At 40.7% G+C, this 144,179-nt stretch overlaps 1 protein-coding gene and 1 long non-coding RNA gene across 2 annotated transcripts; both read left to right on the top strand.

Annotated features, from left to right (window-relative positions):
* Positions 1-11,993: 11,993 nt before the first annotated feature.
* Positions 11,994-17,070, top strand: LOC111097694. The gene is made up of 3 exons (XR_005365730.1): positions 11,994-12,344; positions 12,808-12,848; positions 13,345-17,070. It is a non-coding gene; the product is annotated as an uncharacterized LOC111097694 (long non-coding RNA).
* Positions 17,071-61,259: 44,189 nt separating this feature from the next.
* MRPS9 (mitochondrial ribosomal protein S9) lies at positions 61,260-124,708 on the top strand. Its single transcript, XM_038550897.1, has 11 exons — positions 61,260-62,000; positions 73,752-73,931; positions 95,480-95,542; positions 95,633-95,663; positions 104,624-104,703; positions 113,874-113,959; positions 114,791-114,866; positions 117,317-117,482; positions 119,027-119,135; positions 122,624-122,793; positions 124,510-124,708. Exons 1-11 carry the CDS (start codon positions 61,866-61,868, stop codon positions 124,599-124,601), a joined length of 1,188 nt encoding a protein of 395 aa, XP_038406825.1. The 5' UTR covers positions 61,260-61,865; the 3' UTR covers positions 124,602-124,708.
* Positions 124,709-144,179: the final 19,471 nt, after the last annotated feature.

The following is a 144,179-nucleotide window of genomic DNA, read 5'->3' as shown; positions in this document are numbered from 1 at the left end:
GGCATCCCATTAGCCCTGTGGTTTTTATTTACATTATACCCTGTCTGCCCCTCTCTTTTCCTGCCAGACAGAGCCTGCACACCGAAGGCCTGGGGAGAGCAGGGCCATAAAGGAGCATCACGGCTGTGAGCCGTATTTTCAATTTTTATTAACATTTCTTATTTGCCCACAGCCTGATTTCTTTTAGGCTTGACATAATTTGCATGATTGAGTTAATCCAAGTGTGAAATGCAGTAGGGGCCGATTCAATGGGTGGCCAGGATGGGAGCATTATGAGGATGGAAACGCCTGAGCAGGGACCCTGCCTCCCCAGCTCCAGGTGCAAAGAGACTACAATAGGACACTCAAACTGATCTGCAGGACGGAGAACGCTCCAGAAGAATAAACTGTGTGTGCTCGGCATCTGAAATGCATTGTTCGAGGCACTTCTTCTCAAAATATTTTTCAGGTGAGGTGCTGTGTTTGAGCTGGGCAAACAGACACTCTCCGTGCGGCATCAGAATCTCTCTGAGATTTTGGGCCTCTCGTAAAAGGGATCTTTTCAGCACTTTGTTAATTTTTTTTTTTATTTATGATAGTCACAGAGAGAGAGAGAGAGGAGAGAGGCAGAGACACAGGCAGAGGGAGAAGCAGGCTCCCTGCAGGGAGCCCGACGTGGGATTCGATCCCAGGTCTCCAGGATCGCGCCCTGGGCCAAAGGCAGGCACCAAACCGCTGCGCCACCCAGGGATCCCAATTTTTTAACCGTACATTTTTACATGATTTTACATTGACAGGCAAGTACTATACACAGCCCCCAGAGACCCTTCACCTCCCCTCCCCTCATGTCAACATATCACATAGTACATTTAGTACCTGGTCCCGTTACCCAAACTGTAGACTCTGGACCTCCCAGTTCTTCCCAGTGACTAATGTCACTTTATGCATTTTGAAGGAGATGCGTCATCACACACCCATCTGGGTGATTTTTCACCACCAGAGAAAATCATTCTTGATTCCTTTTTGCAAACTGATGGTCCTGCTTGACCTTTGGGCTGATCAGGGTGGAAAGCACACTCCCCACAAAGCTGACCAGGTCATCAGAGCCCCACACGTGCCCTACATCCTTCCTGGAATCCCAGAGGAGGATAGTTTCTGCTCAGCCATTCCTTGAGCTGGGAGGGGGCCAGAAAGCCAGCTCCAAGGAGCAGCTGTTAATTCACTGGCAATCAATCGATTCTGGCTGTGGAGTATTGATGCTTCGCAGAGAATCTCCAGACCCCAAGGAAAAATCTCAAAGGGTAGTAGCACAAGGACATTCAAAGAGGGGGCATTTGGTGGGGCTCCTACCAAGCAGTGGTTCTTGCCTTTTTCCTTTTTCCTACAAACTCCTTTAATAGTGATATATAATCCCTTATATCCTGGAAATATTTTTCCAAATAATTTCACTGTCTTGTGATTTTCCAGTTAAAAAAATTTTATATCAGTGTGATCTTAGGGTTCATATGTTACAATCTTTAAATCTTATTACCTATGAAACATATTACATTTTATACATTATTACATAGGTTTATCAAGATGCGAATGACAGGATGTTTCACTTTACCAATTTAGGAACTGACTGATGAATTAATTTTCAAATGATGTATTTTCTCATTCCTGGAGACTGAATGTATATTTAAATATAGATTGAAATTTAACAACACATTATGGTGTCAAATGGACTAAAAATCTATCCCATGGCCCAATATTTAAAAATCTTGCATGTTGCTCTTAAAAATTAACTGGTTCGTGTTTATCACTTGCACTTTCTTGTCTATCCATGACAAGATAAAGGAGAACATCTCACACTAATATTTGTAGAAACATGGCAAACAACACTTTGACTATATAAATAATTTCACATTTTTTATTCTCAATAAATTAAAAGCCAAATTGGATATATTTTATCTTTTTAACATTGAATTTTGAAGTGCCAGTGACATAGTTGTGTGTCGTATGAGACATTCTATAAGTCGTATTAAGAGAATTTGCAGGCCCCTTGCCATTTTATGCTTATTAGTAACTATTTTGCAATGTCAACGTCCATTATGCCTCTCTTTCTAGTCAAGTGGCCAAATAAAAGTTTAAACAACATAATGTGCAACCACGAATAAAAATTAAATCTGTGCAGTGGTGAAAATCATCCTGGAGTAGGATGTGTCTAGAGTAGGTGTGTGACAAATCAGTTGGGTCATTAGCATGCTCATGAGATTCCAAGTTATCCCCAGACAGGCTCCCTAGAGACCTATCAGAGGGCTGGAAAAGTTTTGAAACAGAAAACCCTCCAAGAGTTACTTCTTCTATTTAATCCATGGAACGCCTGACTTTTTTTAGGACAACTGCCCATACATCTCAAGCCTTAGTCACAGAAAGGCTCATAAATGGGGACCTTTGGATATTTGGGGACAGGGAAGGGAGGAATGTGGAGAGAAGAGAAACAGGATGGAGGTTTGATCTTTTGCTGTTGATGGGCTCCCTTCACTCTCATCACTGCTGACCCTCATAACTCCTATGGTTTCTGTATCTGAAGATCCTTATCTCCCCAATTCACAAGAGTTTCCTACCAAAACTTTCTGACAGATCACTCCACATGGGGAGGGATGGTGACCAGGTGGGGAGAAAAAGAGCAGAGAGAAACTTATGTACTCATCAAAAAAATTTACTATAATATCCTAGCCTAGGGGAAAAAATAATAATAATGAAAAAAACCCTTTCCTTACGTTATAGGAGTTAACCTCTAGCCTATGGTGAGGGATTATAATGAGGAAACATCTAATTCCGGACAAACTGTAGAGGACTTCTTTATATCATCTACTCTCTAATCCTCAATAGATACGTGATGTTGGAAACTCAGGCCTGATTGACAATTTCTATCTGGTATTTGAGTTGAGATAGGGCTACAGGTAGGAAGACGAATCATGGGACTGTTTTGGGAGACTGTTGAAATTGGAACTTCCCAGCACCACACGGGACCCTGCTATGCACTCTTCACCCACTCATTGTTTAGGTTTGGGACTGTAGTAGATTTTAAGAGGGCTCAGCCCTTGCCTATTTAGCTCACTACTATATGCCCAGTGATTAGTATTTAACTGGAACACAGGAGAGACTCAGCAAATATTTATTTCGTAAATGAATAAATCTACACGTGAAGAGAAGGGTAAAAAACGATGAGATCTACATACAAAGCGAGTAAGTCACACAAAGAAAAAACTATTCGAAGAGCTGCACCCTTTCTATGCCAGTCAGTTCATAAATTCAGATCTGCAAATGCTATTAAGAAAAAGAACAAACTTGCAGTGCATCTGCCTTGCTGACAGTGGATAGAAGAATATTTGTAGGAGAATGTTTCTTTTCTTTTCTTTTTATAAATTTCACTTTTTCTTATGGAAATATTTAAATACATACAAAAGTAGAAAAAATAATGTGATGAGCCCCCAATATACACATCACCCAGCCTCAATGATTATTTACACAAGACCAACATCTGTTCCCCACTCACTCACCACCCCTCAACCTGTGCTGGATTATTTGAAGGCAAATCCCAGACATTGTATAATTTTATCTATAAATAGTTCAGAATATATCCCTGTTACTATTATTATATACAACAAAATTAATAAAAATCCTTTTACATCATGAAATTCTCAAACAACATTAAGATTTTCCACATAGTCTCATAATTTTTATTAAAACTTTGTTCATGTAATGTTATAAAATGTATAGAATTGTTGAATCACTGTACTGTGTATCTGAAACTAATATAACACTATATGTTGGAGCGCCTGGGTAGCTCAGCCTGGTTAAACATCTGCCTTCGGCTCAGGTCATGATCTCAGGGTCCTGGGATGGAGCCCTGCATTAGGCTCCCTGCTCAGTGGGGAGCCTGCTTCTTCTCTCCCTCTGCAGCTCCCACCCCCCTCTTGTGCTCTCTCTCTCAAATAAATAAATAAAATCTTTAAGAAAAAAAAACACTGTATGTTCATTGTACTTGAACTAAAGGAAAAAATAAAACATTTAACTTTTTAAAAACTTTTTTTTTTTTTTTTAAGATTTTATTTGAGAGAGAGAGACCACGAGTAAGTGGAGCAGCAGAGGGAGAGGGAGAAACAGGCTCACCACTGAGCAGGGAGTCCTGTCACAGGGCTCAATCCCAGGACCCTGAGATCATGACCTGAGCTGCAGGCAGATGCTTAACTGACTGAGGACCGTCTAGGGGCCCCCAAAACTTTTTTAAATTAGGATTGAAACAAGATGCAATCTTCATTTAACTGATATGTCTCTTAAATTTCTTTTATTCTATAAGTACCTGCTTCCTCTTTTTTTCCTTTTTCTTACAATTTATCTGTTGAAGACAGCAGATTGTTTTGTAGAGTTTCCCACATCTGGGGTTTCACTGCATTCCCATGATATCTTTAACATATTCTTCTGTCTCCTGTATTTCCCATAAACTGGTGAGTAGAATAGGAGGCTTGGTGGGACTCAGGTTTACATTGTGTATTTCCTATTATATCACATCAGGAGGTGCTAAAATCTGGCTGCTTCTCTTTTCTGTGATATTAAGAATGATTAATAGGTTCAGGCATTGTCAAAACGTTCTGTCCATTGTAATGTTTGTCACCAGCTGTTCACCTAATGATTTAGCCACCATTAGTGACTATTAGTTAAATCCATTCATTTATTTGGGCTTTTAAAATAGTGATATTTTATTTCTATCATCTCTTGTGAAAACATATTTTTTAAAGATTTTATTTATTTATTTATTTATTTATTTATTTATTTATTTATGAGAGAGAGAGCACGCAAGCAGGAGGAGGGGTAGAGGTGGAGGGAGAGGGACATGTGGACTCCCTGCTGAGCATGGAGCCTGACAAACTCAAAACCCTGAGATCATAACCTGAACCAAAAGCAAGAGTCAGATGCTCAACCGACTGAGCCACCCAGGCACCACTGCAAAAACACATTTCTTTAAAAAAAAGAAAAGGTACTCGGGGGATCCCTGGGTGGCTCAGGGGTTCGGCGCCTGCCTTTGGCCCAGGGCATGATCCTGGAGTCCCAGGATCGAGTCCCACATCGGGCTCCCGGCATGGAGCCTGCTTCTCCCTCTGCCTATGTCTCTGCCTCTCTCTCTCTCTCTCTCTCTCTCTGTCTATCATGAATAAATAAATTTTTAAAAAATCAAGGTACTCTTCTATGAGCATCTAATATCTCATATATAAAGTGGGAACAGTGAGATCTGCTTTACCTACTATTGGGTAGGCACAGGAAGCATTTGCTAAACTGAAGTCCCTATACAAATGCATGATAGACATCATGGTTGATCCTCCAAGACCCATTCCACTTTAGAGGAAGCACAAACAAGTCATGCTAGTCACGGACTTGGGAATAGGATTGCCACTCCATCCTTATGGGTGAGCCATGAGGAGAAGCTTCCCAAGAAGCTTCTGGGAAAGGGTCCTTTCTTCTCAGTGGCACCACATGAAGAGACAGTAGGTCTTCTTTCCCCTAAACAGGGTCATATCTGTCACCTGGAATGTCACCTGGAATGAGTACTGTTATTTGCTACCAGCCTTGCTACCCCACTGAGGAGAGATGGTGCGTGCCTGGATCCTTGGCGACACTATTAATTTGCTCAATCAATCAACTCTGCAGCTTATCTTCAGAATCTTCTGATGAGACATATCATATGTATTGTTGACAGCTAATGTGAGTTGGGTTTCTGTTGTAATGACAACCATCCTAACTAGTAAAGGAGGTCAGGAATGACCCTGGTGGTGACGGTGATGAATATAGCATTATAAAAAAACACCAAGCAAAAGCCAGTATTAGAGGTGTTGAATAGAATTTAAACACATAAACATTCAATGTTAGCCAACACTTATTGTGTATATACTCTGTAAAAAGCCTTATATGAAATGCTAATGTAATTTTACACAGGGAGATTTCAAGAAATGATCTATACATAATTCAAAGAAATCAGGATTTCTGAAGCCTATGACTGCATGGTCCTTCTTGAATTTGGTTTCCTCTTTAATGGGGAACCATCTTGAAATCTCCTTGAAGAATACTAACATCTATGAGTAAAGAAAGGCTTAAATTCACTCGCACCTTAGGTAAGTTCTAGGTGACATCGCCAAATTATGACTTCCCACCCACAGTTCATAAGACACTGTCAAAGGCACTTTAAGACATACAATGTCTTTATCATTTGAAAAATAATTTCCTTTTAGAACACAAAATAATGTATCTCCTTAAATCCTAGAAATATCCTGTATGCACAAAACCTTGCACCTGACTTACATGCAACATCTTCTCATCTTGAATTGCAATGTAAAATTATGTATTTGGGCAAATGGGAGAGAATGTACTTTAGGAAATTCTTAGATCTTCAAAATACTATTATGAGGCCTCACTGTTAGGGTCCAGTTGGGTGTGGTAGGTAGTGTGCTGGAAACACCGCCTAGCAGAAAATATTACAGTTAATCTTCTTGCTAGGAGACACCTCACCCAAATGAAGAGAAAGGGTCAAACCAGGAAAGAGTTGTGGACGTGAATGCCAAAAAATGGGAGGGAAAATGAAGGGTAGGAACTGGGCTGTGACTCCATAGATGAAGCAAAAAGTGGACCACAGCAACCTCAGAACAAATCAAAGACTGAATGTAGGATACATCATCTAAGATGTCCTGAAAGAAAATAGAGGGTTCATGTTTGGTCCAGGGAGATAGGGTTAGTGTGGTTAACAGTTACATAAAAAGAGGGAAATGGAGGGAGGCCCAGAAAAGATGAGGGAGTGGTTCTCGGACTGGTATAGATTTCACTCTACACCAGTGTGATGATCCTGGACACCAAAGAAAATGGCCCTACTTTCCAGGACTTGGGCCCAGCATGACCTAGAAAAGGTGGTCAGTGTAGGCATGGGGGAAGCCTGGGATAAATGAGTTAAGGCTTCCAAAGCATGAAGTCTGTGAATGGAAAGGTCCTGTCTCACTGTTTAGTGGAGTCATATCATTTAGGGGATGGAGGTGAGAGTGCTTGTGTCATATACCAGGAGAGCAAGATAGCAACCAAAGTTCAGTGACAGATGTGATGCCAGCAAGGCTCACATGATCAACCAGAGAAAGCCAAATTCTTATAAGAATAATCTTAAGACAAGGTCCAGGGGAATGCTAGTATCAAGGTCATTGGGTACAACAAGGAAAAAGGCAAGGACCAGTATTTCCTCAGTCAGGACAGGAAAGTGTTATGGAGGCCTATTTGCCAGAGGACCTCTATGAAGGCATGGTACTCTCTGTCCATCTTAAAGTCCTGGACTTTGACAAGAGTAATCGGTGTGTTTCACCTTCAAATCCTTATGGCAAAGAACATGCATGGGATCGGCCTATGAAAATCCTGGCAAATGTGACAAAGTATCTGCCTTGGTCGGGGCTAGGAAATCTCCCGCGTGCCCCTCCAGATCCACTGCTCATCTTTCTCCAACCTGCTCAATGGCCAGGGAGGTTCACTTGTATGGTCTGCATCAATGGGGTCCATTGGCTTCTGGCTTCTGGTTGATTCATCCATTAGCAGGTGCTGGTAGGAGGTCAGAGGAAAAGCAGAGAGTAGAGGGCAGGCATTTATTCCCTCGCTATCTTCCCTAGGTCACTGTCTTCTGAGAAGGGCCACAGCTTGTCTCAGCACAGTTCTTTCAGCCAACTCACACCCATACTTCCCATGAGCCCCCATCACACACACACACACACACACACACACACACACACACACACATAACACATCTGGTGATCGCTCTCTACCCCCATCCCTGGTCAAGTTCAGGCGTGATGAAGCTCTTGCTGTTAGTAAACACAGATACTGCACCATCCCTTATTGTCTTTCCTCAACCTGGCCCACATGGTTGTAATGAATCCCTTTATTAAGCTTTGTTCCATGTCTCAGGTCTGGTTGCACCATTACCCAGGATTCTTACCGATACATGGAATAAACTCACCATTGTCAACAAACTTGTTTTTTTTTGTTTTGTTTTGTTTCTGTGCTTGCAGAATGAATTCTTAAGAGGAGTTGGTAAAACAATCTCCCTGCTTGTGAGGAAAAAGAAAGGTCAAGAAGACCCCCTTGTGGGAGTCAGTGGGTGGCAATGATGGAAGGTTGAGCAGAGAATTGGGACCCCCACCTTTTCACCACACCACAATGATAACAAGAAAAATCACCCCGGAGACACATCTCCAGGAAGTGTGCAAGCACACCACCCATGGCCAGACAGGTCCATTCCTGCCCCAATGCAGTGTCAATAGGATGGCTGCAGCCAGGCCATGGGGGCCTCCCGTTTTGCAGGAAGTGCGGAAAACAGCAACAACTTAAGAGTGAACAGAGACATCACCTGTTGCTCCTTTTGTACACCTGTCTGAGCCCATTTGGCAAAACTCTTCTCCCCCTTACTGGGAGAGTGGCTTCCCCGCTGCCAGCAGTCACCTGTACGCAGAAGCTCAGCTCAGTGAAAAGGAATTGTAGGCCAGAAAAGGCCAATCTCTTCCCGCATCCTTCCACATCTTTACATTCTAGAATCTGGATCTACAGGAGGTCAGCACACCCTGACTCCCTCATCTTCAACAAGACTCTCCAGTGCCTCTGCGCTGATTGCACAAGACACCTTGGTGCTCTTAGATGGGATCAATGACTCGGTGGTGAGCATTCATCAACAGATATTCCTTGAGCTTTCTCTTACAAGCAACATCCAGGAGATGGTTCTGCAAGCAACTTAGCTCTCAAAGGTCTGGTTGAAAGATGCCAGTCCCCTCTCTCTAACCTCAAACAGGCAGTCTCTTCAGGTGGCCCCGATCCACCAGGTGATTTCAGGGATTATTTTAATTTAATTCTGTGGTGACCATTCTTCCACTCATTCACTCACTTGACAAATATTTATGGTTTGCTAGGTACTGGAACTGTTCTTGTTTATAAGTATAAATAAAGCCACGGTATGTGCCCGAAAGAGCTCCAACTCTGTTCGGGGAAATGGAAAAGTCAACAATTGCCTGGAACACAGTGTTCTCAGGACCCAGAGAGCCTGGGAATGAAGAGCAATGGGAGGACAGGAGAGGGAGCGACTGATTCTGCTATGGTGAAGACCGGGACAGGGAGTCAGAAAAGGCTCTCAGAAGTGGTGATATTTTAACTGGGTCTTAAAAGATGCGTGGGATTTTACCAGACAAAGAAAGGAGGCCAGAACATTCTGGACCAAGGGAACATCATGAACAAAGGCATAAAGATTCCCATCAGCCAACCCACCCCGAGTCCTTGTCCTCTATAACCTCTAAACACCAGAGGCCCTTGGGCCTTGGGCTGAGGGCCTGCTTTTCTTCTCTCCTCTGTCACATGTTCTCATCAGTAGGCTCATCTGATCTCATGCATTTAAACCTCCATGCTGGTTTCTCCAGAACTCTCCTCTGTGTGCCAGCTCATCATCCCATGACCTTGACATTTCCCCTTGGATGTTCACAAGCATTCGAAGATTATCCCACCCAAGAAGAAACCTGAGAGGCTTCTTTCAGTTCTGCCTCAGTCTCCCACCCCCATTCAATCTATCAGTAGGTCCTGCCGGTTCCACTGCCAAAGTACACCTTGAGCCCACTCATGTCTCTCCATACTCGTTGTTACTCTTGTGTCTAAGCCACCTGCCTATCCTGTCTGGACCACTGGAACAGTCTGACAACGGGCCTCTCCAATTCTAGTCTATTCTCCATATGGCATCCAGGCTGATGCTATTAAAACATAATTATTAAAATAAATAAATAAAACATAATTATTGTGCTTCCCAGGTAACAATCCTCTAATGATTGCTCATTGCACTTTAAAGGAAACCCTGCACTGTCCAGCCTGCCTTATGAGGGCTGCGGGATCTAGCCCTGCCCACCGCCGTCAGATCCTAGACCTACGGCTAGATCTCTTTCTAGCTTCAGTGTCTCCTCCCAAAGCTGTATATGGCTGACTCCTTCTTGCTCCTTATTGTTAACTGAAACATTTTTCTCTTCAGAAGAATCTTCCTTGACCACCTTGCCTAAAATACTACCCCTCCACTTCCCTTCCATAATATCCTCTTGTTGATTTCCTTTCTGGAGCTCATCACAACACAAGCAGCCTGTGGATTTTTTTGGTTAATTGTGTTTTTTTTTTTTAAGATTTTATTTCCTTCAATCAGAGAAGGACAAACATTATATGGTCTCATCCATTTGGGGAATATAAAAAATAGTGAAAGGGAATAAAGGGGAAAGGAGAAAAAATGAGTGTGAAATATCAGAAAGGGAGACAGAACATGAGAGACTCCTAACTCTGGGAAATGAACAAGGGGTGGTAGAAAGGGAGGTGGGCAGGGGGTTGGGGTGACTGGGTGATGGGCACTGAGGGGGGCACTTGATAGGATGAGCACTGGGTATTATTCTATATGTTGGCAAATTGAACACCAATAAAAAATAAATTGAAATGGCAAAAAAAAAATTTATTTCCTTGAGAGAGAGCTCAAGAGAGAGCACAGAAGAGGGAGAAGCAGACTCGCCATTGAGCAGAGGGTCCGACGTGGGGCTCACTCTTAGGATCCTGAGATCATGACCTGAGCCGAAGGCAGACACTTAACTGACTGAGCCACCTGGGTGCCCCAAGGCAAGCAAGTTCCCCGGGAGTGGCAACCCTGACTGAATTGCACTCTGTCTTATTCCAAGGGACTAGCTCTGTGCCTGGCACAGAGCAGGCTGTACAGAGATACCCTTTTGAGAGAGAATGCGTGAATGAATAATGGTTCTTTCTCCAAGCTCTCTCTATGCCCTCACCACCAAACCCTTACCCCTTTCCAGGAGATCCTCCTGGAAACTTCTGTGCTGACTAATAAGGAAGGGATGGGTTTCCTTCCAGATGCAGATGTGGGGCCAACATCACAACATTTGGATCTTAAAAGTTCTCCCTGAGTCCTCTCTGCTCCCAATTTAGAAAAGACCCAGTGCCAATGGGGACATCCTCCTGGGTTGGGTTAGGTTGGGTTTTTTTTAAAGCTCCATCAAAGCTTCTCCCTCACCCCCACTTCTACTCACTCAGTGCTTTCCTCCCCCTTGTCCACGATGGCTCAGGGCCAGGACTGACCTGCTGCCTTCCGTGTACTTCGGATGTGTTAGATCGAAGTGCTTTTGATAGGAGAGGTTGAAGGAGCTGGTGAATTACCTGCCTACTGAGTCAAGTCACACCAGGCAGTTGGACCTTTCTGACTCCTGCTCTTTCTCTGACCCTGCTCAGTAGGAAAGGAAGGCAAAAATAAAGATGAAACATGAGCAGTTAGAGCAGGAGAGTGATTATTAATATAATTATTTCTTCCCCTAGCAAGACCGAAGAACAGCCTTATGCAGCTTCCATTTATACTCCCCATTTTTTTTTCAATTTACTTTTAATTTTTGAGATGATCCTAATGAGTTGAAAAGAGGGAGATATCTGTTTGGGAAATATGTAATTAAATACAGGATTTAATCTAACCATTAGCTGATATTCTCCTTTCTCAATTTATGTTGATTACAATCCACTTACTGTATGTGTGTACAGTGTAATTTATGGTGGTTCAACCTTTACTGGATATATATTATATGCTGGGTAATAAGCATATCAGCCACAAGGGATCCAAAGATGAATTAGACACCCTATCTGTCTTGAAGGAAGTTCAGAGGGCAGGCAAACATGTAAACAACTAATTAAAACAGTGTGATGCTTGCAATGAGAGTGTGTATGCAAAAGAAGGAGGGGGGTGTATTTTGCACATAAGAGAGATAGAAACAACTTGTGGCCACAGGTCCAACTGTGGCAGTTTGTAAATGTGGCCCTCAATCCTGAGACTTCTTTTCAGGAGAGAGGGTACCTGTGTCCCCTGCCCTTGAACCTGGGCTCTGTGACTACATAATTGATAGGGAAGTAGCTCCCCTGGAGAGAACATGTGGTGTGGCCCTGATGTTGGCCAGTGCCCACCTCTCTGCCCCTCACTTTCCAGCTCCAACCACTGTCTGACTGGGTTCCAGCAGGAAGTTCTTCTGCTGGTCTCACTAGAGTTGTCTGCCACCGCTGTCAGTAGCTTGCTGAGGCTGCGGACATCTGAAGGCTTGACAGGGAGCGCTGGGGTGGCTGGCCTCTCTCCCTCTCTTTACAGTCTCGGGGCCTTTCCATGCAGCATCCTTTGCCTTCCTCATAGGGTGGCGGTGTCAGATGGCAGTTGAACTTTTCACATGGCAGTTATCTTTCCCCCAGAGTGGGAGTTCCAAGAGAATAAGATAGAAGTTGCAAGGCATCTTATGACTGAGGCTTAAAAGGTAAGCCCAGAGTTGGTACCAAAAGGACCACAAAAGGGCATGACTCTCAGGAGATATGGCTGATTGTGGGTGACATCTTTGGAGGTCAGATGGCAGCCTAGATGCTACCTTACAAATAATAGGGAGTCATTGAAGGCATTTAACCAAGAGAGGGATTTGAGTTTTGTTTAAAACACTGATTGAGGGATGGTGGGTAATGCCTGGGTGGCACTTGGGTCGGTTGAGCATCTGGCTATTGATTTTGGCTCAGATTGTGATCTCAGGGTTGTGAGATCGAGCCCTGCATCGGGCTCTGTGCTCAGGACAATCTGCTTCAGATTCTCTCTCCCTCTGCCCCTCCCCCCACTCACACCTCCTCCCCTTCAAATAAATAAATCAATCTTTAAAAAACCAAAAAAAACCAAAGCACTGATTCTGGGACCAGTGGACTAGATCAGGAGGGCATGACCTGTTTCTCTTTTAGGTGACACGGAGGCTTGGAGACCTCTGAAATGCCTACAGAAGGTACATACAGGGCTGGAAATCCCACAACCCCCAAGGCAGAAAGTCTCGGCCCATGTAAATTGGGCAGTCAGAGCTCCCCGGATAGAGAAGCCTCCATATGATTAAATTCTTTCTGCCACATTGCAATGTAACGTCCTAAGGTCCCAGAGGAAGCCAAGAAATGGATAACAGTTGGAAACAAAATGGGATGTGGAATCAGCGACATAAAGTGTAAAAGGCATGTCTTGGTTTCCGTTGTCGCTGGCTAGTGCCAACACCATAATTATGGGGGCCAGGGCTGGGGGTGGGGGAGCTAAGCTAAACATGGAAAGCAAGGGGTAATTGCAGCTCCGATCGCACGGCAAGAGTCCACCCCATCCTCACACCAGCCTGGTGGGTTTTGCTCTGGAGGAGCGGATGCTCGGGTGGGGAGGAAGGCTGCCAACAACGCCGTGCGGGCACTCGCTGCCAAGCCTTGGCTCACCTCCTTACAGACATTGTCCGATTTAATTTTCAGACAGTCATCTGAGGCTGGAGTCACTGTTGTGTTTTTGGAGATGAGGAAGCCAGAACACAACTCACCAAAGATCACACATCTCATAAACACTGGAGCCAAAGATAGAGCCCACGGCTTTCTGGCCCCACCTCCACGCTACGGATTGTATGGTTTTTTATAAGCTCCTCACCAGCAAGCTGTTGCCAGAGCGTTTCTAAATGAAGAAGAAAAGGACTTAACAGCTGGCCGTAGCCCCCTGAGTTCCAGATGTAAGTCTGGCCACAAGTATAGTAACGGCTTCCGAAAAGTCATCTGGCTTCTAAAAAGTGACTGGCTTTATGCTGCAGTCACTCCAACCCAGAGCTAAAAACTCTTTTATATCAGCTCCCTTTAGGAAAAGAGATCTCTCAATTCTACTATTTAAGAATTCTCAACCGTGTCCAGTCGGAAAACTCAGCAAGTGCTACTTCTCTATCCTTTCTACTGGACTCCTTTTGCATGGACTTTCCCAGCCTGTTAAATAAAAAGCAAAGCTTGGAAGGGCCAGAGGTTCTCAGCCAGCAGCGAACTGCACCTGGCTGCAGGGTCTCTATCGTCAGGGATCCATGCAGGTCACATCTCAGCGACGCCACGTCCTGGTCCAGTGTAGTGTTCAGATTCAGAAGGAGGCAGAAATCTCCAAGCCCCACGGAGCGCAATCACTCCTGGTGGCTTCACGGTACCTTATGTGTCACTCGGTGTCCAGCGAGGGGAGAGAAACTCCTTCGAGATCATTTCACACTAACAGAGATCATTTAACAAAGAACCGTCAGCTGGACGGTTGTAGCTGGGGGTGGAGATGACTTAAAGTTAGAGGCTCCGGGAAGAGGCTGCGCAAAGCTGGCACCTGGTGGTCTGAGGAGGTGCTGGCATCGCCAGCTGGTGGGGAGATGCAGCTGGGCCTGGGAGAGCCCAGCCCCACCACCAACCTGATTCCACTGCTCCCATTCCAATGAAGCTGCTGTGTGAGCAGAGCCTGAGCCAGGCGACAGGAGCAGGAGGCAAACCCCAAGGGATCAGCAACCCCCTCCACCTCCCGAGCTCGCCTTCCCCTCCTTGGGAGCCCCAGATTGGCAGAGTCTATCCCAACAGTGGCTGGCCGAGCGATAGTGTGACGTGCAGAGTCCCAGCCCCGGTGTCATAAAATATTATGCAAGTGGGCTTGAGAGAAATGGATCAAGACGCAATAGCTTAATATCTGGTGCATTTGGTGAGACTTTGAAAATACAGTTGACCTCAGAATCCCACCTCCCTCCCCCCTCCAAATCACAGCACTAAAAGACACTCATTCGGGAAAATGTTTTTCATTTAACCACTTGCTTTTTACATTAAGCCATTGCCTTGGTACTGGAAGGGGGAAAAAAGTGTTACATTATTATTGGAAACCCTGCATTGAAGTAATGCAAATCTGTCTTCAAGTTCATTTAACAAAGTGACATTTAAATTACTAAGAAGAATGGAATAAACTCTATGTTATTTGCACTCTCCCAATACACTGGGATGAAATTGTCCTGGGATCAGCAACTGATTAAGCTGATTATATACCTCATACATGTAGGATGTGGTTTTCAACCGGCCACAATCAAAATACAATTTACTTCTGTTAGTATAATAATGTAGATGCTATAAAAGGCATCTTTTGGTAAGTGGTTTTCATTTACATTTCTCCTACTATTAGCAGGGTATTTTCACAGCCTCGCTCTGACTTCTCCCTGCTTCAACCCCAGATTCTTACTGTGGAATCTTTTGGTCCTCTCTGGGTCAGCACTGTGAGGGAACCCTGAGGCATGATGGGAATGGAGCTGGGCCACACAGTGGGAATCACACACACACACACACACACACACCATGCCAGCCTGGCAAGTGTGATCAAAGGTGGGTGGCTCCTGAAAAGGTGTTAGGGAGAAAGCTGTGGGCCTGAAGAGCAGCTAAAACAGTGCCACGTTGAAATGGATCTACCAACCACAGGCATTGTCTGGGTGCATCTGTTCTAAAAGGAACATGGGCATGAGGGCAGTGATGCCCATGGGCAATGGCTCATCCAAAAGGAAGTCAACTGTCTCGTCTCACTCACCACTCAATGCCTGGCCCAGTGCCTGCTGTTTCTCCTCTGCTCAGCATGTTGGTGGTGGGTGTCTGCATACGTCCTCAGATCACAGGAGATCTGCAGGGCAAGGTAAAGGTGTAGACGGCTCTTCTCACTTGCTTCTAGTCCGCCATGCGGGAACACACGCACCCCCAAGCCATCTGTCTGTGTACATTGCCACGACCCAGTCGTGTGTCATTACACTTGCTTATTGCATCATCATCCTGTTCTCATCCCCTTCCAGTTATTCTCAATAATGCACCCAGAGTGAGCTTTTGAAAGCTCTAGTTGGATCGTGCCCTTCTCTTATTTAAAAGCCTTCAAAAGTTTCCATTTCATCTAGACTGAAATAAAAAATTTTTAGCAGAACTTCCAAGGCCCCGCATGATCTCATCGCTGCTAAACCTGATGACTTTATTTGGTGCCATCCTCCTGCCTGTTCAGTCGGCTCTAGCTGTGTGCCTCTTGCTCCTCCCCCTTCCCAGCTTTCCAAAATGTTCTTTCTCCCATGGTTTGCACATATGACTCTTACACATTTTTTATCCCTGAGCTCATAAGTCACTTCCCCAGAAAAGCTTCCCTCGTTCCACCTTTTACCCAATTTAGAGAAGATCTCCCCCATTGTTCATTTCCTTCCAGATCTTAATTATAACTCGTAATCCAAAAGCATGTATCTAGCGAATATCCTGTTTCCCACTAGATGGTAGGTCTCAGCAAGGTAAAGACCTTGTCTTTTTCTTTTTTTAAATTAATGATTGTTTCCCTGGTGTCTAACCCAGGACCCAGCATGCAACAGGTGCTCAATAAATGCTTACAGAACAAACTATTGCTGTAATGACCTATAGCCTGACTTTGCTGTCCTCGAGAGTCTTGTCATCCACTAATGTGGAGAAGGCCGAGTTTGGATGGACTCTGGCCGCATCTTGTCGGTGTCTTTTCAAACCACTTGCCCTCTCAGGCATTCCTAATGCCATCCTCGTCTCATTGGCAGCTGGCTGCTGACATCCAAAATCAGACTAATTTATTCTCTGAGCTTAAGCGGAGCCTACACGAAGCACCCAGCCTACCTTTTCACATGAAAAAATTGATGAAGGTGATCCTCCAAGTTAAGAGCTGACTCTTCTGGCCTCCATCCATTATCAGCTCCAGGAGAACCCCCACACTGAGGCTGTCCTCCAGTGGAGCTTCTCTAATACTGATGTCTGTAAGTAAAAGGGAGACTGGTTATTGTTTTGGGATTTTTTATTTTTTTAAAGATCTTTCCCTTTCTCAATCCCCAGAGCAACCTCTTGAAGTCATGAAAAAATTTTTACTTCCCATTACACATATGCTCGATGGGTGGTGTCTAGTCAGCTAGATGCTGGTCAGAGGACAGGGATTTTGTCTGTGACCTGAGAAAAGCTCAGCCCATTTGAAGGTGGAGTCTAGGTTCACTCATTCAAGGCGCCAGGCACAATGCTGATGAACCACACAGACCTGACCACTGCCACATGCGCCATGTGTTCTAGTGGATGATGGCGTGAAAAGAGAAGCTTCCCTCTCTTGGGGACCTGATAAAAATGAAAATTCTGGGTTTCAGCAAGGAACTGATCTCATTGTCAAAATTCCCTAAAACATGCCAAAATATTAAAAAATTTAAGGGCCTGATGGTTTATGTCATGAATATTTTACTTATTTCCAAATATTCTAGTTAATATAGATGCTATATTATAGGAGCTATAATTAGCTATGGAGATGCTATATTATCTCCTATAAATATAGGAGAATATTTGACACCAGATAAGGAGATTTACATTTCCATGAATACACATCAAGAAAAAAATACCCAAAATACCCAAGAGAGCCTTTATCACCTGTTAAGGTGATAGCAACATGTCTGGTTCTGTGGGTGGGTGGCAGGATGACTATGTCTCCACAAAGAAGAGGCTAAGGTCATGAGTTTAAGGTTTTATAAATTAGGGGAGCCTGGGTGGGTCCATGGTTGAGCATCTGCCTTTGGCTCGGGTTGTGATCCCAGGGTCCTGGGATCGAGTCCTGCATCGGGCTCCCCGCAGGGAGCCTGCTTCTCCCTCTGCCTGTGTCTCTGCCTCTCTCTCTCTCTGTCTCTCATGAATAAAAAAATCTTTTTTAAAAATAAGGTTTTATAAATTAGTAGCCAAGACCAAACTAACACCCCAGTATTACCTAACATTAAACGAGTTAATAATCACTTCAGCCAGTACAGACATGCACTGCTGTGCTGGCCGCAAGCAGGTAGCAGGTGGAATGCAGTCCTTCCTGCGGTGAGAGGAGCAAGTCCCCGTGGGAAAGCCGCCAGGGGGGCGGCCGCGGTCTCGGATCCCAAGTGCCGCACAGACAGCAGTGCAATCTGCAACACCTCAAAACAGAAAAAGGATGTGCCATCATGAAGCCACTATAAAATAGAAACGTTTGGTGCAGCAACATAAAAAAAGCCAGGAAGTTTTCACTCCTACCCAATGTAAGCAGTTTGGCTTTCTTTTTTAAGCTGAAATACTTAAAACAGAGAAATATTATCTGAATGGGATAATCATAGTTGGAGCTTCCATAAGCACCTTTTTTCAAGGCTTTTTGCTTTCTTTACGCTATTCTGAGCTCTATGTCGAAAAGATGAGAGAGAGAAAGCCAGTGGGGGCGCCTGGGTGGCTCAGGGGTTGAGGGTCTGTCTTTGGCTCAGGTCGTGATCCCGGGGTCCTGGGATCCAGTCCCGCATAGGGCTCCCTGTGAGAAGCCTGCTTCTCCCTCTGCCCATGTCTCTGCCTCTCTCTGTGTGTCTCTCATGAATAAATAAATAAAATCTTAAAAAAAATAAAATAAAAGAGAGAAAGCCAGTGGTCTTTCTCCCTGGTTATTGGTTACAGGCTGAACCTGTGCCTTGTCATCTTTAAGCAAACACTGTGGCCATTATTCACTACACCTGCCATCCCCAATTCTGTGGCATTCTGGGAGGAGAAAGGGGGCCTTTCTCAATTGGGCCCGAGAGAGGCCTGAGTGGTACACGGAGGCTGGTTAATTCCACATTCTGCAATTTAAGAGCATTTTTAAAGATTTTTTTATTAGGAGGATTCTTGATCTAAAGAGGTACTTCAGGAAGTAATCAACTGTTATACTGCCAGATTGAGATAATAGCTACTTCTCAGTCTATATCAACTTAAATAATATCCACATCTTGGCCTAAGCACAGAAGAGTGAAGCATTTCAGAACAGATGGATGGGAAAGGGCTTTTTACAGCTAAAAACCCGCAAGACTCACTGAGCAGGGAAGAACACATACTGATCAAGCAGATGAGATAAGAAGCAAATTTTATCCACATCAGTTTATTTCTTATTACTCGGTAAATGAGAGAAAAGGAGGGTAAGCAAAGGAAATGAGAGAGAGAAAAAGCAACAAACTGGGATGTAGAAAAGCAGCCCACTGGTGTCAACTATGAAGCATGTCTTCATTATTCAGAAACTTCCAATTAGTTTAGATAATTTAGTCCATTTTAAAAAGTCATTTTTTAAAAAAGATTTTATTTATTTATTTTAGAGAGAGAGAGTGAGCAGGGAAAGGAGCAGAGGGAGAGGGAGAGGAAGAAGCAGACTCCCCGCTGAGCACGGAGCCCGAAACAGGGGTCTATCTCACAACTGTGAGATCCCGACTCTGAGATCACGACCCTGAGATGATGACCTGAGCTGAAATCAAGAGTTAGACACCTAAATGACTGAGCCACCCCAGTACCCTTGAAAAGTCATTTAAAAATACTTTTGTCCGGGACACCGGAGCCAAAGGAGGCTCCGGTCATGATCCTGGGGTCCTGGAATCAAGTCCAACATCGGGCTCCCTGCATGGAGTCTGTTTCTTCCTCTACCTATGTCTCTGCCTCTCTGTGTGTGTCTCTAATGAATAAATAAATAAAATTCTAAAAATAATACTTTTGTCAGTGTGCTTCCTTTATTGATGATTTAATTTTCTACCCATTTCTAAATTATGTCAAAATATGGAGACCTGGAATTTGGGCTTTTATTATGTTTCATCATTCATGGAAAGTTGGCCCTTTGGGGTGAAGCCAGATCATCCTAGTGAACCCGTAGAGGTGGATCTGAGCGTCAGTGTGGACAGGGTGGCATCTTGTGGAGATGGTCCCAGCAGAAGTCTTGACCACACCTTTTCATGCATGTCTTGAACATATAATACATGTGAAGTACACTTTACATTAGATTGTAAATTTCTTTCTCAGATTTTAAAGTATTTTTACCTTTCTTAACATCAGTTTATAAAACATGGCAGAGCCCTTATAAAAGAGCTGTATTTTTTTCTGCTTCATATTTTGCAGGCTGAAAACTAAAAAGTGATGGGGGTTCCTTGAAATTTCAGAGCATATTATTGACAAAGGTGGGAGCAGGTAAAACCCAAACCAAACAAACAAAAATTCCTTTCCACCAGAACACCTTGCCTTCAACACTAATAGCATCATTGAAATTCCATTCCAAACTCAAGTTAACATAAAATTAAGAAGTCTACGCTTAGGGAGAGCTTTGAAAAATTAAGACACATTTCTCACTAAACTTAAAATCTTCCTAAATGCAAAAAATTGTAAAAAATGTTTTCGCTCATTTTTCATTCATTAAGTAATAAAAGTGGAAGGAAGACAAATTGATATAATCAAGCCATAAACTCAAAAATAAGACTTGCCTTTCAGGCTCTACCAACATAATGCATGTGCTTCTTTAATTACCCTTCAACACCTAGGTGAGCAGGGTTTAGTGCAAATAACTACCTTTCTTTGATGAAAATAATGTTTACATTTCAAGCTGTAGCATAATATGTCAGTTATATTTACAGCAACAATCATTCTAAAGATTTTGACTAACCTTTTTCTAGCATTGGAAACATTTTCAAGAGCACAGTCAGGTACTTATTCCTCATTTGCATGAGGCGGAGCTGTCACTTCAGTCAAAGGAAACATGCTTTCTCATTCACTAATCCACCCATTCATGCATTAGTTGAGTGTCTCCTATGCCTTCTAGGGGCTAAGGCTATGGCAGTGGGGGAAAAAAACCATGTATATTCAGTCTTGTGCCCTACGTTCTAGATGGGGAGACAGGAAATAAACAAAACAAATAAGTATATAATAAGAAGATGATAGGGGTGGCTCGGAGGGCCAGTCGGTTAAGCATCTAGTTCTTGATTTCAGCCAAGTGGAAATCATTATTGGTTTTGTCTGTAGAATGGGTTTAAGATAGAGAGCAGGAGAGCAGTCAGCAAGATATCCAGTGAAAGAGAGCAGAAAAATGGCACAGTGGCTCATAGGGAAGAGGACCAAGGCAAGGGATGATACACATAATACTGCCTCATTAGGCCTCCTTGAGAACTTCACGTAGATTTCAGTATGATACTCTGACATGAGTGGAATCAAGGAGTTGATGTACTAATAACATTTTTTAAATATAGACTTTTTTTTTTGGAGCAGGTTTAGGTTCACAACAAGACCAAACAGAGTTTCCACATATTCCTGCCCCACACGCAGACCCTCCCCACTATTAGCAATGCCCACCCTGTGGTAGATTTATTACAACCAATGCCCTGACCCTGACACATTATCACCCAAATCCCTAGTTGACATCAGGGTTTGCTCCCGGTGTTGACATTCTGTGGGTTTTTCACAAATGTAGTAACAATTGACAGAATTTAAAATAAATTTATGTGGCAATGACATTTTTTACTGTGGTAAAAACACTTAACATGAGCTCTGTCCTCTTAAATTATAAGTACACGGTACAGTATGTTGTACAATGTTGTAGAGCAGAGCTCTAGAACTTATTCTCCTTGCATAACAAACTTTACACCTATTGTACGACAACCCCTCCTTCCCTCTTCCCCTCAGCCAGGTCAACCACCATTTTACTCTGTTACTGTGACTTTGGCTATTATCAACAAACAAAAGATAACAAGTATTGGCGAGGATGTGGAGAAATTGAAATCCTTGTACACTGTTGGTGGGAATGTAAAAAGGCACAGCCTCCATGGAGGACGGTATGGAGGCCTCCCAAAAAATTAAAAATAGAATTTCCATATGATCCAGTAATTCCAGTTTTGGGTTTATATCCCCCCTCAACTGAAATCAGGATCTCTACAAGGTAGCACTTCTATGTCCATTGCAACAAGCCAAGATGTGGAGAAAACCTAAATGTCCATTGATGGATGAATGGATAAAGAAAATAGCAGTATATACATGCAGTGGATAACTATTTAGCCTTAAAAATGGAAATTTTTCCATTTGCAACAATGTAGACAAACCTTGAGGACACTGTGCTAAGTAAAATAAGCCAGTTACAAAAAGACAAATGCTATGTAATTCCGACAGGATTCTAAAGTAGTAATATTCAAAGTATCATTTTTAAATAATTAAAAACATTTTTAAATAATTTAAGTTTCCATTTAAAATAATAACATTTTAGGGGCTCTTGTGTGACTGAGTTCATTAAGTGTCAGACTCTTGGCTTCAGCTCAGGTTGTGATCTCAGGGTCACGGGATCAAGCCCTGCCCCAGGCTCTGTGTTCTGCATCAGGCTCCACACGCAGCAGGGAGTCTGCTTGAGGATTCTCTCCCTCTGTTCTTCCCCCCATTCACTAGCTCTTTCTCTCTCTCTCTCTCTCTCTAATAAATAAATGAAATCTTTAAAATAAAATAATTACATTTTAAAAAGTGGTCATATTTTTATCATGCACTGTTCTGTGGGCTAATCGGGACAAATGCCATCAACCAGAGTTTATAATTTCAAAAACAAAGTATAAGTGTCCTACCTCCAGAGGCAGTGCTTTTCCCTTGATGCCATACAGTGAGCAGACAATGCAGTTAACCACGCTCTGTCCCCACAGCACCCACTTAGGTGTTGAGCAGAAACAAAGTGCTGCTGGCTAAACAGTCATCAGGAATACTAATGAGCCTAACAGAATGTGGGAATTAGTCGAATGTATAAACAGAAGTTTCATATAGCAAAAGAAAATTTCAGATCACACAACTAAAAGATGAACTACACGTATAAGTACAGGCATATTCTGTGCAAAGTACAATTATAACAACACCCACTATTTGTGACATACCGTCTGCTAAGAAATTTATTCCTTTTCGTTAATTATCACCAACCACCTGCATTGCTGAGGCTATCATCCCAATGATGCAGATGCAGAGGCTGAAGCTAAAGGAGCTAGAAAGGGGCCATAGTGGATGCCGACTGAATTCTTGGTGTCTGACAGCAAAGTTCGTGTTTTTACCCTTGCACCCTTACCAAAAAAAAAAAAAAAAAAAAAAAACCAACAACAAACAAACAAACAACAAAAAAAAACAAAACCAGAAATAAATAACTTTCTGCTCATGTCTCACAAAAAACTTCCTGGGGAAAATGAGAATTGCACATTTAAGAATAAAATACTACCTACAGGAAAATGGACAAGGGTAATTCAGCACTCTGTAGCCCTGAATGCATCCTGTTCCTTCTGGAGAATACAAGATAGCTCAAAAGAGGTCCCTCACACAGTGGTCCACAAGAGATGTTCAAACACTTTATGAACTCAGCTGGTAAGATTGTAGATATTTGAGCAGTTTCATCCTAAGATTACTCTTAAGTGTGGCCATGTTGGACCTAAAGGAGCAAAGTACGCCCTTGCTATACATATTTTTAACACTTTGCATAATTCTGTCATCTACCCAGAGAACCAGGCCTCGTTAATATTCCGCAGCAGACCAAAAAATCTAGACAGAATGGGTCAAGTTTCCATCATCATGTTAAACCATATTATATTGCCATTTCAGCAATAATGTCAGTAATTAGATATTGGCTAAGTGCCTAAATCCTGGTTTGCATCTATAATTTAAATACGTATCATACTAAATAGTGTCATTGTGCAAAGCCAAGAGGTATTCAGTAGTTGGTGTTTTCCCCTTTCCTGAGACACAAAGAAACTTATTCTGCTCTCCAGAATGCAGGTGTAATGTTGGAAAATGCCTTGAAAATTCCACTCGTGCATTTGCCCGGGAAAATAACTGACTTTTTAAGTTATAAAAATATACTGGCTTTTCCATCTGAGTGGGTGGATGGAAATCGGTAGAAATGTATCATTTCCAGCTGATTTATTTATGTTATTGAAACCTTGAAAACAGTTCAAAATAAACAGCCCTAAATAGTTAGGCTCATAGGCTGAAATGTTTATCATACTTATTGTTTTGCATTGAACCTTCACTTGCACACAGGACAATTAGATCAAGACCATTTCAGTACATCTGGGACTTGTCTTTTCAAAAAGTTACTTGCTGTGGATGCAAGGAAAAAGCAAATGTCTCTTTTTTTAAGATTTTTTATTCATTTGAGAAAATGAGAGAGAACACAGCAGGGGGGAGGGGCAGAGGGAGAAGCAGACATCCTGCTGAGCAGGGAACCCAACTCGGGGCCTGATGCCAGGATCATGGGATCATGGCCTGACTGAATGTAGTTGCCCAACAGACTGAGCCACCCAGGCACCCCCAAATATCTTCTTAAACTCAAGTGTAACAAATCTGTGGCAACCAAAGAATTTCTAAAAACCTGGATGGGAGATGGCAGTCAAGCTATGTATGCCTCCTCTTCCCACACTGAGTGTCAGACAAATGGGAAGTAGTATATAGCATCTGCATACAGTATCAGTAGTTGAACTTGAATTTCATTGCAAAATGGCTTTGGTCGCAGCTTGGGCTATTTACAGAAAGCCTATTTCAGTTCTCCTTAGCCCAAATTAAACAGTCTTAGAATGTGGTACTTATAAAAGGAAACAAAGGGCCTATTTATTTGATATTGTGCATCAAAAAGAGAAGATATAAATTGCATTAATCTCCCATCTTTCTATTCTGACTCCCTTGTCTTCATGATCTGGGCACTCTTACTCAGGATGGTTGTAAATGGTCAAAGACAGATTGAATGACCTGTCTTATTGACTGGCTTGGCCACTTGGTTCCCTATTTTCTGTCCCTTGGCTTATTCTTTTGAGAGAGATAAGAAGGAGGCATACAGATTAAGCATTATGGGAGATTACTAAATGTAGTCACAATTTGTAACTCTGCCATCAAAACCTAAAGTCTATTTCTCCAGCCTCTGTGACCTGCTCCGAACAAAAAAATCCTGTGGAAGTGAGGTTGTATGAATTCCAAGTGCAGGTGTCAAGAGGCCTTGCTGCCACTTCTCTTGCTGCTGGGAACCCTTTTGCCACATGTGGACAAGCCCAGCCTGGTGTGCTAGACAATGAAACCACTTGGGGCTGACCTTACAGCTGTCCCAGGCTTCCCAGCTGAGGCCCAGACATGTGAGGGAGACTTGGCAAGAAAAGTCAAGCTGAGAACAGACCAGAGAGGCACCCCAGCGAGCTCAGCCCAAATTGTCCAAGTTTGAGGTATTTGTTACACAGTGATAGGTAACTGTTACAAAAACTATAGGCCATCACAGCCCTCTTAACAGTGATTCCCTGTCCTCAATCCTTTCCACTGAAAGGACATTGTTTCTAACAGATCTTTATCTGCCAAAGGTGATTATATCAGCAACTAGTTTATATGCCTGAAGAAGACAAGCTTAATTGTGAAAATCAAAAGGTTTCCTAGATAAGGTATGTTGGGCAACAAAGAAATTAATTCTAGTCTATTAAACAAATTAAGCCAAAAGAAAAGCATTCCCCTGGGTTGAAAGAGCTATAGATTAAAGGTTCTCAATGACAAGAATCTCCAAAGAATCAACAGAAGTACCTCCAAAATAAAGACTAAATACGACAACTCTGGCAGGATAAGAGGGCACAATACTGTCCTAGGAAAGTAGCAGGCAGATGTTTCTCCTCACTTACCTCTCTCCTGCTTTCTGCTCCACACTGCTTTGGTGAGCAAATGGGGAGCACACCCAAAGGAAGAGAGAAAGGACCACACTCCACTTCCTTGGTCCTCCTACAGAAGTCACCAGCTGGGCAGGGGAGCAGTTTTCAGCTAAGTCAAGTTTAAAGATTTGTTCATTGTAGATAGGATGGTACATCAGAGGGATCTAATCCTCACCTTGAAGCTTGTAGCTTCCCCGTAAAGGGCCAGAATTTGTGTAGGTGATAATCAGGTCCTCCTGCAATATTACATTCAGAAGGGAAAAACTGGTGTGTTAACCACTTTGACTCAACCACTTTTGAGTTGGTTTTGACTTAACCACTTTTGAGTGGTTTTGACTTAACCACTTTTCCTTCTGGTGTCCTAAATATACAATTTAAAAGGAATCAGAAAATTGCCTGGCTCAGAGGTGGCAAATTATTTCTAAGCTTAGTAGTCTCTAAAATGTTCCTAGGAGTGGTATACCTGGCTGACTTGGTCAGAGGAGCATGCGACTCTTTATCACAGGATCATGAGTTCAAGCCCCATGTTGGGTGTAGAGATTACTTAATATAAATAATTTTTAAAAATTCCCAGGAGCTATATGTCTCCATATATCAGATCAATCCTATATTTTAGAGAACTAGACAGTAAAAGGAAAGAGAAGATAGTGTGGATGCCCAGTATATTCTACTAGCAGTAACAATCGTGGGCTGGTGTTGGTGATATAACTTACAAGACGCAATAGTCTTCACTTAGCAGCAAATTTAGTTCTTTATGAAAAAAATACAAATGGATCACAGACCATACGATCATTTTACAGTTGAGAATGTAAAATATGAAACTTTGAGAAAAAAAATAACACAGGGCAAAATCTTTAAGTTTTCACTCTGGACATCAAAAGTGTGATCTATATGCAAAGAAACAAACAATCCAATCATGAAATGGGCAAAAGACATGAACAGAAATTTCACAGAGGAAGACATAGATGTGGCCAACACGCACATGAGAAAATGCTCTGCATCACTGGCCATCAGGGAAATACAAATCAAAACCACAATGAGATCCCACCTCACACCAGTGAGAATGGGGAAAATTAACAAGGCAGGAAACCACAAATGTTGGAGAGGATGTGGAGAAAGGGGAACCCTCTTGCACTGTTGGTGGGAATGTGAACTGGTGCAGCCACTCTGGAAAACTGTGTGGAGGTTCCTCAAAGAGTTAAAAATAGACCTGCCCTACGACCCAGCAATTGCACTGTTGGGGATTTACCCCAAAGATATAGATGCTGTGAAATGGCAGGACACCTACACTCCAATGTTTAGAGCAGCAATGTCCACAGTAGCCAAACTGTGGAATGAGCCTCAGTGTCCATTGAAAGATCAATGGATAAAGGAGATGGGGTCTATGTATACAATGGGATATTACTCAGCCATTAGAAATGACAAATACCCACCATTTGCTTCAACGTGGATAGAACTGGAGGGTATTATACTGAGTGAAGTAAGTCAATCAGAGAAAGACACTCATCACATGGGTTCACTCATACAGGGAATATAAATAATAGTGAAAGGGAATAAAGGGGAAAGGAGAGAAAATGAGTGAAAATATCAGTGAGGGAGACAGAACATGAGAGACTCCTAACTCTGGAAAATGAACAAGGGGTAGTGGAAAGGGAGGTGGACGGGTGGTTGGGGTGACTGGGTGATGGGAACTGAGGGGGGCATTTGATGGGAAGAACACTGGATGATATGCTATATGTTGGCAAATTGAACTCCAATAAAAAAATTTTTAAGTGTGATCTATAAAAGGAAAATGTAATAGATTAGAACTCAACAGAATTAAAAACATTTGCTCTATGAAAGACCCCATTAAGAGTATGAAAAGACAAAAGTACCTAGGTGCCTCCATCTCTTGGTCTTTTTGGCTCAAGTCATGCTCTCAGGGGCCTGGGATCGAGCACTGTGTGGGCTCCCCACTCAGTGGGGAGTCTGCCTGTCTCCGTCTCCCTTTGCCCCTCACCCTCTCCTGTTTACTCTCTCTCTCTAAAATAAATAAATCTTTAAAAACAAAAAATATGAAAAGACAAACTACACAGTAGAAGAAAATATCTGAAAACCATGTATCTAACAAAGGACTTATATCTGGAATATGTAAGGAAGTCCCAAAGTCATCTTTTAAAAAAATTCTTGTTAGAAAATAGGCAAAATACATGAAGATACACAGATGGCAAATAAGCACGTAGTAAACTCTTCAATTTCATTAGTCATCAGGGAAATACAAATTAAAATCACCATGAAATACCATTACACACTGATTAGATGGCTAGAATAATAATTTTTTTAAAATAGTGTTAACACCCAATGCTGGTGAAGATGTAGAGAAACTGGATCACTCAGACATTACCAGTGATAATGTAAAATGGTACCACTGCTCCAGAAAATAGTCTGGCAGTTTTCACTAAAACTAAACTTGTAACTATCATGCAACCAGTAATGACATTCCTGGGCAATTATCCCAGAAAGAGAAAAATTTACGTGCATACAAAAACCTGTACATAAATGTTCGTAGCTGTTTTGTTCATAATAGCTGAAAACTGGAAACAAACCAGATGACCTTCAAGGAGCAAAGGGTAGACAACCTGTGGTATATCCATGCCATGGAATACTACTCACCAGTAGCAAGGAGCAGACTTTTGACCCACATAACTACTTGCATAAATCTCCAGGGAATTATGCTGATGAAAAAAAATCTAAAATCTTTGCATCATTCCATTTATATAACATTCTTAAAATAACATAATTATAGAGACAGACTAGATTGGCAGTCACCAGAGGTTTGGGGGTGGTAGTTGTGAGGGGATGCTATAAAAAGATAGCACAAGAGAAGCTTTGTGGTTATGGAACTCTTGTGTATCTTGACTGTGGTGGCGAGTACATGAATCTACACAGGAGATACATTTGGACATTCTCTCTCTCTCTCTCTCTCTCTCTCTCTCTCTCTCTCTCTTCCTCTCCCTCCAAGATCCTCATCCCTTAAAGGGCATATAGAACTGGTAAAATCTGATAGGCTCTGTAAATTATTGATTTCCTGATGTGACATTATTCTATAGTTATGCAAGATGTTCCCATGCTTGAGAGGAACTGGGTGAAAGGTACATGAAACTTGCAAGTATGCTTTTTGCAACTCTTTAATCTATAATTATTTTGAATTTTTAAATGTTTAATATATAATCATACCTTAAATTTTGGCCACTCTCTAATGATTTCAGAATAAAAATTTTAAGTTTTTGTGGTTTTGTTGTTGTGCTGTTTTTAGAGAGGAGGAGTAAGAGAGGTAGAAAGAGAGAGAGAGAGCGCTCAAGCAAGAGGCAAAAAGAGAGGCAGAGGTAGAATCCAAAGCAGACTCTATGCCCCAGCACTGGAGCCCAGCGTGGGCCTTGATCTCACAACCCTGAGATCATGACCTGAGCCAAAATCAAGAGTCAGATGCTAAACTGACTGAGCTATCCAGGCATCCCCCAAAATAAAAGCTTTGAACAAAACGAAGAAGGCTGCAGGATGGGAATAGAGCACACACAATAACAGCCAACATGAAGTCTCATGATTGCCAGGCACAGGTTCCCATATCCTGGTCATTCATTCAGGATGGGTCACCAGAGATGGGGCTGAGCAGGGGTGGCTCACGGAAGCCTTCAGCTGGTTAGACCTGTGCCTCCCATTCTCCATTTAACCAATACTGGTTTCTCATCACTCAGTAAGCAATCTCAACAATAAGGCCCGGGTGCTAGCGCTGGTACATAGACCTAGGCTGAATTCTATTTATCTTGGATCTCACATAGGGATCCTCTTGATGGATTCTTATCTGTATTGGAAAGGGCGTTCAATCAACACCTCTGGTGTCCCTAGGGGAAGCTAGAGGAAAAGCCACACCAGTGGCTGTTCCCCATCCTTTTACCATTGCAATACCACACAGTGACATTTACAGATAGCTGCCAAACACTCAGAACTGGTCTGGGCTGTGTGGTGAATTCAATCTGAACTCCAGAAAATAAATGAGAATGAGATTCTAGCAAAATAAAAATGACCAATGTCTGGGGTCTAGGGAAATCTACACACCCTGTTAACTGGTAGAAACCAAGTCTTGGATGGCTTCTTTCCCATTCTAGTTTAGTGTGTGTGTGTGTGTGTGTGTGTGTGTGTGTGTGTGTGTGTCTATCTGTCTGTCTATACATCTGTTTTTATTGCTCATTAGGGGAATAGATCATCCTTCTCAAAGTATAGAAGGAAAACTTATTTCTGATAATGACTATAGAAATCAGAAGAAAGTTTAAAGTATGTAAGTAGGCATCTTATTAGGGCGAGAAAAGACAACTGTGTTCTCAATGACTCAAGAAAAAGAAAGTAATAAAATGCTATCCAGAAGGCTGGGAGAGATAAGGATTTGTTAAAGGAGCTTAAACAGCCAATAGCACATTTAAGACTTCAAGTTTTTAAATGGTGGGGTAAAGAGGATTGCCTTGCCTCCTCCTCAAAAATCATGCTGGACCGCTAAAAGAGAAAGTACATACAAGAATACTAAAAGAACAGGGGATCCCTGGGTGGCTCAGCGGTTTGGCACCTGCCTTTGGCCCAGGGCGCGATCCTGGAGACCCAGGATCGAGTCCCACGTCGGGCTCCCTGCATGGAGCCTGCTTCTCCCTCTGCCTGTGTCTCTACCTCTCTCTCTCTCTGTGTGTGTGTGTGACTATCATGAATAAATAAATAAAATCTTAAAAAAAAAAAAAGAATATTAAAAGAACAAAAAAACAGAAGCAAAATCCGATCCCACTGGGATAAGGAGACAACTGCAACCTGTGAGGAGGGGCTGGTAAAAGTGGGGAAGGTCAAACAGAAGTGGGAGGTGTCCCAGGTCTCCAGAGACACAAGCGGATGGGGACACCTAGATGGTTCAGTGGTTGAGTGTCTGCCTTCGGCCCAGGGTGTGATCCCAGAATCAAGGATCGAGTCCCACATCGGGCTCCCTACATGGAGCATGTTTCTCCCTCTGCCTGTGTCTCTGCCTCTGTCTCTCTCAATCTGTGTCTCTCATGAATTAATAAATAAAATCTTAAAAAAAAAAAAAAACAAGTGGATGGTGAAGCTCCTCTTAGCCTCCAGCCCAAGCACCCTTCCCTTGCTGTGTGCTGCTGCTGGCAAACCACATGTATCCTGCTGGAGTCTGCCAGTAGAGGTTGCTAGAAGAGGACCAGGAGGAGGGGGGAGAGGAGTGTGTTCAGGGCTGGGGTTCATCCCAGTAGTGGCAGTCGGGTCCACAAACAGCTGATTTCGGTTTCCAGTTTTTTCTCCTAGAACATAATCTGATCCCCTCTGAAATAGCAACCAACTGGCTAACATCCTTGCAGAGGCCTGTGTTCCCCACCCACCAAGCTCCCCTGTTGTGATGTTTCCAGGCTCTCCCCTGACTTCTCCAGTGCTAGGAGTAGTAGCTGCCTCCTGCAGTTCTTATTGCTATGTTAGGTCAGTGTTCCTTTTCCCATTTTCCATCTTCCAGTATCTGTTCCAGTATCAAGCTCTTATACTAAACTCACTCTTCTACAATAATGTGGAGTTCTGTTTTCCAACTGGACTCTGAGTGATAAGAAAGCACCATCCTCAGAAGTAAGAAATACACTCAAGGGGTAAAATTAATCATTCTCGAGGGCTGGTTGATGCAATTTATTGGTTTATTAGGAAGCTTTCAGAAGCAAGGAGGGTGATGCTGGATAAACCATCATATAGATCACCGTTGCAGAAAGAGGTGTCTTGGTGTAATGGAAGGGGAGGTCAGGGGCTCAGCCTCATGAACTGTCTGTAGGGCTTATGTCCCATATCCAGGGAGAAGTCAGAGCCAAGAGAACACTCACACAGCCTCCTGTCACAGGAATTCTTTCCAGCCTGGAGCATGACCTCGCCTGCTATCTACACACACCTCCCATAGATATAACTGGTCTGGGAAGAACTCATCTCATTCAAAGGTGAACAATAATCCCAAATGAACTTTCCATAAATTTTATGCAGATACATACCATGTTCTACATGAGAAAACAATAGCATAAGAATAAATAACCAAAATTCTAAGAATTCTAAAATATCAACACATACAGTCAAGCAGCAAGTTTTACAATAATATAAAATGACTAAAAAGGATTTATTTTTTTGCATTGGTAAGATACTTCAGCATTAGGGCACCTGGGATAGTTCACTCGGTTAAGCATTTGCCTTTGGCTAGGGTCATGATCTCGGGGTCCTGGGATCAAGACCCACATTGGGCTCCCTGCTCAATGACAATTTTGCTTCTCCTTCTCCCTCTGTGATCTCTCTTGCTCTCACTCTCATTCTTTCTCAAATAAATAAATAAAAATCTTTTTTAAAAAAATCCTTCAGCATTAAAAATTTCAACTGTAAGGCGCCTAGATGGCTCAGTTGGTTAAGCATCTGGACTCTTGATTTCTGCTCAGGTTATGATTTCAGGGTCCTCAGATTGAGCCCACATCCATTCTGCATTGGGACAGAGCTGCTTAAGATTTTATCTCTCACTGGGACACCTCGGTGGCTCAGCAGTTAAGCATCTGCCTTCAGCCCAGGGCATGAGTCCCATCAGGCTCCCTGCATGGAGCCTGCTTCTCTCTGCTTATGTCTCTGCCTCTCTCTGTGTGTCTCATGGATAAATAAAATAAAATCTTTAGAAAAAAATATTCTCTCTCTCCCTCTCCCTCTGCCCCTATCTCTGGAACTCTCTGTCTCTCTGTCTTTAAAAAGAGAAAAAATTGTTTTAAATTAAATGTTACATTAATGAATCAAAAATAAAAGCCAAATAACTGGTGGTGATTTTTATAGGTACAAAATATGAATAAAATTATATATTTATCATAAAAAATCTTTAACAAAAGAAAATTTTCTTCAATATTTTAAACAGCATTTATCAGAAGTCAGTAGTAAATAATTCTGAAAAATTAAAGGTATTCTGACTAATGTCAGGAACAAGACAAGTATGCTCAGTATCTGCATTATTCAATACTGAAGTACATTGGGTAGTCTATTTAATGGAATAAGTCTAGAAGACAAGATGAGGAGAATAGATAAGGAGGCAATATTTACATAAGATATGACTGTCTACATAGACAAAAACTACCTGAAATGAATATAATGTTACATGTCAATTGTATCTCAATTTAAAAAAATAAGCATTTACAAGTTAATATCTTTGTTTCTAACTAACCATAACTAGTTAGGAAGGAATTTAAAACAAAATCCCATTTGTAAAATGAAGAACCAAAAAAATTTTCAATAAGAAAAAAATATATATACACCTGTACAAAAAAAAAAAAACTATGTAGCTTTACTGATAAACATGAAATAAGGCTCTGTTGATTGGGAAAACCCACCATACTTTTAGACAGGAAGACTCAAATAACATAAAGATGTCAATCTTCCCAGTGCCATATATAAGCATCATGCTTTTTCAATCAGAATATCAATGGAATTTTGTAGAGACTTAATAAATTGATATTAAATTTCATCTGGAACAGTCACTCCATAAGAACTGCCTAGAAATGTTTGAAAAACAGAATAACGAGTAGAGATGTGTCTTATCAGATGTGAAGATGTCCTTAAAAACTATTATAATTAAAGTAGCATGTAATTATGTCAGGAAAAGACAACTGTATATTATATCAGAATATAATCCAGAAACACATATCATATCCATTTGATACATGAAATATATAACATTTTAAATCAGTAGGTAAAAAATGAATTATTCAATATATGGATATGGAACAACTGAATATCCATTTTGAGTAAATCAAATTTAGATTACTACATTGTGAGATATACATAGATATATCAGTGAGGATATATATTGTGAGATATATATATATGTATATGTATATATATAATATTGTGAGAACTATATTGTGAGATATGTATCAGTGGTAGTTTACAAAACTATTAGAGAAAATTTTAAAGAAAAGTTTTTTTTTAATCTTTATTGGATAATGACCTTCTACATAATTTCCAGAAGCCAGAGAAAATTGGACATAATTCCTAGATTTTCCTACTAAAATTTAAACTTGTTCTATGTTGAAAAAAACTGCCATAGACAGGGCATCCCTGGGTGGCTCAGTGGTTTAGAGTCTGCCTTCAGCCCAGGGTGTGATCCTGGAGTCCTGGGATCGAGTTCCGCATCAGGTTCTCTGCATGGACCCTGCTTCTCCCTCTGCCTGTGTCTTTGCCTCTCTGTGTGTGTCTCTCACGAATAAATAAATAAAATATTTTTTAAAATACCATAGACAAAGTGAAAAGATGAAACAGATTAAGAGACAATGTTTACAACTCAGAGAACACAGAGGGGACAGCAGGGCGCTGCATTCTCCTTTCAACCTGAGAGGCTTGGTGACCTGGTGAGCCTAATCATTAATTTTCAACAGCTCAGTGGAGTAGGGGTAGAAGAAAAGGCCCAAAGAGGGAACTAGGAGGGAGCTAAGGGTGTTACCCACCCCACAAACCTGAAACATCAAGGGGCAACAATCTCACAGTAAAGTCAAACTAGAAATAACACTTCCCCTACTCCATTGGACTGGAAAGACATGGCCGATCTCAAAGCTGGTGGTTGAATAGCAAAACTATCACCCATCCTTAAGGCAATGAAACAGCCTGAATTTGACTTAACCAGGGGGTTCCAAAAGCCTCAAGGCAAGAATTTAATCTAGAATGTCTGGGAATGTCCCCAGAAATCTAGCAAAAGTAAAAAAAAAAAAAAAAATCCTTTTTTTCAGAAATGCACCTTTATCCCAGGTCCCAAGTATTCCCCCCACCCCTTCCAAAAATCAAAACAAAAAACAAAAAACAAACAAACAAAAAAAAAAAACAAGGAAAATGAGTAGCTTTCAGTCAAAACCAAACCAAACCATGAAACACAAGAAAACACAAGCACCATGAGAGATAGCACCAACCAGAGCTAGAAAATTCTGACCTACAAATACTTTAGATGACTCATTCTCAAAATACAGTCCCTAAACTAAGCAGCATCAGCATCATGTGGCAATTTGTTGGACATAGAAATTCCTGCTAATCACAAACTCTAAGGGTGAGGCCCAGCCATGTGCGATTTAAGGGGTTCTCAGGTCATTCTGATGTACACTCAAATTTAGGAACCACTGCTCTAAATATTAAATGTAAAGAACCAGTGTGTGGTGCAACTATGTTAGATGCGTTCCTCAAGAGAGGCTTGGAAACATGACAAAAGGGCAAACAATTCTGAATGAAGCCAATGAGGGCTTTCAGAAGTGAAAAATACAGTAAACAGAATTTAAAATTCAGCTGATCCATTTAGCAGCAGACCAGATGGACAGGGCTGAGGAAAGACTTACCTGAAAGCTAGAAGCAAAGAGATAGTATGGAAAATTTACAGAGACATGAAGGAGATAAAGTATGAGACACAGGTTAAAAGACATGAAGCATTGAGTGAATATGCATGTCTTCTATATTTCATGATGTAAAGGACACATTTTAAAATGCCCAAATGAGGGGCAGCCCGGGTGGCTTAGGGGTTAAGCCACCTTCGGCAGAGTTTGATCTTGGAGATCCCAGGATCGAGTCCCATGTCAGGCTCCCTATGTGGAGCCTGCTTCTCCCTCTTCCTGTGTCTCTGTCTCTCTCTCTCATGAATAAATAAATAAAATATTTTTAAAAAATAAAATAAAATGCTCGAATGACATGTATAATGAATACAAGCCAATTAATGTATACACACTAAGCTCTGTACCCCATGGAGACGTTCAAAATTGTAAGAACCCTGCCCCAGGGAACAGAGTTGGAGAGACTACAGTCACCTGGGAAAAATATGGCCTTCAGACCATTATCATCCATTAAAGGATAGTAGGGCAAAGGGCAAAGGTAAAAAGGTGGGCATGTGAGCCTGTGGCAGCATTTTCTAAAAGGAGCACACAGCCAGAGAGGCTTCTCCCCACACCAGATGAGCAGAGGGTCTGAATAGACTGTTAAAAATACTGGGTTCAGCTGAGGTCACTAGGGTAGAGTAATCTTATATTTACATTGTTTTTTAAGAAATTAATGTGAGAACTGTTAAATTGCTTTCTTTAAAAAACAATTTTATTTATTTATTTGAGGGAAAGCACGAGCAGGGAGAAAGGCAGAGGGAGAGGGAGAAGCAGGCTCCCCGCTGAGCAAAGAGCCAGACTCAGGACTCCATACTAGGGATCATGACCTGAGCCAAAGGCAGTCACTTAACTGACTGAGACACCCAGGTGCCCCAAAATGTCAAATTTCAATCAGACTTCAAGGCAAAAGGTAGACTAAGTAAAAGTCTTCGCACTTTTCCTACAAGAGAATTCAAGACATTGACTGTCTAGTAAATTGAAGAGTGTAAATTAAAAGTTGCTTATGGCAAGCAATCCGTACCAATAGTCCTTACAAACAGCAAAACTGTGCAGATTTTATACGCTTTAGAAAGTATATGGTTAAAACTAACATCTAATTATAATGGAGTGCAGCCCAGGTGGCTCAGCGGTTTAGTGCTGCCTTCAGCCCAGGGTGTGGTCCTGGAGACCTGAGATCAAGTCCCAAGTCGGGCTCCCTGCATGGAGCCTGCTTCTCTCTGCCTGTGTCTGTGCCTCTCTCTGTGTGTCTCTCATGAATAAATAAATAACATCTTTAAAAAATAGAATTATAATGGAAAAAAAAACCTCTTGGAAAACTAAAAATACAGCACTATCACCTGGACATGATAAAGAATATCTAATTTAAGGGGCGCCTGCCTGGCCTGGTTGAAAGAGCATGAGACCCTTTGTCTTAGGGGTCATGAGTTTGAGCCCCACACTGGGTGCAGAGATGACTAAAAATAAATAAATAGAACTTTTTATGAAAAAGATTATCTAACGTAAAACAATAGCCAATACCATACTTACACAAGTCATCCAAAAGATGATCATTATTAAATAAAGAAGAGGTCAAAGATGGCTGCTATCTACAGATTACTCCCATTTGAAAGGAAACTAAGAAAACACACTAAACTTTCTCCTTATCTTTGAGATTCTCAATTTGACCATACCATACTTGGAGGTAGAATTGATTTTATTACCTAGCCTGTTAACTTTTCCAACCTGAAATCTTTTATTATTCCTTTCCTTTTAGAAAATGGAATATTAAATTCTATTTAACAACAGGCAGTTATTTTAAAAAAGAAGCCAAGTGGAAATAATAATTGAAAACTGTACCTGCCAACATAAAGAATTGAATGGGTAGGGTGAATGTCAACATGGATTCCACCGAAAGTAGACTTTATGAGCAGAAGATCGGGTCGAGGAACCCTCTCGTCAGAAAGTAGTAATTCTACCTCAGAAACTAATTTAAGAAAGAGGAAAGGAAAGAGAAAGAAAGAAAGAAAGAAAGAAAGAAAGAAAGAAAGAAAGAAAGAAAGAAAGAAAGAAAGAAAGAAAGAAAGAAAGAAAGAAAGAAAGAAAGAAAGAAAGAAAAGAAACTCAGTGTACTAATAACAGGAGTGCCAAACAGGGCAGAGAGAAACAGAGGAGAAGAAGCATTTGAAAAAAATTATGCCTCAAAATTCTCCGAACTTTAGAGAAAAAAGCAAATCACATACAAAGAACCAAAATAAAACAGACTTTCAATATCACTGGCAACCAGAAGACAGTGGTAACACATGAAACATGCCTAAAGGGGATAGCTAAATGGGACTGCATTCCTTCCTGTCTCTGAGAGACAAGAAAAGAGGGGAAAGACATGGACCAAAAAGATAGTAGGGGAGAGCAAGCTGGTCTGAGGCTGGAGAGGATGCCAGGAAACACAGCCAAAAGAAATGTCTCAATTGGTGAAATAGGCAAAGAATATTTAAGGACAATAGTTTTGAAGAATTACCTGAGCCATGGTTCAGAAATTTACAGTAAAATATTTTCTTCTGCTGAATGCTATGAGTGTGTGTGTGTGTGTGTGTGTGTGTGTGTGTTGTGTTGTAACAAACTCAACAGAAGAGGCTGGATATACTATCTGGATTGATGTGTAGTAGATAAGACAGCCTCACTGAGATGAGGAGCTTGGAGACAAAGATCACCAAAAGGATGTAAACTCCCAATATTTTTAGAAATCTTAGGAGGCAGAGAGGATAGGACATCCACAAAGCTCTGAGTCAAGTCCATCTGGACAGCCAGGGTCCGGGAGACTTCATTCCAGCTGACATCTGGGTGACTAGCACTTCCACCTCCAGAACAAAACAGTGTTCTCCAGGGTGGTTCCTGCACCTTGGGGTTTCCCTGTATAAATCCCCTGACAAATGTCTCCCATAGCCCTGGGTCCTCAAAACTTTCTCAGTTCACTCCCCTGTCCTCAGTCTGTCTTTTTTCGCTCGCCTTTACTTCCTAACTTTTGTCCAAACGGCATTTTCCAAAATGCCCTGAACACACCTCTCCTGCTTTCTGCAGTTCACCGATCCACGAGGTCACCCAGAAGCCAGGGCTCACCGAGTTCCATTTGAGGTACACATGAATCGCCTTAAACGAGAGAGGCCCGAATGGCTGCAAGTTCATTATGTGTTTGGAAATTACGTTGTTGTAATACTCACTTCATTTCAAACTTTCCAAACTTTTTCTGCAAAGTTTAGTGACTATTTTAGATTTCACAGGCCATATGGCCTCCGTAGCAACGGTGCGGTTCTGCCATTTTGCAGGAAAGCAGCCATAGACGATATGTAAACAAATAGTTATGGCTGGGTGCCAGTGACATTTTATTTACCAAAACAGGCAGTGGGAAGGAGTTGGCTAACAGGTCTGAGTTAGATGTAAGCAAGCATTTGCCAAAATGAACACCAGTCCCCTATAGAGGGCTGGATCTGGGTAATATTGGCCTTATGTCCCCATGGGTGTCCAATCCTTCTCCCAAGGTTTTCATGGATTTCAAGATTTCTCAAGGTGAATTTTAGCTCTAGACTTTGGCTTTGCATGGGTTGCTTCTGTTCTGTACCTGGTCTGCCCTAGTTTATGTACATAAGGTATTCATTGATTTATATACTTATTAAACTATTTACACTATATTTTGGTGACTCTATCATTTTGCTAAGGCTATTACGACAAAGTACCACACACAGGGTGGCTTCAACAATGAGATTTATTTTCTCAAAATTCTGGAGGCTGGAAGTCCTAGGTCAGGGTGACGGCAGGGTTCAATTCTCCTGAGGCCTCTCTCGTTGGCTTGTGGATGGCCATCTTCTCCCTGAGTCTTTCATGGCCTTCCCTCTCTGTGCATCTGTGTCCTAATCTCCTCTTCTTAAAAAGACACCAGTCATATTGGACTAGAGCCCACCCTAATGACCCCATTTTCATTTACCTTTTAAAAGATCTTGATCCAGGGCACTCCAGGTGGCTCAGTGGTTTAGCGCCGCCTTCAGCCCAGGGTGTGATCCCGGAGACCGGGGTTTGAGTCCCATGTCGGGGTTCCTGCATGGAGCCTACTTCTCCCTCTGCCTGTCTCTGCCTCTCTCTGTGTGTGTCTCTCATGAATAAATAAAAATAAAATCTTTAAAATATATATATAAATAAAAGATCCTGATCCAAATACAGTCACATCCTGAGGTAATGGAGCATTAGAACTTCAACTCTCCCTCCAATATGAATTTAGGGATAACATAATGGAGCCCAAATTTATGAGAATATAAATTTTATAAAGTCTTATTTATAGGAAGGAGTGTCCATATGTATTACATAGCAAAGTTTAAATTCCTTGTTAACCATTCCTATTGTTAAAAGTCTTTTTAAAAAGTTTTTATTTAAATTCCAGTTAGTTAACATACAGTGTAATATTAGTTTCAGGTGTACATTTAGTGATTCAACACTGCCATGCAATAGCCGGTGCTCATCACAAGCTCCCTTCTTAATCCCCATCACCTGTTTCATCATTCCCCCCCCCCCCCACACACACACACATCCCCTCTGGTAACTATCAGTTTGTTCTCTGTAGTTAAGAATCTACTTCTTGGTTTGGTTTGTCTCTACATTTTTTTCCTTCGCTCATTTTGTTTGTTCCTTAAATTCCACATATGAGTGAAATCATATGGTATTTTTTCTCTTATTGACTTATTTCCTTAGCATAATACTCCTTAGCTCCATCCGCATCATTGCAAGTAGCAAGATGTCATTCTTTTTCATAACTGAGTAATATTCTATTATGTATATCTATCTATATGTATATATTAAAGATTTTATTTATTCATGAGAGACATGGAGAGAGAGGCAGAGACATAGGAAGAGGGAGAAGCAGGCTCCCTCTGGGAAGCCTGATGTGGGACTCAATTCCAGGACCCTGGGATCATGACCTAAGCCAAAGGCAGACACTCAACCACTGAACCACCCAGGCTTCTTTTTAAAGACATTTATTCGGTTTCATGATCTGTTATATTAGCAATCAACAGCATGGGTGCAAAAAGAAAAAAAATCTACATTAAAACCCTTTGTTGGAATGCATTATACTTTCCACAGAACAGAAACTAAAATAACTTGTTATACAATTAGTCATAAATCCAGTCTTCGAGTTTTTTGCCTATGCATATGAGTATTGTCTAAAAATCTATCTTCTTGGGGCACCTGGGTAGCTCAGTGGTTGAGCATCTGCCTTTGCTTTTTTGTTGTTGTTGTTCTTTGTTCTTTTTAAAGATTTTATTTATTTACTCATGAGAGACACAGAGAGAGAGAGAGAGAGGCAGAGACAGGCAGAGGGAGGAACAGGTTCCATGCAGGGAGCCTGATGTGGGACTCGATCCCAGGTCTCCAGGATCATGCCCTGGACTTAAGGCGGCACTAAACCGCTGAGCCACCAGGGCTGCCTGAGTATCTGCCTTTGGATCATGTCATGATTCCAGGGTCCTGGGATCAAGTCCTGCATCAGGCTCCCCATAGGGAGCCTGCTTCTCCCTCTGCCTGTGTCTCTGCCTCTCTCTCTGTGTCTCTCATGAATAAATAAATAATTTTTAAAAAATAAATAAATAAAACCTGTCTTCCTTTGTAGCAGCTAGGTCCTGCTCCCACTGCGCTTGGCTGAGTTAACAAATTCACCAAAATTGCTTCCATCATTACCAAATCCAATATAACCATTCCCACTGCCACCATATCTACCACCAACTCAACTGCCACCAAATCCACTTCACCCACTGAAGTTACCTCCACAACCACCATCAAAGTTTCCAGAACCACCACTTCGACCTCCGGCTGGTTGAAGCACTAGCCATTTCTTGCTTAGATAGGGCTCTCCTTACTTCATAGTTGTGGCCATTCACAGTATGCTGTTTTTGAATGACAATCTTATCAATAGAGTCATGGTCATCACATGTTACAAAAGCAAAGCCTCTCTTCTTGTCACTGCCTTGGTCAGTCATGATTTCAATCATTCTAATTTCCCCATACTGTTCAAAATAATGTCTTAGATGATGTTCCTCAGTGTCTTCTTTAATGCCACCGACAAAAGTCTTTTTCCCAGTTAAGTGGGCACCAGGTCTTTGAGAATCTTCTCTAGAGACAGCCATCTTTGGCTTCCCAATCCTTCATTCACTTTGTGTGGCCTTACATTCACAGCTGCATCCACCTTTTCCACAGTGGCATACATGACAAACCCAAAGCGTCTGGAGTGTCTGGTGTTTGGATCAATCATTACCACGCAGTCCATTAGTATTCCCCATTGCTTAAAATGGCCCCTCAGACTCTCATTGGTTGTTTCAAAGTTTAAACCTCTGATGAAGAGCCTCCACAGCTGTTTAGGCTCTTTGAGAGACTCTGACTTCAATGTGACTGTGGTGGGAGGGGAGACTTTAACAATACTTACTTAGTAGCAACCATGGGCAGACAGGACCACATCTTTATCTAATCATCTGTTGATAGATACTTGGGCTGCTTCCATAATTTGGCTATTATAGATAATGTTGCTATAAGCATCAGGGTGCATGTATCTGTTTGAATTAGTATTTTTGTATTATTTATTAGAAAGATTTTATTTATTCTAGAGAGAGAGGGAGAAATCAGAGAGAAGAGTAGAGGGAGAGAGACAAGCAGACTCCACAGTGAGCAGGTTGCCTGATGTGGGGCTCAATCTCAAGACCCTGAGATCGTGACCTGAGCTGAAACCAAGAGTTGGACACTTAACCAACTAAGCCGCCCAGGCACCCCAAATTAGTATTTTGTATTCTCCGAGTAAATATCTAGTAGGACCACATTGTAGGGTAGTTCTATTTTTAACTTTTTGAGGAAGCTCCAGACTGTTTTCTATAGTGGCTACACCAATTAGAATTCCCACCAACAGTATAAGAGGCTAAAAGCCTTTTATTGACCACTCTGCGACTCTGGGTTTTAATCAGTCTCTGTTTCCCAAGTCGTGTCCAGATTTCTACCCTCCAACTAGCATTTCTTTTATTTGCCTCCTTCCTTCTAGATCATGGTCACACAGTTGGCCTGAAAATTGAGGTCAACCACATGGCAAACAATCATCCGTCATGCCTATGTGATAAAGGTCCAATAAAGATCCTGGATATTGAAGCTCAAGTGGGTTCCCTAGAATTCATTGGAATGATATTGGAAAAGATGAGCAAAGATAAAAGACTTAAACTGGTTTTTTAACTATTATTTTTTTTTTTTTTTAGAGAGAGAGAGAGAGTGAGCATGAGCAAGGAGGAGCAGAGGAAGAGGGAGAGAGAATCCCAAGCAGATTCTATGCTCAATGCAAAGCCAGACATGAGGTTCAATTTCACAACCCTGAGATAATGACCTGAGTCAAAATCAAGAGTCAGTTGCCCAACTGACTAATCTATCCAGGTGCCCATTAAATTTTTTGTTTTTAATCTTTAAAATAAAATCATAGTAGAATATAGTTTATTAGTTTTAGACAAACAGATCCATAAAATAGAGATTCTAGAAATAGAATTACAGTATATGGTAAATTAATTGTCAACAAAAGTGGCAAAGCAACTCATCAACTAAAAGATAATCTTTTCACCAAATGGTGTTAGAGTAATTGGATAGCCATATGCAGAAAATAGCCTCAACCTTTATGTTACACCATATAAAAATATGAACTTGAAATCTTTTATCTACACATAAAAGCAAAAACTAAAACACATCCAGAATAAAAAATAAGAGAAAACCTTGGGTTCAACAAGGAGTTCTTAAATATGACACTAAAAGTATGAATTATAAAAGGAATAATCAAAACAATTGTCATGAAAAGCTTTTGTTCTTCTAAAAACAATATTAAGAAAACAAAAGGCAAGCCACATACTAGAAGAAATTATTTGCAAAACATATATCCTAAAAGGATAAAGAACTTATAACCCAAGAATAAGACAAGCCAATTTTTAAGTGGGCAAAGATTTGAACAGATACTTAGCCAAAGAAGATATACAGATGGCAAATAAGCACATGAAAAGATGCTTGGTATCCTTAGTTATCAGAGAATTGCAAATTAAAACCACGAGTCACACCTTCATATCCACTACATAGCCAACCATAAAAAGACTGACCACACCAAGTGTTGGCAAGGATCCAAAGCAACATTCACTTCCTTAAAAAGTTAAGCATACATCTATCCTAGGACCCAGCTATTCCACTCTTAGATATTTATCTAATCAGGGGAAATGGAAGCATATGTATGTAAAAGAACTTGCACTTTATTTATAAATAACCCAAAACAGGATACAACCTAAGTGTCCATTAACCAGTGAATGGATAATCCAGTTGTGATTAATCTATACCAAGGAATATCACTTAGAAATAAAATAGAAACAAATGAACTACTGATACAAAAGTACATGGATGAATGTTTAAAGACCTGTATGGGTTAAAACAATCATAGTTCTACCTAAAATTCTAGAAAGTTCAAACCCAACTCTAAGTGACAGAAAGCAGCTCAGTGGTCACCTGGGACTGCTTGCTGGGACTGGAGCTGAATGGAAGGATGACAAAGGGGCACAAAGAAACTTTTGGGCATGTGGCTCTGTTCACTATTATGGTTGTGGTGATGGTTTCACAGATGTATACATATATAATAATTTATTAAGTTGTATACTTCAAAGACATGCATTTTACATATGTCAATTATACCTCAATGAAGCTGTAAAAAATTACTAGTCATTAATATCAAGTAAAAATTAAAATAAATACATGCATCATACACAAAAACAAAATAATATCTCATGGTGGCCTTGGTGAGAGAGCTATGCATGGTCTACAAGAATGATGCCAGAGCCAATCAGTGTATTAGAGAAGAGAGAAGATGAGGTCAAGAAAGAGAATGCACACCTAGTCCACGAATGAGGGAAGAGCCCAGGGAAGATACCAACATTCCAGATGAACCCTGAAGAATTCACACTGAGTGAGAAAGAAGGAATGAACGCCATATAGACTGAACAGTCTTAACAAATGTACAGATTTAGATATGCTTTTGAACAGGGCTTAAGAGCAATATCGCCTCCTCTAGATAGCATATGTTTTGCTATACAGTTATTCAGATCTGTAGTCATATTATAAATAAGATAAAATAGTTTCTTTCTTAATATGAGACCTGTCTGAATGTCCTCAGTGTTTTAGGACTCTGGCCCTTTTATAAGCACCTCATTGTTTGTGTTGTAAGCACTGTAGTATCTACTCATATATCTGCAGGAACCCAGGGCCTGGGGAAGTTCTTTTTAAGTTAAAGGTCCTTTCAAGATAGTTAAGGAAGACTGGTGCTCCTTTTGGCTCTGGAAGTACACTTGTAGTGTCCTTGAAGTACTCAAAGCCTTTTCATACAAAGTTGATTTTTTTCAATCAATCATATACGAATCATGTATTCAAATAAAATACCTAACCATATACAGGAAGAAGGGAAAACCTCTCACAGTCATGCCACACTAATCTGCTGTTAATGTGTTGGCGTTTACTTTGAGGCTTTTGTTGTTTGTTTTTTTACTTTTTAAAGCTTTTCTTTATTTGAGAGACAGACAGAGAATGCACAAGCAGGGTAAGGGGCAGAGGAAGAGGAAGAAGCAGACTCCCTGCTGAGCAGGGAGCCCTATACGGGGCTCAACATGGGGACTGATCGATCCCAGGCCCCTGGGATCGTGATGTGAGCTGAAAGCAGACACTTAACCAACTGAGCCACCCAGGTTCCCTTACCTTGAAGCTTTTAATGCAATTTTTAACACAGGGGTGACTATCAGATATATACATTGTTGCTTCTCATGACGAGTATTTTTTGTCCCTAAAGGTAATTAATTAGCTGGGTGTATTTCTACTTTATATCTGGGAATTATATGTGCTCAAGTATGAGGAATTTATCAGTGAATTACATTACCAAGAGACGGCCTGCCACTCTCACATGGATGCTTGTCTGAAGGATACAGGACAAAAATTAAAGCAGTGTCGGTTACAGACAGCATTCACCAATAACTTATTCAATAGTATTCAATAGTAACTATATTAATAAGCTCCTTTTAAAATCAGCTAATGGAAAGTTAAGTGTTAGCAAGGCCTGTTCCCAGATTGAACAAGAGTCATCAGCTTCCTGGTAGTCAACTTTTGGGCTGAAGAGGGTTTTCAATGGAAATGTGTGCATTTGATGAATGCTAATTACATGCTTCCAAATCTTCTTTAGCCAATCCGTTTGCAGCTGTTATCCAAGTTATTTTATAAATGTCTGAAACAGCTGTCAACATTCTGAGGGGGAAGCTCTTCAATCAATGAATTGACAGAAATGCAATACTTAGATTTTTCTGAGCAGAAGGCACGAGAACATAATATACATCTATTTAGTGATGTAGCCAGCAATGAAAGGGAACGATTGATACTGCCATTGTGTTTTAAAGCGTTGGAGAAAATTTTCATGCTCATGGGCATGGAAAGTACATCATAAGAGCACCCTACTTGGGGGGAGACCCACAAAGTCAAATGGGATGTTTGAGTGTCCTAAGGATACAAGCAATGCAATCTTATTTCCTATCAATAAGAACGCTTCTAGTGGTGTATAGCAACATTGTAAATCATATTTTAATTAAAATTTTAGTACTTGTTGATGTTATTTGTTTATTGTCTCAATAAAACATTTTTAACAGATGACATCTGGACATTTTGCTTAATTTCTCTCTTTTTTATTCCCTATAAAATTCTTTAGTAAATCTAATTGTTGAGATATGCATCAGACTGACAACTCTGGAAAATGAAGCCTTTTATTCAGGCTCAGAATCTGTGTCTTCAGAAAAGAACTACCTTCACGCTGCTGTTGGCCTCCATTCCATAGTGGGACTTGAAGGCTAAGGTCACTTTTAACCTTCAGCTTCCATTTGCTTCTTTGCTAAGGTTACAGTCTTTGGGGTGGGGGGTGGAATGAGCATCTGTTACAGCAGGGCTTTCTGGAGCCTCATGTGTCAGAAAGAAAATTGAAGTCCACTATGTTTTTCCACCTGCAACTGGTCCAAAATGATTCTTGCACTATCACAACCTATTTAAAAGTAATCCAGTGTTTCCTTTGCATGAGTGGAAGAGAAACCCTGTCTGCTTTGACTTTTCATGGAATCCATGTCCCTTCACAGGCATGTCATAATTCTCACACCAGTAACCAAAGAACATAAAGAGGATATGTAAGTTTGCAAAAGTCTGCCCGGTTAAGTCATGCAGGCAGCATACATACACTCACCTCTACAAATTTGATACTTATGCTCATATAATACAAAAGCATTTTGCTGTTGGTGCTGTTCCCTAAGAGATGAAAACATCAGCAGTCATGGCCTGATGGGCCCCAGGCGGTTTGTAAAAACACTCAAAACAGTCTTTTAACTTTCAAATGATTAAACATAGGAAGTCCTTTTTGTTGACTCTGAAATTTCTTCAAGCATTGCTGAATAAGTTTGTTTGTTTCCAATCGATGTTTCACTCTTTCTTACTTTCTCTTTCCTCTCTCAACTAACCTACTTCTAGGGTTAGTTACCATGGAGCCAACAGAAGCAGATACTGAGACAAAGATATGTTGTGCAAATGATTTATTCAGGAAGTGCTCCCAGGAGAAACTAATAAGAGACTGGGGAAGCAAGACATGGAAAGGGAAGAGGCAAGCAAGGGTATGATCTCAGGTGAAGTTTGCTGCAGAGAAGACCTAGCCTGACCTAGCAGGGGATTACAAGCTTTGCCTCAGTTTATCCCAACTGCAGGCAAGAGAGCTGGGCTTTCATTGGCTGCATGTGTCAGCTATTGGCTAGGGGCTTCCCCGAGGAGACAAGACCTCCCAGGCATTTCCTGCTTTCTGTACTTGTGCCCAAAGTGACTTCAGCAGACCTTGGGCAGACCTCCAAAGAAAGACGCAGGTGTGGACAGTTACAAGCAAAAGCATACAGAAGCCAAAGGAGGGATGCATAAGAATAAAAGAGATTCGACTGAATCTGGCTGAGCCCCAGCAGTGTCCAATACACACAGGAACATTAGACAATATGCTTGGAATTGTAAAGTGAGGAGAGTGCTCATTCAGAAATCATGAGCTCCGTCCTGGAAGAGTACAATAATGTCTGAGCAGTCATATTTTGAGTAGCATGCTCATTGCCGCAAGAGAAAGAAAGCACAGACCAGAGACCCCCATGCTCATTACAATCACCTGGGAGCTTTTAGAACTCCCAAAGCCCAGGACATACCCCAGACCATTCAATCACAATCTCTGGGCCTGGGGCCAGACAGCAGTGTCTTTTCAACATGTAGTCAGTGTTAAGAACCTTTGGCATAGGATATGGTCTCAATATTGTTGGCATTTGCAAAAGGATGATGTTGCCTTTCCTAAAATGGTTTCTGTTCAGAGTCTGTAAAAAACAACAAACAAACAAACAAGCAAACAAAAATCTGCTTCATAATATGATAGCATGTTAGTGGGAAAGTATCTTGCCTTGGGTAAAAATATCAGCCTATTTCCCTTATTAATATATTATTTGGTACTTATTTAAAAATTGTTTAATTGGTGCAGGGACAAGTTATTCAGAGTTTTGCAGAAATCTACAGGGAAACATTTTATTGTCTTAAGAATACAAAACAAAGAAAACTATTTTAAGAAATAATAAGAAAACTACCTTTTTATCTTATAAAAATGAAGGATTCTGGGAAGATGGCAGAGTAGGAAGCACAAGGAATCTGAATCCCCACCTAGACAGTAATTGCACTGGCAGACTCTGTCTGCTATAACTATTTTGGAACTCTGGAGTCTATTGAAGGCTTGCTACTTCCAGGGGAAGTAAATATTCTGGATGGTAAATTGCACTTAATTTCAGTCAATTTCATTGTAGCAACTACCCATCTCCATCCTCTGGCCCCACAATAGACAGCTGTGCACATGTTTCAGGAGCAGCTTGCATACAGCTTGAGGGAGCCAGGGTGGATAATAAGGACTCTGCCTCCAAATATCAGGGATCTGTGCTCTGATCACTGATTGCTGTTTCTGATCACAGAAGAACAGGCACAGAGTGCAGACACAGAGAGGCATTGTTGCCTTCACCCTTCCACTGTTACAAGCCTTTCTTTCCTTTTCAGGCTGAAATGACTGTCAGAGGATTTAAAGGGCCAGTGTCCTTTAAAATTTTCTTTTATGTACCCTCCCTGCCCAACCATTTTCCTCTTTGAGGAGCCAGATAGTTAAGCTTTAGATATTCAAAAGCAACCACATATATGGAAGGAATTTAGAAAGTCATGATGCATTCCCAGGGAAAAATGCAGGCTCAGAAAAAAACTTGAGAAGATCTTTAGTTTATACGTGAGTCTGATCCCCAGCACAGAGCAGCCTACAACAATCAAAAAATAAAAACAAAAACAAAAATCAGGAAACCCTGGGTATAGGGAAAATCTGATTTCGAGAGTTACCTCATTATTTGATTCAAAGGCCCAGTTTTTAATAAAACAAAATCACAAGGCATTCAATGAAACAGAGAGGGGGAAAACAATAGACACTGTCCCTGAGAAAGACCACAGGATGGACCTACTAGACAAAGACTCTAAAACATCTGTTTTAAAGATGCTTAAAGAACTTAAGACAGACTTAGAGGAAATAAAGGAAATGACGTCTAAACAAAATGAGAATCACAATAAAGAAATTTGAAAATCTAAAAAATTAAAGAAACAGAAATTCTGAAGCTGAAAAGTACAGTAACTGAAATGAAAAATTCACTAGAGGGATACAGAGGCAGATTTGAGGCAGAAGAAAGAATCAGTGAGTGTGAATATGGAAAAATTGAAAAGATCAAGCCTGAGGAAAGGAAAAAAGATTGAAGAAAATTGAAGGGAGTCTAAGGGCCTGGTGGGACAGCATAAACCAATCAACACACACATTGTGGGCATCTCAAAAGAGGGAAGAGAGAGAAAGGGGGAGAGAGATTATTTAAAGAAATAATGGCCCCCAACTCCCCAAATGTGATGAAAAACATGAATATAAACAAGAAGTTTGATGAACTCCGAGCAGAATGAACTTGAAGGGATCCATACCAAGACACATTACAGTCAAGCTGTTGACAGCCAAAGATGAAGAGTGAATCTTAACAATAGCAAGAGAAGTGGTTTTTAACAAACAAGAATCCTCAATAAAATAATCGGCAGACTTGTCTTCAGAAACTTTGGAACCAGAGGCAGTACACTGAGACATTCAAAGTGATGGAAAAAAAAAAAAAACAACAACTGTCAATCGGGAATCCTAGATTCAGCAAAACTGTCCTTCAGAAGTGAGGGAGATATTAAGACATTCCCAGATCAACAAAAGCTGAGGGCATCTGTGACTGCTAGACCTGCCCCATAGGAAATGCAAAGGGAATCCTGCAGGTTGAAATGCTTGGACACCAGAAAACTCAAAGCCATATGAAGAAATAAAGATCTCGGGAAAATTAAATAACTGGCAATTATAAAAGCTAGTATTAATGTTATTTTAATTGGTAACTCCACTTTTTGTTCTATGCATGATTTAAGAGACCAAACATGTTTTTAAAACTTACCAGTCTAAAAGCTAGTATTACTTTAACTTTGGTTCATAACTCTACATTTTGTTTTGTGCATAATTGAAGAGACTAATGCATAAAAAATATGATTTTAGTTTATGTTTTGGACACACAATGTGTAAAGATGTAATTTCAAGACACTGACAACTGAAAGTGGTGGGGATGGAGCTGTATAGGAAAGTTTTCTGTGTTGTTGAAGTTAAGTTGGTATAAGTTCAAATTAAAGTGTTATGGCTTTAGACTATCAAATGTAATCCTCGTGGTAATCACAAAGAAAATATCTATGGAATATGCAAAAAGGGAAATGAGAAGGAAACTAATACATTTCATCATGAAAACATCAACTAAACACAAAAAAAGATAGTAATGTGGGCAATGAGTGACAAAAGGTGATAAGGCATATAGAAAACAAATGGCAAAGTGACAGAAATAAGTCCCTCTCCTCAGTAATCACTTTAAAGGTAAATGGATTAAACTCTAGAGTCAAAAGACAGAGATTGGCAGAATAGCTTTAAGAACATGATCTATCTGTTGTCTGCAAGAGATTCATTTAGATAAAAGACAAATAAGTTAGAAGTGAAAGTATGGAAAAAGATATTCTGTGCAAATAGTAACCAAATAGCAGCATTATTCACAATAGCAAGAATGTGGAAGCAACCCAAGTTGGCAGATGAAGGGATAAGCAAAATGTGGCACATTCATAAAATGGAATGTTATTCAGCCTTAAAAAAGAAAGGAAATTCTGGCACATGCTATACCATGGATTAACATTGAGGATATCCTAAGTGAGATAAGCAGGTAACCAAAAGGTATATACTATCAGATTCTACTTATATGTTTCCTTAAGTCATCAAATTTGTAAGGACAAAAAAGAGAATGGTGGTTGTCAAGGTTTGGGAGAGAGGGGGATTTTTTTTTTTTTTATATAGGTTCACAGTTTCAGGTTTGCAAGACAGAAAGAATTCTGGAGATGGATGGTGGTGATGGTCACACAACAGCATAGAAATACTTAATGCCTGGCCGCGTGGGTGGCTCAGCAGTTAAGCGTCTGCCTTCAGCTCAGGGCATGATCCTAAAGTCCCAGAATCAAGTCCCATATCGGGCTCCCCGCATGGAGCCTGCTCCTCCCTCTGCCTATGTCTCTGCTTCTCTCTCTGTTTCTCTCATGAATAAATAAATTAAATCTTAAAAAAGAAGAAAGAAATACTTAACGCCGCTAGACTGTACACTTCAAATAATTAGGATGGTAAATATTACATTATGTGTATTTTACCACAAGAAAAAAAGAGAGAGATTAATATCAAGCTAAGAGAGAAAGGGTTATGTGGAAAGGATGATAAGTCAAAGAAGGAAACTGGTGAGGAAAAAATAGAAGGGATATCTCAGCCCATTGTTTTTCTAAATCCTTATTCACTCACTCTTACTCTGAAGTTGGAGAATAAGCTTGAATCCCTGGCCAAGGGAGTATTTCATGAAACCTGGATACCAATATTTAGGCTGAATTAGTGTTTGGGGTCATGAAATTATTTCAAAAATCATTAAAGGATTTTTTCTCATTATTCAGGGTATGTTCATTCTGTGTGTGTGTGTGTGTGTGTGTGTGAAGAAATTAAAAACATCTAAGAAATTTAAGACGCAATTCCATTTTCACAATCTACCTAGATAGAAAATAATTTTATTTTTCCTTTGAAGTATTTTATTTTCATAGTGTTTAATATGTTTTTTTCTTTCTAAAGATCAAATAACACATTTCCAATGTTAATATGTGCTTTTGACATTTGAAATATGTAAGCCAGTGTATCTAACTTGACAGTTTCTGGTATGCTTAAAATCTAATTGGTTGTTGTGAGAATCAATTGAGATAAAATATATAAAAACACTTTGAAAAATATAAATTATTGAGTAAAGTTAAGGTATGCATTTTGGTCTGGATATGATTATAAATCTAGTTTTGGAGAAAGACAAATCTTACAAAGTGAAAATTTGGAAAATAAAACATGGAGTTGTGTATAATGTGTGATACATTCACTTTAATTAATTCCTAAAGGTGCTGAACTTTGGGTACCTCAATTAAATAATCATTACATAACTCATTTATGGAGATATGTACACTGGGTCTGCATAGAGAAGATAATGGAGATGTCTGGACAGAAATGAAATACCAGTGAAGTATTTTAGGAAATGAAAAAAGTCAAGGTTTGCAATATAAGGAGTAAAAAAATAAGTTAAAAAAAGTATTATGAATATAAAACAAAGGAGAGAAGCATTTGCCAAGAAACTGGCAGTTTTCCTTGTTATCTTTCACCCCAAATCACAGAAACAAAGCCACATGGAGGACATGCTGTTTGGAAAACTGTTCTGATGATCATTTTCTAACTAATAGTGTTGTATTTGCCTTGTTTCAATATCTAAGATGCCACTTTCTAAGGTTAGAAAGAAGGCATTTTCTGAGGAGTAAAATCATCAGTGGACCTTTTCTGTATAATAAAAGTGGAAATGGACCCATTGGGTAACCACACTGTTACTGTAATGGCCATTATACTTACACTGAGCTGCCTAGGCATCAAAATGAATGTAACTGCCAGGATAAAGAGAAGGTACATCCATCCAAACGTGCTCACAAATTCTCAGTTTGTACACATCCTTAACTTAGGAAAAGGAAATCAAATGAAAAATTAGCAAAGATATCTATGTGACATCAAACAAAAATTGGAGAATAATCTGTATATGAACCTTGACCACTGAAGGATTGTGGAGATAGGAAAAAAGGACAATTTTATGTTTCATGTATTCATTCATTTAACCAACACGCATTTATTGATTGCCTAGTATTGTGCCAGGCATAGTCCAGCTGGGGTTACAAAATGAGCAAAACAGACATGGACTCTGTGCTCAAGGGATTTGAAAAGGACTTCAGATTCATCTCATGTAAGCATCTACTAGAGGCTTAAGCCCCCTTTGTAATATCCCTAATAAGTGGTTGTTGCAAAAACCGTGGATTAGCTTGCTCAGCATCCTTTTCAATTTCCTTCCTTCGACTGGGTGTATTCCAGGTCCTGGGTACTATCTGAAAAACTGTTAGGGGTAGTGCAGCGAGCAAAATAATTAGAAAATTATTTCCCTCCTGTACTGCCAAAGCAGGAACGTCAAAGACTCCCTTGCAGCTTGAGTCCCAGGTATGGTTTCATTTCTGCTGATCAGAGGTATCCATGTGAGACTTGAATTTATAACTGGTTTAAGTAGGAAAAGATGAACAGAGCGTGAGGCATATCCACTTGGCTGGTGCACATAATAGCTGTGTAGTCCTCTGGGAGATGTTCCTCAAAGTGCAGCTGTAGCTCGATCCACTGTCCCTTTCAATGATTTTTGAATACCTGGTAATAAATCCCTTTCTACTGAAACCAGTTAGAGTGGATACTATCGCCTGAAAGTGAACACAAACTCACACAGTGTTTTTAACCCAAAGTACCTATTGTCTAGAAGGAATCCCTACCCCCTGCTGGGAAGCTGCAAATCTACAATACTTTTGTCTGGTTTGTGTGATTATGGACACACAAAAGACAGACGGTCAAAACCAAAATCTTGTTTCTTTTCTCACATTGTCTCTTTGCAACAATAGGCCAAATGTATACATTAAAAAAAAAAATCTGGAAGCTGTGCTACTTCATACTACCAATTTTATCTTCCCTGGCATAACTCCATGAGTTGTTGAATTCTTACATTGAACTCTTGATTCTGACTACAGAAAGAAACACCTTGCCCTGATTGGATAAGAAATTAAAAGAAATATGAGTATTTGATGAATGTGTGCCTTAAGGTAGGCAACTTATATCTAATAAGTACATATGACAGGAAATCATGGATTTACCACATAAGCATAAATATTTGTAAGTTTCAAAGGTCATTAAGAATGTAACTCTAAAAGCGTGGTTTGAAACTGACTTGCTTATTTCAGGAATCTGTATTTCCCAGGATAAAATGTTCCTTTGAGTCTAAAGTCAAAATAACTCCATGCAGGTGTTTACAATCTAATCACAGCAAACTATTCATAAAGAGATGAGATAGTTTAATCAGACGCTAGGCTCTGATGTGCTTCTTGAAATTGGACACAATTTCAGATTTCAGATACGATACTTGATTTTGGAAAACACTTGGAAAATGGGCCAGCAATGTATCTTCAGTGGAAATCGGAAAGGTGGCATGCAAATGCTGAAGAGTCATTTAAGGATAGTGAAGAATAATTTTTAATCGCCTGATTTGATAAATTGAGGTAGAAAATTCTACTTTGTAGGTATTATAAAATGGGGTAGGTTAATTGCTTTCAGAGAGGGTTTGGAAGTGGTTCTGCATAATGGTAAAGAAATGAGTTAGATGGTTTTCTTATTTTGATTTGCAGCTCTATAAAACATTTAGGAAATAAAACCATCTTGATCCATTTGGCAGGAAGTAATGTTTTCCTTCTTAAACTCCCAAATTACTTTGCAATTCTTTCATGACTATATCACAATCTTTCTAGAATGATGTTTGTGTAAATATCTTTTTCTGCCTAAAAGTTCTTAAGCTACTGAAAGACAGGTATCATATTAATACTTAGATGGTTTCTGTCACAGAGCATTGCAAAGTAGTATCAACAAATATTGGGTGATAAAGATACAACAGTTTTGCATAGAGTAAATTCTTACTTCAATCCTAAAGTACCAAATTTCTACTTTTCAGTTGGGCAGTGAAGTCACCAGAGATACTAGGCAGATTTATCTAGGTCTCCAAATTATGAAATAACCAGTTTCTTGGTTGGCCTTTCTGGAAGAATCCTTTGAGACCTAGAGCCTTAGCATTCCTAGAAATCTCTGAGTTGGCACAATCTGAGTAGTTCTGGGGTTCATGTTTATGCCAGGAAGCATTTTTCAAATTCATATGTGTTGCACTCATGGTGGGCACTACAGAAAGCAGGATGGAATATGGGCATGTGTGGGAACTGCCTGAAGTGGGACCCCAAGAGTGGAGGGGATATGGTGAATGTGGTTAACTTAAAGTATCCTCATTTCAACTTCACACACACACACACCACTGTGTAGACAAAAGAAAACGTATCTGAAGGGCAGCCAGTTTTTGACCTCTAAAGAGCAGCGTAGACAGATGTATTCTCATGTCCTTACAGAGGAGCTGGGATGGATGAGAAGTGTGAGGGCAGCAGACAGAATCAAGGGGAGTTGGAGGCTAACAGAAGAGGACAAGTGAGCTGGGTCCTGGAAGAGAATGGTTAACAGCAAGCAGATACTATGTATAAAGGGGAGAGTGAGCTTCTTAAAGACACCCTTGTTAACTAACTCACAGTTCTCCTGGGACTGGACAAAATGTGGAAGAGTGGTTAGGATGTTGCGAGGCGCCATCCCTTCCTAGTTGTGGGACCCAATGCAAGTTATTTAACACATCCATGCTTCAACTTCCTTATGTCTAAGATGAGGATAATAATAGTGTCTCCCTCATAAGGATGTTATGATTCAATGAGGCAAAACTTAGAAAAGCCCTCAGTTAGTGGCATATAATGTTATATGATGCTCTTTCAATTAATAGTTTGTGTATGTTCACTTGTATATATCATTTCTATAACTCTCTTTCACATTTCTTGGAATTGTATCTCATGGTCCATCTAAATGCATAATACACTTTCTCTGATAGAGACACATATGTTGCTCTTACCTTCACTTCCTCAAAAGCATAAGAATGAAGATTATACTTCAGAATATCTCTTTTTTTTTTTTCAGGTCCAGATGACAATCTTCTACTTATTTACATTTTCAGGCTGCATCAATTTCTTCCCCTCAATGTACTTTTTAAGTTGCCTCCCTGCTGTGTAAAGTGGTACCTCCTTTCTTTGTCCTAAAATAGTCTCTTTTATGCCTCAAGCAGTTTATTTTGGCTCTAGTTTTCTGAAATTTAGTTTTTAAGTCTGTATTTATTTAGGCCAGGCCCTCACTAATGTTATTGATTTCAATTATATTCCTTCTTAAAATTCTTTAGTTGTTGTTGTTTGTTTGTTTTTGCTCTGAAATCCTAGCACCTTGACTATATTCAGTGTGTAATCTTGGCCATTTAGGTACCTTTCTCTAGACCTACTTTATCTCTGTTCAGAGTTCATCACAAGGGAGAACTGGGTCGAGCCCAAATCCATGGGTAGGGAGGGCATGGATGAAAGAAACACCCATAGTGTCACAGGACATTTTGTACATGCCGCTATTCCTGATAGGAAACAACTTCTAATTCTACCACACAGAGTAACTACTTCTACCATCCACATGCACTCAAAAAAAAAAAAAATGACTTAATCTATGCAAAATAATTACAAATATGGTCAAGAAGGCTCTGGCCCTAAGCACGCTGCCCCTGAAGCTATGTATGTTGGAGACAATTTTCCGTGCACAGCAAATGGTGTGATTGATCCACCTTTATGTTCCATGTAAATTTGTTTTATTTTTGATAACGAGGTCTAGAGAAATAATTCTTGAAGCATCGTAACAGCATTGATTGACAGCCCCCTAAGTGCTGTGTCTTTTATAGCAACCATAATTGACAGCTCATAGGTAAAGAGCATATGTAGATGGATTGGGTCCACGTTGAACACAGTGGGGGAAAACACCAAAGAAGATATTTGTTCTATTTGTTATTAATTAAAATTCAATTAATATGGTAAAATATATGCATTTTAGGAGAATAGATTTACTTGTAGGCTGAGACAGATTGAGTTTTTTTTTCAGATTCAGTTTTTAAACTGTTATAGAAGCTTCATGTATAGCGATTATGTACTAAAATTACCTCTCATAAATATTTTTACACTTCGGTGTAATTTACATTACTCATGTCCTTCCTCCATGTACATTGCTTATTTAGCTGGGAGTGGTCTCGATAATAACAAGTCTTTAAGGTGTAGATTTAAATGCAACTGAAGTTGTGTGGGCACCTACCTGCCTGTGTAAGTTAAGTTAAAAACCTGGCCCCATTAAAAACGAGAATCCTGTAATGCCCCTTCTGGGTATATACCCCAAAGAATTGAAAGCAGGTATGCAAACAGATACTTTGGAGCTCATGCTCATAGCACCATTATTCGTGATAGCCAGAAAGTGGAAACAACTCGTGTGTCCCCCAATGGATGGATGGATAAACAAATGTGGCATATACACACAATGGAATATTATTTATCCTTAAAAAGGAATGAAATTCTGAAATATGCTACCACGTGGGTGAAACTTGAAAATGTGATGCTAAGTAAAATAAGTCAGGCCCAAATGGACAAATATTGTGAGATTCTACTCATGTGCAGTACTTAAAATAATCAAACTCATAAAGACAGAAAGTGGAATGGTGGTTATAGGGGTTGGGAAGAGGGTGATTGGGAAGTATTTAATGGGGACAGAGTTTCAATTTGGGAAGATTGACGTGTTCTGTAGCTGGATGGTGGTAATAGTTGCACAACGTGAATATATTTCATGCCACTGAACTGTATACTTAAAAAGTGTTAAAATGGTAAAATTCATGTGATGTATTGTTTAACCACATGTGTACATAAAAGACATGTAGGAATCTGCATGGTCAGACCAGATGGTCCAGATGAAAGAGTATTGACGCTGGTTGAAATGTCATGGAATCTGACCTAACAAGAACCATGAGTGATTTGTAGGGTTTCATGCTGGGTCTCACTCCGAAATGTAGTAGGTCTGGGCTGGGACCCCAAGAATTTCCATTTCTAACAAATTCCCAGGTATACTTGTCATCTATCGCTGCATAACAAATTACGTCATATGTTAGTAGCTTAAAAGAACACGCATTTATTATCTCATGATTTCTGTGGCCCAGGAGTCTGAGATTAGTGGCTCTGGTTCAGGATCTCTCCTGGAGTGGCAATCAAGCTGTTGATTGGAGGGCTGAAATCGTGTGAAGACTTGGCTGGAGGACCCACTTTTAGGATGGCTCACTCCCACTGCTGTTAGCAGGAGGCTTTAGTTCTTTACTAGACAGATCTTTCCGTATGGCTGTCTCACCTCAGGGCATCTGAGTTCCTCAGAGTGGGTGCTTCAAGAAAGAGAGAGCAAGCAGGAAGCCAGCTTTTGCAACTAATATCCAAACTCTATTCTTCAGAGACAAGTCATTAAATCTAGCTCATATTCAAAAGGAGGGACCTACCTTTTAAAAGGAGGGGTACTGGGGTGCCTGCATGGCTCAGTTGGTTAAGCATCTGCCTTTAGCTTGGGTCATGATCCCAGGGTCCTGGGATTGAGCCCTAGATCGGGCTTCCTGCTCACTTGGGAGTCTGCTTTTCCCTCTATCCCTCCCCACTGCTCATGCTCTCTCTTGTATGCTCTTTCTCTCTCAAATAAATAAATAAAATCTTTAAAAAGAAAAAAGGAGGAGTACTGAAAAATTGTAGATGTTTTAAAAAACGAACACACTGGGTATATTCTTGGGGCTGCTGTAAGAAAGGGCCATAAACTGGGTGACTTAAACAACAGAAATTTATTGTCTCACAATTCTAGAGTCTGGAAGTCCAAGATCAAGGTGTAAGTAGGGCTGGTTTCTCCCGAGGCCTGTGAGGGAAAATTTGTTCCAGATCTCTTTCCGTGCTTCCAGTAGCCTCACCTGTTCTATGGCTTACAGCTTACAGATGCCCATCTTCCTGTGTATTTACATTGGTTTCCCTCTGTACACATCTATCTATAAATCAAAATTTCCCTGTAATGGTCATATTGGATTAGGGCCCACTCAAATGACCTTTTTTTATTTTACCTGATTACCTCTGGAACAACCCTTATTTCCAAGTAAGTTCACATTATGAGGTACTAAGTATTAGGACCTCAACATCTTTTGAATTGAATCCAGTTTAACACTTAGTATAATTAGGTAATGCTGAGGTTCCTGCTCTGGGTACCATACTTTTGAGAATCACTGTTCTAATCCACCCCTCGGTTACACTAATGAGAAATGTAAGTTTTCCATAAGCTAACCAAAACCATCAATGTCAAAGAGTGAGTTTGTGGCCGAGTTCAGATGATAACACATATTTCTTGATCCACGTTCAGTGCACTTCCCAGAGCCACAGAGTATTTGGTCATCTTTGACCAAAGTTCTCTGAAGATCTCAATTATCTGTGGACTCATTGAGCCTTTGTGCTTTTTCTAGGTTAAGGTTGCCTCACAAAGTTCTGTAGTTCAGGAATCCTTTTAAGAGGTGTGTGTGAGTGTGTGTGTATGTGTGAATTTTCTGGAAACTACATCATTCATCACGTAAGCCATCTACACTGGGAAGGAGAAGAGAGAGAGTAGGAGATGAAGAGGAGATAATGAAAGAGAGAGGAGTAAGGAAATGGGATATGAGAAATACAGGAAAAAGAAATAAAAACTGTATCAATTTACACTCCCACCATAGCCTGCCACATCTTCCAATGTGAGTCATGGTGGGAAGTGAGATGAAATTAACTTTCCCTGTTATATGTATCTATATTTTTCAAGGATGAAATGAACACCTGTGTATCCACCAGCCACCTAAAGACAAAGAACATTGGCAGGAGCACTGACACCTCTGGTGTCCTGCTCACAGCATCCTCTCCCTCTTTCCTGGGTTATTTTCTATTCCCAAGTCTGTGTTTATCGCTCTTTTGCTTTTCTTTATGGTTTTACTACAGAGGGATAGAACCTTAAACAATATCTTCCTTAACTTTACCTGGTTTTGAACTTCATGTAAATGGAATCAGACTTGGCAAGCCTAGGTGACTTTCTATTTTTTCCTCAACCTGGTGAAACCCATCCATACTGTGTGATTGTGGTTCACTCATTGTCATTGATGTCTACCCATCCTCTGACTAATAGGCAGGTTACTTTTGTCATTAAAAAAATGTTATGAACATTCTTATGTTTGTGTGCTGATGTGTGTCTGCTCCTTAGTGAGTTAGACAGAGACTACACCAGGTTGAGTTGCTTCAGAAGGTCATTGAGATTTGTAAGCAAATAAGGAGATCACAGGAATAATTTCCAAAGCCATGTCTGCCAAAGCAGGAATGAGCAGGTTTCTTTTATTAGGGTTTGGGATGAATATTCAGAGGGAGAGGCATCATCATCACATGTAATGGGCAGGTATAGAATTACACATTCCCACTCATAAAACATGCCATTACGTATGTTGCATGTTATGCTAATGAGGCTTATATCCCTTTCAGGATGGGGATTTTAACATTATAATGAAGCTCAGGTAACTATCAGACACTTTATGATTCACTTGCACAGGTGTCTGTCCTGGGAGGTCATATTCAAATATTTCTTTTCTTGTTCCAGCAATTTGTTAGTTTCTAAAAGATAACATAGTTTGGCAGAAGCTTCTATGGAGTTTCCTGAGTTCAGGGGTCTCCCTGATGACAGATACAAGTCGTCTGGTATGCTGTGCAAGAATTTCTGCAGGGTATACACCTAGGAATGTAACTGCTGGATTGGAGGGTATACTCCCCTTAACAGCATTGATTGGTTGGTTGATTTCAGGAGGGCAATACTAGTACACTCCCACAAGAAGCATCTAGAAGTTATCACTATCTCACATCTCAGCAGCACTTGTTGTTAGTTCAACATTTTGACTCTCCTGATATTTACCCAAAAGGCTGACCTTAGAACCAAACTCTCACATTAGATGTCACTCTACCGTATTGGACTTTGGGGATTTTATGATCCTCCTGCCTAGGAGACCTGATGTCTCTGACATAACAGGTGCTCAGTAAATGAGAGGAAAATAAAATGAGTCTAAGCTGTGGCTTTTTGGTAAAAGTAAATTTTTCTCATATTTTAAATGTCTATCAGCATGTTCTTGATTCCAATCTTTCCTCCTGACTTCAGATTATGTACCTAATGCCAACCTATAGTGGTATATTTTTTCCAAACTCAAAGTCTACACAGGAAATTTCATGCAGCCGTCCAAGTGTTGCCCCTAGAGGTAGGAAATATATTACACTCGTTTTACTGTAATCTAGTAAAAGCCTGTAACATGAATTTTAGAGAAAAGGAAAAAAGAAAAACCTCCAAAATTCCTAACCTTAATTTCAGAACTTACTTAGTTCTTATATATTCCAACATGTCATTTTTTTAAAAAGAAATAGTAAAAATCCCACTTTCACATACTTATTTGGTTGTTTTCCATTTAAATTTCCACAATTAAGTTAAAAACATTTTTGTGACAATGTATAGGAACCACTTTTTAAAGGCATCTATTTTATTTTTTTTAAGATTTTATTTATTCATTTGACACACAGAAGAGAAAACACAAGCAGAGGGAGAGGCAGGCAGAGGGAGAGGGAGAAGCAGGCTCCCCGCTGAGCAAGGAGCCTGATGTGGGGCTCCATCCCAAAATCCTGAGATCATGACCTGAGCCAACGTCCAACCAACTGAGCCACCCAGGCGCCCCTAAAGGCATCTATTTTGATGGGCTATAAAGTTTTGGTTCCCAAATGCTGGTCCGAGAACCTATGCCAATCTCTGATGAAAGTTTTACTAGCCTAAAAGATAAGTGACAGAACAACAGAATGAGCTTTTCAGTACAACGAAGTGAATTCCATTTAAAGGAACCCTTTTTCTTTCTTTTTTTTTTTTTCTGGGAATATGTCATCTCTACCTTTTTAATGACTAAATGTGTTTTAAGAAATGCTGGTGTATTCATTTGCTTGACAACTTTGTATTTGTGTTTTAATTTCACTTATCCTTCAATTCTAAGTGTTTGGAAATCCTTTCAGAGCGGCTTAGTGCATCACTTAAAGTGGATTTTGTAGACAGCACCTTGGGAGTTCCTCTCAAGAGCACACAAGGCTCAGAAACCAAGCTATACTCGTTTCTATTTCGTGACGGTGCATTTAATTCTGATCGGGTTTCAGCTAAGTCTGGGCGCTAACACACGGGAGGAGGCATGCAAACCTGGTAAGACTGTTTCATTCTCACCTGTGAGTGGTGTAGCCTGTGCGTTACACTGATACACGAGGGACATGTGAGCGCCGGGAAGGCTGCTGGAGGGGGTGCAGACCCTGGCTCCTGGAAACTGTGGAAAGGCAGAGAGAAGCGGAGACCCGTCGCTGAAAGACGCACAGGAGCCAAGGTTTGGAGTCCGTTCCTCGGTGAGCAAGGAGCGCAGCGTCGCTCGGGGCGCGCGAAGTCAGACCGCAGGAGTCGGGCGGGCGGGCGGCGCGGGTTCTGCAGTTGGACGTGCAGCACCCGGCAAGGGAAGGAAGGCCCACGGGAGAGTCGTTACTAAGACCTGGACGAGGACAGGCTTCAGCACCCGCAGGAGGAGACAGGGGCCGAGAGGGCGCCGCGGAGCGCCAGGGGGCGGAGTCGGGCCCGCCCCGCGGACTCACACACCCAACCAGCGACGAGCCGCCCCGACCGCGGGACACGCCCCCGCCCCTTCCCGACAGCCCCCGGAACCTAGCTCCCTCCGGCGCCTGCGCAGCCCTGAGGCCCCGCCCCCTCGCCCTCCCGCCTGGCCCTCCGGCGGCCAACATGGCGGCTCCCTGTGTGTCCTGCTACGCCGCACTTTCCTGCCGACTCTTTCTCGGAGGTAGGGTTAGCCTCTCCCAGAAACAAGGCGTCTGGAAAGCCGCAGCTGCGGAGTTGCAGACAGGTACCGGATCTCAGGTGAGGCAGAAGTGGATGCACGGGTCCGTGTAGCGCGAGGATGTGGAGCCGGCGCCGCTGCTTTCTCCTGGCGTCTCGCGTGCGCCCGGGCCGGGACTGAAAAGGGTCTGGGGTGTTTCGGAGAGGCCTGTGGTTGAGAGAGGAGGAGTGGGTGTTGGTTTGCAGCGGCCACTCGAGGTGGTTTCTGGGTTTTGCAGGGTGCAGTGAGGGAGGAAGTGTTCTGCAGACGGACCTAGAGCGACCCCCTTCCTTGAGTTGTCTGCGGAGCTAAGGGGAGTCGGTGCCCAGGTGTGTAGGGTCTGGAGCTCCCCGCTCGCCCTGCGGTCCATTCACCCGAGGAGGTGAAGGACTGGACTCCTGCAGTGGGCTGGAAGACTCAGTGGATAAAGTCACACAGTGGATAGGATTCATAGCGGCCTTAAAAGTGCCTTGCATCTGTGCGGCTTCTGTTTTCTTAATTTCCCCCAACGCCTGTTCTCCGGAGAGATGGAGACCAGAACTTGTACATTTCCTTTACTCCCCCGAGGGCGGTGAGAAGCCAGTATTCTAGCTTCACAGCTGTTTTGGTGATGCTGACTTGGGATCTCGAAAGGAGGGGAAAGTTTTGAGAGGGAAGAAAACGAGCTTAGTTTTGGATATAATTATAGTTATTATACAGTAATAATTGGGTTGTCCACGTGGAGATTTCCAGTAGGCCCAAAGATTGACAAGCTTATAGTTCAAGAAGAACTTCTCTACAAGCCCTCTGTCAACTTGTAGATGGTAATCGAGGCCTTGGAAGTGAATTCAAACACCTAATGATGGTGTACCGAATTGGAATGAGTAGAGGGACAGGGCCCTGAAGGACAACGGCGAAGAAGAGCCTCCCAGAGATTGAGAATGAAGTGCCAAAGAAACGGGGGAAACCAGTGTGGTGTCATGGAAAACAAGTGAATGTTTTAAGTAGGCAAAGTGATAAACAAGTACCAAATATTGTATAGAGGCCAAATATTATGATATAAAAACTATTGAAAAAAGGAATACTGTGTATTTTTAAACATCGTTTTTATATTTTAACCTAAATCGACCAGTCCATCTATTCTTTTATCCATCACTTATTTTTCATTCATTCTTTTTATTTTTTTTTTAAAGATTTTATTTGTTTATTTGTGAGAGAGAGAGTGTGTGTGCGCAAGTGCACAAGCATGGGGAGAGGCAAAGGTAGAAGGAGAAGCGGAAGCCTAAGCATTCTCCTGGCTCAGTGGGGAGCCCTACTCAGGGCTCATTCCCAGGATCCTGAGATCATGACCTGAGCTGAAACCAAGAGTCAGATAGATGTTTAAATGACTGAGGTATCCAAGTGCTCTTTACTACTTTTTTATTACAGAATACGTTGGAAGTTTTTATTTTTTTCATGCATCTCTTTTGAGTATATTTTCCCTATATATGCTTAGTTAGCTATAGCGTATGGAATGTTTTAATTGCTGACACTGTGTGTGTGTATGGGGGAAGGGGCTACTAATTTTCTCTCCCTCTCTCAACCTCCAGAATCTATGTATCCTTCTCTGTCTTTACGTTCTTTTTATCATAAGCATGCATCTATGTCAGTGCTAATAGTTGATGGCCATTTATTTTGTTTCCATTTTCTAACCATTAATAAAATGTTTAGTAAACATCCTGTAATAATTCTTAGGTACTTACATTGCTTTTATTTCTGTAGGAAAGTTGTGAGTTTATTGCTGCAAAGTGTGTGTACATCTTAAATTTTAAAAGATATTTCCACATAGCTTTCCAGGAAGGCTGTGGCAATCACACTCCATCATTGATGTATGAAAGTGCCCCCTTTTCAACTAGCATTAGGTATTTTTTTTTCAATAAGATGGTAAACAGTGATTCCTCCTTGCTTCTTTAATTTTCATCTCCCCGACTTGAAATAAAGCTTTTTTCCCCCTCCATATGGCAAATGTTTACTGAGCACTTTACTTGAGTCAGGCACTGTGAAGTAAACAAATCATTATCAAATAATTACCAGACAGTATTGACCCTTACCCTCTCCAGGGATGATCCTGAAACTGCTGCATCCCTAAATTCCTTAGTATTGTAACAGCCTATGTTTTACCATATGAAGTACAACTAAGATATATAACTGAAAGATTTAACTGACCCCCGTCAGACCCTTACTATTACCACATATATGGTTAAAGACATTTATAAAGCTTTTTTCTGGCACAGAGTTTGTCTGTCTTAAGTATTAATACTTCTGCATATCCCATCTCTAACGTTAGTATTACATTTTTCTCAGGCCATGTAGGTGGCTCAGTCGGTTGGGCTTCCGGATCTTGATTTGGTCTCACATCTTGATCTCAGGGTAGGTGAGAGCAAGCCCGGCCTGGGACTCTGCACTGTGGGTGGAGCCTGCTTGGAATTCTCTCTGTCTCCCTCTTTGTCCCCTCTCCTGCACACTTGCACATACTATCCTCTGTCTCTCAGAAAAAAAAAAAAAGTTACATTTTCTTAAAGGCCGTGTTTCATAAAACAATATAATAATAATAAATCCATCTTGTACAAGATTTTTTTTGCATTTTGTTTATACGTATGAGTGTGTCCTAGGTTGTGATACAAATAGTACCTATTACTGTGGATCACAGTCAAAAACGCTTGAGAAACACTGATGCCACAAGGAAAAAGAAACAAGTTTTGCTAAAAATTGTGACTCTTTTGTGCCCAGTTGGGACCCTCACTAACAGACTCCCTCTTGTGTACCAATCTTGTGGTATATACGTTTCATATTAATGCCTCTACAATTGCAAATATCTAAGTGTACCAAATTTGGGATAGAGGAGGGAATCTTAACTTGTGAATGGCGAAACTTCAGATTATAAACCCCTGGTTATCAGGTACCTACCTATTCACAGTTTATCATAAGGTTTACAGAGGTGAATACAGAAGAACACAAAAGTGCAGTGCCTAATGCAATTGAGTTGAAATGGGTAGAGTGGTGGGATGGGCCCCTTCTCCAAGGAGATGATAGAGTTTTCTGGAGCAATTAGGAGTTAGATAAAAAAAGAAAGATATTCTGTTCTAGGAAGATATATAGTCAGTTGATCTGGCAACGACTAATTGGTTATAGCAGTTATAATTGGTATAATAATTAGTGCAAGAATGGTGAGAGGTGGGAAAGTTTGATGGGACCCAGATTATGGTCTGTGTTGCTATACTAATGTACATGCCTTTTTTTTTTTTTTTTTTTTTTAATCTTTCACTAATGAAAATCTCACTGGCATTATTATAAGCAGTTGACAGTCATGGTATACTACAAAGGTTACCCATGGATTCTTAAATCCTCTATCAATATAATGTAAGAATGCTAATTTAGCTTTCTGAAATACTTATGACTTCTTAAGAAAGATTTATTTATTTTATATATAGAGAGAGGAGTGCATGTGCATGCTAACGGGGAGGTACAGAGGGAGAGGGAGAGAGAATCCTCAAGTAGACTCCCCGTTGAACATGGAGCCCTGCTTCAGGTTGGATCCTAGGACCCTGAGCTTGTAACCTGAGCTGAAACCAGGAGTCAGATGCTTAACTGACTGTGACATCCAAGCACCCCTATATATATATATGTATGTATATATATGTATATATATGTATGTATTTTTTAAGATATTATTTTTAAGTAATCTGTATACCCAGTGGGGGCTTGAACCTAAGTCCTTGAGATCAAGAGTTGCATGTTGTACCCACTGAGCCCTTATGGCTTATATTAAGGAAAAACAGTAGACTAATTTTCTATTTTGAAAGCTAGAATTACCAAATATCAATGATATGTCCTCTTAATTTTATTTTCTATTAAACACTCAGTGCTTAAACTTTACATTTTTATTGAGTCAGTACACCCCTTATTGAATTGGTCTGTTTGCTGAAGAATGCTCAATGGCATTTGGTGGGTTGGCCCTGTATATTTTGATTTTATTGTAAAAACAGTGTTATTTTTGTCTTAAGTATCTATTCTTTAATCTTAACGGGCTCCTAGGGATTATAATATTGTATATTTATCATGACATCCAGTTGGTTTATAGTAGGGTCTAAATAAACTTTATTGATAAATTGCTTAAAAACTCTTTGAAATTAAAAATTGACTTGCATTTGTATCAAATGCTGTATGTAGCTCTGTAAATTCGTTATGTTTTCCTCCAGATAACTTGATTTTTTTAAAAAGCCTATTTTATTAGCAATGGAAATGAAAACCTTTTTGATGGGATAAGTTGTTTCTTTTGAAATCCATCCTTTTAAGGATGGATCTAAATCTACTTGTACTATGCTTCATTGTTGTAATTAGGATGATGAATTAATTAGTTACTTATTGCTGCACCCCCAAACTTAGCAGCTTAAAACAGCAGACATTTGTTATCTCATGGTTTCTGCGGGTCGAGTTTGTAGGCACAGCTTTACTGGGTTTTCCCTTTGGGCCTCCCATAATTTAGTAGTCCAGGTGGTGGCTGTGGCTCCTGTTATCTCAAGGCTGGAGGGTGGAAATCTGTCTCTCAGTTCGCTCATGTGGGTGTTAGCAGGTTATTGGACTGGCCGTTGGCTGGAGGCCACCCTCCGTTCTTGTCACATGGGCCTCTGTAGGACACCTCACCACATCTGGCTTCTATCAGGTTGATCAAGGGGGAGGGGCAAGAGGGAAGACAGTCTTTTTATAACTTAATCTGAGTGGTGACATTCTGTCACTTTAGTAGTATTCTATTCGTGGGAAGCAAGTTTCTCAAGCAATTTGCAGAAGCCCACATTCAAGGGGAGGAGATTGAACAACAGGATGAATACCAACTGGTAGAATCATGGGAACCATCCTGTAAGCTGCCTGCAACTATGTTCTTTTTTATTACTTAAGTGACTTGTGTGTTTATAGGTCTTTCCCTTACATTTGGTTTGTAAACCTCTTGAGAAAAATAGCATAACTTTTGTATCCCTACTCTGATGCCTATTACAGGACCCACAGACACCTCCTAGATGCTCACTGATCATTTCCTGAATTAAACATGTGAAGAGTTCTTACGTGTAGGGATATATGTGTGTGCACATGTTGTGTATGCACATGTGTGTGAGCACCTGCCATGCTCCTTTTTGCCAGATAGATTAGTAACTTAAGAAAACTGCATTTTGACCATGTTTCATACTTCCTTCTCTCACTGTGGCAACATTCTCATTTTAACATCAGTCACTTCTGCTTGACAGTTATTTCTGTCAAAACTCAGGAGATAGCCTGGCTCATAATAATTGCTTAAATTTTGTTAAATTAACTTGTAAAATAGTTTACTTCTTGGAATTTTATGAAAAATAAAGCATGTTCAAGCATTTACAAAAATAGAATACTGTAATGAACTCCCTGTATATGTCAGCAGGCTTCAATAGTTACTACTGTTTTCTGAATTCTGTTTCATCTGTCTCCCTACCTTTTTTTTTCTAGAAGCTTTTATGTAAATCTCAGGCTTTCCATTATATTACTTGTATATATACTTGAATGTGCATCTCTAACAAGTAGATTTTTTGTTTTTAAAAATTATTTATTCATGAGAGAGAGGGAGAGGGAGGCAGAGACACAGGCAGAGGGAGAAGCTGGCTCCATCCAGGGAGCCCGATGAGGGACTCAGTCCCAGGACCCTGGGATCACGACCTGAGCCAAAGGCAGACACTCAACCACTGAGCCACCCGGGTGCCACCAAGTTGCTTTTAAAATAGAAAAAAAGAAAAACAAAAACATGGGGGTGCCTGGGTGGCTCAGTCAGTTAAGTGTCCCTCCTTGCCTTTGGGTCAAGTCATGATCTCAGGGTTCTGGGATCAGGCGCCATGTTGGGCTTCCTGCTTAAGCAGGAAGTCTGCTTCTCCCTCTCCCTCTCCCTCTCCCCCTACTGCCTGCGTGTGTCTTCTTGCTCTCAAATAAATAAGTAAAATCTTAAAAAAAAAAAAAAAAAGGCTTCCATGCCACTATGGATATATCAGGCAGAATGAACAATAATTTCTTAATATATCTGCTACTTATTCCATCCATGTTCAAATTTCCCTGGTTGTGTTAGCAATAATTTTTTATAGTTTGTCTAAAGCACGATTCAGACAAAGCCCATATATTTTATTTGATTTGTAAGTGTGTTAAGGCTCTAAATTTATAAGTTTGTGGAAAGAATATAAATCGTGAATTTTGCTCAAGTAGTGTAGTAGATTTCCATGTTTGTTTAACCTGGTGTCCACTTCCCTTTCACCAGGGCACTGCTGCTTTCTCAGGAGGGATGAGTTCTTCACCACTGGATACAATCTAGAAGGACTATAATCTGGGGCATCTGACCCAAAGTAGCCCCATTAGATAGTCCCTCCCATGAGATCTTGAGCAGAAAGCTAATGACAGTTGCAATACCGTTTTATCTTAATGGCCATAGACTTCATTGCACATGCCGTGGCTCATTGGAGTTCCTGCTTCTTAGCTCCCTGCTTCAAGTATAGTCCTGGGCCCCTGTTACTCTTCTAAGAAATGTCTCTTTTGCTTGAGCAAAATCATATTCTTTTGCTTGCATCCAGAGATCTCTAGTTGATAAAAAATATAAACTCATTCAAAAAAACTTACTGTCCTCTCTCTCTCTTGGTGTCCTTCTAATGTTTCTTTCTATCCATGTTTTCTCTAATATGACTTTAGTCTTTACCTTTTCTTTGAGTCCTCCAAGTATTTTTTCTTTTGCCTTTTCTATTCAGATTAGCAGCAGCTTCTTCTTTGTTCCATTTTTATCCAATTGAACAAAAAGGAAACTCCTGAATACTCGTAATATCATTAAAGTAGTGTGTGGCACTGGCATTTGGCCAGATTTGGGACATCACTGCTCTGTCAGGATGTGTCTGCTTCTTTGGCAACCCGCTTGATTGAAATTATAGTTGTCTGACCCACTGATTATCTTAAAAAAGAAACAAATCTGTCAAGTTGTATCTATACCAGTCCATAAAAACAAAGTGTGAGGAAAATTCTCTGTCATAGCTTTTCAGTTGGAAACAGAACCTGTAGAAAATTTTGTTGGGGATTTGTACTTAACAGTAGTGAAGCATGTTCTCTCTAGGAATTCTAGCTGTTTATAGCTAAAGATCTAGTCAATTCACATTCAGCCTTATCTTACTTAATGGATTGTGCTAATGAATAATGGACTCTATTGAATGTAAATATTTTTGTGTGAATCACTGCTGGAATAATTTAGAATATTTATAAATATATTCAGTAGTCTGGTACTGATGCTGTGATGGTTTTAGAAAAATATGAATTCCAGAATGTCACATTCTTAGGCAGTGTATACAAATGTCTTTGAAAAGATCCTAAGGAGATTGAAAAATAGCGAAGTGTGGACTTTTTAAAAAAGCCCTTTCTAAATGAACAATAAAAAATTTTAGTTTTTATTTTTTTTATTTTTTTTTTAATTTTAGTTTTTAAAGCATCATTTATGTTAAAACTAAGAAAGCTGCCACATGTCACAGAGTCTTAAGAATCTAGACACAAGATAATTTTAATTCAAGTGAAGAAATGAATCTTCAGGCTAATAATCAACTCTTTTGCTGGAGGTAATACTCAAATGTTGTCAGAACAAAAGAAGAAAAGGAACTGTGGGAGAGAGAGATGAAGAAAACACAAAGGAATATTTACTCAACAAAATGGAAGAATTATTTTTCTATAACTGCTTCACACTGTCAAGGACATTCTTAAAAGATTGGGTAAGGGAGAGCTATATGAAATAGTAGATAAGACAAGAAAATATGATTGAAAAAATGGTTAAGGGAAGATATTTGGAGATAGACCAGTGATTGAAAAAGCTAAAAATTCGGAGTGGCTGCAGAATTGACACCGCAGGAAACAAAACAAAAAAAAACCCAGGAGTAAAAATTTAAACATCATTCATAATGCAGAACAAAGGGATAAATAAGACTGAGAGAACGGAGATAGAGGACAGGAAACCAGATCACCTCTGTGGTCGGAGAAGAGAATAGTAAGGTGAGAGTTGGTGAGTATTACTTTCTGAGGTTGATAGGAGAAATAATCTAAGCATTTTATTTGGAGACATATAGGTAATCACTACTAAAATAAAAGGCTGTGTGATGTCCAAATTGCTGGATCAAAAAAAAGACAAATATAAAAAACTGCAGACCATTTAGCAAAAGAAAGAAAACAGGAATGGAAGCATACAAAAATAAAGTAAGATGGAAAATGTGACAGTATCTATTAAATCCATTTAAATAAGGTATTCTCATATTTGTAAAAAACTCAGATTGGCCCAAAAAACAAAACCTAAAGTGATTTAAAATTTAAATGAAAAATACGGTCAGTGGGATCCCTGGGTGGCGCAGCGGTTAGGCGCCTGCCTTTGGCCCAGGGCGCGATCCTGGAGACCCAGGATTGAATCCCACATTGGGCTCCTGGTGCATGGAGCCTTCTTCTCCCTCTGCCTGTGTCTCTGCCTCTCTCTCTCTCTGTGTGACTATCATAAATAAATAAAAATTAAAAAAAAAAAATACGGTCAGTGATATTCCAGGGAAAGGCAAATGGAAGTCTGAAAGGGTTGCAATATTACGATCCAACAGAATGAAATTCAAGGTAAAAGTATTGCCTAGGAGTGCAACACTTTATAATTTGAAGGGTACAATCTGCCTTAAGATAGAACTCTCTTCAGAGAGTACATTGGATATACCACTGAAACATACAAAGGAAAAATACAAGAAACGAAAAGATAATTAAGATTAAAGCTATTGTATGGATATAGATTCATAACTGTTTCTTTGGTATTTTTTTCTGGCTCACATCCAGTATAAAGGAGTGCTTAAAATTTTTTTCTAATATTCTTTCTTTAATTTTATTGTCTACTTTATAACCACTGTATCATTGCTTTTTGAACATGAAGTATTCAGTTCATCAAACCTGTCACCTCTTACTCTGCAGACCCATCTCATGTCCTGTTTCATAAAAATAATGGCCATAACACATAAGTAATCTTACCTTTCCGTCTTTTTCCCTCACAAACTATGTTGTTTCTTTGCATAGTAAAATAGATGTTTCTTATCCTAACACTAATGCCTGCCATTCCCCCTACTTTGATGGTGTCATGTCATGTCCCTTGCTGATTATTAACAGACGGCATCTCTAGCTCAGATCTCTCCTGTGTACATACCCACAGAGCCATCTGCCTCCAGGACACCTATCTCTCTGGAGATGCCCATCAAGCATCTCAAACTTGTCATGCCCCAAATTGAACTCATCACTTTCCTCCCTATCTTACTGTTCCTTTAGAACTCATTACTTCAGTGAATGGAAATCTCATATTCACTGGGAGACTCATTTCTCCTGAGGGCTGTGATTGGTGGTTGGTGGCAAGTGTAGTGGGGTCACCTGTATTACAAATCGTTTTGGTTATGGACAAAAACATTTTGTCACGTGACTTAGAAAACCAGCAGTGTAATCATCCTTTTGGCAGTGGAACATTGGGGAAAATCACCTCTATTGCGTGACAGCTACTTTCTCCAAATCCAGATCAGTATTTTCTCTTCATTTTGAATACAGGAAGCAACATCTTCCAGTGTTCAAAGAAAACATGAAATCATTGAAACACACACACAGAAGCAGAACCCTGGGAAAAGTAAAAACAAGATGGAAAAACTCCTGAGACAAGGATTTGATGCTGTTGGCACTAACTGTGGGGAGAGGGAGCAGGATTAGGAGTGTACAAAGAGGCTATACGTAAGCAAGTTTGGGTCATGTTTTTACTCATTGATAGTGACACTGTATCTTTATAAAAACATCTTAAGATTCTTGATTAATAATATGAAGAGAGAAGAAACTCCTTTGTGCTCCCCAAGGAAAAATAAACTATAAAGTTTCATGGGATTTTAAATTGCCTTATTTTACTCATTAAGGAGTTGCAAGAAATAATTTTATCACTATTTTGATTTGTGAGAGTTTAAGAACATAATTTTTACTATTAATAGAGCATTGTAATATTTGTAATATTTGTCCTGTATTTTTTCTTTTACTTTTTATTGTAACTACAGTGACAAATTATTATAGTTATTTGAATCTCTGATTCTCAAAGGGTTAGGGAATGGATGAGTGAGAGATGATGGTGGTGGTGGTATGTGCGAGAGAGGTTTGTTTGTTGATGAAGAGGTAAGTGAGGGAGTTACTAAAAATTATAGTTAAGGTCTGAATTGCTTAAGAGTGCTTAACATTGTTGAGGCTGGGATAATGGTCGAGAACCACAGATTAAGATTTTGAGAAAAACCAGGACCAAGAATATCTATTCTAGTTATATCCATCTACTGAATGTGGCTAAATAGTCATTTGAAAACATTTTTCTGGTTCCTTAGCACCTTTTATTGCAGGTGAACTATTTATGCCTTGGGGGGAAATTCCTAGTGCTATAGCATAGAAGGTTCAACAGCGGCAAGTGATACCATTACTGATAATTTAGAAGGATGGGAAAGCCCTTATTTCTGTAAGTTAGTGTATTGAACCAAATTAATGATAAAGCTTGTCAGTGCTTACTGAAGCAGTTTCTTCACTGCATCAGCTTAAAATAGTCTCAAGCTAAGCTAAACTGTTATTTTAAAGCCTTGAAAGATGAGCTGTATTTGTACCCTAAAGCAAGATGACTACCTATAGCCTAAGTGTGCTATTCTGCAGTACATGCCTCTTTTCTCCTTTGTCCTCTGCTTGCTGTCTGTCTGCAAGGGCATTTACTTCTTTTCAAAGGGAGTGTCATCTCTTCATTACCTGTGTGTCAAATATCACAAGTAGTTGACATTGACCAATCAGTATGAAATGTGGATATTTGCATTAGACAAGGATGTTTTCATATCACTTCTAGGTATTTTGGGTTTAACTGTGTGAAATGCTAGTAGTTTAAACTACTGTGTAAGTAGAGGCTTTTAAAAGCTAGCTTTTGAGTGGAGGACGATTTCTTTTTCTTTTTCTTTTTCTTTTCTTTCTTTTTCTTTTTCTTTTTCTTTCTTTTTCTTTTCTTTTTTTTTCTTTTTCTTTTCTTTCTTTTTCTTTTTCTTTCTTTTTCTTTTTCTTTTCTTTCTTTTTCTTTTCTTTCTTTTCTTTTTCTTTTCTTTTCTTTTCTTTTCTTTTCTTTTTCTTTTCTTTTTCTTTTCTTTCTTTTCTTTTCTTTTCTTTTTCTTTTTCTTTTTCTTTTTCTTTTTCTTTTTCTTTTTCTTTTTCTTTTCTTTTTCTTTTCTTTTTCTTTTTCTTTTTCTTTTTCTTTTTCTTTTTCTTTTCTTTTTCTTTTCTATGATCAACAGGAAGAAAGAGAGGCAGACACACAAGCAGAGGGAGAAGCAGGCTCCACACAAGGAGCCCGATGTGGGACTTGATCCTGGTACTCCCAGATCACGCCCTGAGCCGAAGGCTGACTCAACCGCTGAGGCACCCAGGTGTCCCTTGAGTGGAGGAAGATTTCTAACAGCTTTCTTTTTTTCTTTTTTTTTTTTCCTAACAGCTTTCTTAACAGGCCTTTTACCTGTTTCCAGACTCTTGCCAACTGAGTACTATAATAAAAACAATTGTTTGAACACCCTGTTTTATGTAGAGACAATAGCCTACAAGACATTACATTGTAATGTAAATGTAAATAATTACATTATTTAATTTAAAATCTAAGTTAATCACAGTTTAATTACATTGTAAGGTAAATATAATGTAAATAATTACATTAATTTAAAATCTTTTCTCTTTTCATTTATATTTTCTGCTAGATATTAAGGCTAAGGCACACCACAGGTGTATCAACAAAGAAAAATGTTGCAGCCTTAAGACGTGAAACTTACACAGTGGATTTTATTAAAAAGCAGATTGAAGAGTTCAACATAGGAAAGAGACATTTAGCCAACATGATGGGAGAAGATCCAGAAACTTTTACGCAAGAGGATATTGACGTAAGTACAGTTACTCGGTTGGGAAAGTAATTGCTGTAGAGTTTGTTTGTTATGATTTATTTATTTATTTATTTGAGAGAGAGAGAGCACTAGCCAAGGTGAGGGAGAGAGTGAAGGGTAGAGGCAGAAGGAAAAAGAAACGTAAGCAGACTCTGTGCTGAGCTCAGAGCCTGATACAGGCCTCCATCTCATGACCCTGAGATCATGGACGACCTGAGACAAAACCAAGAATCCAACACTTAATCGACTGTGCCACCCAGGCATCACTAGCTCTGTCAGTTTTAATCAAACTGTAAGAATAAGGAGAAATACCACTCTGCATTGCAAGTTGGAACCCAGGTTTCAAAGAGAAATGCTACCCTGTATTTGGAGCATTGTGAAGCATAGTGAGTGTTAGATTTTAATGTGAAATGGATAATTGTCTTGATTCAAGGTCCTAGGAGCCAATGTGAATATTTAGAACAATGTAGAAATATTTATCCTATTGTAGTTTTAAACTCAGCTTTCTTACAAATAGTAAAACAGATGATGATGGAAATAGAGTCAAGTTTATAGAAAGTCCCATAAGTAAACCTGAGTTTAGTGTTTTTTTATTATTATCTTAGCTATACATTTGAATTTTCAGTCAGGGCATGTTCTAAATGATTTGAGAGAGTTAGAACTGTGTTATTGTTCCACTTTTGAGTTGTTCTGACCCTGATAAAAGTAGTAATAATAAATAATACTTTTTTGCTAGACATCACAACATAGCTAGCAAAGGTACTTAAAATTTAACCAATTTGAAGTTTGTTCTAACTTTTTAAAATTTTATTTTGAATTCCATTATAGTTAATGTACAATGTTGTGTTAGTTTTGGGTATACAATATAGTGATTCAGCACTTCATACAACACTCAGTGCTCATCACAACTGCCTTCCTTAATCCCCCGTCACCTATATCCCCCATATACCCCTCCCCCCCACCGGGAACCATCAGTGTGTTCTCTATAGTTTAGAGTCAGCTTCTTGGTTTGTCTCTTTTTCCCTTTGCTCGTTTTTTTGTTAGCTGGTTTCCTAAATTCCACAAATGAGTGAAATCAAATGGTATTTGTTTTTCTGTGACTGACATGTTTCACTTAGCATTATACTTTCTAGCTCCATCCGTGTCAGTGCACATGGCAAGATTTCATTCTTTTTTTATGGCTGAATAATACTCCTCTGTGTGTGTGTGAGTGTGTGTGTGTGATATCTTCTTTATCCATTCATCTATATCCATTGACATTTGGGCTGCTTCCATGATTTGGCTATTGTAAGTAAAGCTGCTATAAACATAGGGTTGCATGTATCCCTTTGAATTAGCATTTTTGGATTTTTTTGGGGGGGGGGTAAATACTTAGTAGTGTGATTGCTGGATCATAGGATAGTTCTATTTTTAACTTTTTGAGGAACCTCTGTCCTGTGTCCACACTGGCTACACTACATTGCATTCCCACCAACAGTGCAGAAGGGGTCCTTTTTCTCTACATCCTTGTCAACATCTGTTGTTTTTGTGTCAAAAAACAATGTGTCAACATTCTGACAGGTGTGAGGTGATATCTTATTATAGTTTTTTATTTCTCTCTGTTGTCTAATTGCTGTGGCTACAACTTCTAGTACTGTATTGAATACAAGTGGTGAGAGTGGACATCCTTATCTTGTTCCTGACCTTAGGAGAAAAGCTCTCAGTTTTTCCCAATTGAGAATGATGGTAGCTGTGGGTTTTCATTTATGGCCTTTATTATGTTGAGGTATATCCCTTAAACCTACCTTGTTAAGGACTTTTTTCCTGACTGGATGTTGTGCTTTGTTAAATGCTTTTTCTGCATCTATTAAGATAATCATATGGCTTTAATCCTTTCTCTTATTGATGTGATGTATCATATTGATTGATTTGCGAATACTGAACCACCCTTGCATCTGGAAATAAATCTCACTTAATTGTGGTGAATGATTTTTTTTTTAATGTATTGTTGGATTCTGTTTACTAGTATTTTTTTGAGGATTTTTGTATCCACATTTATCAGATATATTTGCATGCAGTTCTCCTTTTTTGTGATGTCTTTCTCTGGTTTGGTATCAGGGTGATATAGAATGAATTTGGAAATTTCCTTCTATTTTTTGGAATAGTTTGAGTAGAATAGGTATTATTAACTCTATAAATGTTTGGTAGAATTGGCCTCTTGAGCTCTCTGGTCCTGGGCTCTTGTTTGTTTGGAGTTTTGGGTTATATAATCAATTTTTTTGCTGGTTATTGGTCCACTCAAATTCTCCACTACTACTTTCACTTTTGGTAGGCTATATGTTTCTAGGAATTTGTCCATTTCTTTCTTCTAGGTTGTCTAATTTGTTGGCATGTAGTTTTTCATAATATTCTTTTATAATTGTTTGTATTTCTATGGTATTGATTGTTATTTCTCCCCTTTCGTATTATTTATTTGAGTCCGTTTCTTTTTTTTCTTTTTTTTTCTTTTTTTTTTTTTTTTTTTGTGAGTCTAGGGAGAGGTTTATCAATTTTATTGTATCTTTTCAAAGAACCAACTCCTGTTGTCATTTTTATGTTCCATTGCTTTTTAAGTTTCTATATCATTTAGTTCTGCTCTCTACTTCATTATATCCGTACTTCTCTTGGTTTGGGGTTTTGTTTGTTCTTCATGTTCTAGTTCCTTTATAGGTAAGGGTAGGTTATTTATGATTTTTCTTGTTTCTTGAGGTAGGCCTGTGTTGCTATAAACTTTCCTCTTAGAACTGCTTTTGCTGCATCCCAAAGGTGGGCCATTGTGGTTTCCTTTTCATTTGTTTCCATGTACTTTTTGCTTTCTTTGATTTCTTGGCTGACCCATTCATTGTTTAGTAGCATGTTATTTAACTTCCATGTATTTGTGGTCTTTCTAGTTTTTTTTCTTGTGATTGATTTCTAAATTTATAGTGTTGTGGTAGAAAAGATGTATGGTATGACTTTGATCTTTTTGAATTTGCTGAAGCTTCTTTTGTGGCCTAATACGTGATCTGTTCTGGAGAATATTCCATGTGCACTTGAAAAGAATATGTATTCTGCTAATTTAGGATGGAATATTCTGACTGTATCTGTTAAATCCTTCTGTTCCAGTGTGTTATTCAAAGCCACTCTTTTCTTGTTGATTTTCTGTTTGGATGACCTGTTCATTGACATAAGTGGGGTATTAAAGTCCTCTAATATTACTGTATTATTATCAATTAGTTCTTTTATGTTTGTTATTAAGCATTTTGTGTATTTGGGTGCTCCCATGTTGGGTGCAAAATATTTATAGTTGTTATATTTTCTTGTTGGACTGTTCCCCTTTATTGTTAGACAATGTCTTTTTTTGTATCTTTTTACAAACTTTGTTTTAAAGTCTATTTTTGTCCAATCTCACTATTACTACTCCAGCTTGTTGTTGATATACATTTGAATGAAGTTTCTCCATCCCCTCACTTTCAATCTGTAGGTGTCTTAGGCCTGAAATGAGTCTCTTGTAGACAGCATTTAGTTGGGTCATGTTTTGTTACCCATTCTGTCACCCTCTGTCTTTTGATTGGAGCATTTAGTCTATTTACATTCAAAGTAATTATTGGTAGATACATATTTGTTGCCCATTTGTTACTTTGTTTCATGGTTTTTGTAGTTTTCTGTACACAAGATACTGTCAGTTGCAAATATAAATAGTTTAACTTCTTTCTTTCCAGTCTGGATGCCTTTTGTTTATAAAATAATGATATCTGAAACTATTTCTAAAATGTATTTAAGCAAAAATACTTAAGATTTAAAACAACTTTGAGATGCCTGGGTGACTCAGTGGTTGAGTGTCTGCCTTTGGCTCAGATGTGATCTGGGGATCCAGGATCAGTCCCACATCAGGCACCCTACAGGGAGCCTGCTTCTCCCTTTTCCTGTGTCTCTGTCGCTCTCTCTTTGTGTCTCTCATGAATAAATAAATAAATCTTCAAAAAAATATTTAAAACAACTTTTTTCATACATTAAAATATATTTAAAATTTGTCAAAGTTTTGGGGCACCTGCGTGGCTCAGTTGTTGAGCGTCCGACCCTTGATCTCCACTCAGATCTTGATCTCAGGGTTGTGAGTTCAAGCCCTGCATTGAGCTCCACACTGGGTATGGAGCCTACTTAAAAAAATATTAAGGTGTTTACACAGACACATATCAGGGTCTCCATTTTGAATATTCTTTTTATATTATTTAGATAAATCTAAAAAGATCCTATCATTCAGTCAAATGAAACAATATATTTTGTTCTGGTTCTTAAAATATAGAATTCCAGAGAGAAGATGTGTAATATTAGTGTATGAATGTGAGAGATGATGGCTTTTCTGTACTTTTAAAACTGCATGTGTATATAGATGGTGAAAGTAAGTTGATGCTATTTTGTGTCATTTTGCTAATAGAATATGATGAAAATCTCCCTTAGATTTAGCCAATAAAGTCCTGAATTAGTATGAAAAACATCCAGTTGCTCATTTAAAATATGTAGAATGTTTGGGGCACTTGAGTGGCTCAGTTAGTTCAGCATCAGACTCTTGATTTTGGCTCAGGTCATGATCTCAGGGTCTTGAGAACAAGCCCCGTGCTGGGCATGGAGCCTGCTTAAGATTCTCTCTCTCCTTCTGCCCCTCCCACCATCTGAAAAATAAAATAGATTTTTCTGAAATGAAGCAGAATTTCTTGTGAGGAATACGTATATTTGCAGAACACAGAGGACTTTGTTAATTTTTTTTTAAATAAATTCATTATAGTTGAAATATCCAAAGATGCAGAACCTGGGATTGGAAGATTCCTTGCAGTGTCACTAACTAGTGTAATGTTCACCAAGTCACAGTGCTCTGTCACTTGATTTTCTCATCTCTAAAATAATACCTGTTTGCCTATCTTAGAATATAACTGAAGAGCATGAGATTAATGCAACATGTTATTGTTCTCATTACTATTAAATGCAATAAGTAAAATCTACCATAATTTGAATCATTTACTAGTTCTCCGCCTTTGTCACATGAATCTTCATCCCACCAAAGACACTATGTTGAAGAGAATAATAGGAAGTATTGTTGAGTGTATTGATATATGATTGAGGGATTGTGTCTCACCTGGCACACTGCTGAAATGCCTGTGTGGAAGTGTTAGCCCTTTTCCTTGCTGCCAGTGATGTAATCCTGCTGTGTTAGAGTTTCCTGCAAGTGATTGATCTGCTTCAGTAAGGCTCACATTTTACATCAGTTAACTCTGAGCATTTTATTAAATTTAGTGGACTCTCTTTGGCATCTAAGTAAATGTAAAAGCAAAAGAGGACAGTGATAATTGTTACCAAAGCATAAAAATTACATACTATTGTGATTCCTGGTTTTGTGTATGCTTTTGAAATTTATTTTTGTTTGAGATTTGGCTGTAAATATAACCTAAAAGAAAGTATATAGCTAATGAGTCTTATCCAGCATTTCCATATTGACAAAATGGTTAGTTATTTCTAAAGACAAAACCAAATAATTTGATATCTAAAATCAGGAAAATATTTTAAGCTTCCAGATAATTTTTTATATATATATATTTAGAAACTATAATGCTTTTTGTAATGTGTTTGGCTTTTAATACAGAATTTAAAACCAGGTATAGTAATTTTTCTCTTATATAATCAGAAAATCAGATATTTCATAGAAATGAAGTTCTCAGATAAATCTATTTTTAATTGTTATTTGTAATGAAAAATACCACCAATTATTAAAAACCTCCTATATATGCTCAAGATGCTGCCTGGGAGCCTGATTTATATTACCACATTCAGTCTTTAGAAAAACCTCATGGGGTCAGGATTTATTGTTGAGGAATCCAAAGCTGTACAAGGCCTTCCTATATGCAAAGTCTGCTTTTCCACACTTTCAGATACTAATTTTTTGGGTAACATTTTCTAAAATAAATTGTGCTCCCCCCCCCCCTTATTTAGTGGAGTGTAGTGAGTATAATTTAACCTCACAGTGCCTCAGGATTTTCCTTTTAATATGATTGTTTAGCTGTAATACCTTGCCTGAAGCTTGTAGTTCCTCTTTGTCTCTGTAGTGAATGGCCTGGCCTTGCCTTAGTACTGATTCCTGCCATCTCCTTTCCTGTCAGGACGTCTGCATGTGCGAGTACCCGCCTCTGCCCACTCTCACCCTCCAGCCTCTGGCATAACTAATAACTAAACTTGTTAGGCTTGTGAATTAAAACTTGGACTTGGTGTGAGAACCTGTGTGCCCTTCTAAGTAAAATAGTGAATTTATGTCACCTATTTCAGCTCTTCATAGGCATCTTTTGGGGATTTCTGGGTTTAGAACTTTATTCTAGAACGCTGAACTTGAATAGAAATCTAGTCCCTGGCCTTACTGAGTACAACATACAGAACATGTGAAAATTATACCTAGCTAATCTTACATGCTACTGTTTCTTTGAGTTATAAAGACTTTTTTTTTAAGATTTTATTTATTCATGAGAGACACAGAGAGAGAGAGAGGCAGAGACAGAGGCAGAGGGAGAAGCAGGCTCCATGCAGGGAGCCCGATGGGGGACTTCATCCCTGGACCCCGGGATCATGCCCTGAGCCAAAGGCAGATGCTTTAACCGCTGAGCCACTCAGGCGTCCCTGAGTTATAAAGACTTTTAAGAGTACAAATGTGAGTTAGTTAAATAGAAAGGATGTGACAGATAAAATTTTATGAATAAAGATAATTCTACTTGTAGCTTTTAATATTTACTTAAAGTTCTGTGATTTAGAAGTTTATTATTAAAGCTACATCATCGTATATCTGCCAGAATTGTTTTTGCAAAATTACTTTGCTATATTTAATGCTCAATCTTGGTATTGCATTTATATGAAAAAATTATTTTTGGTTTGTAAAATAAGAAATTAACTGGAAAGAAATGAGTTATTGGCATATACGGGTTTTCTCCACATCGAGATAGTTTAATTTTTGCCTAGTATTTTAAGTTCTTTTAAAAAGAAACCACCCAATGCACCTCCTGACTGAACCACTATGATGCCACTGATCACCTATCAGTGACAGGTGATCGTAGATCTGACAGGAGGAAAAAATGGGTCCTCTTTCATAGTAGTAGCATATATGGTGACTTGCTGCAAGTACTTATAAGCATGTTAAATGTTTTGAAAATATATCTTAGTGCTGTAGTTCTCAACTCCCATTCCTCAAGCCTTTCACAGGTTACTGCCAAATGTTGATCAGCACCTAAGAAATATTTTTGGCTTTCACTGTTTAGTTAGTATGAGGAGGATTGAACTGTCAGATTGAACACTGAGCTGAGTGGGTTCTGTAATTTAGCTAAAAGCAGTGACAGTTTGGCCAAGGGAAGATTCTCTGTGTATGGAGACTGTAAAGAAATGAGCCTCAGGACGTGTGATGGAAGCCAAGGCTGCAGCATTTGCCCTCAGTGACCCAAAGGGAAAGCCTGGTCCATGACACTAACACATTGTTATGCTGGAGCAGATATTGAGTTACAGTAATTTCAAAATCAGGCTGTCTGCACACAAAAAAAGTTGAGGACCACTGCTCTTTGCATTTTCCTTTTTGAATAAAGTGGTATCAGTTATCAATGTTAAGTTGGAGACATCTCAGTTATATCAGATATTATGGACACAAAATTGCACTTGCATTTACTAATGTCTTTACTTGGGAATTAAAAGTTAAGTTCTACATTACTATAGAAATTCAGGAAAAAAGCCAGCAAATTGATATATAACACTGCTGAAGTCTACCAATTACTTTTTAATTGGTATTATAGACCTCATTCTGAAACCAGAATGTTTTATTCTCCTCAGTGTGAATATGCTGTATGAAGTTTCTCTAATTGATTTGCTGTGCCCATTCCATTTGATGTATCATTTTTCACAATATTTCCTAATTTGTGCTCACTTCTAATGAACAGAGTCGTTAGGACAGGCATGTCTAAGTACAACTGACAGCTAACATTAGGTGCCAGATGCAGTTTGTAAAGCTATGTAGAGCTGTAGAGAACAGTTTAAATAAATTAGCACCTGTACATTAGTCTCACTTGCTGGTAATTTATAAGCGAATCAGTAGAGATGACATTTAGGTAAGTCATTGATCAAGTTAACAGCTGCAAACCCACTGCCCAGCTGGGATACCTAATTAATAGAGATTGCATTCCTGACCCAGTGCTCCTCCTGGGTTGAGCGTGCAATCCTTTTATACTTTGATTTAAGCCTAAGAAGGTAGTTAAATACTTTGCCTTCATTTTAGGGAACCCTTGAATTACCAGTACTCCCAGCATTTTAAACATCTAAAAATGTAAGAGACATATTTTCAAAGGGGAATTGCCTTACTCCGTGATTTAAAAAAATCAACCCCCCAAAAGGTTAACTTTTTAAAAATTTACATTCTTTATTTTTGTCAGCACTTCTTTTTGATTCAGGTAAACAGGGCTACGGTCCAATACATTTTTAAAGGTTTCTATACTTGCCATTAAATGTATACTCCACTTTTTTGTTTCCAAAAGAAGCATGGTTTTTGTGTTTTTTTTTTTTTTTGTTGTTGTTGTTGTTGTTGTTACTGTGACAACCAACCATTGAACCTACTTCATATATGAAACTAATGTGGAAGAGCTTGGTTCTTGTCTCACAGAGTCAAAGAATGAATCTCGCAAAGAAGAGTTAGTAAAGCTTTAGAAATTTATTAAGTAAAGATACAGAGCAAGCTCTCAGAAGTGAATGAGATTTTCTGATTGCCTCAAAATCAGAGTAAGGCAATGATTTGTTATCTCTTTCAGGTGTATGTTCATGGATATTGGTGAGGTTTACATACCAGTATGAACTACAGGTTACATCCAGAATCTGGTTCTTGGATAGGAAAAGGGTTCTCTTGAAACAAATGCTAGCCTAAAACAAATAACAATATTAGGCTAGTAATATTATTTTCAAGCTTCTTGAAAAATTGAGTCCCAACTGATAATCCTCACAGGGTTACCACTGAGGGCTTGTAGGGTTGGTCTTTTATTGAAAGCTAACCAGGGAACCTAAATCCTTTTAATATTATCTCTTGATACCACTGTTGAGTAGGGACTAGTGATAACATCTTTAATGGCTTACTACTTTGGGATCTGGTTATTCTTTGTTGGTCACAGGTGACTGTCATAAAAAGACATCTTACCTTCCCTGCCCACACCTAGGGCAGGGTAGTCTGGCTTGTTTCCTCATCTCTGGTTTCCTTACACCTCAGCATTTTTGGAGTTTTTTGTGAGCCTGATTCCGTGGCCCCCTACCTGTCTCTCTCTACCTAGCCCTGTTTGTCCCTAACTTGAAGCTATTTTTTCAAATGTAACATAAGTTTAAAACACTAAGAACTTTGCCAAGCTGAATTCCATACAAATTCCAGAACTTCATTATAAGAACTATTAAGCTAGAATTTATTATAGGAAAGTGCTTTTTTCCCCCTCCCTATACCCATGGCTCAGAGCTTTTTCTGAGGGAACATAAAACTGAAAGGCTAAGTCATCAACAGCCTCAAAATCAGAGTAAGGCAATGATTTGTTGTGTGTTCATGGATATTGGTGATGTTAAATACCATTGTGAACTACAGGCTACATCCAGAATCTGGCTCCTGGATTGGGAAAGGGTTTTCTTGAAACACAAATGCTAGCCTAAAACAAATAACAATATTAGGCTAGTAATATTTTTTTCAAGCTTCTTGAAGAATTGAGTCCCAACTGATATACACTTGGCCCTTGTACAACACAGGAGTTAGGGGTGTTGCCCTCCTGTAGAGTAAAAAATCCACATATGCCTTTTGACTCCCCCAAAACTTAACTACTAATAGCCTACTGTTGTTTGAATGCCTTACTAGTAACATAGTTGATTAACATATTTCGTATGTGATGTGTATTATATATCGTATGATTACAATAAAGCAAGTGAGAGAAAAATGTTAAGAAACTCATAAGGAAAATACATTTACAGCAATACTCTGTTTATCAAAAACAAAAATCATCGCCTACATGGACCTGTAGAAGTTCAGACCTTTGTTCTTCACGGGTCAAATGCATATATTTTTGTGTTCTGTTTTTTTAAGATTTTATTTATTCATGAGAGACAGAAAGAGAGGCAGAGACATAGGCAGAAAGAGAAGCAGGCTCCATGCAGGGAGTCCAGTGTGAGACTTGATCCCGGGACTCTAGGATCACATCCTGAGCCACCCACGCGTCCCTATATTTTTGTTTTTGTAGAAGAATTGGGTGTTTCTCAGTTTATATATCTGTTTTATGTAGATTGTTTAGAAGTGAAAAAGTGCTTATTCCAGAAAATTAAGGGGGCACCTGGGTGGCTCAGTGGTTGAGCATCTGCCTTTGGCTCAGGTCGTGATCCCAGGGTCCTGGAATTGAGTCCCGAATCAGGCTCCTTGCAGGGAGCCTGCTTCTCCCTCTGCCTATGTCTGTGCCTCTGTCGGTCTCTCATAAATAAATAAATAAAATCTTAAAAAAAAATTAGGAAATTTCAGTTAATTCTCTTGTGGTTAATAAATGTGGCCCAAGTTGGCCAAACTACAATTCACATGTGAAATGCCAAGTGTCCTCTAATTTAAGACCTAGGTCATGTCCTGCTGGTACATCTTCTCTAGTGCCTAGTCAGTGCCACATGCACCAGGGAATCCTAGAACATTATAGGTAGGTTAACATTAGCAGAAAGTCCAGTATTTCCCTCACCACCTTCTTCCACTGGTTTTCTGATTGACTTAATTTTCCCTTACAATATTTAAATTCTGCATTTTTACCATGCCAATACAGATATTTCTGAATAACATCAGGAAAACTGAAAAACAGCTGAAGTTTTTCAACACTTTCTTTGCCTTTGTTTCTCATTTGGTTTACAACCAAATGATCCTGGCCAGAGAAGGTGAAATCTTATCATAAGTGCTTGCAGCGTAAGAAGTGTGAGAGGCAAGAAGCAGGAAAGCTGTTGGGTTCTCTGGTGGATCCAGTGCCCTCATAGAGGCAGGGCTTCTAGTAACAGAATGGCAGTGACTTCAGGGAGACCATGCTGATGAGATTGGTGCCGGAACAGCATACTGCAGTACACATGTTCTCATATTTTGCAAACGTGTAGAATGTCCGGGAGCTGTGTCATTACCAGCAGGCTTTAGAGAGGAAGGTGATACATACTTTCTTCCCCTCACCATTCCTGTCTATAATATGGTGGTAGGGACATTACTGTGGACCTGGACTGAAAGCCTTGCACTCTGGGTGGAGTGTTCCCTAGAGAGTACATTGCAGATATGGCTGTGTCCTCCTGGGCTCTGGAGGATAACCTTGTTGCTTCAGGTAGGCATTCTGAGTCTGCAAGAAAGAGGTGGATGCTTTTCATTTTTGTCATTATGTTTGGTTGGGTTTTTCTTCCTTTTCCTTTGTTCTAGGAAGAAAGAGGTGCAAAACCAGGAGTTTTCAGTATTGGTCACAACTTGATATTTATATCTTTTTCTTTCCAGTCGCAAGTTAAGATTAACTATGGAAAAGGAACAACAGAGGATAGAGGCAGTGGGGAGGACAGTGGGAGCTCTCCTGAATTAATAGACATTACGAGGAGACTAATGAGGTTTCTGGAGTCTTATAAATGTTTCCACCTTCTGCCCCAGCATTGAAATCTAGGCTGAAAAGAAGTATAAAATCCAAGTGCTCTTGCCTTAGATACAGTAAGTCAAAGTCATTCAGGTTAGTAGCAGACAGCCTCAATGGTGAGATGTCAGGAAATTCGACTTTCCACATGGTTTCCATGATACTAAGTTCCCCATTCAAATCCCCAAGGAGGGCAGCTTGGATGGCTCAGGGGTTTAGCGCCCCCTTTGGCACAGGGCCTGATCCTGGAGACCTGGGATCGAGTCCCATATCAGGCTCCCTGCATGGAGCCTGCTTCTCCCTCTGTCTGTGTCTCTGTCTCCGTCTCTCTCTCTCTCTTTGTGTCTCTCATAATAAATAAAATCTTTAAAAAAAAATCCCCAAGGAATCAAATCACAGATCTGAGTATTAAAATGCTTTCACCTCACAGAAGAGAATATGAGGAATGGCTGTCATTACCAAATTCATCATAGAGATCTTCTATTCAAAGACTATTTGGTAGTTAATATTCTCTCGTGAACGTGGGTATTTGTTAAGTTAGACCAGTAAAATTAAATTATAGACTTTATAACTCTGTAACAGTTTAATGAGGTTTGAAAACCATGCTGAGGTTCACAATAGTAATGTCAGTGCAGTGCTGTCCATACTGCTTGAAGGCTTTGGTTAAAATCATCTAAAGCTGTGTGGTTGCCACTACCTAATGTGTGGTTGTTTAAAGTTAGTTAATATTAATTAACATTAAAGTTTAGTTCTGCAGTCACACTAGCCACATGTGAAGTACACAATAACCACATGGACTACAGGCTGTCATACCAGCCAGCAGCGATTATAGAATATTTCCATCATCAGAGAAAGTGCTTTTGGACTGTGTTGACCAGAGGATTGCTCTATCATTTCCTTCCCAAGTAAGAATTTTTAGTCTGCCTTGTGTTATTTAAAAGAAAGAGAACACTTTAGAAGTATAAGTAATATCATTTTGCAATTTCATTTTTAAAATTGCTTTCATTGAAACAATTCAAAATCCTTGAAGAATTGGGCTTTGAAAACAGTTCAGAAATACACTGTAGGAATAAATAGAAATTTAGAAGGTAGAAAACGGTTGCTTTTATCTGAGTGAAACAACAGGTTTACTAAAACAAGTTCAGTTATTTGGTTATTCAATTATAGAAGAGCAAAAGATTCATGACTTGTGTGTATATATAAATATGTGTGTGAGTGTGTGTACACATACATACATATACATATTTATGTATGTATATTACATGGGGGTAGGAACCAGAATTGAAAAAGTGAAAATATTCTAGGCTAATAGCAATAGCATTAAACCTTAGTTTGTATACTATTTCTTGTGAAAATTTCGGTCATACAGAAAAGGAGAAATAATTAGATAATGTATACCCTATGACCATCACCTAGTTTAAATAGCATTTTGCTATATTTGCTTCCCCTGTGTATTTTATTTATTTATTTTTTTAATTTTTATTTATTTATGATAGTCACACAGAGAGAGAGAGAGAGAGAGAGGCAGAGACATAGGCAGAGGGAGAAGCAGGTTCCCTATACCGGGAGCCCGATGTGGGATTTGATCCTGGGTCTCCAGGATCGTGCCCTGGGCCAAAGGCAGGCGCTAAACCGCTGCTCCACCCAGGGATCCCCCCCTGTGTATTTTATAGCTGAACTATTTTCTTTTTTTTTTTTTAAGGGTTTTTATATATTTATTTATTTGAGAAAGAGCGTGAGAGAGAGCATGAGTGGGATGGGGAAGGGAGAGGGAGAAGCAGACTCCCTGCTGAGCAGGAAGCCTGACCTGGGCTTGATCCCAGGACCTGGAGATCATGACCTGAGCCTAACTGACTGAGCCACCCAGGCACCTCTGAACTATTTTCTTTTAAAATCTGCCTTCAGTCAGGTCATGATCCCAGAGTCCTGGGATGGAGCCCCATGTCCGGTTCCCTGCTCAGTGTCGAGCCTGCTTCTCCCTCTCCTTCTGCTGCTCCCCCTGCTTGTGTGTGCGTGTGCGCATGCTCTCTCTCTCTCTCTCTCTCTTCCCCCCCCGTCAAATAAATAAATAAATCTTTAAAAAATAAAATCAGTTACAAATGTTATGACACTTTATCCCTTTATACTTGAGTATATATTTCCAAAAAAATCAGGATATTTTCCCATATAACCACAATACCATTATCACATTTAACAAAATTAATTTGAATATAGTCTGTAGCAGGATATTGATCAGTATTTAAATTTTGCCAATTATTTATAAAGTGTTGTATTTTCTAGTTGAGTCACTCAAAGACTCTGCTGTCAATTTCCTTCTCCATTTATCCTTTGAGTACTGTATTCCTCTGCTACCTGTCTGTCCAGAAGCAGATGACCCCCCCTTCTGACATATCAGAAGGTCAGTAGGAGCCTAACATTATGTCACAGTGCCTACATCATTCACCTCACATTATCTTATCACGTAGGCATTTTATCATCTCATACTGTCACAAAATATGAGTACAGTACAATCAGGTATTTTGAGAGACCATATTTGCATAACTTTTATTACAGTATATTTTATTTTTAATTGTTTTGTTTTTTTTTAATTTTAAAAATTGTTTTTTAATTGTTTTATTGTTAATCTCCTACTGTATCTAATTTATAAATTAGACTTTATCATAGGCATGTGTGTATAGGAAAAAGTGTAGTACATATATAAGGGTCAGTACTGTTTGCGGCTTTAGGCTGCTGAGGGTCTTGGAATGTATCTCCTATGAATGAGACGGACTGTGGTATCTGCCAATATTCTCCATCTAGGGTGGGAAAACGGTGACTAAGAAACCAAGGCCCTTTGCCTTCCAGAGCACCCTCTGCATGTGACCAAGCTAAGATCCAAAAACTTGGTAACCGGCCTGGGAGGAAGAACAGTGAGAAGGCAAAAGCAAGTTATCTGAGGAGCAGCTTTGAACGTGCTCTTAGGATACTTCAGTGGGGGATACCTGGGTGGCGCAGCAGTTTAGTGCCTGCCTTTGGCCCAGGGCGCGATCCTGGAGACCGGGGATCGAATCCCACGTCGGGCTCCCGGTGCATGGAGCCTGCTTCTCCCTCTGCCTATGTCTCTGCCTCTCTCTCTCTCTCTCTCTCTCTCTCTGTGTGTGTGTGTGACTATCATAAATAAAAAAATAAATAAAAAATTAAAAAGAATTCTATTTAAAAAAAAAAAGGATACTTCAGTGGAATAGCCCTAAGACAGTTGACAGTTGGGAATGGTTTGGAAACTACAGAAATAGATTTAGCCTATCTCAGTTCGCTCTAGAGAATCAGAGATGGCACTCTGAGGGAACTAGCATTTCAGGGAGAAGCAGAGATGTGTTTACAAGAGACCAGGGAAGGGCAGCCCCGGTGGCGCGGCGGTTTAGCGCCGCCTGCAGCCCAGAGTGTGATCCTGAAGACCCAGGATCAAGTCCCACGTCGGGCTCCTTGCATGGAGCCTGCTTCTTCTCCCTCTGCCTGTGTCTCTGCCTCTCTCTCTCTCTCTCTCTCTCTCTCTCTCTCTCTGTGGGTGTGTCTCTCATGAATAAATAAGTAAAATCTTAAAAAAAAATACTATCTCTTAAAAACAAAAACAAACAAACAAACAAAAAAACGAGACCAGGGAAGAACTTGAGAGAGGTAGGAGGGGAACATGGCTGGAAGTGAGGCAAAGACTGAAGCCTCCTATGGAAGAGACCTGGCTGTCAGTCATGAGATTCGGAAGGAAGTCTTGGTGAGCCAAAATTGCAGGATCAGAATTCTTGTGAGGCCAAATTGAAATCTGTGGGTGAAAGAATTGAGGTAGTTGAGGAAGTGAGTGTGTCCTTCTAAGAACGGAAATAAGAATGGAAATTAAGGGTGGCTTATTGGCCTGGATGACATGAGGAGTCTTGTGTAGGTGGCTCACAAATAGGGCAGGAATTCGTATGTAAAGGAAAGGTGAGCATCAGCCTTTGTGGTTGCTGCAAGAAGTATGGAAATTCAAGCCAGGAAGGACGGGGGAGAGAATAGACTGGCCAAATGGTGTGGGTCTGGAGACACCTAAGACCTCTGTCTCTCCAGTTTGTTTGAGGTGATAGGGCGGAGGCAAGTCTGGAGATTGCCCCAGTAGGTATAGACAAAGAGGGGAAATCACAGAGCCCCCAGGAAGTTAGGAGAGATCCCTCAGGAGGGCTGGTATTTGATCTAGGTCTCAGAAGACAATATGTTTAATGGAGAAATGGAACAATGGTATTGTAGGCAAAGAAAACAATGTAAAGGTAACCTTACTTGGCAAGAACTGCTAAGAAGAGCCAGATGAAAAATATTGTTGAGAAAAGTAAGTGACCACTTCCCTTAGTTCCTGCCATGTAACCTAGAAATAGTTCCAGCACAGGTCCTGGGTATATTTTACTAAGCAATATACACTGTGACAGTGACCCCCGTATTTGAGATTATGTGTGACTCTGTCTCCACTGCTAGAATACGATCAGGAACTATATCTTCCTAAACTAGCAGAGTACCTAGAACTTCGGTGTGATGAGTATTTGTTGAGTAAAATTGATTCACGGTGAATGGTCACTGTTTTTTCCTTTGAGCACAGTTGGGCTTTCTCCTAATTTTATTGCTAAATAGCTGAATGTCCTTGATACCAGTGGAGAAGTAAATCTGTTTTCTGAGAGACTTAGGTTGGTTCCCTAACCTCAGCAGGGAAGAGCACATTCAGAAATCAAATATCAGAAGGTTCAAGTTCTAGCTTTGCCACTTTAAGTCTTAAAATACTGTGAGGAAGTATTTCACATAGAACATTTTTGTATAGCTAACATTTATCTAGTGCCTACTGGGTGCTGTACTTTTGCCAGTACCTTATTTAATCCCCACAACAACTAGATAAAGCTGATGTCCTTACAAGTTAGAATCACTGGGAATGGTGTTACCAGAGGATATTTTTATGGTTATAGGACATAGTAAGGGTCTTAGGTTATTTACACATTCACCACTCCCTCTGTTCTGAATTCTGAAGTGCAGTGAAAGTAAGGGTTTTACTGTGGTACAGCACATGATGCTGTGCCCAGAACACATCAGTGGGCTACTCAACTTCATCCTAACACTCAAAATTCTTTTCCTGTGAGTACTATTTTTTTCCAAACGATATTCACTGACTTGAGTTTTAACAACTATTAAAACAAGTTATACAGACCCAGAAAGCCAACAAAATTATTTTTTCATAAAATCCAGGTCTATTTGCCTCAGAACTTGTAAGAAATCTATTTAGAGTGCCCATAGGAGATAAATGGAAATAATAGGTTAGGTCTGCTGAACAGATGACAGACCACTCAGGAGTGTGACTTTCCTGTTTTGTATCTTCTCTTTGGTTGAAAACAGTAACCAGTGTATGACCAATAGAACACTGGAATTAGGAAGCATATTCCTCATAATCTGGTAGAAAAGATATAATACAGATTTTGAAAAAAAAAAAAGTTTACCTTATGTGCTGTTTCTTCCTTTGTTCCTTTTTCTGCCATCCTTGGTTTTTCATTGTTTTTACTGAATTTGTGATTTGGTTATTTCTCTACCATGGTATCTTGCTCTGTGGTCCTTTTCCATAGTACTTAGTACAAAACTAATGTAGTTTGGTACAAATGTAATAATACTTGGTACAATATATAAGCGTAGTACATTGTATATGCCATATCAATAATTAGTAATAGAGTATATAGTGTGTAGTATAGTATAAAATAGTACAATACAGTATAGTTGGTTGTGTTATTATTCTCACTTAGGAGCGCCTGAGTGGCTCAGTTGGTTAAGCATCTGTCTTGTGTCTGGCTCAGATTTTGATCTCAGGGTCATCGTATTGAGTTCTGTGTCATGCTCAGTGCCAAGTTAGCTTGACCCTCCCCTTCTTCCCACCCCCCGCCCCAATTGCATGCCCTCTCTAAAATAAATAAATAAAATATAATCACTTAATATAGTGAGGAATTCTGAATTAGTAAATATCTGTTAATTTATTCTTAGCTGAAAAGTTTTGTTTTTGTTTTTGAGGCAGTGCTACTTTTCCGGATTCCTTTAGGAAATCAGGAAATTTCCAGCAAATTCTTTATTAACTTGTTTTTTATTTGTAAGACCTAGACAGCCTTTGCAATCGAGGCTTTATTTTCACGTTCTACCAGTTAACTTCCTGGTGACTTGTCTGCATCTTAGTTTTCATGAGAAATCTAACTGCAGGCTAGAATCCTTTACATTTTCACTACCCTCATGGACTCTCACCTAGGTTACTAGTAATTTTTATATTTGAAGATGAATGCCAGTGACAGCTTGAATGTGACTTGAAAGTTGGTTGCAGCTCTGTCCCCTATCCCCCATAACTCTGGCACGCTCACCTCAGGCTGCAGGTTGTACTTCAGTGTTCACGCTAATAGTCTTATGCAAGCCCTGGGGTCAGTAGCCTCTTGGCTACGATGTGTGACCAGCCTTGGGGCTACTGTGTCTGACTGTGGGAACCAGGCCTGATGTCCATCTGGTCCACAGGTGCTGTAGGCTCATGGTGGCCCTGCTGAGACAGGTTAGGTTTGGAAAGATTTAAATGACTTTTTAATTTTTAACATTTTCCTCAGCTTTTTATTTTTCAAATTTCCAGAAGACTTGAATATTTTTCAAATTTCCAGAAGACTTGAATATTCAGTGAATACAAACACACACACATATATACATCTTTCACGTAGATTTGCCAGTTTTTAGCATTTTGCCACATTTCCCTTGTCTCTGTATATATAAAAGTTTGAGTGAGCCATTGAAAATGCACATAGCATAACACCTAACCCCTAAATAAACATATCAGCATGTACCCCTAAATACGTACATCCTTTATATCATTTTTCCACGATACCACTATTATATTTAATACAATTATAATAATTCTATAATGCCATGTATTATATAGTCTATACTTAAATTTCCTCAGTTTTCCCCAAGATGTCTCTATAGCTGGCTAGTTTTTTTGTAGAATCCAGACCACTTGTCTGGCTTCTGCAGTTGTCCACATTCTGGCTTTCTACTTGCTTCCTTGTGATTAGATCTAGAATGTATAAAGGGTAATACTTACATGATTCTGTATACTTCTTATTCCTTCATACCAGGAGGTACATAATGAGTTTGTCCCACTATTGATTGTATGTCTGATCCCTTATTTAATGTGGTGACCAGTAGACCTCTTCATTGTAAAGGGAACTTTTTCCTCTTGTAGCTAAGAAGATGACTTTGGCATCCACTACTGATGCTTTCCTGAAATTGATGTTTACTTTGGAAGTTATAAAACAGTGATTTTTCTCCTTCTGCCATTCCTCCTACTACTTTTATTAACGGGTATTATTTCATAAAGAGGTATTGTTTCATAAAGAGGCTTTCCTTTTCTCTTTGCCTCCTACCTCAGAACCCTGGAGAGTGAGAGAGAGTGTGTGTGTGTCTGTAGAGGCACATTCTTCAACATGTACATATTGAGTGTATTATAAGGCATTGCCTTTTCTTTTTGATGTTCACATTGTCCCAAGTGTGGCCAGTGGGAGCTCCTTGAAGCAGGCTTCTCTGTCCTTTCATACACTTTCTTGCTTTCTGGCATGGGAAGGTGTCTCAGACTTATTTTGTACTTTCCCTGCCTTGGGCCTAGAATTAACCATTTTTCTAAGATACTCTGTTGCATATACTAGGAAATTGTATTTAGAAACCAAGATTTGGATGCTAGGGGCCACTCATTGCTCCTAGAGTTTCATTGCTTCTATGCTCCTTCAGGGGACAGAACTAAAAAGTATTATCGTTTAAATTGTAGGAATAATCCAGGGAATAGTATTTTTAAAAGATCACAAGTATGCATTGATTTGTCCAATTCAAATTTAACATTACATTTCTTCTTTTATATTTGTATCTCTTCTCCTACAGTAACATTTTGGTCACCGTGAAATTAATACATTCATTTACTTTATGGTATAATATACACAAAATGTTTCTGAATTTTAATATTAATTTTAACATTAATGTTACTGGCCATAAACCTTCCAAGTAAAGTTGAAGATTTTGCTGTTTTTCTTTTGTCATTAGAAATTAGGTTTATTTGTTTATATTAAATTTTAGAGTTTCTTTTGAAAATTTTAGTCTTTAATATGTACAACCTATTCGTGCTTCAAAGTTAAGCTGAATTAAAGGCATGCCCAGGGAAGCTTTACTCATCTCTGTGTCCCTCACCCTGCTGCCACACACTCCTTTATAAAGCATGACTTTTATTAGTTTCTACTGTACTTTCCCTTGTGGAAAGAAACCTGTGTATATTTTCCCCTATTCCTGTTTGTGTTTTCTTCCTTTTCTTACACCAAAGGTCACACTCTAAGTACATTTCCTTTGCATCTTGCTTTTATCAGTCTTCTTTAAAATGACTAGAGTGGGATGGATATGCCATCATTTATGCAACCAACCTTGTTGGGGAGGGGGGCGGTGTTCTAAATTTTGTTATAAATCGGTGAATAACCTGTAATGATGTTGGTTTTGCCTGTGGGGATATAGGTTATATAAAGGAATATGCTATGTTTTCTTGTAGTTCTTGTTTGATTTGATTTCTGCTATTTAGCTGTCTGCCCCATCTGCAGGTTATTCTCCTGTACGTTGTTGGGCTTGCATCCACTTTTATCTTTTTCCAAGTGGCAATGAGTTGTCTCAACATCACTTCTTAAAAAGTCCACCTTTTCTCCCTCAGAGAAGGAAGGCAGAGGAGTCCCTGTTTTTTTAAAAAATGTTCACAAAATTAGCACTCTGATGTTTGATCTAAGGGTTCCTTTAGTGTCCGTTCTATTGCCCAAAGGCTGAATGGAAGAATGAGGTTGACCCAGAAACACAGATGGGCTCCCTAATAGAATTGATTTTATAAGCCCCAAGTTGTAGGTCCCTACTTTGAGCAGCGGAATCTGATCTAGCACATTTACTGTGTGGGAAGGCAGAAAGGCCTGTCCAAAGAGCAGCCTCTCTAAAGGAGCAGCACTGTGTTTACATGAACTACCAGTTCCTTCAGAGTTCAGATGTAGTGCTAATAAGATCCAAGGCCACAGACGTCTCATCTGACACCATGCAAGGGAAATGAAAATGCATATGGTTTGCTTTTAATTGTGAGGAGCGTGTTGGAGAAGACGCTGTCATGGCTTACACGGTGGTTCTCAAGTTGGTGGCAGTACTAGGAGGTGAGGGGCTTTAGGCAATGTGTGGGGGCAAGATTTTTCACAGGCACTAGGATGTTCCTGGCATTGATTGTAGAGAAGGACCAGGGGTGTTAAGCACCCTGCAGTATAGGAGAAGGGGAAGGCTGCCTGCAACAGAGCTGTCACACTCAAAATGCCAATAGCATCCCCATTGAGAAATAGACATTTAAGAGAACTTGGTTGGAAAAATGTAGTTTAAAAACCTCTCACAACTTCCTAGGGAAGAGTTCAAAGAGCATCTAAAAACGTTAGGGCTGTCACGGTGGATGAGGCTTGGAGCCTGCTCTTCTCAGTATTCGGTCTTTGATATTTGCACTGCCAAAGAGAAGTTAGAAGGGGTGCTCTTGAGCACATTACTGTGGAGGTTGTATAGGAACACCTCCATTTGCTTTTAAAAAAGAGAGATTTGTGGTGTCATATTCATGTTTGAAACTGACACTTGGAAATTGTTAATAACCAGTTTAAGAGTTACAAATAATTTTTCTTTGGGGGGATGTATATGTGGTTATTTTATTACCCATTTAAAGGATTATAAGATGAGACAATGTATATGAAATTCTTAGTTTGATATCCTTAGTTTGATACTGAGTACTCAGTAACTGTTTGTCATAACATTAACTTGTGTTTATAACAGTCATTAATTAACCTTTGTGTATATTTTCAGAAAGCTATTGCTTACCTTTTTCCAAGTGGTTTGTTTGAGAAGCAAGCCAGGCCAATAATGAAGGTAGTTATCTTCATTAATATTTTTTAAAATTTCACTTAGATTTATAATATCTTACAGTAATTATCTAATGCACTGTAATTTATTTTACAGCATCCTGAACAGATTTTTCCAAAACAAAGAGGTGAGTTTGCTCAAGAATGAATGAACAGTTCTTTCTTTACTATAGTGTTACAGTGTTACATTACATATTAGCAGTTGCCCACAAAAGGTGGAGACATATTCCTGTATCTTGGCAGTTGTGAAGTCAGTCAGTGATATTTTATAACTAATAATAAATGACTGGAATTTACAAATTATTTCTTTTTAATTAAATAATACCATAATTAGATCAGGATAGAGTTTATGCCTGTACTATTAGACTGATTTATTTGCATTCTAACATGCCTTTTTTTTTTTTTTAATTTTTAAATTTTTTTTTTTTTTTTTTTTTTTTTTATTTTATGATAGTCACACAGAGAGAGAGAGAGAGAGGCAGAGACACAGGCAGAGGGAGAAGCAGGCTGCATGCACCGGGAGCCCGACATGGGATTCGATCCCAGGTCTCCAGGATCACGCCCTGGGCCAAAGGCAGGTGCCAAACCGCTGCGCCACCCAGGGATCCCCTAACATGCCTTTTTTGAGTTTGGTACAGATCTGCTGGAAACTGATTTGCCTTTTTTTATTTGAAAATTTAAAATTTTTGTTCATTTCGGAAGCATTTTCACTGAATATAGGTTCCTCCCCCCCCCCCCCCTTTTTTGGTCTTTCCTTTATTGATATAATTCCATTGTCTTTTGCCTCACACTGTTTCTAATGAGCAGGTAGCCATTGTTCTTGCATAGCCTTCTGTTTTCCTTGCTTCTTTTAAAATTTTCTCTTTGTCTCTTAAATGTGTAAAATTAAATTTTGACAGAAACATACAGCAGGCTTTAAGCTTTCAAGGAAATAATATATTTACTCTTTCCTAATTTACATTAAAAGCCTGTTAGCCAGTATGGACTGGTGGTAGTTGTCTGGTAATTTAAAAAGTACTAAAGCTAGGAGGTGGCCTGGGTGACTCAGTGGGTTAAGCATCCAACTCTTGATCTCAGTTCAGGTCTTAATCTCTGGGTCATGAGTTCAAGCCACTCATTGGGCTCCACACTGGGTGTCAAGCCTATTTTGAAAAACAATTTTTTTTTTTTAGTACTAAAAAATTTTTTTTAAAGTACTAAAGCTAGAAATTACTTCTTAAAAACATTCAGCATAAATTTATATATGTTCATCTTTTGCTACAATTGTAGAGGATTTTTTTTTTTTCTTTGAGTAGGTATCTGCTTTTTCCTATTTATTTTGCATACCCCTGCTGTCACTGAGGAATCATCAAAGTTTTTTTAGTTTTGGTTTCCTCACAGTGGAGCAAAGAACTTAAAGTTCCTAAGAGATCTGAGTGCAGAATGTTTCTGTATTTCTACAGATTTTTCCTCTAGCCACACTGAAGTGAAATAAACCTTTTTTTTTTTTTTAAGTAATTTGCCTTTCAGTTTTTAAAAAGCATTTAACCTAGTTTCATAGAAGCAAAAACTCTCTCTTCTGTTTCCACTCTTATTTCATCTGTTTATGTAATACTTAATTCATGTAATTATAGAAATAAGTACTATTGTAATAAACAGGTTTGAGAATTGACACAGCTGACTCTTAGTAAGCATGTAACTCAGCAGCAAAATGTGTGGATATCCTAGAGAAGATCATGGTAGCCACAGATACTCATTGTGCAGGCAGCATTACTCAGTATCTTTTAGAGCCGATTTGGTAGAGATTGATTAGAGAGCAGGTATTTCAATAAAAAATGTATTTGTTTTTACATTGATATTTCTGCTAAGTCTGTGTTCAGAGCTAGGGATTCTTTTTTTTTTTTTTTTAAGATTTTATTTATTTATTTGAGAGAGAGTATGAGGAAGGGCAAAGAGGAGAGGGAGAAGCAGACACCCCGCTGAGTAGAGCGATTGATTGTGGGGCTCGATCTCAGGACCCTTGGACCATGACCCGAGCCGAAGGTAGATGTTTAACAGGCTGAGCCACATGGGCGTCCCCAGAGCTAGGCCTGCTTCCATTCTGCTGCTCCATTTTACTCTTTGAACTTTTATTTTGAATCTTGTTATAAAAATTAAGGGTCTTTTCATAACTGTATTGTGTTTTATATTTTCCTGAATTCTTTGACATAGTTGATTATAAACTATAATATCATTTCAGTTGATAGCTCTTGGGGAGATAATAAATGAAGGCTGTATTACAAGTGTATGTCACTTTAAAGATGCAGCTCAGGCTTATTGAAACAAAACTATATACAAGGCATAGAAACTTAAATTTAGTGGATTTCTGTAAATGTTATAACTGACTTTTAAAAAATTATTGTTAGTGGCTTCCCTATTTTTCAGCTTCACAGGCTCCTCATTTACATGTCTTCTCTTTGTGTATCTCTATCTACTAGTTGCATCTATTGTACATCTGCCCCTCTGAAACTATTTCTTTCAAATCATACCAGCTTCTTAGAAGTTTATTACTATCAGCTGGAATGTAACAACTGAAACTCCTAGACATCCCTGCAAAATGCTCCTGTTTTTTTGGAACTATGTTAGTATCGTAGGATTTTATTACATTGTAGTTAACTGTATTTAGACGGGATTCCTTTAGAATTAGCAAAATATTTTTTGCCACCTACCTACCAATTTTGTACTTTGTAAACATGTGACAAACTAATTTTCGTGTTAAGAAATATCAGTGAAATTTAGATTTGAATAGTTTATAATTGTTGTAAAGTGCTGTTACTTCCTTTCTTAAAAGATAGAAGCTTCCAGATTGAGTTAACATAAAAATCCTGCTCCATTGTTTAAGACAAGTGATAAAAATATCAGAAAAAACAAAGATATATACCAGATTGATGACACACACAAGGAATAGCACCTAACACTAGATGAAATAGAATTCGAGGAAGTTGAAGAGTGGTTTGATGAGACAAGAATGTTAATTTATATTAATGGAATCTAATATCTTTTAAATGGATTTGACGACCATGATGAGCCTTTTTGTACCATGCATTTAACATTGAGATGTTCATAGGAAAAGCTGTTAAATAAGGCTCTAAAGAATTTGAATAGGGCAGCCCAGGTGGTACCACTACCATTCCTTAAAAGTTCATTATGATTTTGGAATTAAGAAATTTACATTCTAAAATAGAATTTAATAAAATGGCTAGTTGGAGGATAAACATATAACTGTCAAATAATGGATAATGTTATACCCTTAAGTCATACAAAAATGCAGAGGACAAAGATCAATAAATAATCTATTTTAAAATTCAAATTCTCTTTGGGAAAAAGCATAAATTTAAAAAGCAACAGGGGCACAGTCAGTTAAGTATCCAACAAAGTAGGTTATTCATAAACGAAAATACAAGTAGTAAACATAGGAAATTATCAGATCAGAAACAGTGTTCTATTAAAATGACAGGTGGTCATTATCACTTATCAGATTAAAAATTGTAAATATTATATATCAGCAAAAATTTAGGGTAGCTAACTAAACCATCAGAGAATTCTACTATAGAGTAGTATACTGATGATCAAGAGAGGTAGTTCCAGGGGTGCCTGAGTGGCTTAGTCTTTTTTAAGTGTCTGACTCTTAATTTCAGTTTAGGCCATGATCTCAGAGTTTTGAGATCCAGCCTTGTGTTGGGCTCTGCACTGATACTGGAGCCTACTTAAGATTCTCCCTCTCCCTCTCCCTCTGCCCCTACTCCCTGCCCAGACTCATTGATGCTTGCTCACCGTGTGCACCCTGTCTCTCTCACCTCTTGCTCTCCAAAAAAAAGAAAGAAGTAGTTCTAGTTGTATTAGTACAGATAAGACACGCTGTTAGGTGAGAAAAGGAAGTGAAAATGGTGTAGTGTTGTCTTAGTCCATTCAAGCTACCATACACTGGGTGGTGTATAAACCCCAGAAATTTATTTTTCCTAGTCCTAGAGGCTGGAAAGTCCAAAATCAAGACACCAGGTGAGAGCCTACTTCTTGGCTCATAGACCACTATCTTTCCCTGTGTCCTCACATGGTGAAGGGACCCAGGATCTCTGGGGTTCCTTCTGTGAAGTCACTCATCCTGTTTATGAGGGCTTTGCCCCTATGACCTGATCACCTCCCAAAGGCCCCACACCAAAATACCAGCACATCAGGGATTAGGTTCCAAAATGAATTTTGGGGGAGGGGAAAACAAATAATCTATAGGAAGTAAATACAGCCTAATACCATTTGTGTTTTTAAAAAACATGCAGACAGTCCTCTGTATTTCAGTAGATAGACATAGGTAAATGTACTGAAAGAGTTTAGAACAATAAACTTCAGCTTTGCCTCTGGCAAGTGAATTCTAATATTTAATCTTTATAAAAAGAGTGAGCAAAGAAGCGTTCAGAGGGAAATTTATAGCATTGAATGTGTGTAGTAGAAAAGACTATCTGAAATCACTTATCTAAGCTTCCATCTTAGGAAACTAGACAAAGAAGAGCAAATTAAATCCAAAGGAAGTAGAAGAAAGAATTGATAAAAATTACAGCAAAAGTCAGTGAAGTTAAAAACAGGAAAGCAGTGGAGAAAATCAACAAAAGCTGGTTCTTTGATAATAGATTTTATATGTCAGTTTTATTTTATCAGTAAAATCGATGAGCCTCTAGTGTCCTACTTGAAAGAAAGGAGCAAGGACACAGATTACTAGTACCAGAAATGAAAGAGGGGATACCGCTGCAGATCCCAGAGACATTAAAAGGATAATCAAGGAATACTGTGAACAACTCTGTGCCTATAGATTTGATAACCTACGTGAAGTGGACCAATTCCTTGTAGATTAGATACAATCTGCCACAACTTACAGCAGAAATAGACAATTTGAATAGGCCTATATCAATTAAAGAAATTGAATCAATAATTAATAACCCAGAAGACCTTGGGTTTGGCCATGGCTTTTTATATACAACACCAAAGGAGAAGCTGGATTTCATTAAAATTAAAACTTTCTGCTGTGAGAAAGACACTGTCAAGAGAATGAAAAGACAAGCCACAGGTTGTAGAAAATATTTGGAAAAGGCATACCTGATAAAAGACTGTTATCCAAAATACACAAGGAACTCTTAAACTCAACAGTGAGAAAACCAGTGACCAATTTAAAAATTGGCCGAAGTTCTTATTAGATACCACAGAACGTGTATACATGGCAAACAAGCATATGAAAAGATGCTTCACATCAGGGAAATACCAATTAAAGCAACAGTGAGATACCACTACACACCTATTAGAATGGCCAAAATCCACAACACTGATACCACCAAATTGTCCAAGGATGTTGATCAACAGGAGTTCTCATTCATCACTGATGGAAATGCAAAAATGCTACAAACACTTGGAAAGATAGTTTGGCGATTTCTAAACATACTCTTCTATACAATCCAGCATTTGTGTTCCTTGGTATTTATCCAGAGGGATTGAACTCTTAAATCCACACAGAAACCTGCAGACAGATGTTTATAGCAGCTCTGTTCATTATTGCCGAAACTTGGAAGTAACCAAGGTGTCCTTTGGCATATGAATGGGTAATTAAACTGTGGTATCAATAGACAGTGGAATATTCTTTAGCACTAGAAAGAAAGGTGCTATCAAGCCATGAGAAGACAGGGAAGAGACTTAAATGCAAATGACCAAGTGAAAGAAGCCAATCTGCAATGGGTACCTACCTTATGGTTCTAAGTATATGACATTCTGGAAAAGGCTAAACTATGGAAGCAGTGGAAACATTAGTGGTTGCCAGCGGTGAAGGGGAGTAGGTGGAACACAGAGAATTCTTTTTTTTTTTTTTTTTTTTTTTAAGATTTTATTTATTCATGAGAGACACAGAGGCAGAGACACAGGTAGAGGGAGAAGCAGGCTCTCTGTGAGGAGCCTGATGTGGTACTTCCCTGGTATCCAACCTGAGCTGAAGGCAGATGCTCAACCACTGAGCCACCCAGGCACTCCGAACACAGGATTCTTAGGGCTCTGAAACTACTCTGTGATATTATAGTGATGGATCCAAACCCACCAAGTATGCAGCACAAGTAAACCGTAATGTGAACTCTGGACTTAGAGTGATAATGATGTGCCAGAGTAGTTTCATCACTTATAACAAAAGTACCACAAGGGTAGGGGAGGTGGCTATGCATATGTGGGGGCAAAGATGGTATATAGGAAATCTCTACTTTACTCTCAACTCTGCTGTGAACTGTTAAAAAAGTCTGTTGAAAAAGTAGTGAAAGAAGGGTATATATTGTGTAATAAAGTTAATTTTATAGAAAATAATTAAATGAGGGCAGTGTCAAGAAAAACAAAAATACAGATAAAACTTATAAAAATATGCAAGAGTTTTATGTAGAAAATTACTAAAACTTAAAGCTCATAAGTGAAACTCTAACAGCTAGAGAAAAGATTTCATGTTCCTCTAAGGAAAGATACTGCAAGGTTGCTTCTTTAAAAACTATTAATAACTGTAATAAATTTTTTATCAAAGTCCCGCTAGGACTTTTGGAAAAAACTTCTGCACTTTATTTGAGAGAGTAAATGTTCAAGAAGCAGCAAGACATTTTTTAAAGAGAAATAAGAATAATGTAGGAAACACCCTACCAGCTATCAAAATGCAGCAAAAAGCTTATTTTAATCAAATGATGGCAGTGGTGCAGTATTCTGACAGACCAGTGGGTCAGATTAGAGTATTCAGCATCAGCATGTTTGTTTATGCCATATTTTGTGAATTCTGAGTTTTTTCAGTTTTAACATTTGACAACTGGATTCATTTTACAATTAATGTAAACTATAATGATCAACATTTTTTCCTTTGTATAAGATGCATGATGGGGCATCTTAAATCTGTAATATCTTAGATTGAATGAAATATTATGAAGTCAAGTATATACATACTCATACATCACTACATACTCACATACTCAGACGTGCAATGAGACCCAGCTCAACATCACCTCCCAAGTTTTAAGGTAGTCTCTTACCTGCAACCATGTTATTTGTCTAACTGCCTTAGCAATACAATGAAAATGAATTACATAGTGAAGTTATTTGGAAGATATACAGGATTTCATGAAGTCTATGAAAACGATGTTGGCAAGGTATTTATTTTTTAAAAAAGATTTATTTATTTATTCATGAGAGAGAGAGAGGCAGAGACACAGGAGGTGGGAGAAGCAGGCTCCATGCCGGGAGCCCAACACGGGACTCGATCCCAGGACCCCAGGATCATGCCCTGGGCCAAAGGCAGGTACCAAACCGCTGAGCCACCCAGGGATCCCCTGAAGTATTTAATTCATCCATAGCCAATGGCATATAAGAATCTGGTTTCCTTTTTTAAGCAAAAATCCCTATCAAAATTGATTTTTCTTCGTAGTTTATTATGAAATTTTGGGCTTTGTTTTAAATATATTCACTTAAAGTGGCCTATGTGTAATGTCAGTTATCCTCAGAAGACAAAAATATCCTACTCACTGTACAGATGGTATTTCAACAGAAGAGCGTAGTGGAGCATCTGGGTGGTGCACTCTTAAGTGTCTGACTCTTGGTTTTGGTTCAGTTCGTGATCTTGGGTCATGAGATCAAGCCCCATGTGGAGTCGGCTTGAGATACTTTCTTCTCCCTTGGCCCTTCCCTCTGCTCATTCTTGCTCTTGTAATAATGATACAAGATAAGTGGGATAATGACTCTTTGCTGGACAAGGTAATTGATAACTTGGGTTTCTGCCTGATGAACATAGATTTCAGATAGGTGAAATTTCTGAACATGAAAAAAATTCAAATTCCAGAAGAAAATATAGAAAAATAGTTTTTAGAAAGCCCAAAGTCTTAAAGCATGCTCTCTCCATAGGAGTGGTGTTGTCCGGGAGAGGGCATAAATGAATCCATAGGAGGTGAGAAAAGTCTGAGCTGTTAGAATGTTTATGGACCTTCAAAGGGCCACTGTGTACATCAACAGATACACAGTATATGTGTGATATTAAAAGTTCTTGAGGAGGGAGGCAGTTAGGGAAAAGATGTCTAACAAGGCTCCTTAGTAGGGGTGATAGTGGAAATCAGCCAAGAGGACAATGACAGATTCTACAGTACACATATATTTTAAACTTCTTGATTATGAAAGACACTGTAAACCAAATTAAAAGGTGACACAGGATTTAAACACATTGAAGCTCTTGGTGTTTGTCCACCTGCCCAAAAGATAAAGTACCTTGTTCCTTTAAAAAAAAAAAAAAAAAGAAGAAGAAGAAAGATGCTGTCTCTTAAACAAAAAAAAAAAGTAAATGACAGATTGAGAGAAAAGAGTTTTCAATTTCTGTAATTGACAGAGAAGTGTACTTTTAATGTATTGGAGTTTCCACAAATGGTTAACAGAAACAACTTGGTAGAAATAAGGGCAAAGGATGTGGAGTCAGGTTTGGTTTATTTACTACAGTGACTCCATTCCTGTTCATTTGGTGTTTATTAGATGTGAATGACCATCTGTATTTCAAAAGGAATTACACATAACACCTTGTGGGGGCCCCTTCTGTTTTAGACATTGAAACTCTCTGAGGTATGTCACCACAGAGTTGGAACAAACAATGTGGCATGGAAAAATCCATTTAGTTTTTTTCTTTGTTATATTATGCCTTTTCCTAATTTTCTGAATGTGTAACGACATTAACTCTATCAGTTTCCCTTTTTAAGAATATGAGACCGTGTTATATTTACAGCCAAACCTAATTTCTTTGTTCTAACAAGATGATTTTTGCTGTTTTATGTGTTTATTTAAAACAGGTTCTAGAAATTCTCATAATGAAATATATAGGAATATTTTATCAGGCATAAACATTGTTTTATGTTAATGATATGGAATATTAAATATTCTAAATATTTACATGTTAAACATGCTGACCTAAATATTAAAGCTGTTTTGTCATTTTAAAAGTTAATCAGAATTGTAGACATGTCTTTTAACTTCTGTTAAGTATAGCTATTTGGTCTCTGTATACATTTTTATTTTTATTTGTTTTCATCTGGCTTTTTATTAGCAATCCAATGGGGAGAAGATGGCCGTCCATTTCATTTTCTCTTTTATACTGGCAAACAGGCGTATTATTCATTAATGCATGTAAGTATATTATATCGATGATTAATAATATGAACTGTAAGCTAAGTGTACCAGACATTTTGCTCAGCTTCAGGATCACCTAGTATGTTTCATATTGAATGGAACTAAGACCTCTAGAGATAAGGCAGTATGTCAAAAGACTATTTTATTTGTTCATTTTTGCTGAAGGTAAATAAGCATCATAGAATTTATATCAGGATGGTTTGGCCTTAAAATGCTGCTACTTACAGATTGAGATCATTGTAGGAGATAGATGCCCCACTCAGTAATAATGCATGTGTGTGTATTGAAGGTAAGGCACGAAGCAGGAAAGGGGCGAGGATATGCTGCTGTCATGGGCTGTGAGGCATTTACCATGGAGAGAGTCAGATTGTCCTCTGTACTTTTTGTTTATTCATACACAGTTTTAGCTTTTCAGAAACGAATGCAGCCTTATGAGTCTAGAATCTGTGCCTCCGAAAGACCTAAGAAATGGTTTTATTACACTTTGACTTGCAACTGGGTTCAAGTGTCCTTGGGAACGGCTTTTATTTTGTTTCAGAGCTCTAAGTGTTTGATAGTGTGCAAATTTGGGGGTTCCCTCGGGTACTCTGAACAAAACGGCTAGATTGCTAATACCCAGTTTTTTACAACAGACCCCATTTTCCTTTAAGAACACGATGTCGGATTTTATTTCTTCATTACATGATTTTTAAAAGTTGCAAAAACATTCAGCAGGCTTTCCCCCTCCCCCTCCCCCCACGTCCTCAGTCAGCTTTCAGGTTGCCTGAATCCCAGGCACACATTCACTCGGCACTTTTAGAACTCTCTGGTGTTTATTTGTGCTCCACACACCCAAAGGACAAAATCCTCACTTGTCAGGTACATTTATTTCTTGGGGAAAAAAAAAAAAAGAAAACCTTCTTTTCGCTTTTTGTTGACCTTGGGCAAATGAGCTTCTTGCCCTGGCAGAAATGAAATGAATGATAAATGTAGAGTGTGTCTTTGCTGACTAATGGAGCCGGGCTGGCTCTCCGCCGAGCTTCTCCGCAGCCCGAGGCTGCCCGAGGACCCCTGCTGTTCATTTAAATAGGTATGTCAAATCTGCCTCCCAATGCCGCCGGTTTGATCTGTGGTAATATTTGTGAAGGTTCCATATGGACTTGAGCCCCCTGCAGTGCTAAGAAATAATGTACAACGCTTCATGGTGCAGACGCAAATTTTCTCTGAAAAGGGATGCAGTGCTGCGTTTTAGCTGTCGGAGGGGATGATGGAGCTGACGCGCTAGGCCTGTCAACTTGTTACACGGATGGGTTGCACGCAGCGAAGCTGTGGAAAATCTGTGCCTTTTAACTTTTCTACTTAATCACGGTTGTAGCATTGCCTTTAGACTGTATGCTACATTAATTCTCTTCCTGCCTTCTGCCTTTCATCCCGAGTTTCACGGAAAAAAGTAAAGCATGCAGGTCTTGTAGAGGAGCCTTATCAAACAGCTGTCATCTGACAAGCCATTTGCATTTGTTTGGGCTGAAACTGAGCAACCCAAGGGCAAGATATTTTGTTGCATTCCATCATAATGAAGAAATTACACATTGTAGAAGAGGCCTAACTTCTATTTGGGTTGGTTTATGTGTTTTAGAAAGGTACTGCTAGAGAAACCAGTCGGTTTCTCAGTGGATAAAATACGACTGTACGCTGACTGAAATGTCAAATTACATCTGATTAATAAAGGTTTGGGGTTTTGTTTTGGTTTTCCTTTTTGAGTAATAGTTTCTGTTACGTAGAGCAGAATTCTTTGGGCTTTTCGATTTTAGTCAAACTCAGTAATTTAGGTCTGTTTATTTTGTTGGGAGTTTTGACTCCCCAAGCAGTATGGGGCTTAGCATTGGTTGTATTGCTCATCAGAACAGTTTACACGTATGAATTGTAGATCTTTTGGTTTACCTGGAGCATTTTAATTCAGATAATTAATAAAACCTTGTGTTTCCAAAACTTCTTATGCCGATCACTTTAGTGTCCTGTCTGGCCAGTATTATTAATTAACAACTGCAGTCCTACCAGGCACATTTCCTAGGTCATGCAGGTGAACGTCCTCCTAGAGACTGTTACTTTGCAATAGCGTGTGACTAAATATCCACTGGTCACTTAACAGGCAATTTTGTAGGGAAGTCAGGCATTGGGTATAAAGAAAAAGAATAAAACTGGAAATTGCTTCGTGTGTTTGCTCACTCCTTTGTTCTGCATTCTCTTGGGATGAAGGGCGGATACCCTTCTGTTCTGTGGGAGGGTGATCGCCCCCTCCTACTGTCCCACTGCAGCAAGGAGTCAGCCCCCAAAGACTGTGGCAGGCCTCAAATGCTTAGAAATATATGTTTGTTGTTACCGTTTCTGACCATGTGAAGGGGTAAAAAGACCCTAAACCAAACTAGGTTTTTATCATTGGCCACCTGTAATTGTGTGAAGCATGGCAGTCATGAGCCAAGCTTTTTGACAAACAACTCACAGATCTAAAGCATGTGTGCAGTTTTGCCCAAGAGACCTTTCTGACATCAATTAACCTTCTTCTCTTCTGTAATAATGCCAATTCCTCTTTTTAGTATTTGGTCACTGTTTGTATAATAAGCTTATATATTACCTCACAGAAACTAATACAAGAGAGTCCTGATGTGGCTTGCAGTTAAGGATAACATACAGTGCTTTAGTGAACACTGGTTCCAATTGGCCTATCATCAGCCCATCCGGTCTTTGTGGAGAAGCATTTCAGGGGAGATGAGGACAAGAAGAAAGAAGCAATTTATTGTTCCTGCCCAGAGGTGAAGCATAATAGGAAAGCCTGAAGTGGAAGAAACGTGCTGATCCATGTTGTCTCAGACTTTGTAAATGTGTTACTTTCCAAAGGTTGTTACCACCTTCCTTGGAACTCCCTTTTTCCTGTGGATACAATGTATGTCTTCAGGTTTCTGGGAAAGTGAAAAAACCCACTTATTTTACACTGTAGTGAGTGAATATGGTGTGCATACATAATGTAAAAAGTATAGGATAGTGTAAACAAGGAGTGTCTTAAACAGTAAAAAGTAGTTTAAGGAGAAATAAGACACTTGAGGAGTTTCTCGAAGGATCGGATTGTTGAGTACTGAAAGGGAGCTCCCAATTTTGATGGTACTGGCTCATCTGTCTTTTCTCATCCAAAATGGATGGCTTCCATTTCCTTAAGAGCCATGTGACAAGTAGAACTTGTATACTTTTCAGGCATGATTTAGAGTTTCAGCTTAGGATTTCAGGAGCAGAAGGAGGAAACAGAGGCAGAAGAAGAGAAGTTTCTTGAAACAACTGAGTCAAAGTGTAAAGGAATGGAAAGAATTTTTAAAGAGGATAATATGTGTATGTGCAGAAAAGAAAACGCTATGCCATGGCACAAGTGAGCTGTGAATAGCCTTGGTCTAGATGAGGGAGAAAACTGTGTGTGTGTAGTCAAGGGACAGGCCTGAGGGGTGGTCTGTCTGCCCTTAGGGCCTGCCAGCTTGATTGGGGGGGATACCCCTTGTCCACATCCGGAGCCTGTCCAAGCTGGCTATGCTGGTGATGAAGAAGGCTATACCCATGAGCAAGACATTTACAACCTGGCTAGTCATGGTTGAGTATAGGCAGGGCCTTTAATTGTAGGAAAAACGTTAATTCAGGTTTACTCGTTATATACATGTTTTTGAAAATTTTTAAAGTCATTCACTAAAAGCGAATTGAAGATTAAAGTTCATTACAAGAGGTGATAGTTTGACTCTGAAGTGGGAACCCTTTGTAAACTATGATTCGTGAAGTCCAGTCATGTCCACTGCAGCCTTTCCCAAAGTGTTTGCTAAGAAACACAGGTTATAAAATACTTTTCATGAAAAAGGTTCTGCCACAAAGTGAGCTGGCAGTGCCACCCATTGTGTCCTAGGAAAACATGTCCTAGGAGCTATGTGATAGCATGATAAAGTTCAGCAGTAAAGAAGCCTGTTGCAGTAACCTACTGCATCCAGTCACAGAACCCTTTGTACCCAGGGCACCTTTTATTTTATTTTATCTTATTTAATTTCTTTAAGATTGTATTAATTTATTCATGAGAGACACAGAGAGAAAGGCAGATTCATAAGCAGAAGGAGAAGCAGAAGCCTGATGCGGGACTCAGTCCCCGGACCTCTGGATCACGACCTGAGCCAAAGGCAGACACTCAACCACTGATGTATCCAAGTGCCCCTCCAGGGCACCTTTTAATCTTCCGTGAGACTAATGCTTGTGAAAGGCTGTACAGACATTGAAAAAATCAGTTTTCAGATACCATAGGCATTTGCTGAAATTTTACACAAACTCCCTCACCCCAATTTCTATGATATGGTTGTGCATCTCTTTATAGATGCAGTTTTTACTGCATCCGTGATTATCATATAAAAGCCTCATTTTTAGGACTCGTTTTACAGTAAACAATGGAATATTTTCAAAGTATTTCTGTAAATTGAAGGAATTACATGGCCACAGATGAAATCTGTACCCAAAGAAGTTTGAAATTAAATAAGTAGATCATTATATATTATTTAAACTATACTGCTGAAGTGAAAAGTTAAAATTTGAAAGAAAACCCAAGTTAATTCTAATCCTGATAATTTACACATAAACAGCATTCATTTGCCTTTTGAAAGAAGGCTGGCTTATTTAGAAATTCTCTGGTTTGTTTTAAATGACTTAAGTAACCTTCTATGTTCATAAAGCATGAGAACAGCAACCCCAGAAGCATCTTGACTATGTGAAGATTCCAGACTCCAGTAAGCAAAAGTCCTGGGGACTTAGTGCCACAAAATCCTTATATAGTTTGCATTGTCTTTGTAACCTTGTAGTGAATATTGAAAACTTTCAGTTTAGTGCCTTTATCTTTAAAAATGAAATTTTAAATAGTAACCCTTCTCACAATGAGGTATTACGAAATAACTCCTTTAAAACTGCAAAATGCTGATTTTTAAAAAGGTACAGAGCAGTACTGACAAATCTTTGCATGCTCTTTTAAAACTATATATATAGCATATTGTTTTCACTAAGTGATAGCAAGGGTCTGTGATAGCAGTATGTCTCTTGAAACATTAGATAAATAACAATAACCATGATAAGTAAATTATATATTATGTTTATTTCATTTTATTTCATTGTATATGCCAATAGCTAAACAATTGAGAAGATTACTACTTAGGAAATATGATTTTCTGTGATTTTTTTTTTGACAAATACGTATTTTAAGTCCGTTAGTTTTCTGTTATTTAACTAGTATCTAAGATGATAATTACTATTCGTTTATTATTGTATGTTTTGAGTATCAAAATATAGTTGACTTTTCCTGTACCACCCCCACAAGAAATGTTATTTGTTTACCCTTCCTAAAATTGGAATTTCTGCATGATTAATATAGCCAAAACAGATTTTAGAAAGATACCAAAAATCATATTGCTCATGCTCTTGGAAGGGTTTAGTTTAAGCATCCCTTTTCTGCAACCTGAGCATCTGGTATTTTCAAATTAGGCACCTTCTAAATTTGACTCATACATTATGGAAATCTGATGACACGAGGGGTGGATAGGCTTGCTTTGATTTTATGAAATATTAATCATAGCTGTGATTAATGATTCAGCATTTCACATCTGGGTTATTCCTGTCATATTTGAAAATTACACTATTAAATACAGTATATAAACTTAGTGTAGGTGGGGTCACACTAATTCTCTAGTGTCCTTTAAAAATTAAGTGGAAACTTAACAATATACCAGAAGCTACCAGTGATAATCTGTGATGTTGACAGTTCCTGGCATATTTTATACCCTCAGGGATTTTTTTGATGCAGGTTAGTACACATCCCTTCAAGGAGCTGAAGCTATAGAATCTACTTTCTAGAGAACTGTTGTCCTTAACTAACCAAGATAGAATCTCTAGAGTGGTTTTATTATATAAAAGAGAAAGAATAAGTAGAAACGGTACACCAGTAAAATTGTTTCAGTTGTTAGACTCTTGAAAGCCATATCTCCCCCCTGCTGTCATTTCTTGACCATTACTATAGGTCAGGTACTGTGCTAAATACTTGACACGTTTTCCTATTTAAAGAAATGGTTAGGGTATCTTAATGAGAATTATGTAATTCGATGGATTACAACCACCAAAGTGTAAGCATCTGCTGTAAATGAATAGAATTGACCATGTTTAAAATTTGACATGTACTATTCATGGTTGGGTTTTTCATGGTACACATTTTTTCCTGATTATTTCACTTCCACTGTTTAAAAATGATTATGGAGCTAAATATAACAATGGAAGGTAATAGCATGATTTAAAAAAAAAAAATGTGTGAAGAAGTGTATGGACTTAAAAGTCTGTCCAGAGTCACTAGAAAATGATGATGACTTTAGTAGTCCACACATGGACTAAAATGGACTATGAGGCAGGTCTGTTATTACTATTATTTTCTACTTGCCATAGTTGTTCCAGAAAATAACAGCCTTACAAGCTGGGGAAGGCATCTTATTACTGCTGGTGGTGTTCTCTTAGATTCATATTTTTTTTAGCTGGATTTGAAAGATACGACATCTCTGATTTACGTACCCTCAGAACGTCCAGGCTCTGGAGCAGACCAGAGAGACTGGTGCTATTCCTTCACCAGAGCCCCAAGGTATAGCAATGTGGTTGAGGTCGACCTGCTGACAGCTTGGTGCCAGGTGCAAGAGAGATGCCACTTGTGCTGTGTCGGTCTGCTTTGTACAAGTAGGGCAGGATTCGTCTTGTGGATTGTTATTTCTTCCTTTATTTTACCTGTTCAGAGCATTTGACAATTGCTTTCTAGAAACAGACACAGAAATTGTTCTGATATGGTATTCAGTTGGAGTCACAATCCAGTATCTTACTTAGCCTTTTAAAATGAGTTAAAAGTCAAATGAGGCTTGCCAATTCTTGGGAGATAAATTGTAAAATTTTAAGTTGAGTAGCAGATATACATACCACATGTGGATGGTTCACATTCATGTTTGTTTTCTTTGGGTAGACAGTTGTAGTTTTCTTTCTTTTTTTTTTTTTAATTTTTATTTATTTATGATAGTCACACAGAGAGAGAGAGAGAGGGAGAGGCAGAGACACAGGCAGAGGGAGAAGCAGGCTCCATGCACCGGGAGCCCGATGTGGGATTCGATCCCGGGTCTCCAGGATCACGCCTTGGGCCAAAGGCAGGCGCCAAACCGCTGCACCACCCAGGGATCCCTAGTTGTAGTTTTCTACAGGCAATGGATGTACTTGGAATATCGTTATAGAGATTGTTACACTTAATATGGACACTAGAATAGAATTAACTGAATTTTCCCTTTGCTATATTATGTTGAACTAGATTCTTGGTACTGCTGATGTGTTGTGTTTTTTTTTTTGGTAATTTATTATTTATTTATTTATTTATTTATTATTCATTCATTCATTCATTCATTTAAGACGGGGGGGGAGAGAGAGAGAGAGAGAGAGGCAGAGGCAGAGACACAGGCAGAGGGAGAAGCAGGCTCCACGCAGGGAGCCTGATGTGGGACTTGATCCCGGGACTCCAGGATCATGCCCTGAGCCAAAGGCAGGCGCTAAACCTCTGAGCCACCCAGGGATTGCCCTACTTCTGATGTTTAGATCCAAACTTTAGTGTATGTCACTTGGGGTCATCATTAAAACAGATCACTGCCCCCCCACCCCACCCCACCCCAAAGGTTCCTCATCTGAAAGTCTGGTTTGGGGCCTGAGAAATTACATTTCAAACCAGTTCTACACTTCTATGGTGCTGCTGCTGCTGCTGCTGCTGCTGCCGCCGCTACCGCTGCCCTGGAAACTTCCCTTTACAGTTACTGAACTGGTAATGGTTTCACTTTGAGATACTCATGCATGCTGTTAATGTATACATACTGGTGCATACAGAGACTGGTGCAAAGGGACACTTCACCTTTCTTAGAAAAACTATTGTCATAGACCCTGTGATATATATGGTAGTTTAATCAAAGCCCACAAGAAGTTGCCCCTCAGAAATTTGAAATTATTAAGACTGTTTGAGATATGGATGGACATGGCTACAGTAACAAGTTGTGTCTTCATTATCTGACAGTAGCTAATGAGACGGGAAGGTGGCATGATCAGCAAGAAAAAATGTTATTTATATCATCTCTGGTTCATCCTTTGAAAATGTCTACTCATTAGGTACCAGTATGGTAGATTATGTTAAATTATAAGTTAATTCATACATACTGGATGTGAGTCCTCAATTAAAACTTGCTCAGTCAAAAAACTGGGAGACAATTTGCATGCTTCTACTTTTGTAATTATTTCCTGCAAAACGTATTTTATTGATACTCTTCATTGCCAGATTATTGCTTTTTACAAGTTCTAACAAAATGGCAGTTTTCCCCCCTGTTTATGTTACAATTTAACAAGTGGCATACATTTACAGACTTTGTTAGAAAGTAAATTAATGGGAAGAAATCAAATAATAAAAAATAAATATAATAGAAAACTTTTTAAGATATAGACTAATATGGTGTGAGGAACATAACTTTGCTGGTTAATTCCCTAAATTTAAAGTATATATTGCTATATGAATTATGACAGGAAAATTTTTGGTCCTGTTTATGGAACTTAAAGGAAAATAGTTCATAGCTTTCTTTTGTTTTTACCAACCTCACTGGAGTGTTTTTGTAGAGTTCATTATAGAGTAAATTTCTTACAGAGTTATTTAAAAATCAGTTAACCTGTACCATTACATATACTAAATTCTCATTGAAATTACTCTATCATCCTTTTTTTTTTAAGATTTTATTTATTTATTCATGAGAGACACAGAGAAAGAGAGGTCGAGACACAGGCAGAGGGAGAGAAGCAGCTCCATGCAGGGAGCCAGATGCAGGACTTGATCCCGGGACCCCGGGATCACACCCTGAGCCAAAGGCAGACACTCAACCGCTGAGCCACACAGGCATCTCTCTACCATCCTTTTGTTTGAGTGAGAAGTAGTATAATTAAAAACTATTTTCAGTATTATTTGCTGTGCAGCTAGATTCTGTAAGGAGGTCCCTTCTGAAATGTGGGATGCTCACAGGGAAAATAGGAAGTAGAAGTCATAATGTGCCATAGCTCTTATTTTAGCGTGTATATTTTATTTGCCACAGGAAGCATATGGAAAGCTACTAGAAGTAGAAAAACGTCAGAATCAGTTGCAAGCCAAAGGTCTATTTTCAGAAAAAACTAAAACCAAGTAAGTTCTTCTCTCGCATTAAAATATGTGAAAAATTTGAACGAAAAACATGCCACTTATCATTCGTGTTTTTTAGGCATACTTAAAGCCTAGAAATGTGTTCCTTATTTCAGCATTGATGATTAAAGTTATGGGTCAAATAACAGTTGAGTTTTTTGTTTGGGAGGAAGTAGATGTTACAGGTGTTATCTTTATGTTACTTCATTCCAGATTGATGTATTAAATGGCACTTATTTGAAGATGTCCTCAGAATTTTTGTTTATATAACTGCTTATTAACTGAAATGGCAGAAATAATTAAGCCATGTAATTGTTAAGATTTGGACTTCCAGTGGACACATAGTGATAGGTTAGATCTGTCAGCCTGGCCTGGTAATGCACTCAACTTCTTACTCAGAAGACACAGGTCTTCAAGAATCTCTTGGTGAGGTCATACATAACAACTGCTAGCTCTTTATTTGGATTTTATTATTACTTTAGTCCACTGACAGAACAACTTTGTGTCCATAACATCTCCTTTGAAGTAAATAACAAAAAATAAGCGCAGTGTTCATTTTTAAGAAACCTGGTAGCTTTGTGTATCAAATGAGTTCCACAGTAATGTGTTTAAGTTCTCCAACAAAACGTTTGCTACACTGGGTGTCTTTTCTAAAGTAGGATGAGGGAATTAAATAACACTTCTCAAAAATAGTTTATTTGGGTGAAATCTTAATGCTCTAGAATACAAAAATTTGTTTCCCAATCAAGAATCGCTACTATATGTGGGATCTTCTGTGCTAGAACTCTAATTGCATGGTTAATTTAAAAGAGAATATATGTGATATTTTAACAGAGACCTGATTGACAGCAGATGGCTGATTAAGGAGGAACTAGAAGAAATGTTAGTGGAAAAACTGTCAGATCAAGATGTGAGTAATTAATCTTTTAAATTTAAGGGGACCTTGTGCCACAGGAATGCAGACAATTGCTGTATTTAGGATCGTCACAGTAATGTTTCTTAGAGGCAGGTGTTCCTTTCTAAAACATATTTATAGTTGATCTCTGCCATAGGGCCGAATTGCGGTCAGGAGGGTGACATGCCTAGTCTCCAGATCCTCCTATGTAAGTGCCCTTGTGTCCTCTGCCAGTTGTTCTAGGGAAGTGTGGCAGATGTCATTTTTCATCTCCTTCAGTAAAGCAGATAGCTAATTTTACAAGCTAATAATGACGAGTATAAGGAGGTTAAGTAGAAAAAGAATGGAGCACATGGTCGTCTTTATGCAATTTGCTGCTCGCTGGCTTGCTTGTGTGTAGTATCTAGAAGGGCAGCATTTTTCGTCTTAGAATCTGCAGACCCACCCATGTCAGAATCACTTGAAATACAGCCAGAAAACTGCTTTGAAAATGTAGTTTCCTAAGATTCAGACCTGGTTGTCACCCAGGAATTCGTATTTTTAACAAGCTCCCAAGGTGAGTCTTATACCCTATAAAGTTTGTGCCCCCTGCTTTAGGTTTTAATTGGAGTGTTCTTTTGCTAAATGCTCTAATATATGCCAATATTATCAGAGGAAATTTGATGTTTTAAACATGTTGATGTTCTAAATTTAGATTATTTCTAGAAGATTTGAGTGTAAATTTCACAAATTGTTCCAAAAAGGGTTTTTTTCTTCCATGGCTCTGGCTAACATTGTTAGTACCTTGCCACCCGTGTTGATTTTAAGTCACGTACTTAAATTGCTCTTTTTCTCATTTAACATATTGGATAAATTAATGATTTGGAAACGTTGCAATTTGCTTAACAAGGTGTCAGGCATTTGGTGAGCGGTAGATCTGGAGTTAATTTCTAATATCCTAACTGCCAAGTCTCTATTGCTGCATTTGGATCTAACTGAAAAAATCTCTCTTTGCTTCTTCATTGAACCCATCATTCATTGTTTCCTATGTTTTCTGGCTACTTTGATTTTTATAATACAAGTTTGCCTTTTTTGCTTTTGGTTGTTGTTTTCAAAATGGAAAAAAAAAAAAAAAAAAAAAACGTAGCCCAAAGACTTTTTTACAAGTGTGCTGCTGGGAAGACCAAATATATACATTTTCTGTACATACACACAATGATACATATATGTCATATACATTGACAGTAGATGTGTAGATGATAGTCATCTGTACTTTGGGGTACTGGATAGCAGAAGAAATCCTGAAGCTACTGACTGGTATCAAGATGAAGGAGGCAGAGACTTCTTAAACCTTACCTCTAGCCTATCAGAAAGGCCATGCCCTACTAGTAAGTACCCATCCATACGTTCATAGTCAAGTGTGCGGTGGAATTGAGAGAACCACTGACAGCAGAGGGCACAGGCCTGTAAACAGAGGGCAAGAACAGAGCTGTTATCAGTCCAGGTACTGTAGGTGGCGAAGTCTTGTCACCCTTACTTAGAAAATGCCCTTCTCTTCTATTGTAACAGCACAAAGAAGAGTAACCAAAGCAGGCTTTTTTAAACTTACTGTGGAGATGTTTCCACATTTCAAATTATTAATGGCAGATGTTCACGATAAAGTCAGAGGTGACAAAGAGGAGTATGATTTTCAAGATTGACAAAAACACAAATAAGGTTATCAAAAATTGGGTTTCACACTCCACATTAACTAAGGATCTTGAGTGTTAGTTGTCTCCTTCTGCATAAACACTTTAGAATGATTACTCTGGTGTCTAATTTTAAGGGGTTAATACCAAGTTGTTTACTTTCTAATCACATGTTCGAGAACTATTAAAAAAAACGCACAGAGTAGCAGGGATAATTTATTTCAAGAGGTTGCCCTTTAAGTCAAGTATCTCTTGAATTTTTAAATAGCTTGATTGTTCGGTTTTAAAGGAAATCATAAACATTAAAGTAACACAGCTTGAACAGCTAAAGATATATTTGCCAAATGTATTATGAAATATAATTTAAGAGGTACATTTTCTCAAAATCAAACTCTTCCCATTTTACTATACATAACTTAACAGGAAATTATTTTTAAACCTCCTCTCGATCCAGTTAATAAAAGAGTAGAAATTACACTTGAAGATCATCTAAATATTTTTTAAAAATGAACTTAAATCTCAATTTCTTGTAATGACAATACAGAGAAGCAGATTTTTCTTTGCTTGGTAAGTCCCTTTTGTTTCTCAAAAGAAAAGATTGGGCACTGAGGGATACACAGGGGAAGTACAGCATCTGCATGCTGTTATAAAAGCAGCATGAAGGTGCAGGAGTGTCATCCTGTCAAAATTCATCAAGAAAAGCAACATTGGAAAGATCAAGTATACAAAAATAGAAAAAATTTAGCAAATGCAATTACACTTGCATCTTCTAATGAATTTTTATTTTATTGTCTGCAGTATGCACAGTTTATTCGGCTGCTAGAAAGGTTATTGACACTGCACTGTGGTTCTGAAGAAGAATTTGTGCAGAGATTTCGTAGGAGTGTAACTATTCAATCAAAAAAACAACTGATTGAACCTGTGCAGTATGACGAGCAAGGAATGGCCTTCAGCACCAGCGAAGGTAATGACATTCTGTGGAGAGAAGATAAATATAGGGAGAACTGAGAAATGACAATTATTTTTATTTGCTCTCACTCCCTGATATTCATTTGATTTTTTTTTTTTTTTTGCTACTGCTACGTTGGATTTTCTGATTTTTAAGACTCTGTTGAAAGTTTTAAAAATCTGAACCTTCTCATGTCCCAAGAAAAAATGTGGATGTGTGCATACACCATCTTGCTAGCACTTTTTATTTTTACAGATTTATGTTAAATCTTTTTATTTTCATTTTCACATTTTCAACTGGCAGAAACAAAAAGTGTTTATAATAAAGATTTCCGGGCAGCCCTGGTGGCTCAGCGGTTTAGCGCCGCCTTTGGCCCAGGGTGGGATCCTGGAGACTCGGGATTGAGTCCCATGTCGGGCTTCCTGCATGGGGCCTGCTTCTCCCTCTGCCTGTGTCTCTGCCCCACCCACCCATGTCTCTCATGCAAAAATAAATAAAATCTTTAAAAAAAAAAAAAAAAAAGATTTCCTACGTAAAATGAAAATGCTCAGGGAATCTGCTTGTCAGATACTGGAACTCCGAAATGTGAAAACTTCTAAGTCCTCAACCTCACATCTTCCTTAAAGCCATGCAGACATTCCTTGTGATGCAGCTTTTAAGGCCTGACCTATTAAATGATAAACCTGCAACTCTTAACAATTGATCATCCTTCCTTTGGCATTTCAACTAATGTTTTCAAACAAATGAGACCTCTCCTGGGGATTCCTTCCATTTCTACCAATTTTATCATACTATTCATATATTTTTAAAAGTTACTTGATGATTAGATATATTCTTATTGATTATAAAAGATGAACACAGGGATCCCTGAGTGGCTCAGCAGTTTAGTGCCTGCCTTCGGCCCAGGGCGTGTTCCTGGAGTCCCGGGATTGAGTCCCACATTGAGCTCCTTGCATGGAGCCTGCTTCTCCCTCTACCTGTGTCTCTGCTTCTCTCTGTCTCTCATGAATAAATAAATAAAATCTTTTAAAAAAATAAAAAAAACACTATTGGTTGTTTTCCTAAAGTAATGTAAATAAATATGAATTACGTCATTGCTCATTGAAGCTAATTTTTTTTTTTTAAAGATCTTATTTACTTATTTTGGAGAGAGATAGAGCACAAGCATGAACAGGGGGCGGGGCAGAGGGAGGAGCAGACTCCCCGCCAAGCCAGGAGCTGGACTCAGGGCTTGATCCCATGACCTGGGACCATGACCCGAACTGAAGGCAAACGCTCAACTGACTATGCCACCCAGATGCCTTGAAACTAATTTTAAATCATTGTGGTTTTCCTAAAATGGAGTTGAGGAACAGAATTACCCCATAATAAGCTCTATTACATCAAATTATGGTTTAGTTTACCTGTTTTATTTCTTTGACTTGTAATACTCACAGAACTTTCCTACGTACAGTGTAATGATACAGTCATTCTAGGGAAAGAATCTAATGTGTAGTTTTACCTATCTCAGAACATTGGCCTTTAAGATTTTGACTAATATAAATTTTATATTTACAAAGGTAAAAGAAAGAGTGCAAAAGCAGAAGCAATTGTTTATGGGCATGGAAGTGGAAGAATAAAAGTAAATGGAATTGACTATCTTCTTTACTTCCCAGTGACACAAGACCGGTTAGTTTCTGGTTTCGCATTTGCTCTTTGTCTTTATACTTGATGTTAAAAAGGTTTGTGATTTTTCTGATTATATATGTCTGAATGATTGTTTCTCTTTACCAGTATAATTCATTTAAATCAAACTAGCTGGAAGGAAGCTATCTCTCTTTTTTTAAACTCTCTTTGGTTCTCCAGATTTTGAAAAAGCAGCTTTTGGAATTCCTCATTAATTGAATCTTCCTTTTCTTTTCATCAGATCCTACTAGAAGTTGAATATTTTAGATGTAGCTTACATTCTAAAATGCATACTATGCCGAAATGAAAGAAAAGTAGATTACCACATCTTCTGTTTCCCTAGTTGGGAGGTGGACGTGCACAGAACAACTAAAACCTACTTTGGCCCTTACCACCATAAATATTAGAAAAAGTCTGCTTTACACTCTGGATATTTTCCTCCTCAGAGGAAATTGATTACATATTGAACAAGCAAAGAAACCTGACATTGATGTGTTAAAATAAGAGCTCATCAGGCTTTAGTTCCCAGAGTCAAATATGGCAGTTTTATTTTTTGGACTTTGTAACCCATGGAGAAATCGACATTAATCATAAGTAGGTATTACTAATTCAAGTCCTCTGAATACACTCATCTTCGATCTCTGTGAGGCACTATCTGCAGGCCTTTTTTAGAGACAGTTCTTTTTCTAGTAGTTACTGTCATGATCCATGGGTAACACAGGTTCTGCATGATTATGCCCTCCTTCTTAATCCTGTTTGCTGAATGTGTAGTGTGCTATTTAAGCTGAAAAGGGGCCGAAGCTCTGCTGATCCCAGTGCTTATGTAAGAAAAGGGGACCCTGTTAATGGGCAAGTTTCTGGACTGAAAAATGACTTCAGAAAATATATGTTTATATTATTGGTATGTGTGTCTGTGTCAAGGAATTAACTCCATTCAAATGCAGTGGACAAATCCTGCCATCCTTCTCACAGGGAAATGGGTAGAGGAAGTTCTTCTTTCCCTTAAGAACAGCCAGAGAGAGACCCAGAACTTCAGCACTGGAAATTGCTTGGAGGAATGACATTTGACCAATAACTTGTTAGTTTGCTTTCAGATATAACTCTTGATTTAACCATAAATCTCATTATGGCTTGATCTCATAATTAAACGGTATCCTTAGAACTTTTCAGTTTGAATTCATCAGGTGTTTACTAAGGACTGTGTGCACAGTCTTGTTCTGACCATTGTGAAGATATCAGAGCTATGTAAGATACTGTTTCTATCATCTAGAAACTTCCTCTCTGAATGGGAAGCCTAAGGAGAGTCTTGGTGTGGGAATGGACACCCAGGCCATCTCATCATCTTAAAGTGGTTGTAGGGATTGGTGGTAGCTGTGCTTGCCCTGGGCTGGCCTTTCATCATGCAGGAGCAGCTCAGGAGCTTACAGATTCAGCAGCAAGGTGACCACTGACCAGTCGGAAGATAGCTGAACTGAGAATCAAAAAGAGTATGCATTTGTATGTACGCTAAGTTACTTGCTTTTCAAATGCTATCATAAGGAGTTGTGTTCAGAGAAGATAGAAAGGAGACTTTTTTTTTTTTTCCAAAATAACTTTGATTAGATAACAAAGAGTAAAATAAATTTGATTCTTTAAACTCAGGATTCGATCTGAGATGCCTGAGAGCAGATTAAGAATGTTTTTTGTACATATTTGTTTGTAGTCCAGTTTAATTAAAATTGTTAGCTCTATATAACCATTTTTGACTGTTATTCTTCGGGTCACACCTACCTATAAACTAAGTTTTCTTCCTTAGTATGCACCGACTTTCCAACTGTCCAGACCCTTCTTGGTGGTCCTATCATGCCTTGACCACCCTGGCTCAGTCACTCTAGTGTATCTGGAGTAGATTATAGAATGTGTTTTTTCCTGAATTTGTCTATAGTTCTTTATATAAGCATTTGTTAAGGAATCTTAGAATTTTAGGAATTAAGACGGGTAAGTGTTTAAGCTCCCAAACAAGTGGGTGACTAGAGCTACTCAGTAATGTCACTTACGTCACTAACCACTTAACAATGTCAGAAAACACAGAGACACCCCACACACACACACACAAGTCTGTGAGATAATCCCATAGATTCTGTCTTGGGCTGTCTTTCCCTGCTAGAAAAGTGAAATGCTGGAATTATATTATCATTCTCTAAGTTTTCTTTAGTTATTATGATAATATGGCTATTACTTTAAATAGCACTATTTTTATAACATTCCTATTTTTTATTTCGTTGCTTTATTCAAAGCGATATAGATTTATGTTGTTTCAGGCCTGTGTTTTTTTTTGTTTTTTGTTTTTTGTTTTTGTTTTTTTTTTTTTTTATTTATGATAGTCACAGAGAGAGAGAGAGAGGCAGAGACACATGCACCAGGAGCCCAACGTGGGATTCGATCCCGGGTCTCCAGGATCACGCCCTGGGCCAAAGGCAGGCGCCAAACCGCTGCGCCACCCAGGGATGTTGTTTCATCCCTGTTGAAACAACTTCCCTGTTGAAATAGCACTATTGCAGATTCAAGTTACTGTGTTCTTGGAAGGTCTCGTTCAGAGAAAAGGTTCTCTCCATCTGTCTGCATGTGATTATTTTGCCTGTGTATCCTGAGGAATAACACTTTTATATCCTGTCCATATCTATCTTTCAGCATCGCTGTGGTGTAATAAATTTTATTTGGGGTCTAGAAAGCTACACTGTCAGATAAAGCAAGTAAATCCAGTATGAATCGGCTTTTAAATATTCAGTAGAGATATTAGGGCAAAATAGCAAGATCAATATACTTGACAAAGGCAGTGGTGCTTGTACCTGGTACATAAATGGTGTTCAACAGACACTTGCTGGGTTGAGCAAGAGAAGGTCCAGGGCCACATTCTGTGTTCCATTCTCTAATCCTTGGGTGCCCGTGGGGCCCATGCAGGCATAGGCTGCTGAGGGGAGCAGGCCTGGCTGGGGTTGTGCAGTGTGTCTCCTGGTGCCAGACCAGTAGTGGGACCCTGCCACTACTGCCAAGAACCAGTAATAAGAATAGGTGTTTCAGGGGGCAGGGGTCGGGTAGGAGTTGCATGTGGTTCTAGGAACTGTAAAAACCATGTCAGGATGAACATCATACATTATGGTACACTTTGTTTAGTGAGTCTAATGGCATTTGATAATTGATCACTGAATCCAGGGAGGTTCAGCTGGTTATAGTGGCATTTCCCAGCTTTGAGACTTCTTTACAAGGTTATTTTCAAGCTTCACAGGGTTCTCATAAGAGAAAAGCTATTGGATCAACAGTGAGAGAGTCTGTATTGCTTTCTCCAAGAAGAGGAAGAAGAAGAAACGTGGCTGTCCGCAGAGCCTTCCCAGTACCAGCAGCACTGCGAAGTCTGAGTGCTGGCATGCCTGATATGCTTTCTATAATTGTTGAGAGTGTGAACAGTTTATAAATCTCTATAGTAAACTACCTTTCCGTGTGACCTGTTTTAGAGAACAGTTGATGTTCCCCTTCCACTTCCTCGACCGGCTTGGAAAACATGACACGACCTGTACTGTCTCGGGGGGCGGGCGGTCGTCGCAGGCTGGAGCCATTCGCTTGGCAGTGGCGAGAGCCTTGTGCAGTTTCGTCACGGAGGAAGAGGTTGAGTGGATGAGACAAGGTACGAGTTGCAGGGGTGTGGGAGGGTTGTCTTTGCACGATCTGTGAGTGTTCGCTGGTTCCCGCAGCGAAATCAGAACATACTCAGTTAAATACATAGCATTGCAGTGTGCTGGCTTCCCTTTTTATGCCCCAGAACCGTAACAGTGCTTTTCAGTTTTCATTTCTGTGAAGTGAATTTGAATTAGAAAAAGAAAAGGAGGCCCTCCCAGCGTCAGGGAAGGTTTCTTTTGGCCCTTTACAGCCTAACCTCTTGGCCAGTTTAACCAGCGCTGCTCTGTTGTGTGTAACAGCTCAGTCAGTGATTGTTTTATCACAGAAACCTGGAACGATTCGATGTGATGATGAAGTCCATATTGTAGCTTTCCAACATTGGCGATTTCCATTTTTCTAGTGTGATGTGACTTTAAATTAATTGTATGTTGTCTTATTTGCTGGGTGACTCTGTCATCTCTTCATGACTACAGGAGTCTGCAAGAATATACAATCGGTTTGTCTGTTAGGGCACTGCTTTAAGCACTTATTATAAAGCACGGGAGTTGTAGTGAAGACTCTTTGAACTGTTTCCGGAGGGAAGAAAGCTCCACGGGTGCTACTAACCAGCTGTGACTGGGCGAGTCACTTAGCACCTCTGAGCTCCCTGCCCTCCCATGGGAGCCGCTATCATCCTGACACCATGCTGCAGGTGGGCACCACTTGCAGCTGAGGCTGGTTGATTCTTTAAGTCACTTAAAAATCCATTTGCTTATAGATAACTCACCATTTGGTAGGATTCATGTCTAGTCATTCTGATAACTTGTAGGACCTTCACAATATTGCTAGTGTGCATATTGAAACATAAGTAAACTCTTCTTATAATTTAAATGAGAATTTAGACAAGTCTAGTCAGCATTTTGTCCAAAATATTTATTCTGTGCCTTTTTAAAGACAAGTAAGTTCAAGAACTTAATGGGTATATGAGTGATTGAAGTTTGCCCTTGCTTTATGCCCATTCGGATATTCCTAATAAGATACCCACACCTTGTCTGCAGGGAAAAGAAGTGCTAGTGTTGGAAGAGTAAAAAAGACAAGGAAAAACTATGGTCTGTTTACATATTTATAAAAGCAGTGTAAGAGGTTTCTCATCACTGATATTCTTGAAATCTGTGGTTCCAGCCACCACGGGGGCATGTTATTTCGGGGCATATGCTGGAGTAACTCATCAGTTGCCTAGAAATCATAATCGCTCTTGATGATTAGGAGAGTGAAAGCTTCCAGAAATTTCTTTCCTCAGATGGGTTTGATAAATCATACTGTATGTCTATGTTTGTATGTTCATGTTCTTAATCTACAGTGTCCTTACACTTTCTCTTACTCCACCAGATACTGTTTCTTTTCTACCTTGAGTCTCCGTTAGAACTTTCATACCTTTAATAATAAGCAGGCAGTGTAAGTACAGTCTCAATGAATAGTGGCTGCCCACACAAGAGCAGACTTATCTTAAGTGGAACAGGCTTAAAAACCTATAAGGAACCACAGCCCTCATAGGAGAAGAACAGACTCAAACAGTGTAGCTGGTGTTTGTCTCCGAAATGGGGGAACACTCCTAAAAGAGTGAGAGCAAAGTGCTGTCATGAGATTTATACCAGGCTGGTAAATTATTACAGGTCTGCTTGCTTTCCTGCTAGGCTGCGTGCATTTTTCATGGTTCATAAAGGCTTCTCTTTCTGCACCACAGCTGGACTGCTGACTGCCGATCCACGCGTCAAAGAACGGAAGAAGCCAGGCCAAGAGGGAGCCCGCAGAAAGTTTACCTGGAAGAAGCGCTGAGTGTTCTTTCACAGGCGAGGAGAGGAAACGCAGTGTATATGTACCTGGCATGCAGAAAGCATACAATAAATATTTGCTGGCCAGTGTAAGGGCAGCACCATCAGGCACTTGAGTTGTGAGATGATTTATTTTTAAATGCTGCTTTGTAAAGGTTACCTTGTAAACATAATTTTAAAAACATGTTTAACTTCATTCTTTATTTTTTAAACTTTTTCAGAAGGTAGTTTTAGAAGTATGATTCATAGAATCTTGGCATATTAGATCTGAAAGAAACATTCAACAACATCTAGTCAAGTAACCTCGTTTTGCAGACCAGAAGGCCCAGCCTCCAAAGCGAAGGGACCTCCCAGAGCTACGTTACTAATCCCAGTGAGAGAACTCCTTTCTCTGGATTCTCTTGTTTTCCCACACGGCCGCTATTACAAATACTTTTCAAAATGAGAGGAGAGAATGCTTGTTCAGAATAATCAAGTAAGGTGTGAGTGTCTTTGTCAAGAGCCAGAGAAGGCTGAGCTGCCAAGTGTCCAAGGAGTGGATTCAGACAACTGGCCAATCTCCCCCAGTCCCTGGCAGCCACCATGCTACTGTTTCTAGGAGTTCAGCTTTAAGGCACTACATAGAAGGGATACCATGTGGCATTTGTCTTCATCCAGCTTATTTCCCTGAGTATAATGCCCTCCAAGTTAGGTACAGGCTTTCAACTAGAAGATGAATTAGTTCTGAGGATCTAATGTGGTGATTATGGTTGATGATACTGTATTGTATAACGGAAATTTGCTCAGAGGGTAGAAATGGAGCATTCTCACCCCAAAAAGGCGGGGTGATGGATGAGTTCATTAACTTGGTGGTAGGAACCCTTTCACAACCTGAGTATATACAGTAGTTCCCCTACCCCCATCCATGGCACCTGTTCCAAGACCGCGGTGGGTGCCTGAAACCATAGATAGTACCATACCCTGTACATCACGGGGCCTTTTTTCTATATGTAGATATCTATGATATCGAATTTATGAATCAGGCATTGTAAGAGATTAACAATGATAATAAAGAATAGTTTTAACAGTATACTGCAATAAATGTTATGTGAATGTGGTATCTCAAAATCCCTTATTGTGCTGGACTCACCCTTCTCATGATGGTGGGAGATGATTAAATGCCCACGTGATGAGATGAGAGGAAAGGTGAGACGGCAGGCCACTGCTGACCCTCTGATAGACCAGGAGGAGGATCATTTACTTCCAGACTGCGGTTGACCGTGGGTATCTGAAACCATAGATAAGGGGGGGCGGGGGGGGACTACTGTATATCAAATCATCAAATTACACATTTTAAATATATTACAACTTTGTCAATTCTACCTCAAGAAAGCTGGGAAGAAAGCCAAATGAAATTAATAGTTAAGTCTGTCATCGCATACTGCTGTAGTATAAACAAGAGACTAACCCAGGCGAAGAGCTCCCCAGCCCACGGAGGGCTCAGCAGAGGTGCCTGAGCAAGGAGCTACGAGGCTCTGAATGAAGGTGGGCAGGCCGGGAGTTCACACAGGCAGAAGAGCGAGGGTGGGGCCAAGGTGCGGAGTCCTGGACTACAGGTCCCCCAGAGACTGCCATGCACTAGCCGTGTGCCTGGCAGCAGTGGGGACAGCATCAAGTTGTCTGCACCAGGTCTGAAAGACCACACACGGGTTTTTAGCCAACAGCTGGTCTCCTCAGTCATAGCTAAGTGTTAAATTGAGTTGCTTACAGGGTTCTAAAGTTCTTTAAGAAACTTCGATTTTAACTTTATTCTAATTTTGCAGTAGGTTTTTGAGGGGAAAAGGGTAATTGGCGACGGGTGCTTTAAGTCCATTTTAATACAGTTGTCTTAATAAATGCAATACTTCAAGAATTAGACCCTCTGTTCAGCTGACCTTTCCGTAGGGAGTTCTCTAGTACCGATTTCTTAGTCTAGATTTTTAAAGTTACTAAGTTCTGAAACGTGCATACACTTCACACTTTAAACCACACAGTAACGTGATGAATAGGAGAGCAGACATGTCACTGCATCATGCCCAGTGCATTATTCATCTCAGACAAAATCATAGAAAACGTGTGCTCTGGTTTTTTTCTACATGGCAGACACTCTTGTGGAGTCGGGGCAGGTTCTTTTTGGCCCCTGTCAGAGTGTGCTCTCCATCCCCCTGATGGAGAGCAGCCAAGTGGTCCTGCCCTGTGCGGCGGGGCCGCTGCGGTCTCGTGGGTGGGCACGCTGGTCCACCAGCATCTGGCGAGCACCTGCCGTGTTCTCTGGATCAGGCAGAACAGGGTGAACCGAGCGAGTGCCGCCGGGGCTTCTCTGGAAGAGCCGACACGGAGGAAGCCTCGTGGGAAAGCCAGGAATCAGGCCACAGGCCAGGACCCTGAAGGACGGGAGATGTGGCTGAGACAGGAGTGGGGTAGGAGGTGGGGGTGCAGACTCCGGCAGCAGGAGAGAGACCAGCAGAAGGCAAGCCCTGAGAGTGTTCAGGGGACCAGAAGCCTGTGGCAGGGCGGGGTGGGAAGGTGCTGCGCGGGTTTGTGGCAGCCCGCTAGGGTCATGGAGGTGTGTCGGTGCTTGCTGCCCACCAGGAGCCTCTGAGTTGGTGTGTGTCCTCCAGTGAGGGTTGGGACCCAAATGTTTTAGCTATTAGGTTATACAGTGGACCTTTGAGCTGCACAGGTCTACTTACATGTGGATGTCTTTTCCAGTAAGTACAGTACAGTAAATGTATGTTATGATTTTCTTAACATTTTCTCTAGCTTTTTTAATAAGAATATATAATAAATGTAGTATACAAAGTATGTGTTAAACTGTCATGGGTAAGGCTTCCGGTCAACAGTAGGCTATTAGTAGTTAAGTTTGGGGCGGGTCAGAAGTTCTGCATGGATTTTCTCCTGCACAGGGATCGGCATCCCCCAAATCCTCACGTTGTACGAGGGTCAGCCTGTAACAACAGAATCTGAGTGGTGCGTCCAGCCTCTTGTGAGAGCCCACAGGCTCCAAGGGAAAATCTCTACCTCTGGAAGATCACAGCTATTGCTGAACAGGAGGGACTCAACTACAGTTACACTCAAGGACTGGGCAAGGTGACCAGAGCAGGGGTGGGTGTGCGGAATGTTCCAGAGCGGCCCTGAGCAGGGCCAGGGGACTGGCCGGCTGCAAGAGTCAGGGGCACATGCCAAGGAGGAGAGCTAGCAGGCAGCTGGTAACGCAGAGAACTGCCAGCACGGGAAGGGCAATTGGCCACAGAGGGGCTGGTGATACAAGAGGGGCTGGCTGGAAGCTTCTGGTATTTGGGGACCAGAGTCAAGCTGCCTGGCACACAGCTGGAAAGGAGGGGCTGTAATCTGAAGGGTGGGTCATGCAGGGGGCTGGCTTGGTTGGCTCCTCCCTGGGGCGGGCGGGGGGGGGGGACATTTGAAACACGGCTGGAATCAGCACGGAGGGATGTACGGCAGGAAGAAGGCCAAGCCTCTGCTCTTGAGAGACAGCAATGATGGTGGAGGAGGGAGGAAGTTGGGGTGCCCAGGGACACTGGAGAAGGAAGCTGCAGGTGCCTTCCCCGTGCGGGCAGACATCTGGGCCCTGTGTGCTCAGCAGGTCTCGCTGCCCTCCCAGTCCCGTTTCCTCCCTTCATATTGGGGTCACTGTCTGCCCTGGCAGCTCCACCTGCCCTTTTGTGAGGATCAAATAAGGTTGGGTGGGACAGCGCTGACCGTCTGCCCAGGAACCGGGCCATCAGAGTGGGCACGAGGCAGCCAACGGAGAGGATTAGAGCAGATCCGGCCTTGTTTCTTTGTTCAGCTTGAATCAGGCTCTTTTGCAAACAAGTGGTTAGAGCAGGAGCCAAAGGGCACTTGACTCTCCAGCCTCTGATGCTTGACCCTCTCACCACCTTGGTCAGAAACATGGGGAGTGTGTTCTGAATGCCCACTGTGTACACGGCTCTGGGAAGGGCTGATAGGCGCTATTTAAAATAATTTAAAAATAAAGACTTATTTGACAAAAATAAGATTTTGACAAGCAGGCAGAGGGAGCTGCAGAGGGAGAGGGAGAAGCAGGCTCCTCATGAGCAGGGAGCCCGATAAGAGGCTCCATCACAGGACCCTGGGACCATTACCTAAGCTACTGAGGTGCCCCTATTTTTTTTTTAATAGGCATTTGACAAGATTACTGCCTTCAGAACATGGTAAGAGCTAATGCTTCTGTCGTTCCTACTCGGTGCCAAGTACTGTTCTAAATACTTTACAAATAACAAGGTACTCAATCCTCACAGCAATCTTTGCAGGTAGACACTGAGAAAAAATCAGTGCCCAGGGAGGTTACGTGACTTCCTGAAGTTGCTTGTTGAGGGTGTGGCCAAGCCAGGTTGGAACCTGGAATCTTGGCTCCAGCACATGTGCTCTGAACTGTCTGGAACATCGAGGCAGGACACGATTCAGCACGTGAGCCCTGTGCAGACTGCCCCGTGCTCACATGTGCGGTGTTTGGTGCAGTTAGAAGATTTGATAGGGGGCGGAGTTTCAGGCAGATCCTAATGGAAGGGTGAGCATCAATTACTTAGGATTTACACTGTGCCCTATAACCAACCTGGAGCCTTCATCACATCCAGAGAGGGTTGTTACTGCCACACCACCAAGACGGCAGTGCTAGGAGGAAAGTGGGTGGGCCAGATGCTGTGGGAGAAGGTTCCAGGTGAGGCATGAACAGCAATACGAGTCTAGGGATGAAGCCTGAGGAAGGTGAGGACTCCTCCAATTTGCCCAGCCTGCACCCCTCAGTATCACTGGGTTATCTCTGTGACACTTAAGTAGCTCTGGGTTTAGCTCCCCACACTTCAGGGCACATGTTAAAGCTTAAGAGTCCTTCCCAAGGTTTTATGGGTGTGTAATTCTTCCTGGGCATTGGTCCATCACTCCCACAAGATGCCCAGAGGGTCCGTAATGTTAATAACCACAGGCATAAGGAGGCTTTTGGTTTTTGGCTTTGTTTTGTTTTTAAGGAAAATAAGCCTGGGTTTGTGTGCAGCACTGAATGTAGCGGGTGAGGCAGGGCAGATAGGCCGCTGGTGAGAGGCGCTGCAGCAGGAGAGGGCAGGGGGTTGGGGAGGTGGGTCCCTGGATGTCCACTTAATATACCTTCCAGGATTTTCGTTATGAACGGTTATACAATAAAGGTACAAGGCCACCCTGCAATGGTTCGTGGAGGCTTCAGAAGACCATCTCTGGAGGTCATGCGTGACCCCGGGCACGCTGGCCTCCTCACGCCTTGATTGCTCATTCGTGAAGTGGGGAGAACACCACCATCCCTCCGAAGATCACGAGGAGTCACAAAGCCCACAGGAAGAGCTTGTAAATGTGGATTATTAAAAAAAAAAAAAATCCCTTTGACCTTCTGTCATTTAGTTCAACAAAACGCGTGGTGATCTGCAAGCTTGGAGAAGGGCACGAGGAGAGGTGGCGGGCAACGGAGCGGTCTTGGAAATGGAGGACCAGGTCATTTGGCAAGAGTTCCCTCCTGTTGTTGCAGAGTTCACGGACTACCCAGAAAGAACTAAAGCACGATGGCACAAATGGGGTGACCTGAGGTGGCAGACCAGGGTCTCCGTGCTGTGAGCCTATCGAGGCCAGGCTCGATTCAGGAAACAGAACCCCTCAGACGGTGTGTCCAGCCTCGGGAAGCCCTCAGAGCCACAGTGGGTAACAACCCGCAGGCACTACAGGCGTTTACAAGCAAGGATCAGTAGGTTGTGTCTTACAAATAGTGAAGTCAAGTGCCTTTAATGGGCTGTAACAGTCGCCAGAATTAACAGGCAAGGAACCATCAAAATAAAAATTCATCATCACCTCATGGAAATGATCTCCCCTTTGGTGAACAACCTTGTGAAAAACAACAAGTTTCTAAGCCTGTGACTACAACAACACATTACTAAGAAATACAAGTAATCTTTGAACACTAACCTGTAAAAACTACTGAACGTCAACACTGTGTGCAGTCTCATCAAAGAATTTTTGCTGCCAATTCACAGAAAATAGATCGCAAATTATTACCCGAGGAACAAAGTGTGAAAAAGATTTGAAAAGAAGAATTCAAGTCCTGTCATATTACTTTCCCTTGAGCCACAAACGGTAGCTTTTTAAACCAAATCAATTAGTGTTATGTATATTAAAAAAAAAAAAAAAAAAAAGGAACCACGCGGATCGAGTATTTCATAGGATTAGAAAACACTTAAAGTTTCATCATGTAAGTCACATAATGTGATCCATGGAACAGAGACCTGTATCAAGCATGTTTCTGATGCCTTGACACCCTGGGCCTTGCCAACAGGAGCCGGACCTGCCTGCCAGTACGCCTTCCACGTGCAAACCAATCCACACCTCCAGCCGCCCCTGCGTCCACCTGTCCTAATATCTCCAGGCCGTGTACCTTACAGCAAGGACAGCCGCTGTGTCCCAGAGTCCCTCTGAAGCTAGTCACCCCCAAGCCTGCTTACACTGCTTCATGCATTCCATCCCTTAAAACTACAATAAAAACCAGGTTTTCCACCTGCTTGGTCTCCTAGCCAACCCTGGCCCTTCCCTGCAGGGCCCAGTGTGGTTGGTGTGTCCCCCCTCTCTTGAGAATCACAACAGACGATCTCTCCAGTGGCAGTCACCTCCTGATGCGCTGGCCTCCCCACACCTGAATCATGATAAAACCTACGTTTTAAACAAGGCCTGAAACTTGGCAGACACCGTCACACTGTGACACTCTGTGCTAGGACTGCCGTAATTGTTCTACGCCAGTGCTTTTTGTTACTCGATTTTTGTTCGCCGTTTAGTTACCACGGTCATTAGCATCAACCAGATAAGCTCCTTCCAGGAAATGCTTGTAAGAGAAGGGAGGACACCCCTTTACTAGGGCGGTAAATTCATATTACTTTTCATTAAATCACTGCTGCTTAAGCTTTAACAAAAGTTAGGACCCCTTTGGAATCCTCTATGGAAACTGTTCATGAGAGAAGTCCAAAGGTATTTTTTTCATTTTCCCAGCACCTGGTTGTATTTCTTAAAAAAAAAAAAAAGATTGAAAAAAAGATTGAAACCTCTCCAGGGGAGCCAGTGAGATCTCTCCCTCCATCCAGGGATGAAAGCATACCAAGGCGGCACCCAGGTGGCCCACTACTTGCGCGTCTGCCTTCAGCTCAGGTCATGATCCCAGGGTCCTGGGATCGAGTCCCGTGCTGGCTCCTAGTAAGGAGCCTGCTTCTCCCTCTGCCTATGTCTCTGCCTCTCTCTGTGTCTCTCATGAATAAATAAGTTTTTAAATATCTTTTTTTTTTTAAAAAAAGGAAAATTCATACCTAGCTCTGCACATTGTATGTAACCTTCCCATAAGCCGTCCCCATCATAGCTTCTGGAGGCAACTGTTTCCCCAGCTGTTTCCCCAGCGTGTTTCCACTATTAAGTGGAACTTCTCTTTTGTAATTTTGGAGCACAGCTTCCCTGAAGGGAGGGGAGGGCATGGCTGAGGGCAGGTAGGTTTTCAGAGTGGTGGTTGGCGGACGAAGTTAAGGAGCTGAGCATTTGTGCCAGCCCGTGGTGCTACTCCGTTAGGATTAGGTCATACCAGGATCTCCTGGTTGCTGGTTGCAAGAGCCCCAAACTTGGGCCATTTTCAACCGCGAAGGGGCTTTCTCGGGAAGCTGTCGGTCACCTGGCCCCCTTGCGAGAGGAGGTGCACAGCCACCCCGAGGAAGCGGGCGGCACCTGGGGGCCCCGGATGCTGTGCCAGCACCCCTGCCTCCTTCGCTCGTGTACAACGGCTGCTCCTGCGGGCGAGAAACACTCCCAGCAGCTCTCAAACGTCACGTCTGGCCCAGTCCTCAAGGTGCTTCCCGGCGACGCCAGGAGACCACACACGGGCCCATGCAGAGGGACACAGAAGCAGGTCCCGTCCCCAGAAGGCAGCACAGGTGAGCCGCGCCCAGGCGGGTCTCCGGCCGCCCACAGGAAGCCCCGTGCAGCCCTGGCGGCAGGTGCGGGCCGGGCCTGGCGGGACCCTGCCTGCTCCACGGGAAGCCCCCGCCACCCCCCCCAGGGCCCTGCCCGCGGGGGCCCCAGGAGCCAAATGCGGAGAGCCCTGTTCCCAGCAGGAGAAGTACCGCGAGGGCTGGCTCCTTGGCTACAGCACCTCTGCTAAAGCTTTGCCAGGGTGCTTTGGTCCTGAACTCATCCTGTTCCTCCTGCAGATGCTCACTGTTTTCTTCTGTCGTCTTTTGTGTCGTTTGTCACAGGGAAGAAACCCAAAGGGAAGAACGCAGGCATGGGCCCCGTCAGCCTGCCGTTCCAGCGGCCCCGCACTGGGGAGACCACAGCCCGTTTGCACCGACTTTGCTGTGGGTCTTCTACGTAGAAACTGGATGAGGTTTTCCTCTGCCATGTTCTGTGACCCGAGAGCTTGGCTCTGTGACCAGTGACAGAGTCTTCCTTCTGGTGCCCAGCATTTAGGAGGGGCATGTGCCAGTGTGCATCTGGTGGCCACTCCAAGCTACCGGGGAGCCGAGACCCAGAGGCATGGGCGGAGCTCTCCTTGTCCTTCCACACCTGCGCCCAGGGGACTTTGTCATAAGGGGTCCCAGCTCATGAGGGGCCTTTGTCATCCCAACGTTCTTTGTCCTGCTAATGTTAGAAAAGCCCTAGAAGCCCCAGTCCAGTAGCACATGCCTGGTGTCACAGATTTGCACCTGTGACTGCAGGTGTCTCACGTTCCTGGACAGACAGGAGACACCCATTTCACTACACCATTGGCCTGTGATGACCAAAGTCTGTTTTCATAGAGTAACTCCAGTAAACCTTGGATTGCAGGGGTTCCATCTTCTGCATCCCACTTTGGAGATGCCTCTTACACCCGTGGTTAAGATTTATTAATTTATTCTAAGGCTGGGAAGTGGTCTCCAGGTCTTTCCATTAAACGGGTGTACTGGGGGGCACCTGGGTGACTCAGCGGTTGGGCCTTTGGCTCAGGGCATGATCCTGGGTCCTGGGATTGAGTCCTGCATCAGGCTCCCTGCTTCTCCCACTATATATGTCTCGGCTTCTCTGTGTCTCTCATTAAAAAAGGGGGGGGGGATTATTGGATCGAGTCACATTTGGAATAAATATATTAATGGAGACCCCACTCATCAATGAGCAGATGATGAATCTTCTGAATGGGAAAATTTTCTCTATTAAAAAAAAAATTAATGAGCTCTCCTGCTACAGAGCTACCTTATTGGTATCTCTGGGAAGATTGGATTGAAAACAGGGACACCACAGGTAACCTTAGGAGCACCCTTAACAAGATGGAACAGAAATTAGACTGGGAACAAAGGTTAAAATCCACGCTCAGCATAAATTCCCTGTCTCCACCTTCTCGTGTACCACGCTACCCTCACCTCCCTGTCCCCTACCCTCCAGAAGATCTTTTGGATTTCCACGCCTAGGGTCAAAATACCCCTTCTCAGAAGCCAGCTTCCATCCTCAGCAAATTCTCATGGCTCACCAAACTCTCCTACCTGCCCCTGAAAAATCCCTTCAATGCCCAGATACCTGTTTTAACTTCCATTCCCCCACGAGCATTACAGAGGGCACTCTGGCCGGACTTCCCAGCCCAGGCCGGGCTGCCTGTGGAAACATTGCACGTCAGGCCCCTATGGCAGGTGGTGAGGCTGCCTTACTGGCCCCTATGGCTCCTCCTACTTCCAGAGCCTGCCAGCCTCAGGCCTTCCTAAGCAACGCCCCTTACAGATGCATCCTGGACTCCCCACCACAGAGGAATCCGTGGCCCCTGGACCGCAGCAGACCTGTGAAATTACAAAGCCCTTACCTCCACTTTCAGAAGATCCTACCAAACCCAGAGAGGAATTAGATTAGTGGCCATTCACAACCCTGCTCCCAGAGACCTCGACTGGCTGCTGGAGAGTTCTTCCCTCCCGTGATCCTACTGTGGTTACTAGGCAGGCCAGACAGCCCCCTGAAAAAAAACCCTTGCAGAGGACACGGATGGCCCAAAATTCTCCAAGGCCCTTCTGCAAACGACCAGGAGAAGGCTCAGCCGGAGGCTAATAATCAAGACTTGATGAGAACAATAGTTGAGGCTTTTCTCCCTGAAGTGAATTGGTCCAAGGCTGAATTGTGAACTCAGAGGCAAGGAGAACATCCAAGGCCTTTGCTGAGTGCTTTATACCAACTCTTCAAATGTGGGATTGTGCTGAGCTCAGAAACTCCAGAATGTAAAAATCTTTTAACTTCTACCTTAGTAGGAAACTCTCGCCCTGATATAAAGCGGCACCTTCAAAATAATGTGGAATGGGCTGGCCAGCCTATAAATGAAACAGCTACTAAATTCTTTGAAAATAGCTTGGAGGGGGGAAAAAAAAGTTAAAATCAACTATTCTTTCTCTGCAATTTGTAACTCTCAAAGCTACTCCAAGGCCACTGTGATCCTTCCAATTTGCCTCCAGACATTTGAGGATATTATAAAAAAACAATATTGGAAGAATAACTGTCCTGCACTTCAGAGAGAAAAGTCAAAGAAACCATCCCCTGGGGGCCCCGGGCGTCCCCGGTTTGTCTCCTGTGGGAAAGCCCGCCATCCACGGGCAGGGGCAGCTGATCCGCAGTCACATCCAAGCCCACCGTGCATTGGAAATAGAGGGGGCACCGGGCGGCTCAGTAGTTGAGCGCCTGCCTTTGGCTCAGGGTGTGATCCTGGGGTCCTGGGATCGAGTCCCACGTTGGGCTCCCTGCTTCTCCCTCTGCCTGTGTCTCTGCCTCTCTGTGTGTGTGTGTCTCTCATTAATAAATAAATAAAATCTTTTTTAAAAAATATTGGAGATAGAGGACCTAGAACAGGATGTTTACATCGACCTTGATGTGACTTTCTCTACCATCCGCTTGGAGGATTTCTCTCTGCCTGGCGCCTGATTCTATTCAAACCGCTGGAGACCCCGGGCACCTATTCCATGGCCCCTTCCCAACCACCCCCATATCCTCATGCCCTTCTAGGATCCAGCTCCTCATCAGCAAACCTTTCTGGTGCAGATGTGTAAGTTTAATGCCACTGTCAAATGTAACGAGAAAGGGGTAGGCCTCCCAGCCCTCCGACCAAGATGCCCCGGGGTTGTCTCTGGGCCACGCACGTGAGCCAGGTTGGCTGGTTCCTGAGCGCTGAGCAGGTGGGTGTATTTCTTGGAAAGGAATGAGCACTTCCCATCAGCAACCCAGCGCCCCGTCCGCAGCCTCACAGAGCAGGGCGCTGAGCCCCGAAGAGATTTGGTGGCAAAGATCACGCTGGTCTTTACTGCCTCCCCTTTAACACCTCAATGTTGCCAGTAAAGAAAGAAGGTACATTTGACTGGGACAGGACCCAAATCTGTCCATTTGTGCAAGACCTAAGAGCCATAAACTCTTGCACTGCCTCGTCGCCCTGTGTCCCTAATCCAGCTACTGTTCTTGCCTCAGTTCCGGGGAACGCCGTGTGGCTCAGAGCAGCGGCCCTCTGCTCGGCTTCCCCGCGATCCCACTGCAAGCCGCATCCCCGCGCCGTCGGACGCCCTTAACGTGGGCCCGCTCGCCTACCTCCAAGACCTGCGGCTCGCCCTCGCCCTCGCTACTTTCCCAAGTCCCTACAGCCGACGTACATGGGCGTAGGCTCCGCATAAGGCTCCACTCTCATTCACTATGTTGATGAGCTTTAAAGCGAGAACCACATAGGCCTGCCGCTCTTACAGAACCCCTCACCTTGGGGCGCCCTGGTGGCTCAGTGGTTGAGCATCTGCCTTCAGCTCAGGTGGTGATCCTGGGGTCAAATCCCGCATCAGGTTCCCCACAGGGAGCCTGCTTCTCCCTCTGCCTGTGTCTCTGCCTCTGTGTCTCTCATGAATAAAGAAATAAAATCTTAAAAAAAAAAAACCCTCACCTTCCTAAAGGCACCAGCTGAGTGAGGCCATAAGACCTGCCCATCTAAATTTCAGTGGGTGCAAACAACTGTTACCTACTTAGGGCATGAGATGTCCTCAGGATGTTCAAAGGCTCATCCCAAAACATTTTGAATCACTTTTGCCCACCCCTCACCCTCAAACCAAAAAAGTTACATAAACTTCTAGACCAACCAGTTACTATAGCCGACGGATTCCTAATTTTGCTGCCCCTGCTAAACCTCTGTGTGTCCTCCCAGAGAACATCCCAGAGCCCATTTCCTGGCCAGCCTTCGAAGGCATTAACCTCCTTTGAAGCCTTAAAATAAACATTGTCCACATCCCTGGCTCTTGGCTTATCTAATTTTGACAAACCTTTTTATCTGTACTGCCATGAAAATAACAGGGTCCCAGAACAGCCTCTGCCTCTGAGATTTATCCTGTGGCATAGCTCCTGTCAGTCAGACCCTGTGGCATCAGGCATGGCCCTCGTCTTTGTGTGCTACAGCCACCACTGCTGGACATAGCCTCTCGTCAGGCTCCCCCTTTCACCTATGCTCCCCATGAGGTATCTGCCCTCTGACAAGTTCATAGACACGGTATGTCTCCACATGGTGACAGACCACCTACATCGAAGTTCTTCGACCAAAGTTCCATCATCTTATATCGTTATGCTTTCAATCACCTACCCTGCACCTGCACCACCAGTGGTCCCCTTCCCCAGACACCCCATGATGGTCGCCTTGCAACTCTAGGGATAGGCTCAAAGCCACAAGAGGAGCTCCTAGACACCCCCTTAGATAACCCAGATTTCCTTCTCATTTGTAGTGGCTCCTATAAATGGAATTTCCAGGGAAATGTAAAAACTGGCTATGCCATAGCATCCCCAAGTGAAACACTGGTGGCCAACTCCTTCCTTGCTCGCTATAAAATCAGCCCCAGCAGCTGAACGCTGGCTGTCACCACAGCTTGTCTGTTGGTGGAAGGGAAAATTGCTGCTTTTTACACTGACTCCAGATAGGCTTTTGGGGCCTGCCATGCTATTGGCGCAATCCAGGAATCCCTCGGCCCTGGAACCTCTGCAGTACTCTCATTGCCAATGTGCATATGATTGCTGCCCTATTACAAGCTACTCTCCTCCTCCTAAAATCTCCAACGTTCCCTGCTCAGCCCACATTGAGGAAACGGATGTTACGTCCTAAGGAAGCAGTGGGAAGCCAGGGCTGGTAAGAGTGCAGCCCCAAACAGAACCCTCTTCCTTTCTCCACCCAACTTCTAAGCCTGCCTTTATCCTTGACTGGTACGACTATCAGGCAAATGCTCGCCCACCCCAGTCTGAAACAGACACATGGATACTGAAAGGTGCCAAACAAGTTAGCAGATGGACTCCACGTTGGGCCAAACAGACTTCCGCGGCCACTTTCCTTTGGCCTTGTTGGCTTTCACTTATCTCCCACCAAATGGGACATATGTACAGACAGGAGATAGGTAAGGAACTAAAAGACAATTGGTTCTGCCCAATTGCTGACATCCACAGAATTGCTGACCAGGTGATCACCCAGTGGGCCCACTTATCAGTCTCACCAAATTTCTAGAAGAAATTGACATACCCTAGGAAGTCCTCCTGGGCCTACACAGTAGCGGTGTTCCAAATGGATTCTACAGATTTGCCTCCAGGCTTGGACTCCCCTCACTTTTTGCAGTGTGCTCGGTGGATGGACTGAATGCTAGCTGACCAGATGTGCTGATGCCAAAATAGGTAAAGAAATTAACAGATTATTCCACGTTTCATTGTTGTGTTGTGGATTGAGTCAGACCAAGGGATTCATTTTACAGCAGAGATAAACTACCTGCTTGCAGAGACTTGGGATATTCATCACAGTTTCAGACTCTATGCCATCCTCAATCATCAGGGCAAGTAGAACATAAAATTTAGACGTAAGAAGGACTGTAGGAGAGACTGGCCAAGAAACTAGGCTTAAATGACCAGATGCATTACCCCTGCCCCTTATAAAGATCCAGAGTACTCCAAATAGGATCATGGAATTGATCCTTCTGGAAATAGTGTTTGGACACCCAATTGCCTCCTGGCATTTAAAACCCTCCACCCTGGGGGCACCTGGGTGGCTCAGTCAGTTAAGCGTCAGACTCTTGATTTCAGCTCAGGTCATGATCTCAGAGTTGTGGGATCAAGTCCTACATCAGGCTCTGTGCTGAGCAGAGTCTGCTTGTCCTTCTCTCTCTGCTCCTCCCCTCACTCACACACACTCTCTCTAAAAAAAAAAAAAAAAACAACAACAACAAAAAACACACAACAACAACAAAACACCCTCCATTCCCGGATTAAGTGAACATCATGGAACTTAAGTGAACCATTTAACACTGTGACCGGCTATATGCAAGCACTAACAAGTCCACTTGAAGTGAAGTGTACCACCAACAGGTAAAAGGGGCATGAGCTCCACTGATGGATAAGCCTTGCCATCCCTCTCAACCAGGAGACCCATATACCTCAAGGTCTTTAGAAGAAAACACACACTGTCCCCTCCCTGGAAAGGACCTTGTGGGCTACTGCTGACCACCTGCACTGCAATGAAAATAAAAGAAGAATCCTCTTGGATTCATGCAAGCTATGCCAAAAAAGACCCAGCTCATCACTTCTGAGATAATTGGAAGACAATCTCTACAGATGACCTTAAAGGAAGGATTTCTAGAATGGATTTCCAGGATCTTGAAACTGATGGTCATGGTCCCCATGACTCAACACCATTGTTGGCTTAGATATTTTCCCTGGGGGATGATACCACATACTTTGTTCCTTAATATCATCAGTGTGTCTGTTTTGTACACAGTTGTCTTAGTTGGTACCCGTAAGAACATCTCTACCTCAGCAAAAAGTTTGGAGGCCAGAAGTTATAGGCATGTGTTACGCCCTGACCAATGTCAAAGGGTTAAGAATAATACCGGAGGGGTGCCTGGGTGACTCAGTCAGTTAAGTGTCTGACTCTTGGTTTCAGCTCAGGTCATGATGTCAGGGTTGTGAAGACTGAGCCCTGAGTCAGGCTCCACGCTGAGTGGGGAGTCTGAGATTTTCTCTCCCTCTCCTGCACCCCACTTGCACACTCTCTGTCTCTCTAAAAAAATAAATAATAATACTAATACTGGATGTGAGCCCTTGGCCTGCAGGCCTTAGGAAACCAAGCTACTTGGAGGTGCACTCCAAGCTAATTTCCAATGAACGAAAGTCTTACCAGGTGGGAGGTCCTGTGGCCATTGCAAAATGAGTCCCTTCTTCTGTTGGATAGGCCTCTACCTCCTGACAATCCCACACCCGAGTACCCAAGCTACGAGGATGCTGTTGGTTACACATTATAGGCTGACGTCTGTCCTGCTGTGGGTGAGACATCAAAGAATGGAACTGCCTCAGTTCATTGTGGAGACCATCCTCTGTGGAAGCCATTTGATGACAAAGTCTTAAACATGTTTGTCATTAGTCCATTCATCCTTTCAATTAGGCCTGCAGCAGTGGAGTGTGTGACCGATGACAAGTCCACAGGATGTCCCAGGCCCCTCCCCATTCTTGACACTCAGAGCTGGTCCAGTGAGTCCCTTGTCACTAACCAAATCAGGTTCCACACCTGCCCTCTCATTTGTTAATCTCTTTGTAGTGGCAGCCTGACTGGCTCTTTTACAGGTAAAGGTCTGTACAAGTCCTGTGGAGACATCCACACAGGTCAGTGCATGATGGTGTCCTCCAGTCCTGGCAGAGGGCCTATACCATCTATTTGCCTGTGAGAAAGAGGGTGTGTTATCTAACCAATGTGCCCACTGTCACCTGAGGTGGCATCAGGAGCATTCTTGACTGCAGCTTGTGGCTCTGCCTCATGCCTGGTGGTGCTGGTGTGGATGGGTTCTGAGCAGACACATGCTGCACTTGGTCAGCTACATCGGGTTTAGTGCATCCTTCCCAAATAGCTTTCCTCGAACCAAGTCCATCAGAATCCAGCAGGATGGCAGAGGAACACCAAATAGGTGGGTTTCGCCAGCAACTAGTATCAGCATACCACGTGTCTGCCAGAGGCCCGCCTACCCCTTCCTTTATCTGAGGGTAGGGAGGCATAAGGTCTGCTGTAGATAAGGGTGCCATTGCTGTAAGGTGCTTCCCTGGGCATAGGCAGTCTCGGGTTTGCTGAACGTGTCCTAAATCCACTCTCCCATCTGCAGAGAGGTTCTACCTTCAGAGGCAGGTCAACTATCAGTCCTGCATCTATCGCAGTAGGAGATATACAGCTCATGTTTGTTTCTTGATGGGACTATACCCTGGCATAATGGAGACCAGAATCCTAATGGGATTCATTTCCCATTTTGCCATTGCCTCAAGCCCTAGCCAAGCCCTCTGGATATGAATGCACACATCACTGGGCATTGATACCCCCAGGGCCTACATTGGTTTCACTACCATTTTTGCCTTTAAGAAAGCCTCTTGTTGGGACACCTGGTGGCTCAGCGGTTGAGCATCTGCCTTTGGCACACAACTCCACTGCTCTACATCGGGCTCCCTGTGATGAGCCTGCTTCTCCCTCTGTTTATGTCTCTGCCTGTCTCTCTGTCTCTCATGAATAAATAAATTAAAAATCTTAAAAAAAAAGGTTCTTGTTGATAAAGGGCTTAATATCTGCTCTAGATGGGAAGTGAAAGGTCTCTAGTAACCCAATAAACCAACAAAAGCCTGTAATTCCTTTACCATGTTAGGGATTGGGAAGGCTTGGATCCTTTGATGACCACCTCCCTCATCACCTGTGTCTTGCTCAACCTGATGGCACCCAGGCACTGTACTGATTGACCTGGCCCTTGGATCTTGCTGCCATTTACCTCCCATCTTTGTGATTTTATGCCAGATGTGACTGCTTGAAATAGGGAGGCTAAATCATCACAAGTTAACTTGACATCATCTATATCATGAGAAAGCACTATCTCCTCTGGGAATATCCATTCTTCCAAATCTCTGCCTACAATCCCATGACAAACTGTGGGACTATAGAGATTCCCTTGGGGCAATACCTGGAAGGCCCACTGTCACCCCTTCCAAGTGACTTCGAATTGGTCTTGGGATTCAAGTCCTAATGGCATGCTAAAAAGGCATTAGATAGGCTCGGTACAAAATGGTAGGTCTTAATGGACGCAATGATTTTTTTCTAAATATAAGACTATATTAGGCACCACAGCATGGATGGGCAAAGTAACTTTATTGAGTTCCCTATAAGCTATCACCATTTGCCAGGTTCCCTTAGATTTCTTTACAGGCCAAACAAGACTATTGAATGGGTTTTGAGTGGGCCTGATGACCCCCACCTTCTCCAATTCTGTCATGGTGACAGTAATCTCATAGCACACCCCTGGTAGCTTATAGTGTTTTATATTTGTCACTCTCTGGGAACCCGCAGATATATAGGTTCTCGTTTTGCATATCCACTGTGGCGGGTTTCACTATTCAGATACACAATTCGAATTCCCCTGCTGTTGTAGTTGGATCCAGATCCTGTAAAACATCTATACCCCAAACACACTCAGGAATGGGGGAAATACACACTAGAAAAGAGTGGGGAGGAAGCCTGCTGGGCTGTAGGTAGAGACTAGTTTGTCTGACCTTACTAATTTTGAAATGGAGTAGGGACTGGACTCAGGTCCCCTCAATCCTGACCACAAAATCCAGTGTTCCTTGATAAATAACACTCTATGTCTCTTGAGCAGCAGGTGTTGCAGGAAGGTGGAAGCAAGATGCTTACCAAAGGAAGTACTCAACTACAAAGACTGGTGAAGACCACACCGAACCAGTCTGCATCAAGATGGACCCCAGCATTGACCTGCCATGATCTTTTGTCCACATTACACTACTAAAAATCACACCCAGGAACAGAGATTTAACATGCTGATGAGCCATTCGATGTATGACAACCATTTTCTGTCCGCTGTGCCTATGTGCCCAACTTCCTGTATCTCTCCCCACCCCTACATGCTTAGATACCAATCCTTTCTGGCCTCAGTCTTTTCAAGAACTTTCCCTGGCCTTTGTTTAGGAGCCCAACATGAAGGATCCTCTCCCTATGCTTGAGGATAAGCCCCAACAAAAGTTTTACCTGGAAATTCCTATTGGCCCCAGCCAATTTCTACTGCTTGGAGAGCCCAAGGACTTGAGTTGGTAACGATTTGTCTCCCATAACCATCAAGAGCTTTTATTTCTCCCGGAAATTTTGAGGGGCTTCTATAAATAAGTATACATTCAGCCAGTGAATATTAGAGCTGGTACAGTCTTACACTGCTTGTTAGTGCAAGACCAATAAACGGTTAATTCTACATGGGGCCTCTGGTCGCCCCTCAGTGCGTGCACTAGAGGGCAATGTTGGCCTAACGCCCTGGTCTGTAGGGGTAAGGCGGATCCACCCCTGAAACTCTGTTAGTGGAAGGGCTCTCAGGGACACACGTGGCTTTTCTGAGCCCTCCTCCAAGGGACTAGACTGCCAGTCCTTAGGCAACACCTTCCATAGGCTTTGCAAGACCAGATTGGGTTGTTTGTCCATATTTTCTCCCAGGGTCCCAGATAATATTAGATCTTGCCACAGCTGCTTAGGAGAGACGGTGAAGGGGCTCCCTGTCTGCCATTTTGTCCTTCACAATGTCCTTTGCTTTCCCCTGGTTTTCAACCCAACCGTTTTTCCTTGTGACAGAATCTTTGAATTTCACATAAATCTGCCACCAGAGCAGCTACTATAGCTGTGAGCCGATGAAACACAGGGACAAGGACAGATACTCAAGTCCCACACACCATGGCCTCTAGGCCTGACTGTACAACACAGTCCTTCACACCAGAGGAAAACCATTCTGCGTCTGGGCCTCTGAAGTGCTGGGTGTAAATGGCACGCTTGATTCCCAGTTCACGTATAATTTCCTGGGCCTTGGCAGGGTGCCCCCAGCCCCATTCTCACACACTGATCCAGAACACCTGGCCGAGTCTCCCCATGTGTGGTGTCTGGCCAGTTTGGGGTTTCCTGCGCAATCCCCTGGCTGTCCCACCCTCAGTGAGGACGGCAAGCTGCCCCCAGCACCACCCCTTTATTCGTGCTTGTTTCATTTCTGCTCTGTGCCTAGCTCGCCACTTGGCAGAGGGTGGAGAAAGATCAGCAAAATATCCTTCCCGCTGAGAAGGCACTTTGAGACCACAACATAAGCAAGCCACTCCATACCGTTTACAGAGTCTTATTTGGGGTAACTCACCAAAACGGGGGGAATCCAGGACCCCCTTCATCTATTATCTCTCCAGTCCAGACCTTAATCCCCAACTTTTATAGGATGAGGATCTTGGCGGTGCGGTCACAAGGTAGTTGCCTAAATTGTGGCCGTCTGTGCACCAGGGGATCACCACTAGTTACCTAAAGTGGAGCCTTCTGGGTGCCACCTTAGGGAAGATCAGAACAAGCCTTCCCACACCTGGGGCAGGGCTTATATTAACCCTCTGCACCACCTGGAGCATGTGGCCCTGAGGCAGGTCACCCCAGGGCGTGACCAAGGTGGAGCGCCAAAGATGGACTCAGTGCTGTCCGCACTCCTAGAGGCCGTGTCACCAA

This window comes from Canis lupus, chromosome 10 (assembly GCF_011100685.1).
Source record: "Canis lupus familiaris isolate Mischka breed German Shepherd chromosome 10, alternate assembly UU_Cfam_GSD_1.0, whole genome shotgun sequence".
Taxonomy (NCBI): domain Eukaryota; kingdom Metazoa; phylum Chordata; class Mammalia; order Carnivora; family Canidae; genus Canis; species Canis lupus.
Note: the sequence above shows the minus strand (reverse complement) of the source record. Positions and strands in the feature narration are given on the sequence as shown.

What these genes read in the sequence shown, in the direction of transcription:
- MRPS9 (XM_038550897.1), top strand. Translation starts at nt 61,866, where the DNA reads ATGGCGGCTCCCTGTGTGTCCTGCTACGCCGCACTTTCCTGCCGACTC. An exon ending in AGACAGGTACCGGATCTCAG is followed by an intron (nt 62,001 to 73,751) that starts GTGAGGCAGAAG and finishes ATTTTCTGCTAG; the next exon opens with ATATTAAGGCTAAGGCACAC. An exon ending in TCAGAAAAAACTAAAACCAA is followed by an intron (nt 113,960 to 114,790) that starts GTAAGTTCTTCT and finishes ATATTTTAACAG; the next exon opens with AGACCTGATTGACAGCAGAT.